The following is a 144,179-nucleotide window of genomic DNA, read 5'->3' as shown; positions in this document are numbered from 1 at the left end:
TTTTCGGTTGTTCTCCAGCAGTTTTTCGGCCGAGGTGGCAGCGGCGGCAGGCTGCGGCTCCACCTCCTCGATTGCGTCCGAGGTGGCAGCGTCACCAGGTCACAGCATGCTGTAACGTTGCCTAAACTATGGCACAGTAGTGTTTTACACACTTCCCCCTTTATTAGCAAACACACACTATTCAGGCCGGTAGAAATTTTAATTGGTTGGAAAAGAGCAATTCCCTGACTACAGTGGCCATTTTAAGTTGATGGGCAGTATGATTGAATTCTAGCAGTTATTGTAGTCCAACCAATTGCAAGAACAGCTGTTTATTTGCGAAGAGCTCCAGGAACCTTGTCAAATAGTCACCTCCTACCATGTCCCTTGATCCTTCAGGTAATACTATGGAAGACAAGCTGGAAGGTCCTATAATTAAAGCCCTAGATAAGGTAATGGGGTGACCGGACGACACAATTATTTAAAAAAAAATGGAGATGCTCTCAAAGAAAGGCAGGCCAGCCGCTGGCACTAGACACCCTGAAGGGGCAGAAAGGGCAGTTAAGGCCCAGAGGAAAAGATCCTAAAGGGGCAAATTAATCCAAAGGGGTAAACCAGATGGCATCACGCTTTGGTGGTGACACAGATGGTACTTTGGTCCCTTCAGGTGGGCAGAAAGAAGGCCCAGAATTACCCATCCCCATCGATAGCAATGAAGGGCTAGAGGACTAAATTAACCACTCATATTCCTCTGATTTTGACACAGATGTCGAGCAGATAGAGGTGAGAGATATGGGTACAACTGAGGAGGCATCAAAGGCCTCTTGGTCAAAAATTGGCATTGTGGACTCATTCAGAGAAAGCATGTTTGACCTATGCTTTATTAGACACCCCCTAGCCCCAGAATGGAGCCCATCCCAGCATATTGTGGAGTACCTATCTTTTTGGCTCCAGAAAGAGATCCCAAAAGAAGTCAAGTCTCACCTGAGATCTGAATGCCCATGCCCCTCCCTCCCAAATAAGGTCACATCAACGTCAGATCTAGATGCACAGGTAATGGCATTTATTACCAAAGGGGGGAAAGACCCTAGAAAAGGTCTGGATAAAGGGCTAAAGTACTCCCAGGACCGTCTGCTAGACATCACAGGGCCACTGACAAAGACCTCGACCCAAAAGCATTCCTGCCAATGGGCACAAAGAGCTATCTGACTTCTAGGGAATGTGAATACTGCACTGTCCAATGAGAGAAGAGCATACTACTCAAACCAGACCCCAAATTAGTGGAACTGGCCACTAAAGAAGAATGACATACCTGTTAGCGCCTACTCTTTGGGGAAGACTTCTTCAGGGATATGAACAAATATGTGGAAGCATTCAGCTCGATCCAAAAGTCCCAGAAAGACATCAAGAAAGTCTTTGAAGAAAGAGATTTTGGCACGGCCGGGAGAACACGAGGTCGGTTCCTTGGCCGTGGCCAAAGCTCTTCAAGACCCTTCCTGGGACGCAGCTCAAGATATACAAACCCAAGTTTCCCTTCAACCTTCCACCCCAACAAACAGAGGTTCAGTGGGAGAGGCTTCAGAGGAGAGCGGAGACAAAGAACCTTCTCAATAGATAGGAGCTATGAAAGACAGAATTCATTGGTACACCAATGCAAAGAAAAATCCCTTCCAAAATGCTCTTTTCACAGTAAGAGTTAACCCTAGTTTCACAAGAGGGAGAGGACCTATTGACCAAAGGGGCAGTTTGAGAGGAACAGAGCCAGGCTTTATCAGCAACATCTTTTTTAGTGGAAAAACAGACAAAGGGATGAGACCAGTTGAACAAATGGGTGGCCAAGATCTTTTGGAGTATTGCTTAAGCAAGGGGATTTCGGTAGTGGCGGAACATATCCCGAGGTTAAAAAAAGGTGTTGCGTATTGGTTCTTCTGAAACTTCAGGGAGATGGGGAGCTTTCAGGGTGGACACCTTTGCAGACAGACTGAACACCCAACTTCCACATTTCTTCACGCCCAGGGGGTGGATGACTTCCTTCAGAACTGGAAGGGTTTAGCACCCTAAGCTTTCCCTCCATTTGTCATGCTACCAAGGCTTCGACTACACGCATGCAGGAACAAGGAGAACACAGCAGTCATAACTCCTCTCTGGAGGTCACAGGTCTGATTCCCAATTCTATTGGAAATGAGCATAGATTTACCAATTCTAATCCCAACTTTCAAGGAGATAATTACAGGCCCAGAAGGAGAGCCACACCCGCCTGAAGACCAGTGCCTTCTAACACTGATGGCCTGGAGGATTTCAGGAGGCAGTGGCAAATCAGTGGCCTTTTGTCAGATGCTTTCAGATCATATTGGAGTAATGGGTACCTAGCAAAAGGAAAGCAAATAGACCGGCCTGGGAGAAATGGGTTCACTGGCGTCTCCGACAGGATTGCAATCCAGTTTCAAGTGATTTTGTGCATGTAATTAATCACTTATCTGAACTATTCACATCAGGACTCTCTTATAGAACGGTTTATGTTTAAAGATAAGCTATTGCTGCAGATCACCACCATGTAGGTGGGATTTCTGGCGGACAAATTATTTGAATAAGAAAATCATGCAAAGTATGCAGGTACTAACACCACCTTCTGCAAAATACGCTGACGAGCTCCTGGACGACGCACCTGCGTGCCTGTGCGGGCACTGAGGCCCTTGACGGTTGCTTGGCGGCCCTCTCTTCCACCCCTAACTATTTTCTCTACTGAGGAGGGAAGTTATCCCGAAACCCGAGCCATGTCTCGGGCGATATTTTAAAACCCGAGACATGTATCGGGTCTAGAGATCATCAGTTCAACAAGTACTTACTTACACCCACTGGGGTGAACCACTCAAGAACTCCATCAGAGATCATCAGTTCAACAAGTACTTACTTGCACCCACTGGGGTGAACCACTCAAGAACTTCATGTACCAGCTTCCCTTGGGGCGACCCGGAGGAGGAGCTAGCGGAGTGCGGTCCATTGCGGTTGTTTGCAAAATACGCTGCCTTATGGGATGTTAGAGACGTCCTACAGGTCTTAGTAGGTTGGGGAGAGAATTCTGGTTAATCTCTAAAATGTCACATAAATTAACTTTCTTCCTCTGTCAAGTATCATTAAGGTGGCCCTCAGACGTAAGAGCCCTAGGCATCACCAACAGGGCCTACCAACTGAAGGGGTTTGCTTCTATTTAAAAAGACGCACAAAGACCATGTCAACTTCTATATTCTACCCTTTTTTTACACAGAATGAAAGGCTTTGTGTGGTGAAGTGCTTCATGGAGGATGAGAGGAGGATTGTGAATTTGAGAGGCAATACGGAGCAAGTGCTAATATCTCATACAACACATAAAGCAATCTCTTCCCCCACCTTAGCATGAAGGGTGCTGGAAGTAATAAAAGAAGCAGGTGTAGATATCTCTATCTTTCAGGCACATTCCCTTGGGATGCTTCAGCCTCCAAAGCTTTTTTCCTAGGAGGAGGTTTGAAGAATATCCTTTGGGCCGCGGACTGGTCCAAAGAAAGACTGTTTAAATCGTGCTACATTAGATCTGCTACAAGTGCAATTGGCAATGTACTAAAAGTACTTGCATAGTGTTAGCCTCGTGTCTTGCCATACATTTTTGATTTTTCACAGCCTGGTAAGCAGAAAATCTTGATTTTATTAAAGACATGGAGGCTAAGATTATCCCTCCCCATCATGACCCTCCCTAGTGGGGTAAAGTAACTGAATATACTGATTTATTTCTCAATCAGAGTAAGAGACTTCTCTCTCACCAATGAACATTTTTATCTGGAAGTTAACAACATCAGGAATTTTCCTATTTGAAACACCAAAGAAGGGAGAATACTGTGGGGCCGATTCACAGAACTAACTTAAGACAAAATCCTAAACTTACTACTTTTGGTATTCACAGAAGTTAGGATTTTGTCTTAAGTTTGACTTAAGACAAACTTAAGACAGACTTAAGACAGACTTAAGACAGACTTAAGACAGACTTAAGACAAACTTAAGACAAACTTAAGACAGACTTAAGACAGACTTAAGACAAACTTAAGACAAACTTAAGACAAAATCCAAACTTAAGTCTGTCTTAAGTCTGTCTTAAGTCTGTCTTAAGTTTGTCTTAAGTTTGTCTTAAGTCTGTCTTAAGTCTGTCTTAAGTCTGTTTTAAATCTGTCTTAAGTCTGTCTTAAGTTTGTCTTAAGTCAAACTTAAGACAAAATCCTAACTTCTGTGAATACCAAAAGTAGTAAGTTTAGGATTTTGTCTTAAGTTAGTTCTGTGAATCGGGCCCTGTGTGCGGGGGGACCTTATAACCTACTAGAATTTTACCAAAGTTCTATATTTTTCAATTGTGCTGCTGTGAGCTAGCAATAAATGATATTTGCATAATCTTAGCCTCCGTGTCTTTTATGCAATCCACATTTTCTGCCCATCAGGCTGTGAAAAATCTAAATTTTACAACCAAATGTTTAAGTTCTACTGCAGTTTTGTATACCATTTGTTTTCCCTACTTACCAGATACATACAATTAAAAGATTTCACAAGTGTAGTACCCTTTAATTTGATATTCTTCTCTTGTTTTTGTATACGTTAGTTTTGCACCCGTTATCGAGTTTTTCTAAAAGCTGCAATGTAACACATGGAAATGTTCCTATTTTAAGAGTCCTACAATGTTTGAGTGTTATCCTTGATTTATTTTCTTCATGTATCTAACTACATTTTGATTGACTACTCAAATTTAACCCTGGGCGTAGTACTACGCTACGCTTGTGTAGTGTGCGCTACTTCGTACTACGCGAATTGCACGTAGCACAGTACAAAAACGCGTAGCGAGCAAAATTACATCCCGGCGAGACTTTGCCCTCATTCGCAATCAGCAACATCAAGTTGCCGATCGCGAGCGTGGAAAATAAACCTCCCGGCGAGATTCTCAATGCGGGGAGGTCAGGTTTCTCATTGCGAGTGGTCACGTATGCTCGCGACCGCTCACGATGAGAAACTACCAGTCCGCGTTGAGAAAACTGCAGCTCGAGTACAAATCTACTCGAGCGGCAGAAAACAACCTCTTGCACTGTGCAAGATGCCGTTTGCAATGATTGCACAGTGCGGACAAGCATCCGGCACTGTGAAATCAGTGCGAACAGCATTTTCCCTACCGCACTACACAGCTCGCGTAGCTACGCGTAGCTTGCGTAGTGCGCAGTGCACCCCGCGTAGCGTAGCGCGACTATGCAAACTACACCCAGGGTTACACAAATTACATTTTCTTTTACCTAGTAACATTTTCTGCTTTACCCATCCAGTTGAAAAAAAGGCTTTTCTTGAGATACTCATTTTCTAAGGTCTTTCTTTTCCTCCACTTCCAGATCCTTTGCTATGTGTTTGTAATTCATTTTATTTCCTCCACTGCTATTTGATGTTATTGTTGAAAAAGAATTTCTCTATTTTTGTCACATGCAGCTTGCAACATGTACGGAGTACTTCTAATTTATAATCAGTTGTGGTCATTTGATCTTTTCTTATTTTGCATTGTTATAGATTTTTTTTTTATAAGACTCTAATGTATTCCAAAATTACTTTTCGTTCTTCTTCTTTTAGTTGAGACAACACTTTTTTAAATGATTTCTTTATCCAATTCTCCAAATACCTGAGCCATTGTAAAGGTTAGCATTGCCTCTGAACCCGTGGAGAAGTTCCTAAAATCCCAATGCTTCCTAACTTTTTAATAATAAGCTGCACTTCAAGTTTGAATTATATTGAAGATGTGTATTTATATTATAATCCTGATCGTTCTACTTATATTTTTCTTTCCATCATTAGCAATGCCATTCTATGCATTTCAGGCATTGCCCTCCTCCAGGATTTCACCAACAATGTCCAGGGTATTTTGCAACTGTAAATCCGAAAAACATATTTGAGATACATTCCCAATTATTAAGAAATATCACTTACAATATGTTTATTTACTTCTCAAATTTCAATCCTCAATGATTTTCAAATTCTTCTAGCATTCAGCCTCTAAACGTTTCCTCTGCCATAGGAGTTTCTCTGCTAGTACAGTTCCTATGAACTCATTCTCATTCATATAGATCACATAAGGTAAAACTAGTCTGTTTTCCATTGCATCAAGAGTATGTGTTGATTGTCAATTCACTTCCCAATGGGCAGTCCTTCTTCTTCATTGCAGTTCTTAAATTAATTTATGTTTATCCCTGCAATTCTTGAATGATGTTAATATGGCAATTATTTACAGAAACAACTTCATTACTATGTGGTCAGTCATACCATCAGGTTTTAAGATTTGTAGAAGTTTCATCCAAAATCATTATCTCTAACACATTGGGCCTGATTCAAAGAACTAACTTAAGACAAAATCCTAAACTTACTACCATTTTGGTATTCACAGAAGGCACTTACTCATTTTGGTATTCACAGAAGGCACTTACACATTTCGGTATTCACAGAAGTTAGGAGTCCTATCTTTAGGACTCCTAAATGCCTTCTGTAAATACCGAAAGTCTTAAAATTAGGATTTTTCTCAGTTTAGTAGTAATATAGTTAGGACCCCTAACTTTAGGACTCCTAAATGCCTTCTGTGAATACCAAAAGTCTTAAAATTAGGATTTTTCTCAGTTTAGTAGTAGTAAAGTTAGGAGTCCTAACTTTAGGACACCTAAACTGAGAAAAATCCTAATTTTAAGACTTTCGCTATTCACAGAAGGCATTTAGGAGTCCTAAAGTTAGGACTCCTAACTTCTGTGAATACCAAAGTGAGTAAGTGTCTTCTGTGAATACCAAAATGAGTAAGTGCCTTCTGTGAATCCAAAAATGGTAGTAAGTTTAGGATTTTGTCTTAAGTTAGTTCTGTGAATCGGGCCCAGTATTTTTTTCTCTCTCTACTTTTCTACTTGGTACATATATCTGTTCAACATCTTGACCTTATTTGACTTACAATGTGTTTTAATTCTACAAAGTGTTTTTCTACTAGTGCATTTCTGTATGGTAATTAAAGGTTTGCAGTGTTCTGAATTTCAAGATCTTCCATCCAAAATCTCTGATTCAAAATGTACCATTGATACAAGCTTATGTTAGGAAGTGTTTCATAAACAATAATACTGAGCAGAGAAAAACCAAAGACGAATAGTATATTTTTAGATTTAATGCACGCAAGGAAATAGTGTCCTTTAGGGCCTGATTATGATGCCGGTTGCACCACCCACACGACCGCTGCAGCCGCGGTCCAATTTCAACCGCGAAAGTCTAGGAAAGCTCCGCCTGCCATATTACGATGCAACCACTGCTACTGCGAGTGTCTTATCGTCGGAGGTGGCGCCTCCCCAGACATGTCGCTGCAACTAGGTACAAATGCCCAGGAAGCGTGCAGTTGTACATACATGCATGACACATGTCAGGACATGCCTTGTACACCATGTACCCCATTACTGGAGTGTGGCGATATGTGCATAGTCTGGTCAGTGGGGGTACATGCCACATGATGACTTACTTAGATTCTGCTGCCCACTGGTCTGTCCACTTCATGGTGCAGCTGCTGTGGTGTAGGGGGACCTGGAGGAAGGGATCTAGGCTGAAGTCTGCATGGGGAAAGGGGAATTGGCTGAGTATTCACCCCTTTTCCTATGTTTCTGATGACTTGTGCTGGTTTTCATTTAAGTAAACAGAGAATACACAATGTAGAGAGTCCTTCTTCACTGTAGACGGTAAGTTTATGTATCACATTAGACGTAACACATTTTTAGGAACTACGGATGAAAAAATAGTTTCATGCGGGCAATCTCAGCAGCAAAGAATAGAGAGTCGTTCGGCTCATACCTCGCGAAGGTAGGAAGTACCGTCATTTATCTAGAACACATTGATTTTACGGTTAAAACCGGCAAAGGATGATGACTAACTTCCATTTAATGTAATTTTCAGGTTTACACAGTATATTGTTTCGGCTTCTTGAAGCTTGGGTTACTGTGGAAGCCCATTGACGTATGTTTCTTACAGCACAGGTTATATGGAGGTATGTGTATTACCCATAGCACTGTTTGTGGAATTGGTATGAGCTGCTTGCTGTTCTTTGAGTCACCATACGTAATTTATTGGCATAGATAATTATGAGATGGAGAGGAGTTAATGACAAAGCTTGAGTTGGACTAAATATTAGAAACCCCTGAATGTTTTCTTGTAAGTTACAGTATTTATTGATTGTGGGTCTGTTGGCTATTTTGTCATATTCATACACCTGTTCACATTCACTTTATGGCAAGAGGTCATATGTTGGAGATTACAGATTTGTTTTTGGATTAAAGAGATTGGGTCTTGCATGGCTCTTAGCAGCACCATGGTTTATTTGTGTTTGTATCTTGGCTTGTTGCAAATTTTAGTACAAGCTAATCATTGATCCTATTGGGGACTAAGGACAACTTTTTTTCTCCACAAAAGCACTTTTCTTAATTTCTTCTTCACAGAGCATGAAGCACTACTGTATGAAATAAATTTAGATTGAATAGGTAGCCTTTTAAACCTTGTTAATTGGGGTGCGCACTACTTATCATTTCTTTTTCTTATTTTTAAATTGAGCACAACAACCTCAATGGTTTTAAACCCTCCTTGGTTCCTTGCATTGTTTCTGGTTGCCCCTCAAGTAGGGACCCTAGGATCCCGTAATGCATTGGGTGTAATAAAGAATTTAGAATGTTTTCAAATTCATTGGAGTTAAAGGCACTTTAACGTGTCTTAAAATTTGTACGAGTGATTCATGGTATTAGTTTGGAATATTAACATTGTTCACTAATAAATGTGAATACAAACAATCATAAAAGAATTGACATTGTTTAAAAAATAGTTTGTTATAAAAAAAAAAGTCGAAATTCGAGTGATAGATTCTTAAGTAGTGCATGCTGTTTCCAAACAACAAGTGTTGCCTGGTGGTGTATATAGATGGAACTGTAATCAGGTAGAGTTTGAAGATCTTTATCTGAAGATCAAGAGAAGGGACAAGAGTGGACTCTCCACCATGGAAGCAACTCGTAACTGCCGTGGAACAGAATCCCAGATTACAAGCAAACATAGAACAAAGAATACAGAAGCATTCTATGAGTGGTAATACAAGACTATGTACATATGTACTATACATCTTCCTCCTTTCTATTGTTAGAAACAAAAGCAAAACAAGAAAAGCAAAGATAAAAAAAAAAAAGCAAAACAAATATTATGATAAGGCAATGTGAATAACAGAAAGGATATAGCAAAATACAATTTTAGCGGATGAAATCTTGCAAATAAGCTGGAGATCTGTGATATCTCGGAGTACGATTTGGGGCAAGACACTCAGGCACAGAAGTAGAACTCATCATAGGGTGATCTTCAGGCATGAGAGAATCACCGCTTCCCCCAACATGATGTTGACTTTTAGGAACTAAAGTGGTGGTCTCAAGGGGTGCTTGAGCCAAAAGGTAGCCACTACTGTTCAGAGAGAAAGGAGGTCTGTCAAAGGTAGAAGTTGAAACACCCCTTTTATACAAAGCCACACGCCTGAAGTTCCAACACTCACCGTTATTGAGAATTACACAATGATCAAGAACTTTCTTGACAGTGAAGGGCCTCTTGAATTTAGACAACCCCTTAGCCACCCTACCACTTTTGACTTTAACAAGGTCACCAACAGTGAAAGGACGAGACGTTTTAGTGGAGGAAGGTAAGTCTAAGCAGTTACTTTGTAAAGTAACGACTTGTTTCATCCAAGAAGGTATGAGTTTCAATCCGGGAGCACGCCCTCTCATAAATTGAAAAGGGGAAAGACGTCCATCAACAAGGGGTGTTGTGCGATAGACCCATAACATCTCATTAACCATTTTGCGTACCACAGAGCCATTTGCAGAGGCCATTTGTATGATACCCTTCACCACCCTGTTTGCCATTTCACATATTCCATTGCCTTGTGGGTTGTATAATGAAGTGCGGTGATGAGAAATACCACAATCCTTAAGAAATGCCTGCATTTCATTGGAAGTGAGTTGTGTGCCATTGTCTGTAATATTGATTGAAGGAATCCCCTCGTCTTTAAAACAGAATCCCAGATTACAAGCAAACATAGAACAAAGAATACAGAAGCATTCTATGAGTGGTAATACAATACTATGTACATATGTACTACACCTGGCTATTGGTATTAGCCGAACGTACCGCCACAGTCGGTTTGTCAGAAACCCACATCGTAATTCGGGCAGCTCTATGGATGCAGCTTTTCTCAGACCACCATCTCGGTGGTCCAAGAAAAGCTGTCAGAGTCGGCGGTCTTTCAGTGATTGGTCGGAGTACATGATGCATGCATCATAATCTGGCAGTCGGACCTACCACGTGTGAAGAGACCTACGACGGTCCGACCGCCTCCCACAGGACCGCAGTAGGCGGTCCAACCAGCATCATAATCAGACCCTTAATGTTATCTGAATATTAGCAAGCTTACAATCATCATGAAAGGGGTAGTTGATGTAGCTTTTATGGACCAGTCCACTGCTTTTGATATGAACGACAGATCCAAGCTCTTGAAGATTTTGTGTTCATTTTGGTTTAAAGAAAGATTTTGTGACCCTTTTGGCTAGCCTGCTAAGGGATTTGTCTGTCTGAGATCCGGCTATTATAGTGAATCTGAAATTAATAGTAAAGTTTCCAGTTCTTTGAAGGCCCTTGAAGGAGTATGTCCCCTTCTTTATTACTCTTTATTTAAGATGTTTGGAAGAGTTATTGACAATGAAGACAGGCCTTCCCAAGGAAAGTGGCAAACCACTCCTTCACCAGCTTTCTGAAAATGCAAGTGCAGAAGTCTTAATACCTTTATATTTCTAAGGGAATATTTTGTTTTGTTATGCTGCACTTCGGTTATCCGAGAATATGTCTATGGAGCAAAGCATGGTCTTTGCCCACATCTTGTTTTCCTTCCTCAGCTATCAGAACCTTTCTTCATTAGCAACTGACTTTAAGTTCAAGGAGTGACCTCATGCTAATTCCTGCACCCAGTCCTCTCACCCTGAGGAGACTTTGAACATCCTTTGGTCTTTTAATAGTGGGCCTACATGTTAAAAAAGGATTTCATCCACTCCCTTTGCTTACATATTGTGCCCTAAAACTACTGCGGTGCATGACCCTTGGCCATGACTCTGAGTAAGTTCTACTCACAGGATAAGGCATGTAGCTACACCAAACAAATAGTCCATATCACTACTTAATTTGAAAAAGAATGATTTTCAGTGCACAAAGTTCTGCTCAGAAGCTGGTGACTGGTGAAATTATATATCAGTGTGGTGAATACCAAGGCTACACAGTCTTAAAACCACCTCAGGACTCTTTAACCCATTGCCTGAGACTCCCTGACTCCTTTTCTCACTCTTGCAGGTTCCGGCTTTCTCTGTTAGAGACTTTTTTTGGTCTTTCTCTTCCTCCATCTTTCTGCTTTTTTTGCTTTGCCTCTCTTGCTCTCAGTAAATGTCTAATGCAGATAAATAAGTGCTGGGCCCCAAAATTGAGTGCTAGCAGCCCCCTCTGGGAACCACTGGCTCAAACTAAGCACGTGTCCTCACGTTTTCAGTGACTTTTATTTGGATTAATGCTATTCTGGCACTGAGGGTCTTTTCTAATTGTCAAAATGGTTTTGAGGTAATTGTGAGAGTCAATGTTGAGCGTCTGTGAAATATTCTAAAGTGGGCTTCAACCACTCCCTTTTACAAGCTTGCTTGCCTCCAGACACTGCTACACTAGGATCCAAATTGCACGTGACTGATGATGCCTGACAACACTGTAACACATCTGGGGTTGCCTTTCGTCCCATTGTTTCTTTGTGTTCCAATTAAAACACAATGTGACCTCCAATGTCGTCCTGGACTTCTCCTATACAAAGAAGTAGAACCAAAGCATAATTTGCATGTGTTTGTCCCATGCTAAAAGTGGTGCAACGTGCAAAAACCAGTGTACTGGAATGTAGCACTGAGTGAATTCCAGTGCCTGAGACAGGCACTTCAGTCATTACCTTTCGTCGTTTTAATGTGGTATGCTGTATTTGGTCATACCCACATGGCTCTGAGAATAAGGTGAGGCGTTCACCAACACTATAAACCTTTCCTAGTTGTCTATATTGCAAAGAGAGTTCACCTTTTTGCATTTTTTGAATCTTTTTTAAAGGTCTTCCAATAATTGCTGTCTAGATAAATGCCCACTCAGAATTTCAGGAAGTTACTGTAAACCATATCAAATACAAGACAGCTCACTAACAATAACTCAGTGTAAGATAATGTTAAGGAATTGTTCCTCAACTCAACCGGTAAATTTAATAATTTATGCATTATTTTATAACCAGGAAATATATACTATGTGGTCATCATGTAAAATATTGATAGAAACCTAACAATCTGAGCTAATCACTTCCTATGCTCAATTTTGTTGTCTCCATAAATGTCACTTCATGACATTGCAGACAATGCCAAGCTGAGAAAAGCTGAATAAACGACGGTCTGTAAAACATGGCTGGATGCATACATGAGTTCACTTTGAAATAAAACTTCAAAAGTCAGCGAGCCGCTCACGAATTTCTGACCCCTTTCCATTTCCCAGATAATTTTGTTTTGTCAGCAGACTCAGTAAATGCATCTATACAATGATTGCATTAAAAAGCAGATAAAACAGACCAGTATGCATCAGATTACAGCTAACCTAATTCGAACAGAGGATTTCACATTTTGATCTCCCGGACTATCACTTCCAGTTAGCATCTGCTACAAAATTGCATTACGGTATTTTTTTTAAATAATTGAATAACTCTCCCATAGGGAAATGTCAGGTCACATTTGCAACAAATCAGGGGTCACTAAACCGCATTGGAAAGCCATCTTTCATGAGCATTGTAAATGAACCTGTCCAGAAAAGTTTCAGTGAAGGACAACAAAGAACTGGTCGGGGTTGCTTGCCTTAGCATTTTGCAGTAGCATGCCGTAACCTGTTATTCGCATCCTGTTAAGTTTGCGTTCGAGTCGGATTTCTGAAAATTTGATTGTGTAGGCATGTTTTTCTACTTTAAATAATTTAAAACAAGCAAAACATGAAGCCATTCAGGTCGAAATGTTAGCGACCAAAAAGCAATCGCAAACTTTCTTTGCGCACACAATTTATTTACGCAAAATTGAGGTCTGCAAAAAGTAATCTGGAGGCTACATTCACTCAGCTATTTGTGAGTGTGTCTAACATGAATGCGCAAATAACATATTTTTGTAGCAAAGCATTTTTTATCATTCAAAGAGTTAATTTTTGCACATAAATTGATTTACTCACGTACATACTTGTGTGTGAGTACAGCTCTTCTTTTGAGTGGTTGTTTCGGAGAGAAATGCTCTGGACGGTTGAGGACAGCCACAGATTTTGCCTGTTTGCGTGTATTTATAAACAATTTCCAACCCCTTATTACTATGAAAATGTTTGTAGATTTATTCTTGTGAAAGGCAAGAGAAACTGTTTCTCAAGAGCGAGAAGGGGAAGAAAACACGCCGCAAAATTGATGGGGTGTAAGAAGGGTTTCACCGCTGTGAAATATATTCTCTCAGTGAAAAAAAGAAGAAAGTAGGGAAAGCTGCTCATTGGCTATGTGTGGAAAATGCCACAGTTTAAAGGGGCTTCGGGGCATTTTCTGGACATAGCCGTTGTGCGGCTGGAACTTCAATGTATTTCGAAACAGCCAGAGAAGCATGCTCTCTCCATTGAAGGCTAGCTGGAGACTTGTTTTGTGAAAAACTTTGCTATTTACCCAGGGGCGTAGCTACCATTGGTGCAGTTAATGCAATTCAGCGGGGCCCAGAAATGGGAGAGGGCCCACACTGCCCTGCAACACCTGATTTAATTTCAGAGGCTGCCTGTTCTGATTTTTATCAGGTACAGTCAGTGGCAGCTCCTCCGCTATGGCGGAGGTGCGTCGCCCCACTGGTTTTAAGCAGTGCGAAGCGGAAACATAAAATGATAATAACTTTGAGTTATTATCTTTTTATGCTTTTGTTGCTGTTGCAGGCTTCCGGGTGGGCGGGGCTGCTCTGTTTCCAGAGCAGGGCAGGGGAGAGAATGGTTTGCACACTCCTAAGTGCACATGACTGTTTGGCAGGCCAAAACAGTCATGCACACTTTCCCTGTTCTCCATGCAGGCTGCATTACAGGCCCCCATTACCTGGCTAAGCATCGAAGCAGGACGCTCAGGCCAATCACATCTCTGCAATGCCAGTGGGGCCTGGCTGTGCTTCCCGTTCCTTGATTTCCACGAGGAGAGCAGTAGCAGCAAAGCACGACCCTCTCGCAACCCCCCTTCCCGTGCCTGCCCCTAACCCGCCACCAGCAAACCATGCCAGCCGCCACTGGATACAGTGCATGCCAGAGGAATGGCTGTGTCTATTTTTTATGGGGAGGGTGACACAGAGGGGTATAGGATAAGGGAACAATAAATAAGGCAGAGGAAAGTGAGGACAGAAAAGGAGTCTGTGAAAGAATGGAGATGAGGGCAGGACAAGGTCATAGAATGAGAGAAGGAAATAAGGTTGAGCGAGAAAGAGAAAAGAGATAAGGAGGAGCAAAGTGTGCAAGAGAAAATGAAGAGAAAGGAGGCAGAAATAAGGAGAGAAGGGAGCAAGGAGATGAGTACGAGTAAGAGACAGAACTATTGCTTGACCTACTCTGTACTGTCCAGTGTAGAGAGGAACAAGGCACGGGCCAGAAGGATGAAGATGAAAGTTCAGAAGACTGTAAACTGTGTGAAGCAGATCTTGAGAAAGTGAACCTCAAAGGAGTGATGTACGTCTTTCAACCCAACTGGCTAGAACTAGCCTAACACCATCTATGCTTCAACAGAGTTGAAAACATTCCAGAACTGTGTAGCGGGCCTGAATTATCAGTGCAATTCCTCTTACCATCCATGACTTTGTAGAAGCCAAGTCTGTCCTTTTCTTGCATGAATGTGCTACATGTTTCCCCTCTTCACATAGGTCTTATGGTAGTACCTCACAAGCTGCAAAACGTCACCCTGACATTAGAAGTCTTTGAACCTTGGTTATATCCTTACCATTCAGAAGATATTGTAAGTCAGTCAGTGTTGGACCCCACCCCATTCCCAGCCCTCCAGACTCAACTGGTAACTTCTGTGTTTCTGCAAAGTTCCTATGTGCCCTGTGAATCTACTGACTCTATCTAAAACGGATTATGGGTGCAAGTCCTAAAAATGTTGTTTCTCATGCAGACATCCCTTGCATATTAGCTCAACCCCATTCCCAAATGACACTCTGCAGTAACGTTAGTGGCTGATAATTCCATGACTGATCTTTCCTATCCTGCATCCTATGCCCTCTACACCAACTACCTGTTCATGTGGCACACAAAATTTGTCTTCTTGAAGTTAGGTGTGACTTTTTTACATTTTGACTGGTACGTTGCAGTAAAGATGACTAAGAGTCGTATTTGGTTCAAAGAAGAAGAAGTTTTACTTAAACAGTGCCTACACATGTGTTCGGCTCCGCAGCTCTAAGGTAACTGCCAGTGCCAGTACAAACCACAGTTAAGAATAAGAATAACGGTATAAACGGTGCTTGGAATGTTGGGGGACCAATGGTTGATGCTATGTCGGTAGCGCGAGCTATCGTGTACAAACTGGCAACGTCATTCACTGTTGCGTGCCATGTCTTGGCACGTGGCAGTGATTCTGTTACAACATACGTGCTGGGATTTACTTTGGTATGTCTGTGTTCTATGTTAGAATGTTGTTATTTGGAGGATGGAGGCATTACAGTGCCAGTTGTTATGGTGCCCTGAGCTGTGGCAGTTGTATAATAAGAAGCTTCCACAAAGCTTTCTTCGTAAACTTACCTGCATTGAGTCTTCATTTAGTGGGCTCTTGAGGAGCATCATTTTTCTGATTGTTTAATGGATTTTCTGCCTCCTGGGTGCAAACCCATTGAGTGGGCCAGCCGTGCATTGATTGCTGCTAAAAGTCTATGACAAAGAGCAGACATTATATATTCTACTTGAAGCATTTTATCATTCTGTCTAGCACCATTTGCCCCATTGCCTGAATATTGTATACAATATGTACTAAAATACTTAGACAAGAGAGCACCTCTAGAGTAACCATTCTTATCGCTAAAAAGCTACTCAAAGTCCCTGACACACCTGTGGTACCGGACTTGCCTAGACGGCGCTGTAATGACCTCGCAGAATATTCTCAGGCATCTCGCCCAAACAGTCAGTGATTCAATAACCAAGTATATGGACTCGGATCAACACAAGACTTATCATCATCTGGAGACCGATACCCCGCTTACCCAGGAATCACTCATACCCATCTTATCCTCAGTCAAGAGTGGGTCGCCACTAGACCCTACACCACCCAATATTCTGAAACTGGTAGCATCCACAGTTGCCCCTTCTATTACCAGCCTGATCAATGCTTCACTCGCATCAGGTATAATACCCCCCAATGGAAAAAGGCAATGGTAAAAGCATTGCTAAAAAAAACTAATTTGGACCTGGCTGAACTGGGCAATTACCGCCCTATCTCGCTCCTCTCCGGAATCAGTAAAATTGCAGAAAAATATTTCAACTATACACTCTCTGCATTCCTCGAGTCCAATAATGTGCTCCACCCCTCTCAAACAGGCTTTCGCCCTCGTCAAGGCACTAAAACCACTTTGCTAGCGGTGGTGGAAGAATCTAGAAAGATCCTCGACTCCGGAGGATCATCTGCCATAATCCTCCCCGACCTGAGTGCAGCCTTCGACACGATGAACCATCGCATCTTGGTTCACCGTCTCAGGAATGTGGGAGTGGCAGGCACTGCCCTACTATGGCTTCAATCCTTCCTAGAAGAAAGATTCTTACAGGTATTCGAAGGCGACACCCACCCAAAACCCATTCCTCTGCAGTGTGGAGTTCCTCAGGGTTAATGCCTGAATCCCACTCTTTTGAATGTATATATGGCCCCATTGGCAGATATTGTATCCCCCTTTGGGATCCATATAGTAACATATGCCGACGACACTCAGCTGGTCGTAGCACTGAACCAGGCTGACCTGTCGCCCACTGACCTTCATTCCTGTCTCGAGGAAGTTGCCAAGTGGATGAGTTTATCTCATCTAAAACTCAGCGGCAATAAAACTGAGCTTATGCTGCTTGGCAACCACTTAAGCTTCAAAATCAAGTACTATGTGGCCAGTTTGCATGGGCCTGGTACCGGTCCCAAAAACCGAGATAGAAAGCTTGGGCATATCGTCAGATCAAGACCTCACCTTCAAAGCCCAAGCTAGGAAGACCGCTGCCTCGTGTTATGGCCTGCTCAGAATGATCCCCAAAGTACTCTCCCTACTACCATGCCAAGCAGAAAAGTTGTTGATCCAGGCCCTAATTCTTTCCAGGATAGATTATGACAACGCCCTATACCTAGTCACCCCGAATTTAGTGGTCTCGAAACTGCAGTTCGTTCAAAATTCTGCAGCAAGATTACTCACGGGTACCACCAATCGTTGCTCAGCAAAGCCCACTCTACGATCCCTTCACTGGCTCCCGGTGCCGGAGAGAATCTATTTCAAGGCCCTCTGTGTTGCCCACAAGTCTCTAGAAGGGAGCGGACCACCTATCATCAAAGCCTTGATTCAACCTTACAGGGCTAACAGAAGACTTCGCTCAGATGAGCTCCGCCTGGCAGAAGTGCCCAGAATTAAGAGGGCCAGAACTGGTGGCTGTCTTTTTTCATATAATGCTGCTAAACTCTGGAACTCCCTCCCGCTGTCCCTCCATAGGGAACCTAACCATCTTATATTCCGAAAACAGCTAAAGAACTGGCTCTTCCAATAAAGGGGCTGCCCACTCTAGTTTCCGCTGCAGCGCTGGGATGCCTCCGGGTAGCCATGCGCTATATAAAAGCCTATTTCATGTAGATGAGGTCATGACAACTTTTCCTTATAGGATAACATCAACTATATGATATCTGTCAGAAATGAAATTCCTGGTTGGCGGACGTAAGCACCCAGGCAGGGCAAGAACCATCACTCTAGTAAGGTTAAGCTAGAAACATACTAAAAGATAACCTGTACTCACCCTCTGGTAGCTAGGCACAGAGTAGTCAGGCTTTTTGAAAGAGGCAATGTGTAAAGAATTTGTGCAACACACACAAACAGTAACACAATGAATACACCACGAAAAGACTCCACACAGGGTGATAAAAATGTGATTATTATATTATGAACAAAACCAAGTCAACATGATAAAAATTCAATGTACAGAAGTTGAGATATTGAATTTTAAAGGAATATATGCAGTAAGCACTTAGAAGCAAGTACTAAAAAGGTACTTTAGGTCACGTTGGAATGGGGTGAAAAAGACAGAGTTCGGGCGACAGTGATGGAGTGCCGGCTGGCTTGAGGACTCAATCAGGCCCCGGTGAACAAAGTACCTTTCCTGGTTGCAAACCGCAGGAGGCGTCGATCTTCTCTAAGCAGAGAAGGCGATAAGACTTGTCAACCAATGCATTGAATGCTGCCATGCAGTCAAGGGGATGCATCAAACTCACCAAGCTGCAGCTGTGGTGATACGTTGCCCGATGCATTGATTTTAGGAGGCAAATCACCTGTTCTGATGTGATGTGCACCCAGGTCTATGAGCCAGGTCTGCTACACACAGACAGGAGATGTGTCAAAATGGCTGGTGCAAGTATCTTCCAGTAAGCCAGGCACATGAGCAGGGGTAGAGATTTTGATAACCCTGAGTCTCAAGCAATAGGAGGCAAGCCAACAAGCCCTTGGAGATCACTTGGATTTAAGGCAGATTACAGCTCTCCTTCAGCAAAGTCAGAAAGCAGCATGCAGCAGAGCAACAAACAGAAAAGCAGGCCTTCTATATCAGCAGTCCTTTAAACAGCACAGCAATTCTTCTGGTGGGGCTTCAATTAGTCTTGTCCAGTAGTCTCTGATTTTAGGGGTTCAGAGACCGAATACTTATACCTAAAAGTGCCTTTGATGTGGGGGTGACTGTAATGCAGCTGTCTGATGTGCACAAGCATCCCATTCAACCCAGTCCTGTCTGCCAGGCTATCTTTGGGGTTAATCAGCCCTTTGTCTGGGGACAGGACACAGCCTATTCAAGTGAAGTGTTAGCCCCTCCCACTCATCCTGCCCAGGCAAGGCCATCAGAAAGCAGATGTATGTAGATGGGTACTCCTTCGCCTGCTGTGCCTGTCTAAAGGGAATGCACAAAGTGTAGCTGTCACCCAGTCCAGACATGTATTGGAAACAGTCTACCAGGCACACAGAGCAGTAATTGCAGAGAAATGTCCACTTCATAAAAGTAGAAGGAACAAATGATGGACGGAATGCTGAACAATGCAAAATGTCACCCCCAGTCACAAAGACTGCTCACCACGCCACCCCAGTTTGGACCCAGCCATATGCAAATCAGTCTTAACCCTGTTCCTCATGGAAACAGTCAAGCCTGAACTGCCAAGCCAGGTCCTTCCTGGACTGGAAACAACCGTTCTGGGACCGGTTTCGGGGCATCACCCCTCATTAGCCAGCTTAGCTTGAATCCAGAGGCACAGTGAGCACGGGACCCTTGTTGGGCATTTGCTTCCCACTGAGGGTGACAAAAACAAATGGAACAAATGATGGGCAGAATGCTGAACAATAAAAACATTCACCCCCAGTCACAAAGAACTGAGTTTAACCTATCGTTCTTTTGCTCACCACGCCACACCAATTTGGACCCACCCATTTCCAAATCAGTCTTGACTCTGTTCCTCATGGGAACAGTCCACCCGAATTGCCAAGCCAGTTCTTCCCTGGACTGGAAACAAGCATTCTGGGACCGGTTTTGGGGCATCACCCCTCATTAGCCAGACTAGCTTGAATCCAGTGGTGCATTGAGCACGGGACCCACTTCTAGGCATACCCTTCCCACTTAGGGTGACAAAAGCAAAAGGAACAAATGATGGGCGGAATGCTGAAAAATGCAAACATTCACCCCCAGTCCCAATGATCTGGGCTCAACCCATCGTTCTTTTGCTCACCACACCACACCAGTTTGGACTCAGCCATAAACAAATCAGTCTTGGCCCTGTTTCTCATGGGAACAGTCCAGCCTGAACTGCCAAGCAAGGTCCTCCCTGGACCAGAAACAAGCATTACACCACACCAGTTAAAAAAAATAGTTAATCTTTATCTAAACCAAACAAGACCAAAATGAAAAGATCCAATATGCAATAATCAAAATGTGCACTTTGCAAGAATAACCCTAAAAATGCAGTTCCTTGAAGTCGGTAGCTCTGTCCGGTGCTACTGCGGTTCTGAAAACAACCAAATCCAACAGTTTTGTTCGGCCGGGTTGGTGCCTACCGGCGTCAGTGTTAGAAGACTTGTAAATAGTACCTCAGGTCCTAGTGCAGGCAGCGGCTCAGTGACGGTCATCCAGCAGCATGGGTGAGACCAGGGCAGCGGTGCAAAGTGGGCCAGTGCTCGTTGCGGTGCTGACAGGTCACGTGCGGGTGGCGGTGCTGGTTGATTGGAGCTGGCATCGGTGGGACCAGAATGCGGTGTGGGACGGTTTGGTGCACCAGACACAGGGCCAATTCAGGTACAAGGAAAACTCCTCCCACTTCTCTAAATGCAACCCATGTCTATTCAGCCCAGCTCTGAGTCATCCAGGAAAGGCAGGACACACCTCAACCCTCCCAGTGGCTGTCTATAGTGATTGCATATCCTCAGCTCCTGTACCTCCAAAACCAGACAGTCAATACACAACCCAGCAGAGGCACACAGGATGGCTAAGCACGAAAGTGTCCACTTTCTAAAAGTGGCATTTTCAAACACACAATTCAAAAACCATCTTTATTCAAAGATCTGTCATTAAATTCTGAGGTCAGGGAACCTAAACGTCATCTTTCAATCTTGTCCCAATGGGAAGTTATACTTGTAGGATGTTACAAAGTATCTCCCATGCTATTCTATGGAATAGATAGCCTTTCAATAGTAATAAATGAAATACAGAATATTTCACTATCAGGACATGTCAGACACAACAGTACATAATCTACCTTTCACATACACTGCACTTTGCCAATGGGGGTACCTTGGGCCTACCTTAGGGGTGACTCACATGTAAGAGAAGAGAAGGTTAGGGCCTAGCAATTGGGTGCACTTGCCAGGTCGAATTGGTAGTTTAAAACTGCACGCTGATACTGCAGTGGCAAGCCTGAGATACATTTACAGGGCTACTCATGTGGGTGGCACAATCAGTGCTGCAGGCCCACTAGTAGCATTTGATTTACAGGCCCTAGGCATGCACAGTGTACTGTACTAGGGACTTACCAGTAAATTAAATAAACCAATCATGGAAACAATAATCCATAACACAATTTATACAGGGAGCACTTGCACTTTGACACTAATCGGCAGTGGCAAAGTGCCCAAAGCATCTAGACCAGCAAAAATGAAATCCAGCACACAGAAAAAATCCAAGGATGTAGAGGAAAAAAGATAGGTGAAACCACACCAACAATGTTCCAGGTCCAACAGAAAGGGTATGCTTATACGTGGGTCCCGTGCTCACTAGGTCACTGGATTCAAGCTAGTCTGGCTGATGCCCATGCTTCAGGGCATCACCCCAAAAAGTGTTCCAGGGTACTTATTTCTGGTCCAGGGAGGACCTGGCTTTGCAGTTTGGGCTGGATTGTTCCCATGAGGAACAGGGTGAAGACTGATTTGTATATGGCTGAGTCCAAACTGGGGTGGAGTGGTGACCAAAAGAATGATGGATTAAACCTACATCTTTGTGACTGTGGGTGAATGTTTGCATTGTTCAGTATTCCATTCATCATTTGTTCCTTTCACTTTCTAAAAGAGGCATTTCAAACACAGTAATGTTAAATCAAACTTCACCATTGAGAAGGATTTATCTTTACCATTCCAAAGATATGAAACATGAAAAAACTTCTGCTCTCCGATCAGGAATTACAGATTAAAAGTGTATTAAGGAATTCCCAATGCTAGCCTATAAGAAGGGTAGGCCTCACAGTCATAAAAAATGAGTTTGGGTGCTTGTCACTACCAGGAAATGTAAAGAGTAAACACACATGCCCTACCTTTTTACTTACATAGTACCCTGCCCTTAGGGTTACATAGGACCTACCGTAGAGGCAACTTATATGTAATAAAAGCAGAGTTTGAGCTTGGCAAGTAGTTTTAAATGCTAAGTAGAAGTGGCAGTAAATTGCACACACAGGCCCTGCAATTGCAGGCCTGAGACAGGTTTGAAAGGCTACTTATGTGGGTGGCACAATCAGTGCTGCAGGCCCACTATTAGCATTTGAATTACAGACCCTGGGTATATGTTATACCTCTTTACTAGGGACTTACTATTAAATCAAATATGCCAATCAGATATCCACCAATGTCACCATGTTTAGGGAAAAGCACATGCACGTAAGCACTGGTTACCAGTGGCAAAGTGCTCTGAGTCCGAGGGACAACAAAAAGAGTTCAGCAAAAAAGAGGAGGTAAAATGCAAAAAGTCTGGGAAAAGACCACCCTAAGGATGATCGGTCTGACAATCCCATTATATTTATAAAATGGAGCCTTTCTAATTAAGGACTTTAATTGTATTTGTAATCTTAGCTCAGACCTAGAACATGTTAGAACATTTAATTTTGGGTGTGTGTCGACAAATGGGTTCTGACGCATTTAACCTTCTGGATTTTTCACTTTTGTCTGCCCATTTTTTGCACTTTTGCTGTTTGTGAATCATCATCATCATCATTAAGTCTTTATTTCGATTAAAATAATCATAAAAGACAGCACAAACCGTGTTGAGTTAAAATGCTTAAGATAAGAACACAGAGCCGTAAATAGCAATCATAAGAAATATCGCTAAAAACATTAATTAGTACTAGAGTTTGTATCATATAAAAAGGCTCAAGAGTACAAAATCCACAATAAAACCATAGAAATACATCGTTAAAATGTGTGAGACAAAATAATTCATTAACAGGGCCACACTAAAATAACTTTACGTAAGAGTATTTATAACTAGACTTGGGTTTCTCTTAGTTTTTTGGAACGGATAAGCCAACCCCATTTTAAAACTTTCGCCATAGCAATAACTATTGGTTCATTAGTGGATGTCTGCAGAATCCTTGGCGCCTCCGTGGAAGATCTAGTACCTAGGTTCATACAGATAGGTTTTAACCATTTAGTCCTAGGTAACTTATAGGCCGGACACACAAGGAGAACATGAGATATGGATTCCGTCTGGGCCAAGCAAACAGGACAGTGATCTGGCCCATGCAGAAGCCATTTACTTGTAAAGGTGTTGAGCGAAAGAGAGCCAACCCTGAACTGGTGGTATAGTTTCCTATCCATTGGTTTTAGGATGACATCCCGGTAGGCTTCAAGCACAAAGTCCTGTTTGTGCGTCAAAATGTAGGTTAAGCAAAAGGTCTCCCTAATTCAATTGAGGCCCTAGAGGAGGGAGAGGACACAGCAAAATAAAGTAGAAACCTCTAAACCAGCCCATACACTTTTTATATTGATCTATTCAGATTCTGCGTTATCCGATCAAAATGTCAAAAATAAAATACATTACGTTTTCACCAAAGCACTGTCAATCCATTTAGTTAAACAACAAACAATTTTTATTATTTCTTTTGTTGTGTTTTATAATTTAGACATAACTTGAGACAACAAGAAAACATTTTTTTAGTTTTACACTTGTGGATTTTGATACAAACAAATTACACATTTAATATAAAAAAGAGAAAAAAGACATCCTAGACATCTGTAATATACAAAAACATTTACTAATCACTCATACTTGCATTCATACAATAAGAAATAAAAGGGGAAATGTAAGAGAAAAAAAGAGATAGAACTCTTGGATTGGTCAGATTTTTCAAATAGACAGAGTGAAAAGATTGTCAGTTTTCAATATCTCTGTATTGGGAGTAATGTCGCGGTCAACGCGCGTTTCAGTGGAAAAACCACCTTCTTCAGGACCAACTGCAAAGTGTTAGAAGATGAAATACACGTGAATGAAGTCTGGGTGTCTTATGGATCATCAGGCAAAAGGCATGAGACCCGCTGTAAAAGACGTCTCTGTCATATAGTGCAACGATAAAAATTTTCTTGGCAAGTTAAAATATGGAGATGCGTTTTCAGTCCGAAGTTAGTTATAATATCTCCAAGTGTAATGCAAAGCGACTGCGGCCATCCTTTTCAGGACAAGAGTTGGTTCTAACAAATGTGGCCAGGCAACGGTCTTGATTACGTGCCTCTCTGTGTATATGTAATTAATACTGTTAATTTAGCTTGGGTAAATACATCCAGTCCCGGCAATTCTCTCTATCCGCCGTGGAGCTTCTTTGCCGAGCAGTCGAAAATGTCCCTCAACAGGGTGGACCTAATAGTAGAGGAAAAATAATTACTCTTAACCATATCCCAATAGGCAGCCTTAAACTCCCTTTTTGTTGGGAATGGATTTTCTTCAGGGTGCTCCCATAGACCACTCATCCCCATCCCACACAGGGTGTTTTTTACATTCTGTAGCCATTTGATCTTACCCAAACAACCAACCCCCCTGAAATCTAGAAGAGATTTAGCATATTGGGAAAGCTCGGGAGTGACCCAGAGCCGTCTCCAGGATGCTACTGGTCCATATCGGGCTAAATCCTCAATACGTAAGCAACCCAAATCCATAAAGAGGGGCAACAGTGGTTAAGATTGCGGAAGACTCGTGATAGCTCTGACAAATTTATTCTGGGCTCGTACCAAGATGGAGATGTTCTCGTAACCCCATAATTCGGCACCATATAAGATTGAAGTGGTGACCTTGGTGGTATATATTTTAAGAACAGGGGCTATGGGCTTGATAAATGAGCGGCTATGTTCTTTCAAAAGAGCTCCTGCCAGCTGTATGTGTTTTAAAGCTAGCAAATCAATGTGAGGTTTCCAGTTAAGCTTCCTGCCTAAGGTGAGTGAATCATAATAACTGAGTCTCTCTCCTCACTGTATCTAGTGGGACTACTGTGCGGCTCAGCCTGGTAGATGCGCATAGGTAGCGTGCCACAGAAGGGACCCTTCAGGAATTGGTGCTGACCTGGTGTGTGCCTTGTGATGCGAGTGGGAATTCATTGTATAAGTCTTTGGTGCTTAAATGAAAAGAGTGTGCTTTACCGTGTTATACATTAGGGACAATATATTCGCTAAAGTTCTGTTTCACCACAGGTATGCATAAAGACTAGCCTGATACACTGGCTATATGGTAGAAATGGATCCCAAGTCCAGATTCAATGCCACATTTGTCATATATGCCCCACTCTACTTCTAACACTCGAAAAATTGTCATATTTCCTTGACTCAGTCTCTGATTCAATTTCAGGCTTTTGTTCCTCCTTAATTACTCTGCTGGTCAGCTAGGGGATCAAAGGCCTAACAATTAACCAATTTGCTAATGAGTGGGTTTGTTCCTGTGAAAGGAAATGGAGGGAACGCAATCTGCATGTGATAATTACATTTTACACAGCATCAGGCCTGGGAAGGCTCAGTCCAAGTTGGACAAAGGTGAGAAGGCCAGAACTCTGGAGTCGATCATAGGACAGGTTCCCCTTCCAAATATTAGAATGAAGGGAACCTTACAGCTGTGAAAGTTAGGGGTATGGTTTCAGGCTTACAGAAAAGACTTTAAAAAAGACCAATTCAAATACCTATTTTGAAATATCCAAACGTTATGTTCAGGAGAGTAGGACAGGAGTGGAGTGATGTTGGGCGATACCAGGATTAGACAGAGATACCAACCTTCTGGAACTTTAGACCACCACTTAAAAACCTCTGTGCATGGGAGAGAAGGGACAGAGAAGATGGATTTCATAGCACCCTGGAGAACACTGGATGACTGTATGGGGCGCTGGATTGATTTGAGTCACACTTAGAACCCTTGTTACAGTTTGTGGACTTTTCTTTGCAGCCTTTGGTCCAAAGGATGGTTATACCTTCTGTCTGATAAGCTTTTTGATGCAGAAAATTACTTTTTAGTATCATTTGACATGGAGTCATTATAAACTTGTATCCCACAGGACCAGACTTTAGCCACTGTTGAGATGCTTTTGCAAGAGAGCAATCTCGATGGCCTAACACTGGTCTCCTTCGTTATGAAGTGTGCACAGCTAGAAATGAAGGAAGACGTTTTCCATTTTGAGAACTGTCTAAACCTTCTAATGTCAGGGACCTTGATGGGCAGTACCTTTGCCTTGAGCCTGGTAAACTTGCATATGCACGCCTTACAGACAGACAGGATTCTAATGCCTGACAATCAGTACTGCTCCCACATATTATTGTTGAAGTGGTACATTGATTACATTCTGGTCATCTATCAATCAATTAATCAATCAGGGGAATTATAAGCTCACTACTCACCCGTGAGGGTCTCAAGGTGCTGGGGGGAGGTCTGTAGTTCCATTTCAGTCAAAGAGCCAGGTCTTCAGAGCCTTCCTGAAAGTGTTCAGGGATGGGGCACATCTGAGGTCAGTGGGGAGCTCGTTCCAGGTCTTTGCTGTGATGTAGGAGACGGATCTTCCCCCTGCTCTGCGGATGCATAGGGTTTCGGCGAGGAGGAGGTTCGTGGAATGGAGGTTTTGTTTGGGTATGTGGAGGGTGATTCTGTTGTTGAGGTATTGCGGTCCGGTGTTGTGTAGGCATTTGTAGGCATAGATGAATATCTTGAAGGTGACTCCTTTCTCAACAGGGAGCCAGTGGAGCCAGCATTGTGATACTGAATCCATCAATTCTTTCTACCACTGGCTGAATTCTTTGAATCTGTTCCTCAAATTCACTGGTGAGTTTAGCAAGGATCACCTCCCCTCCTTTGATTTGTTGATCTATCCTTTCTTGGGAGCTTAGAAACCAAATTTTACAAAAAAAACAATGACACGAACACAAGATGCCTTACTATCCCATGAGAGCTACCATCTTTAGAGAGATAATTTCCCATTTGGGCAATTTGTGTGCCTTCGGCGTAATTGCTCAAATATTCCGAAATACAAGGCACATGCCAATACATTATCCTCCAGCTTGGTAGAAAGGCAATATCCAGCATCATTGGTGCACAAATAATCCAAGAGGGCAAGAAACAATAATCGTGACACTCTCTTAGAGATTCATCCTCCTAAAGAACCTACAGGACATTTGGTATATGTCAAAACGCTTAGCAGCTGTTCAGGCTTGACTAAAAAATCATCCAACAAGAATTGCCACATTTTGAACAAAGGGGTAAAATTCTTTCCACCCTTTCCTTTGCCTTCAAACTTAGTGCGAATCTGAAGGGTAAGTTGGTACATAAGAGACCAACAGCCCCTAACAGTGGTGGACAGAACACCCTTTTGGGTTTGCCCCTGTGAAAGTGCGTTTTTCCTGTGGAACATGTGGGGTATGCGCCCAAACCACTCAACCAACACAGTTTGATATTGGCAGTACAGGACCATTGGAACAGAGGCAATATTCGCACTGTAAGAGTGAAAAATTGAGTTATCTGATCACGTGTCCGTGTGGTTTGAAGTACGTTGGAATAACAACACAAAGAGTGAAAACCAGGATCATGGAACATAAAAGCACAATCAGATGCAATAACCAAGCAACCAAACTGATTGCTCATTTACTTGAGAAGGGAAAGCAGGCAGATGAATTACTCTGGAAAATCCTGGACAAACCAAATATACCAACATTTGTCACAAATATAACGCAATACCTTTTCATCAAGGAACAGAAATGGGTACCTTGAGCCTATTTTCTGTTTCTTTGTTTTCCTGTTGTTTTCTTAGATTTTCTCTATCCTACTGTAACCATATAGGATAGAGAGCACCTTGAGCACCCCGCCAGGGTTGAGTTGAGGTATGATGCCCAATGTGAGAGGGTAAACCTAATCTCCTTTGTTATATAACATATTGATATCTTGCTTTGTGATTATATGCAACATGTCAACTTAAATATGAGATAGGGAATTGAACTTGTCTACGAGCAGGTTTCGGCAGGGATATGCAATTGATCCTATCTTTTGAGCCATTCTGAGTGACCTATCTGGATATTTGTTTCTCCTGACCTAGTTCTTTGCGTTTTCACATTGTGGTGGTTGTAATAAAGAATCTACACTTGTTTTATTAACAGGTGACCGCAGTGGATCCTATATTAGGTGGACTAGGCCTGGGCCAAAATTCTGTTCCGTTCGCGGAAATTGCGATAATTTGGCATTTTTGCGCTCCGCGGAAAGCGCGAAAATGTCAAAATTGCTGCATTCCGCAGCTTAGCGATAATTTGTTTCTTGCTCGCGCTGTAAAATAATACATTCTCGCGTGCGCGCGATCGCCTTACCTGAATCCCCGCGTTCGCCGACAAGTTTTCCCGATCTGGTTGCGTTCTCCACGAGATGTTGGATTGTTGGTAGCCATTTGCGCTGTCTTGCGACAGTTCGCGCCCGCAGTAACTTCATGCGTCGCGCGATCACGTGTTTCTTCTTGCGATCATGCACCGTGAGAAAAGTGAAAACAAGATGGCCGAGCCCGCGAGCAACCGCATGGGTAAGTTGGCGAGCCATGACCACGCAGAAAATACCGCGAACGGGCGGGAAAAAAACTTCTGCATCTTCGCGATATTCCCGCGTGTTTGCGGAGATTTTTAACATTTTCACGATAATTTGCGAAAGTGAATTTCGCAAATTCTGCCCACCCCTAACGTGGACTACCACAAGACCACTGGCTTTGTATGCAACTTATCTTCTTTGTTGTTTGTTTTGAGAGCACCTGATCAAGCAGAAGCAAATATTATAGGTCCTGAGGAAGGCCTCTACATTTCTTTATGAGGGTATTAGGCTGAAACATGCCAACCTAAAAGCTTGCTTGACATAGAAACAGGCTGTATATTGATTCCCTGCATATGTCTTGGTTTTTTAATCCTAGCCCAGGAACGCACCAATAAAGCTTTTTGACCTACCCTGAAGCTAGTTTTAACATTCACCATTGTTTGCTCTGCACCCATCATCACTCATCTAAAAGGTAGTATACTTATTCCTAAAAAACATCCCTGAGCTCCTCCCTCTTAGTAGGAAGGGTTGTAGCCCTCACCGTGACTAGGTTTTACATTGCCAGGAAATTATCCAATGATAAATCATTCCACCTTTGGTGGGTGAAGGATACTGTCCTTTGAAAGGAACATTCCACCATTACTAGGTCATTTTTTCCCATTTCTTCCTGTCAATTCTTTCCTGCTTATTTTTTTCTTTTTCTCCTCCCTGTAGACCCAGGAGTTTTGTTGTGGTAGATACATATGTAGGGGAGTCTATTCCTGATGGTCTCAAACCCTCCCCTGGCATTTTTGTTGTGAATTGGCACCCTGAACGTAGCATGGATGGGACTTTGTTGATTCACCTCTACCATTCCAGTAGCGCTGGCCTCCTTATGCTCTCTGTGGGATAGTAGAGTAATGTACATGCTGGGAGACCCTGGAGGACAGGAGCTATCCTGCAACTTCTGAGGGTTTAGCATGCAGAGGATAACGTCATCAGAGGGCCACCCCCTGAGTTATGCTATCACTAACGCCGGGCGTAGTGGGCATAACGGGGCTACGTGTAGGTCCACGGAGTAGCGAACAAACTCTGTGGAACTTCGCTACGCTATGCCACCCACCTCCACTCCCTTATATTAACAATTAATTCTACATGACTTAAAATTAAATGAAAATACTTATCTGGCATGCGGCGTCCCCGGGCTACCCTCCTCTTCCTCGCCGTCTGGGTAATTCTTTGAGAAAACTGGGCATGCGCATGCGCATTTCTTGCCTTCTATGAATACCAAAAGTAGTAAATTTAGGATTTTATCTCAGATTAGTTCTGTGAATCGGCCCCTTCATATCTATTGCCTGTGGGGTACCTAATTAGATTGGAGATTTCCTCCAATGAAAGAGATTCAGCTGACATGTGCCATGATTATTGAATGTAGCACTGCAAAAAAAAAAATTTTCAGGAAATATCTGGAATGTATGACAAGGTTTACTATCTATAATATTCATATAATAAATTCCTCTTCATCCATGATGTGTGAGACAGGCAGTCTCTGAACCTTACCTGCTGTGCTGATCTCCTCTGCTCGAACTGCAAAGGGAGGTGCTGCGCTCCGCCATGGCTGCTGGCCGGGATTACGTGCCAGAGAGGTGTCCCAGAGTACAGGGAGGTGAAGGCACTGGCAGCCTCTCAGCTCGAATGTTGGTGTTGCGCTGGAGCAAGGGGGAAGCGAGCAGATCCGGCTACCTTAATGACTCGCACAAAAAGTACCCTGGAGACCAGGGAGGGGAAGGCACTGACAGCCCCTCATCTGCAAGGTTGGTATTGTTCCTGGAGAAAGGGGGCAGGCGATCGGGCCCAGTTACCTTAATGACACACACAAAAGCGCACTCCAAACAAACAATACTGGGAAGAGTAGGCAAAGAAAATACCGCACTTCAACGGGGCTTGGTGAGAGTTAAGTTGCCTGCATCTAGGTCTCTGGCTTTGCCCTGTCACACCACATAGTCTGACAGTGATACACACCACTGCAGTGTATTCAGATTTAAATAAAAGCAGGCGGGATGCCACAAGTAGCACTAGGAGGGTCCATATGTTAGGTAAATAAATATAAACATTGCAGATTGGTTCTCTAGCTACACATACAGGGGCAGATCTACAAGCCCCTTGCACCACTTTGGCATCACTTTTCCCATGTTAAAAATGACACAAAAGTGGCGTACGGGACTTGTAAATAAGCCCCACAATGTGAACTGTCCTATTCAACTAACAAGTTTATGTACACATTCAGGGTGCACATTAACTATAACATGGCTGGCTTGATTGAAGGATTAGAGATATAGGGGCATATTATTAAGCCAGGAGATAAAATTATCACCGCTTTAGCGGCAGAAAACTGCCGCTAAAACGGCGATAAAGGGCTTGATAATATGCTCTATGGAATTCCAATTGAAGCCCATGTTAGATGTCCTACCACATTTCACATGGGCTTCAATTGGAATTCCATAGAGCATATTATCAAGCCCATTATCGCCGTTTTAGCGGCAGTTTTCTGCCGCTAAAGCGGCGATAATTTTATCACCTGGCTTGATAATATGCCCCATAGATATTCAATAGATGTCGCTTTGATTGTGAAAGTTTTTGCTCATGTTTGTTTTTAAGGTAAGGTTTTCCTAAAGAAATTGTATCGGACAATGGTGTCCAATATGTTTCTAAGGAAATGAAGAGTTTCCTTAGCAAAAATGCTATCAGACACAAATGTGTTGCTTTATACCACCCACAAGCCAATGGTCTGGTAGAAAAAATGAATCGCACACTAGTTGAGTGTATACAATGGGCCATTCAGAACAAGTTTGATATTTGCAATTCTGTTGAAGAAATGCTGTGGTCACATAGATGTTGTCCAAATGCTGTCACAGGTATTACACCATTTGAATTGTTACGAGGACGTCCACCCGCCTCTAAATTGTGTCCTGCATGGTTAAGAGAGTGTCAACACAAAAGTGATCATTTGTTAAAATATATCAGAGATATACAAGCCTGTTCCTCTTTGTTTGCGAAGTCTTCATCTGTAGAATCTCTTCTTTTCTACTTGGTTCTTCTTTTTTTCTTTTGTTTTTCTTTCTTGCGTGGATCCTTGCTATCCCATCCTCATCGCCAAATTGTAATGAAGTATGTAGGAATGTAGGACATCAGGCAGGGATACTTCAAGAAGTGTGTTTATTAGCCACAGCTGCTGCAGTCCAGAGTACAGTCACCTCTGGAATCTCTGACCTACAAGCTCACACAGTACATTCCACATTCCAATGACATGTCACCATGATGGAATGAATGCAAGATCACAACACCCTTCTAAGCTGCCACTATGGTGCAGTTTAACATTATTTTAGCTGCAGCTGTAATTGCATTTAACAATTGACCCTCATAGTCTTCTTGCATGAAATGTGGAAGTCTTTCTAACAAACGAAGACAATTGGCCCATTGCAGATGTGCTGTTCTCTGGGATGCTTTATGGTTCTCTCTGTCACGTATCATTTGTCATTTTCCTAATGCAGCTTCAAGAAGCTTGCACACCGCAGTCAGTGCATGGATGATGCATCCGTCTTCCACTGACTGCAAATGAACTGCGTGAATCCTAGCCCAGTGACAGTGACACTTCTCCAGGGCCACCTATGGCTACCAATGGGCTCAGAAAGTGTGTTAATGACAACGAATGATGATGGTTAATGGCCGAGTGGGTCTAGGCAGTAACCTCTGGTATATAGTGTTGGCTTAACAGAACATAGATGGTCTGTGAATTAAAAGGAAGGCCTGTTATGTTTATTAATCTCAATTCTAGAATAATAGAATTATTGAAGGAATGAGTCTGCGTGAGAAGGGACGAGCATGAGGTGGTACAAAACTGATCGTTTTGTACAGTACCACAGGGTCACCCTGGAGCCACACTGAAGTGACTGCAAACACCAGTTTGCTTTACCGTTACTGTCAGGAGGAGTCTGAGTGAAAACCACAATGCAGTGGTAAAAAAAAATGGTGTGGCTCTCTTTTGGAATCCCTTAAACATCTGCAAGTTGGCACTGGCAGGTCATTTGCTAAGTACATGATACATTCCCATACCCTCTGACAGTGCCCTACCTTCTCATGCACACACATCACCCTCCCTCAGAGGACCATGCCAAGTGCAAACAGCGTCCAAGCAGAGATGTACCTGGGTGTTGTTAATGCGCCTCCCCTCTCAGCTTGGCGGGGTGATCAGATCCCCAGGGGACATGCCATCTGTCTACAGGTTGTCCCATTTGGTGCCATCAAGTCTGAACATCCAGGTGCTTCCTGAGGCTGAAATACCACACAGGTGTTGCTGCCACAAGCTGGTCCGAGGCAGGTCCTACAGGTTCTAAGTGTCCATTTGGCAGCTGTTTTAAATGTTTTTCTCAGAGTTGTTTACTTTATGGTGCAAAAACGTTCAGTTAAGATGATCCCACACACTGGATGATGTACAACGTAGTGTAACAAGCATTTGCAATGCAATCGGTCTCGCATTTGGGACCTTATATGTATTTAGCTATGCAGCACATTAGCATGGGAGCTGAAACATCTACTGTTCTTTAACATGGAGGAAATGTAAGCACCAAACTGCGTGACACGCAAGGTATGGGAAGACATGGAGAGAAATATTGCATTTCAGAGGGAAATGGTGTAGTCCAAAGATCTGTTGTTAATATAAAATCAGGGCCTTCGGTGGTCATATCACTGAAATACAAGATTTGAAAAAAACATTATTGTCTACAGGTGCTTGTGGAAGACAATTTCTATGGACTGGAATCTAGAGAATGCTAAAGTAACTCTGGTATTTTACTGACATCTGCTGGTCGTTTTCTATTAAGAAAGTTAAATAGAGGCAGTTGCCAGAAAACTCAAAAAAAGAAAGTCCCTCAGCAGAAAGCAATTCTGGTATTTTACTGAACTCTGCTGATTGTTTTCTATCAAAACAGTTAAATAGAGGCAGTTAAACAGAAAAAAAGTCCCCAAGCGGAAGCAGACAAGTCCTAGGGCTGATCTCCAGAGCCCACAAAGTAAATACACAAATAAGTATATACAAGAGGTCTCGAATCCTCGACCTAAAAAAGACCGTGGCAGGAAGACGCAGTTTGACTGTGAAATGAATAGAGAAGAGGTGTGGCGCAGCGGCCAGGGTGACTGACGTTGGACGCTGGGGATCACGGTTCGAACCCTGGCACCAGCAGCAGGTCAGCCCATCACCATGTGACTCTGGGCAATTGCTTGCTTAATATTCCCGAGGGCCCCCAGCGCCGGGATGCCTACGGGTAGCTGTGTGCTTTACAAATACTGGATTTACATATTTACATTTACAAATGCCAGGTGCCGGTAAACTCTGCTACGCAGTGGATTGCAGAGTTTTTTCTGAACTTTGCTCTCTTAGCAAAGCACTGAGTAGCAAAACTCTGCAAATTCGTCCAGCGGAGTTTACTGCACACCCTAGATAATTTCAAATGTGCTGCAGTGTGGGCAGGAGACCAGAAGTTCCCCATGGGATTCTCTACATCCCATGGGGATTTTGTTTAACAACTGCCATCCTAAGTCTCCCGGGTTGTAAAATGAATGACCCCAGGAGACATTCTCATAGCTTTTAAGCACTACTGGAGCTTGAGAGTTTGTCCAAAGGAAAGGTAGTGCAGGGACCCCTGGTGGGGGTCCTAAGGCTGCCTTGCAGCATGACTAAAAGTGGCAAGGATGCTAATGCACCCATTTTATTGAAAATTGAAATGCTTTATTGACATTGACGGATAACATTGAATCATTAAATGCTTACATGAAGGGCTTTGAAATGCTTGATTGGCAACTACAAAATTAGCAGTGAATCATTATATGGCCTAATGAATATCATGGGATAATACCTTCTTTTGTGATTTTAATGGTGTTGCATTCGTTTATCATGACAAATTTCTAACTTTATTAATGTGGTGAAACCTTGACAAACCAGTAGGCCTGCATTTCGATAGCTACACCACATTGTAGTGTGCCTAGTGTATGTTGGAATCATTGTGGTTATAGGATTCATGGCTTGCTACGGGTGTGAGCTGTCAGGAGGGTGTCACCATAGGTAATTCCAACTTCTATCATGTAGATGTTTGTAAATGCATGTCTAGTATTGAAGTACTTTTCTGTGTGTAAGCATTGACTGAACAATGATTGTTTTGGGCATTGTTTCTAGTGTGACTGCAAACTGGGATATTAGCATCACCCCGACATCCCCAGGAAGGCCTTGACCTGCTCTCTATCCAAAGAGAGTCAAATGCTACAACGGGTACTTAGTTCTCAGTATATCGGAGGATCCTGAGTTAGTACTTAAGGACCCACAGCCTTCGCAACTAATAAATCACTTTCTTACAGTGTGCTTTTTTTCCATATAGCTTTATGGGTAAATGTTGTCTTTTTCAAGGATTAAATATGTTTCACAAAGATTTCAGAGGTATTTCTGAAGCAGCAGCATTACTTAATTAAAGAGGAAAACTAATATGCAGCTGTGCTTTATCCACCAACAGGGAAGCTTTGTATGGTTGATGTTTCTCCAGTGTATTCAGAGTAGATCAAGAAAATCATCAGAGTTGCTTCTTATCCCTTGTCTTGTGGCCTCCATTACACATTCCTGCCACTTCGGTGGGCATCACTTCTACCATGGGAAGGTGGTTCTCGCTCCCAATGTTCTGGACCCAGTATTACATGTCAAGAGGTCAGGTGATCAGGGGTTGCGATGTCAAACTAATGGAGCCAGCACCTCTCCCCTGGAATCATTCTACAATGCTCCTCAGCGATCACCTCTGCCTAGACACAGGTGAGGTTCTGCCCACTCCTGCATGCATGACAAAATTACTGGGCGGTGTCACATGCATACCTGCCCAGTGGAACAATCAGCCTTCAGAGCTGCATCTGATCACTTACATGTTCATATTCCTATAGAATGACACATGACCATTTTCCTTTACGCCTCATCTAAGTTCTCTTTTTAAGGATAAGAGTATCCCTCCTGCTTCCTTGTTGCTGCATTGTAGTGTTGTGAATGTGTTCTTGAATCTTTTCTTGCATTACTGGAAATCTTTTTGACAGTTTCCTTTTTATTTACGTCCTACCAACTCCTGGTTCCTCCGTTTTAACGGTTTAAATATTGTAACTACATAGGATAGTGCAAACCCCCAAGATTAGGATGGCGACAGAGGCATACCTTTCATGGATACTAAAGGCTTCTGTTTTGGCAATTATTAGGGCTTACTTAGTTTAGTTCTTCAAACCAGTGAAGACGATACTTGTTATCTTTCATTTCTCACCTTTTCTGCCTCTGTGATTAAGCGCCTATTATAAATGTTGAGGTAATCACAGCTCTGGGGAGGGATTATGGTCATGCCCCTACACTAGTTTATGCTTGCTCTCCTCTTAGTTCAGTCTGGATTTCTCCCAGGCATCACTTCAGGATTTGTACTCTACATCCCAGTTGGAGACATTTATTTGTGCCTGTCCTGTTTGCTCATATCCATATCCTGTTAGCAGTTCTAGCCTGTGTGTAAGGTGTCATGGTATCCTATCTGTGCATGTTATCTCCCTGGAATACCTACAGCACCCCACTAGCCTGATAAAAACTGATTAGGTTAGTGATCAGCAATGCATTACAACTTTTGTTTTAAAAGAAATGGAATTTTAGTTCTTGTACTGGATTGCACTGGATTTTGATCATTTCTTTTCTGTTCCCCTATAGCACTTATCCTCATTTTCACAGTTCCTGAATCCTGTCTAAGATTTTGAATACTGGCAAGGAACTCTGATCACTAATTTAGTAGCAGTCAGACACTTGAATTTATAGGATCTCAATTTGATTCTGAGGGGTTCACGCTATCTTACTATTACCATTTCCCAACAACACCTTTACTTTTATTAGTCAACCATGAATTTACTCTGGCATGGGTATCAATGGTCACACAGAGAGAAGTAATAAGGAGAGGTTAGATAAAGAATAAAAGGTAAGTAAAGGAAATTAGACAGAAGGATCAGAGAATAGAGAACAAATTAAGATTTGTAGAAGTATTGTGTCAGACCCCATAGCGTGAAACAGTCAAATGCGTGAGGTCAGAACTATGATATGTAAGAATAATATACAAGAAGAAAATGGTGACATAGTTATTTCAAAGTCTGATTAAGCACCAGAAACACTTACTACATCCCAGGGAAGGTGTGCTTCTTCTGAGAAAATGAATGCGTCCCATGACCTTCTTTTTCCATTGCTATGCAGACAAAAATTGCATTTAACCTTTGTTTATATGGATACAGAATCTAGTCAGTGGCTGACACTAACCTTCGAACACATCAAAAGCAGCAGATATTATGTTTTTTTTGCTGTAGAAATAGTTTTATGGGTGGCGGAGCTAGCCATGCCCGAAGATGGCTGCTTCCTAGGCGAGCTCCTTCAGCCGCCTGCAAACCCTTAATTTATTCTTTGTCAATAACCTGCACCGTGAACTAAAACCTGAAAATAAACGCACCGAAAGGCATCGACATCTTGGGAAGCCAGATTTTATGGCCAGAAACTGCCTAGAAATAAAAGAAAATCACCTGCGACTTCCCAGTCAGAACGCGGCCTAGGGAGCGCGCACGTACGTAAGCCCGCTGGCTTGAGATCAGAACGGCAAGCGAGAAAGCGATAGTGTGGCTGAGGGGGGACCTCGCCCTGATCGGGAGGACTGCACCGCTTCACAGACGCTGCAGATACTAGTACCACAGGTCTCCTGGATGATCCACCTACACGGAACGAATACTGCGCTGAAAGGCAGATGAGACTGGCCCATCTCCCAACATATCACCCAGCGAAGGTGAGAGCCATCAGTTGCGCGGGCCCGGGCCTAGAGCGTGCAGCCTGAAAATCCAACTGCAGCGTACAGCGGGCAGGAACGACCATAGAACAGAGCGCGATTGGCACGCATTGTTGGATATAATCTGCTGTACCATGCCACCATGCCAGGACAGTTACCACATGGTGGGAGGAGGCCGCGGTGAATAGCCCGTTCTGGAGGAAAGACCGATGCAGCCAGGGTGCGATGATTGAACAGAACGGGACAGCTAGAGAACGTGCTGGGCGGCTGGATAGTGAGCGCGCGGCACAGTAGAGGGTTCCCAGGCGCGATCACCGAAGTTGAAGCCGGGCCGCGGTCGCCCCAGGTGCGGGCTGAGCTGCAGTGATGAACGAGTGCAGGCATCCACCCGGGGCGAACTGTGCTGTGCAGATAGTGGAAAAGATACAAAAGACCGGAGGTTGTGGCCACTAATGTGGAGAGAGTCCTTACTCCGATGTAATGTAGTGTTAAAAACAGCACAATCCCAGTGAAATACTCCACACTTACACAGCACAAACAGCCCAACAGCGCTGCCGCTGCGATGCCTTGTGCACTCCACGCTCTGGGGGACCCTGTGAAATATTATGCGCCAAAATTAGCCACGTACACTGCCAGATAAGACCTGCAGCTCCCTCAAAGCACAGGAAGCTTGCACAGAGAGTGGGTTGAAGAGTGCCAGACAGACCTAAAGCGCTTACTACGATCTAAAGTCGACATACCTCTCCATAAACCTGTTGGGCCCCAACCTATACACCCGAAAATCTAGGTGAACCCCCCGGTGCTTTACAACGCAGCAAAATGGGGAAAACGGACAGAGCCCAATCAAAATGACACTTTGAAAAGTCGAAGAAAGCAGCTGAAAACAGCACAGACGAACAGAACGCTACCCAAACAGCCATGCTGGCGACAAGTGCTGAAAACAATGTAGTTTTCCAATCCATGTTCTCGACCATTCAGGCCACCCTGTCTAATACTGATGGCAAAATTGACTCCTTGACATAGCGAGTAGACTGCATGTCTGAGCATCTAGACAGACAAACAGAACGGATAGACATGGCAGAATGTCGTATATCTGATGCGGAGGATACACAACACCAAATGGAAACCAAACAAGGGCAAACAGACATCACTGTTATTCGTGGATGGTGTTGCATGGGCAGCGCTGGTGTGTATGTTGGGAGAGATAAAAGAAGCAATAAATTCCCTCCCAAATACTAAAGCCCCGGCATGGATGGGTTACCTGGGGAATTTTATAAAGAATACAAAGACTTATTTATACCACACTTCGCTGCAATGTATGAAGAAGCATATGAAGAAGGCATATTGCCGACATCACTACGAGAGGCACTGCTGATTACCCTTCCTAAGCCAGACAAGGATCCCATAAAATGCGAATCATACCGACCACTATTGTTAATAAATATAGACGCCAAAATATTGGCAAAAATCATTGCACTGAGGCTACAACCCTTAATGAGAAATCTAGTACTACCGGATCAAGCCGGTTTTATACCGACAAGGTCCACAACGCAAAACCTATATTTGCCATGTTCCACCAGTTGGATCCCGAGTTACCGGGGGCTGTGGCCTTATTGGACGCAGCGAAAGCTTTTGATTCTGTGGAATGGCCATATATGTTTGCCGTGCTAAGGAGGATGGGGTTCCCTGAGCTGTTCTTGCGCTGGATAATGCTATTATACACAGAGCTGTGTGCAAGACTAAGGGTGAATGCCACCACATCTGAACCTATTAACATATACTGTGGGACGAGGCAAGGGTGCCCACTGTCGCCACTTTTATTTACACTGGCACTGGAACCCCTAGCATGTAAAATACAGCAAAAACATGCAGACACTGCACTACAGTTCCAGCTCCGGCTAGTCAGTATATCGATGTATGCTGATGACATGGTCCTTTATACAAGACGCTCTGAGGCTAACTTAAATAAACTTATCAGATAATACATTAAATTCGAACACTATTCAGGACTCTGTATAAACTGGGAAAAATCGGTGGTGCTACCGCTCACCCCAGCCACAACTAAGCCAACAATAGACTACCCACTGCAATGGCAGGAGGAACCGGTGAAGTATTTGGGTATCTGGATACACCGCGAGCTGGAACTTGTGATCCAATAAAACTATGGCAGAGCCATGACCAAGCTAGAAGAGCAAATAGAAAGGTGGATTAAATTACCACGATCACTCGCTGACAGGATCGCAATACAGAAAATGGTGGTAGTGCCTAGATTCCTATATCTATTCATGAACATACCGATATGGATAACACAGTCACTGTTCACTAAACTGCACACCGCCATGCTCAAACTATCGTGGGCACGGAGACAGGCAAGAGTATGGTGGAAGGAATTGACCAGACCATACATTCAGGGGGGCTTCGGAGCACCAGATTTGCAACTATATTATTACTGCACAGCACGCCCACTATTGGTTGCACCTACACGGCCACATACCGCACATACCAGTTAAACACGAGCATGTACATCCGACCCCTCTGGTCACTTTTACATCGGATCCAAGGCAAAGTATCCCGAGAGCTGACATACACTCAGTTAACTGTACCTCGAGAGTGTGGTATACGTTGGCGTCACACGTGCATAAACTCCCAAAATACACACCAGCGCTGCCCATGCAACACCATCCATGAATAACAGTGATGTAGGAACAGAAGATGTCAACTTTATTGGGGGAGATGGGCCTCTGTAAGATGGGTGATGTTTTCCCACACGGTCAATTTCTATCACAAACGGACACAACCCTCAGTGCACACCGCACACCTTTAAAGATATTTGCATACTTGCGCCTCAGCATGGCAGTGAAGGACCTCTACCCCACATTCCCAGACGAACCAGTGCACTCCAGCTCCTATTAACAGCAATGACACACAAGTGTTTAGTTACAAGGATATACAAGGCGACTCAATGCAAGCAATTTAGCGAACAAGATAAACCTCTAAAGAGATGGAGGAGACACTTGGCAGTACCATTGTTACAAAGGACTGGGAGTACAGCTGCGCACAGATGCAAATGCTCACTCCTAATTGCAACTTGCGCATTATACATTTCAAATTTATACACCAAGTTTATTATACACCGGCACAGTTGCATAAATATGGCTTATGTACAGATGATAGATGTCACAGATGCGGTGCATCTGGTGCAGACTTCTTACACATGGCATGGGCATGTCCTAAGCTTCAACCATATTTGCAAGAAGTGACCAATATACTCACTACCATGCTGGCAGAACAGGTACCTCTGGTGTGTCTACTTGCCATTTATAGGGCCAGACTGGCTCGCAGACGTAAACTGTTGGCAGTGGCATTATTATCAGTCTTCCTCTGAAAATTGCGGGGATTTCCTGGTGGGGGGATCTTAAGTCGAATTCATTGTTAGTAAGTAGGGAAACTCTGAGTTTATGCACAGGGGGCCAACTAACTAGATTTAAGTACTATCAAATTTCTTCATGGTGGGTACGACAAGCATGGAATGAGGAAGTAGAGGATTCTTGGATTGGATCAGGCGATAAAAACTGGGGCTATTGAAAAGGAGATCTCTGAGTGGTACCGTACTTTGGCAGAGGCAGACGATGAATTGGACATAGACATACAAAAACTCTGGGGAGAGGAGTTAGTGAATTTAAACCTAAGCAAAGTTTGGCTTGGTTCATTTGCAATGCTCCGTCAGATAGTAAAACCTGCCTTTCTCAAATGTAATCATCTTTTTACTCTCTATAGGGTATATTGGTCCCCGGCAAAATTATCAAAATTCTCAGGAACACAGTATGTATGCCCAAGATGTATGTACCCTCTGGCGGATGATATGCACATGTTTTTTTACTTGCCCCAAGATTACAGACTATTGGATTGAGGTGTGCAACTTTTTGGCAGAAGTAACAGGCATCCAAGTGAATATAAGCCCTGTACATATATTTTTGGGATTAAGTCAGGACTGTGTTACTCGATTAAATAATGTTATTTCAAGATTTATTTTTTATGTGATTCTATTGGGGAGAAGACAGTTCTGCAGGTCTTGGAAATCAAGAGCTCCTCCTCTTTATTTGGATTGTAAGACGAATATCATATTCATAAGCCAGTCAGATATAGCCTGCGACACAAGTAGTCAGGAGAAAGTTTGGGAAATGTTGGTTGATTGTAGTAAAAAATCTAGGGGGTCCAATGATTAAGCCAAATAATTGCTGTCGGTCCCGGCCCCTTCTTTGCGACGGGCATAACACTGAAGGGTTGGAAGTGGAAGCAGAAGTTTCTTGAATGGAAGTACTCGATCCTTGGCTGGGAACCTGGCAATGGAGTACTGCTAACAAGAGTTTTGGCAGAATGAGGACAAAATAGACGCTCTGAGATTTATGATTCAGTGTGGAAGGTAAATAACACAACCAAACCTGGGCATTCTTAGCATGTTCTACAAATGAATCCTAGGATTATTGTTCATATTCCAGTGTATAGGGCACTAGTGTTTTGTATTTAGTCTACTCATAGATCAAAGTTTTTTCACTAGACCTCAAAGATCTTCCCAGCTATTTCTGTCATTCTCTATTTCAGCATAAATGTTAAATGTATAGATTTGCTGAATGCATAATCAATTGTGGAAGCACTGGTTACAGTGTTGTTGAGGTGGTCAATAGGCTGTGCAATCCTGCCTTTCTTATATCATTGGTAATGGCTTCTTTATTTTCCCTTGTCTCATATTTATCCTTACATTTATGTTTATCAAGTAGCCTGTACCATATGTATTTTAAGGTATGCTTAGTTCATTGCCTAATATGAGCCAGTGGTTGAAGGTGTGGCCCGTCAGCACCCATCTTTAGGAATCAACACTTATTTTTCCTCATCAGACTTTTACTCAGAACAAGACAGATAACACAAGAGGGTGAAAGAAAGAGGAAGAGAAAGATGGAAAAACAGTGACAAAGAATCTGAAAGAGTGAGATAAAAAGGCAGGGAGTGTCTTGCATTGGATGAAAGGGGGACAAGGTAGAATCAAAACTATGCTGCCTTAGTATTTGGCACACGTGACTTTCAATATAACCGTCCCCGGCTTTCTAAGCAAATCTTTGGGCCCTGGCATTTATTCTTCTGTAAACTAAGCACCTGCTGAATCTGTTGTAAATGGTTTATGTATGTTTTGTACTCTGGAATTTTGAGATTTTAGTGTCTAGATCTGTTTCTATAGTTCCTTTTTCAAGGTGCTTTATTTCTTTCAATGGTTTTACTACTTTTTCTGACTGATAATTGTAGGGAAAGAGGAGGCCTGTTAGGAGTCTGTGGTTACATGAGATTTATAACCATAATGTTGAGAGTACCTTGAAGAGTTACATGTCTAGAACTGCTAAGAGATGTTCCAATGAAGAATTCACAGGTATAGTGTTCTCAATGACTTTCTTTAATTCATTTGAGGTCATCAGAATGAAGGCACTCCAGATTACTGTCAAGATGAGTGAGACACACAATTCACTCCAGCACTGCTAGGAGACTTGCAACTCCAAATCTCCATAGGATATACATCTTCAGAAGAGAATGAAAAGCTGCACAGAATGTAGGAACAGCTTTGAAAGAGAGAGGCTTCTTGACTAAGATGGACATGCCACGTGAACACCTGAGTGAAGACAAGAATGATTACATGTCCCAAGGTACTGCCTATTCTCATGAGACTTATAAATGGTAGTGGCCATCTTAAAAACGTAGAGTGCATATTCCTTGTGTTACATAGCTTCCTTTCTAGACATTCATAAGTAGTTGCTTAAATCAGGACATCTTGTTCTAAAGTTTGCAATGTTCGCAATAAGTTCTTCTTGAGAGTGGACAAAAGTTATTATTGGCGGACAGAGAAGTATTACAGCACAGCACTTGAGGGAAAGAAATATACTTGCATTTGAGAATTATTTCATGACTTCTTGTTTAAGGATGGTAAAGTCGTGCACTTGTTAATTTATTCACAAAGAATCATCAATTCAGATTGCAGACTCCATCTTGAGAAAAGGTGGCATCCATTCAGATGAAGGAGTCAATGCTCCACTTGCATTGTTGCTGCAGTAGCAGTTATAGTAACCATGTCTTAAAAAGATGATATATTCTTATTAGACTTCAGATTAGGTAATAGCTTTGAATGAGTATATTTTGGTCGGTTGGTAGAGCAAACTAAATTGTATTAATAAGCAATTTTCCAGAGAATCTGTTATGCTGAAGGCAATCAATACTACAAAAGGCAATTACATAATCTTGAAGGTGGTTCTCTTCAGCAAGCAACATAAAATGCCCAGAGTGCTGTTCACAATTGTCATAGCAACTCTAATTGTGTTTCAGCTCTAGGAAACTTTCAGGTTTCCTAGAGAATGGAAAAAAGATTGTCAGCTACTTTAAATTTAAGGAAGTGGAGGGAAGTGAGAAATTTTCTCCAAACCATTTATGAGGGTCATATTTTTTTGCATCTTGTTTGCATCACTGTAGTACAAACTTGAGGTTTTCTTGGATCTTGGAATACTCCAAATTACCAGACTGTGGGGAATAAAGTGTGTGTCTCAGTGTTAATTTACTGATTTGTGCATGTTTTCTCACTGTATTTCACTTTGATGGTTTAGATCCTTTTAGAAGTCAAGGTCTCTAGGTAAAGCACTCAAGATCTAAGGCATTGCAAGATGATACACAGCGTGCATTCTTTAAATCAGATAAAGGAATCAATTAGAAATGAAATGATTGATCACATACCTTAGTGGCATTTCATTTTGCTCTTCACTTCTGACCTGGCCTGGCCATGAAAATTTCACAGCCAATTCTAAACACAAGTCCATCACAGAGTAACAAATATAAACTTGTAATATTTTCATAATATAGATGGATCAGTTACTTGCTTCCACAAAAAATATTGATGAATTCTTAGGTCAATCTCAACAATCTTTTAATAAAAGATGCAAAGCAATCTACTTTCTATAAAGAACTTGATGGATTGCTATATCATCAATATGCACTTTGGTATCCTGAATAAAGTCAAGTCAAGTTTTTTAGCTGTTTCATTTGCATGAGTGTTTTATAAAACAATTAAATGGATAGATTTTAAATTGGGAAAAAAAGACAACAATGGAAAGAAAAGGAAAAAAAAACAAATATCAAAAGGAATTTGTAAGTGCATCCAAAGCAATTTTATATCAGATCATTGGGATGGATATGAAGAATTAAAATATATCAAGTGACAAAATGATGGAAACTAATTGGCAAAAAAAGGCAGCAAAACTGGGCATTTATTTGCAAATAAGACCCTGTGTAAGGTTCATTACTAGCTGACAAATTGCAGGACTTCGTATGTAAAGGACATTTTGGTAGAGGCTATAATTATTATCTTGCCCTTAACTAATCTTCCACCTCACCCCCAGGCATGGGACTGACCATCCCTCCGGGAGCAGGACTGCCCAGCCATGTATAGAACTACCAACCTGCCTAACAAGGATCTCTGTGATGAAAGAGCGTCTTCATTGCTATATGACATACACTTCCATCACAGCTGAATGCTGAACATATTGATGTGGCCCATTTGACTGATTTTCATAAACAAACCCCGAAGTGACCATATGTTTCTAAATAGCGAAAATAATATAATAAAATAATAATTGTCTTGTTGTGGAAAGATTTTTCTATTTCACATTGCAGACCGAACCAGGTAAAATTGGTAGAACTAGTTTACTTTGGTTCTCCCACCCTACCATACCCTAAATGATGCCTAAGTCTTCTGATGTGACTTCAAAGGAACTGAAGAGTGGAGATGGGTCCAACAATAATTTCTAGTATGATAGCTAAATTTCCACAAGCCGTACTTTAGGATAGAATTTTCCCTTCCCTTCAAATATTAATGATACTGTAGTTTTTTGTAAACCATTCCAGAGTATAGATTCAACAATAGCTCCAAACATTCTCCAACCAGAACATTTCAGAGGCCCTATCATTGTTCATGTTATGCAATTTTTAGGTATATTTAATGATTGTAATGGTCTATCATGCACTGATGTTGGTCCTTAGACTTTGATCTGCTAGTGTTGAAATATTATTTTTCAAGTCCACAAGTTTCTTAAAGTTTCCTTGTAATTCTAGGACTGTCACTCAGTTCTTTCACCTTTTCAGATGTAAGTTAGAAACTTTTTCAGATTTTTTCCAGTGTGATATACCAGTATCTTTCATTGCAATTGGGGGTCTGTGGGTAAAGGGTTGCTGTTTCATTGAAATTGTTAGTGGAAGTTTGTCAAATTGCATGGTAATCTTTGCGCTCATTTACAATGGTAAAATTGGTTGCCTCATGCCATTCACAGACCATTTCCTTTTTATAGCTGGAGCATCTTTATTTTGTAGTTTCTCAAGGAGCCTTAACATCTGTCAGAGCTGGATTCCTCAGGAGCAGCACATTAGCAGAAATCAACCCTTCAACAGCACCATCCTTCTCATAAGAGGTTTATTGTGGCCAAATAAAGGAATGCTGTATCTAAGGAGACTTGAAACATGATAGGAAGAGATAAAAAAAGAGTATTTCTATGCTGATATCACAACATTGTTGCAAGTATGGCCTTTGCCATGTTTTCAATATTGCACACACACACAGATGTCTCTTTGCACTGTTTTTAATAGGAGTTCAATAACATGAGTTCCTCCAATAGTTGACTAAAATGGATTTGAGGTAATAAATGCAAAGTTTTCAGTGCCTTCGTATGTCCAACTGTGGGTTTTAATGTTGAGCCTCTATGCTTGATTATGCTTTATAGACCTCAGGTCTCTCCCCAGCTGTGGACATAGGAACCACAGTAATTCATATGGTCTTTAGTTAAAAATAATTATCTATCTGAAACCAAGGCTATAAGCTTTCAAACATGTTTAGTGTCATCACTATTTTGCCTGGAAGCCATAAGGATCCCTTTTAAATAATGATGGAGATTGCATTGAAACACACAATATCAGTGTTATAAACCCAAGAATGAAGTGTTATCAAGCCTGGGAAGCCACAAGCATGTTAGTTTCTACAGGGATATTCCAGGGATAGGCAAGTGCTAAAGGGAATAGTTCTGATTTACAGTGGGTGAAACAAAATGACTACCTCAATCAGGTTTTGCAACGCATGTAGTGAGTCATGGTTTCTGTTGGGAATCATACATTTGTTCCACATTTGTTCAGTGGTCCAAATTGCAGCGGCATCCTATTCTAGCAGATAAAAGAACATATATTATGAGAAGGACTGAAGTAGTAGGCACATGCAAAACACTGCTGGCAGTGTATGCCCCTGATTGCAGCGCTCATATCACAGTTTTCCCAGCTGACATGGCAGCAGTCTATGGTTAATCTGAGCCAGTCTTTGTCAAGTCTCAGCATCATAAATCTTTTAAAGAGCCCTCAGAGTCAATTGAGTTACTGGAACATATAATTACACAGACATTAGCAGCCTGTCTGTTAGACATACTTCATGGACAAACTGCTGTTGCAGCACCACTTACTATACGAATTGGCACGTGGAACATGGCAAAGAGGCATGCAAGACCTCAGTTAGGCTTTACTCATGTGCGACAAGTGTGAAATCGTACATTGGCTCCCAGTTCGTTACCAACAGCTTATTGATCAATGCACTAACTAGTTACAGCAAGCAAGTCCAACAGAGATCCAGAAAGGCTGGATTCATGCTATATTTCAAGGTTATCCACACAAGACGTATCTTCATACACATCATATAAATGGAAACATTTAGATGGTCTGCAGCCAGAACAGCAATTGTTGATGATGAAACAGAAGAGGTTACACGCTGGACTACAGCAGATGCCCTATTTCCACCATCTCCCTGGTGAGAGCCCATTAGCCCGGAAGCCGCAATGCTGAAACAACACTGGTGATCTTAACCAGTATAAGTAATTGAGGAGTCTATTGATGAGGACGTTTGCGTTGCTCTTGCACCATGCAACGTGCTGCAAGAGCGACGCAAACCTTAAGACACATTTTGATAGCACTCATAGTCACTTTGCATGGCTCTGAGTGGCTTCAAAAACCTGGAGTAACGCAATGCAACACAAATCACTGCAGTGTGTTACTCTGCCTTGGGAGGGCGTTCCATGGGCATTTGCGTATGTGTTCCCACGCAACTACCTTGGAGTTTGATGTATCCCCAGATTTACAAGAACATGTAAATCTGCATTCTGCGGCGCTCATAGAGAGAAGAATATGCCTCCAGGATTGTTTTTACGCAGGAAGATGATACTTCCTGCACAAAAACAATCCTGCATTGGCGCTAGGCAGCCCATTGTGCGCCAGCGCATGGGAAAGGACAGGAGTGCACCTAATTGCTTTAAATATGGTGCATTCCTGCCCTTTCCCTGTCACGCAGTGCAGTGCAGCAAGGTGACTTGGTGCGCTGCACAGCGTCACAAAGCTCATAAGTGAGTCCCTTAGTGTACCGCAAATGAATGACCATCTACCCCAGCTTCTGAAGGGTGTGCCTCTGTTGAACATAACTGCAAAAATCACACGTCTACAACCTGTGAGGAAAAAAACTGCTTGGGTTTGATACCACACAAAAAGACCCTAATTGCGAATCTGGGGCAAAGTTTTAGTCAGAATTCCGAACGCTGCAAAATCTCCGCATGTCTTAATTGCTTTGCGCAATATATATCACATTTCTACAATTCCCCTGATGAAATTTAAAGGGATACACTGGTAATTACTGATACATCAGGAATGTAATGCAGTAGTGTCTGCGTTCTGCATTATATGCCCCATTTCTCAGTGAAAATTAAAAAACGTGGCCTTTACTGAAACCGATTAATGCCTCACCCCAGTTTGTTTACCAGATCCAGTAAGTACCTCAACCCCTTCGAGACAGTCATCATAATCAGGGCCACATAGTAAAGTTTGTGGGGGGTTTTTTGTTGCTTTTTTTAACAGCAGAGGCTGCTTAGCACAATTAAGTATTATCCTTCTGTTGATTCAGAAAAACAGGGTGTGTCGGAGGCGCAACAGGGCAAACACCACTAGGTTTTTGCACAAAGGCTGATACATTAAAGTACCATGACCTGCATTTACACCAAATTCTTGTGCTTAGTGAAACCAAGCACAAGCAAGATGGAAAAAGATCTATCTTCTGATATACCTAGGCTTAGCATGAGTGCTATTTGCTAGCGCACACACATCTTACGGGCTGATTCATATGCAGTTTTCTTTGCATCAGAATTTGTACTGGAGCATGTACCTGGAGCACAAATACTGTGCTTGACACTGCTACTGCGCCTTTGCACCATAGTGTAAGGCTGAACATCACGCACAAAAAACTTTTTACGAGCTCGAAGATGTTATCAATGGGGAACTATTAGTAAATCTGGTACTGCACACTTTTTTTATTATTCATATAACACAAGAACACATAAATAATTCTGAGTTGATGTCACCCTAGAGCAGCACGTTAAATGAACATTTTCAACACGCTTCTGTTTTGGCTCAGTAGTGGAGTGTGACTTTAGGTCTATGAGGTAGTAGCCCAGATATGTCAAATGGAGAAAGAACCATAAACATTCATTTCCTATTCCTAAATATATAGCAACTAGCGCTTCAATTTGATTGAGTAAACCCATTTCATATTTTAATACATGTTAATTAAACGGTATTTCTAATTTCCAGTTTGGCATGACAATTTCTGCTGTATTATTACTATGCAATCTATATTCAAAATAATTTGTAATTAATATTTCAGAACGTGCAGTAGATTGTTTACACTAAAACTGCAGAGTAGTTCACTTTGCTAATGCATGAAAATTGCTGAGGCCTGAGAATCTCTGCAGAACATAGGATAGGGGATAGCTATTATTGTTTTTTTTCAAATAGCTGTTAAAATCTGTAATTCAACGCTGGTAGTCATTAAAATGAAGTGCACTTCTTCTTTTAGCTATACCGTGCTATTTAAGGTGGGTAATTGCTATGCAAATGCAGCTCTGCTCTTAATAACAGCGCAGGTTAAGTGAGGGAAGAAATAGTTTTCACGGTAATACTTAAATAACCTGCGAACCTTCCGGAGGTAAACCACGCATTTTTTTTTGTCAGGATATATCCGTAGTTTGCGATGTGAGAACATGCACCATAAAATGTTGTATAATCAGTGAAGCGTTTAGAATTTACATTTTCTAATTGAATATGCAATTTAATTTTTGGAAGTAATAAATGTTAAGAGACCTCATATGAGCTGCGCCTCCATTGTACTGATATTATGTGGAAGAACTTCTCATATAGTGACTCTTCTGTGTGCTTCACTGTGTAGGGCTTTCAAACTGGGGCAATGATACATAAATTCATTTCTGGAAAACATGATTCACACGAGAGCTCGAATTGAGTGCTCCTTAGCGTTTTTACATAAAATGTCGGTCTTGGATTTCCACTAGAACTGGTTCTTACATGAGACATTCGTAGACACACACATTGATAAATGTGTAGTACATGTGACAAAGACTGTTATTAGTGGTTAAGCCTGATAAAGGCAAGCTCCCTCATACAGGTATACTGAGGTTAATTTATACAGAGACTCACGTTTGAGGACCAGGACTTAGGGGCTTATTTAAAAGAGGCCTGCGCCACAGGAGCACCGCTTTTTTTGATGCAACGGTGGCACAGGCCTCCCAATCATATCTATGAGACGACACAAAGCCGCCTTGCATGGCTTCATAGATATGGAGTAAGGCAAGGCAGCGGAAAGCGCTGCATTGCCTTACTCTGGGGGAGGCATCGTATGGGGTTGCGGTTGGTGTCCCCACAGAACACCCATGGTAGATTTTCAGATTTACAAAATGAAGTAAACCTGGGGCAGCACCAAAACCTTACTCCTCCCCAGAGTAGGTGTAACAGGAGGAAATGTTTTCATTTCTCCTCGTTTTTCCTCTTTGCATTCTGCAGCACACCTAGAATGAGTAAAATGCCTCCACAGATTTTTTTTTCAGAGGAAGGTTTTCTTTCCTGCACAAAAACAACCCTGCCAACAACGCAGACACCCTTGCACCATGCAAGGGTGCTTGTGTTGGAGCTAGGCACCAAATTATGCGCCAGTGCTGGCTGAAAGGACAGGAATGCAGCGTATCTCATAAATACAGTGCATTCCATCCCTTTCAAATTGGCGTAGGGAAGCACAGCAAAAAGATTTGGGGTGCTGCCCTACACCAATTTTCAGTAAATGAGGCCCTTCGTTTTTATTATCCTGAAGCCTTGACTCACATCATGAAACTAATAGGCAAAAGAGACAAACATAAGTACAAAGAGAAAGATGTAAAACTGTGACAAAGGAAGAAAGCAGGGATGAAAACAAAACTGCAAGAGTGAGTTAAAAAGTAAGTGAAGGATGCTGGAAGAAGGAGGCATAAGGTGGAATTCAGAAGAGGTAAGTTTGCTTTTAGGCAACCACGCCATTCAGCAGTACGGGTGTCAGGCTCTTCAGAAAATCTTTGACGCCCTGCACTTAATATTTTAAGCACTGGGCACAGACCTACGAGATGAATATCCAGAATGTGTAGAATATTTCATGTCATTTACGGGCAGGTGCGCATCCAGGCTGATGGGACACCATGTGGGACCTTACTCTTCTCACAGGGTTTCCGCATTGCTTGTGTGACCTATGCACACAGTGAGGCTGCTCATGTTAAAACACCCCCGATAATGCAGTGCTAATCCGTAAATTTTATAAAAAAAGACAGCTTAATGAACATGCATAAAATATGTAGCGGGGATAAACCCCAATGATATTTTCTTATCTCTATTCCAGTGATTGACCAAAAATGCATAGAGCTCTTTTTCAAACATGGAAAAGACTCTAAGAAAAGCTTTGGAAGAACCCAGTCCTTGTCCCAGTGCAAACTGCTAGATGTATGGGCCTAGTATCAACAATGTTTTAAAAGGCAGAAGAGGCAAAAGAGGATTGGGTCTCTATTGAACCTCTAGAACTGACTTCCTGGTTTCAGAGAGTGATATACCCTATTGCAATTCCAAGACAGCAGTAAAGACACAGGATAGATACAAAGCTTGTGGTGCTGGAATCTTCGGAGTCTGGGCTAGTGGCTCAAGGGCTCCTGTTTTGCGAAAATGTTATAAAATCATTTTCTAAGCACGTTAACACTTTCTCTTCTATCAATAAAACCCAGACCTCTATGCTGAAAGATTTTGAGCAGCGTGTTTTCTAACATGAGCGGTAGAAATGCTGCTCGCTCTACAAGTCACTCCTCATTTAATGACAGGGCCAACAATTTCAACCAAAGTGGCCAGTTTGGATTCTAGCCTCCAGACCCACTTTCATGCTTCAAAAGGAGAGGATGCCGACGGGGATCATTCAAAGGTCATTCAAGTGCCAAAATGAATACTGGTGAGTGTATAACCTATAGCCACATGCATTTACAGGGAGAATAAAATACTTTCTTCAAAAACAGCTATTTCCTCAGATTGCAGGATAATTCGAAAAGTAGATAGTTTCTTCCAGATCACGTACACTTAGACCCAGATTTACTATGATTATGCTTTGGGATTGCCTCACGTTTGTGGAGCAACCTCAAGGCAAAATCATTTCTGGCATTTACTAAGCCACTGTTGTGTGTTCACTATGGAGCTCATTGTCGTTTTCCCTATGTTTGCCTAATTGTGCACATTGTGGGCCACATTTGCTTTGCACATGTTACAAAATATAATGCATGTATTTGTGCAACATTGTTATTTTCCAAATATATACAAAAAAGAAAGGTATCAAGGAACCAATACTAAACAATTATATGGATTGAGCACATTTAATTAACCTCTCCTGAATAATTCATATTACACTGAATATATCTTACTCAATTTGTAACACACATGGGCAAGCGCCTATTCAAAGAGCAAATACATAACATATATCACATTACAAATTCCATAACATAGACAACATCACATATGTATATCAAAACCAATAACCCAAAGAAAGATTTGTTCGTTATAGTGTCCCCCTAGAAAAATTGTAGGAGATCCACTTAGAGGTAGTCAAAACGTGAAACACTGTGAGGCTAAAGATTAACCTAGCTAATAGTGTGTCACATGAAAAATTCCAGAATCACTAGAAATCCTGTGACTCCTCCTTCGAAGTGTCTGTCGACGTGAACACGTTTCAGCCTTATCTACGTTAGCCTCTTCAGGACAGGGGTTCTACATAAATCTCTGTACACATAAGAACAAGCGAGCTCCCACACGTTGGACGTGTATATTACAATCGGGAGGCCCAACCATCCCGGCAGCGTCTAGGGTACGCCCTCTGTACCGGTATCTGAAATAAATCCAGGCTTTCTCACAACTGGTAATCACCCAGATAATACGAGTAATCGCCTTTCTGAATAAATCCACACTCCTTCACTCGGTAACTTCACTCGGCTGTTTCACTTGCAACGCCCGACTCAATCCCAAAGCGCGCGAACACTGTTTTCATATTTTCTTCTGTCGTTTTGAAAACAGACAGAGCAAAGACTTACTTGCAGAGCAAAGAACCTGAGCAAAGAACCTGAGAGGAGAGTGCTGCACTAGCTGTGATGTAGAACAACTACCTTTGTATGCCAGGTATAGGGTTCACCAATAATCCCAGACATCTATAATATATAATTGTTTTCCATAGTGAGGGTAGTCTTAGGTAACTGTCCGCTAATGTGACAAAGCTTTTCATTGTGTATGGTCTCTTAATCATACTAATCACATTGTTGACCTGCATATGCTTTCTGATTCGTGAAAAGTTGCTCCATAATAGAGCACAATAGTTTCAATAAATATTTCAATCTTCCTTCGTGTCTCTTTTTTATTTCTTGTGGATATGTATGAGTGAGAGAATGAAAGGTGATGACCCGCTAACGCTATCCCTGAGAGGGTCTAGAGTATTGTGTTCTGGGGTGCCAAATCACTTGGCTCTCTGGAAAGTTTAGGAGCGCAAGTGAGGCACTATTATCTGGTCGGATTTGGGCACATGGCTACTGATGTGGTATGGTAACTCAGTCCCTACATACTGATGTTCTATGGTTTCAGGCATAGTTCTGTTTGTGAGCAGAATCCCTGCAACACCACGCTAAGCCACTTTGCAGGGTTTAGTAAATAGTCACTGCACAGAGCTGCCTGGCATTACTTTGTGTCAGGTAGGCGATATATGTATGGAGAATGGGTGTCCCCATGCCTCCACTCATGTATTTTGATGCTATACCAGATTAGCAAAGACTTGTAAACCTAGATTGTCACCGAAATGGTGCATCTACCCGACAGAGGCATAACATGGAAAAATATATTTATTTCTCCTTCAAACTTCTTCCTTCTATGTGTGCTGCATTCTGTAGCACATGTAAAAGAGGAATAAGCTTTTAGGGATTGCTTGGGTGAAGGAAGGTGCCCCTTCCTGCACATAAACAATCCTGCCCATAAAGCAGGCACCCTTTCACTGTGATTTAAATGTGACTGAGTTAACGCTAGGCAGTACACAGTGCACCAGTGCAAGGAGATTGCAGAAATGCTCTGTATCTTTGCAAGCATTTTCCTCTCCCATTCACGTGGTGTAGCATACCAAGTTACTTTGCTGCACTGTGTTGCATGAGCTAATAGAAAATGTGCCCTACCGTTTCCAAACTCCTTCAATCTTTCTCACCCAGACTGTTCTTTAGTCCATCAGGAAATAAGGGATCTCAAAAGGTTTGGTTGAGCAGGTCCCATTGTATTCTTCTGATTTTGCACCACAAAATGTTATGTCCTATGATCAAACTAATACATCACAGTTCCTTTGTTACTTTTTGTCATTCCAAGATGGTGACCATTCACTATTTACTGGCTTGTCTTCACCATTGAGATTGGATGGTACTGTTGGACCTGAAGGATGCATATTTGTTGTTTCCCATATGCGAGCAACTACGTAAATTCCTTCAGCTCACTCGGTAGAATCAAACCTATTGCTTTTCTTCTCTCCCACTTGGCTTGTTGGTGTTTCATTAAGTTGCCCAAACCAATGTCTCCTCTCTAATTTCAAAAGTCCCAGATTATATGATAAGATTTGCATGTTCAAAACAGCAGCTGACTTTCTCTACTAAGCCTAGATGTTAGCGTTCCACCACAGAGACACAATGGGCCCAAATCACAAAAGTAATCTGAGATAAAATCCTAACTTTACGACTTTCGGTATTCACAAAGCGCATTTAGGAGTAGTAAAGTTAGGATTTTGTCTCAGTTAAACTTAAGTTTTGGTCTTAAGTTTAACTTAAGACCAAAACTTAGGTTTAACTGAGACAAAGTTTTGGTCTTAAGTTTAAGTTTTGGTCTTAAGTTTAACTTAAGACCAAAACTTAAGTTTACCTGAGATAAAATCCTACCTTTACTACTCCTAAATGCCCTTTGTGAATACCAAAAGCCGTAAAGTTAGGATTTTGTCTCAGATTACTTTTGTGAATCGGGCCCACTGTTGTTTGAGCTTGTATGAAATGCTCCTTCTGAATCCCCAAACAACTATAATGGGTATGGCTCTAATCAGTAAGGCTGAGCCCCTTATCAGGAAAAACAACAACAATTGCCAATACTGATGATAAATTCACATCATACTTCAGCCAGGTGGAAAAACTCGAAGTCAATCTTCGAACCTTATTTTAGTTCATTTTTGACTTTTTTGTCTAAAGACCACAATATTTGTTGTACAAAACACCACAAATGTCTATATAGAATAAAATTCAAAAGAAGAATTATAGCACAATCAAACAATGACCTGCCAAAAATGTTGGCTTATCTACCATTCATACTTGTATTTCATCTATCATACCACATACCCATTTCACCAACAACTTGCACAAACCACACAGATTCATTCAACGTCCTTAATGAAGCAAAAAATTATAAATTAATGAAGCTTAACCCAAACAAAGAGAAAAATTGCAAATCCAATTTAGTTGTGCATATCAAATGAACAAATCCAATAGAACGGTTCCAGTCAGGGCCAGCAGTGAGCAAGCGAGTACACACATGGTGGTACAGAGACAACCGAGAAGCAAAAGATTTTCGAACATGGTATTTCACCGCTTTCGGGCAAACATGGAGCAAGACGCGCTCCCTTTAAGAATCGGCTCCCCACTGTTTGCTTACTCCGCGAACCCCCAGCAAAAGATCGCACTGAAGCCGTTTGTGGATTGACGCTTTGTAAGCCATTTATATACGACGCTGTATACCGTTGTTTTGGTCCTGATAAGAACCCCAGAGATACGAGGGTTCGAAACACGAGACCAGCTGTTATTTGTCAAACAATTGTTTATATACATGGTTTTTGATAAAATGTGCTAGCAAAATTGTGTATTATTGTGCATATTTATTTATTGGATTTGTTCATTTGATATGCACAACTAAATTGGATTTGCAAATTTTCTCTTTGTTTGGGTTAAGCTTCATTAATTTATAATTTTTTGCTTCATTAAGAACGTTGAATGAATCTGTGTGGTTTGTGCAAGTTGTTGGTGAATGGGGTATGTGGTATGATAGATGAGATACGAGTATGAATGGTAGATAAGCCAACATTTTTGGCAGGTCATTGTTTGATTGTGGTATAATTCTTCTTTTGAATTTTATTCTATATAGACGTTTGTGGTGTTTTGTACAAAACATTTTGTGGTCTTTAGACAAAAAAGTCAAAAATGAACTAAAATAAGGTTCGAAGAATAAACACTATTGATTAATAACGGTGCAGATTGACTTCGAGTTTTTCCACCTGGCTGAAGTATGATGTGAATTTATCATCAGTATTGGCAATTGTTGTTCTTTCTGAATCCCAGCAGAGGAGCTTAACAATAAACATGTGCAGCATATTTGTAAAATAACTGTGTGGCACAAAAACAAACATATTTTTTTGTAACATGTGCAAAGCAAAAGAGAGGCCTACGATGTAGAGTTAGGCTAACATAGTGGAGAAAACACAGTGAGCCCTATAGGGAATACATGACAACAGAAGGGAAGGTGTTGGACACAGGAGGGGTAGAAATTACTATTCCCACTCAGGTCTGTGCAAAAGTAGGGAAAGCGGTTAACTGTGGAAGGGTAAAATTTACCATTCCCACTCCTGCTGATGCAACAGTAGGGAAATCGTTGGATTTAGGATAGGTAAAATGTACTATTCTCACTCCAGTTATTGCAACAGTAGGGAAAGCATTGGTCTCAGGAGGGGCAAAATGTACTATTCTCACTCCAATATGTGCAACAATAGGGAACGTTTTGGATTGCGCAGGGGTAACATTTACTATTCCCACTCCAGTCTGTGCAACAGTAGGGAAAGCATTGGATTGGGGAGGGGTAACATTTACTATTCCCATTCCAGTCAGTGCAACAGTAGGGAAAGCAGTGCTGGATTGAAGAGGGGTAAAAGTTACTATTCCCACTCCAGTCCGAGCAGCAGTAGGGAAAGTATTTCACTTCAAACACATACCAGACTTTAAAACATGTATTAATTCAACAAAAATAAAAACTATTAATATAAAAAAGTAATATATATACATTTTAAAAACAATTAAACAATGTACATAATTATACAGTTTTAAACATTTAATATCAAATAACAAATGCTGATAATTCATTATTTAATCAAAATCCCACATAATAATCCCACATACCTAGCAGCTGAAATTTAAAACATAATTAAAATACAATATTATAACACAATTGACATATTAAGTAATAAATAAATGAATTAATAATAAAAGAACAATTAATTGTTAATGTATTATTACTTAAATAGCTTCCCACCCTATCCCCCTAAAAACACACCACATGCCTTCCATATAGCAAAAAAAATTTATTAAATAATTTACATATTTATACATAAATTGTGCATTTTATTTAAAATTATTTATTAAGTAAAATGTAATATTTCTTTACTGTACTTAACGTACCACCCTATACCCCTACAAGCCCAAAAACCCACAGAAAAAATATATCTTTAAAAATATAATTACACAACAATTTACATAATTTATCATTAATTAAATAATTAGTCTTTAACTATTTATGAATACATTAATACTTAACTTCCCACCCTATACCCCTACAAACACAACACACACCTAAAACATAATTCAAAAAAATTATTCTTTCAAAATTTACATACTTAATTTTCAATGACTTTATTAATAATTAATCAAATATTACTTAACTGCTCAATCTATAGCCCTACAAACCCAACAACCCGCACCTAAAACCTAACTTAAACAAATAATATTTAAAAAAATTACATACATAATTATCAATTAGATAATTAATAAGTAACTAATAATTAATAAATTATTACTTAATGAACTACCCACCCTATAACCCTACAAACCCAACAACCTGAACCTAAAACATAGCTTAAAAAAATAATTAGACAATGTACATAATTTATTATCGTTTACATAATTAATATTTAATTAATAATTAATAAAGTATTACTTAACTACCCACCGTATACTCCTACACACCCAACAACCTTCACCTAAAACATAACTTATAAAAATAATATTTAAACAATTTATATAATTAATTATCAATTAAATAATTAAATGTGATAACAAATATTTATTTATTAATTAGACTTAATTTACTACCCACTCTGTACCCCTATTGCCCTCACAACCCCCTACAACACGATAAATGACGATAACATTTTTTATTAACCTTATAAATAACTTACAATTGCAAACTATATTAAAAAAATTAACAACAATTATACAAACAATGGAGTTCGGAGGGAGGGAACATGGCGGCTGCACGTTAGTCGCTAGCTCCCGGAGCTCCTGTACCAGCCACCAAATGATTTGACCCTCGGGGGAGAGAACTGACCTTGATTGGCCGGAGGTGGTTCGGAGGAGGACCGGAGGACCCGTTTCTCGTTTGCTGGCGTCCTGGTTGAGGATTTTGCTGGTGTCGGCGGTGTGGTTTCCCCTCCTGGCTGCCCTTGACGTGAGGGAGACGCGAGACGCCAGGAATGTGCTGAGAGGAGGCGGGGATACGTTTTCCTATGCCTCCCCGCTTGCTGGAAGCCGCTCTGGAGCTTAGGAGAGGGCGCAAAGTGGCCGCACGAGGCCTCCTTAGAGGAAGCGGAAAAACAAGCATTTGTGGCTTTTTCCAGCGTATGAGGGATTCTAGCAAAGGTCTTGTGCAGGAGGAGGACGGTCACAGCAGCGGTAAGGTTGGAGAGGGAGGGGAGGTGGTAGCCGGTGATTTGGAGCATGGTATTGAAGGTGAGCCAGAGGTCAGGGGGTCAGGTCCTTCATTAGTGCAATATTCTGGTAGCTTCCAGACCCCCCTAAAGGCACAAGAGGTCTCCTTTCCCGCTGTAAGCCCACAAACAGTAACCAGGAGAGTACATAGGACATCTAAAAAAGGGGTCACAGCGAGTAATAGGAAAGCCAAAGCAAATATAAAAATAAGTACTAAAACCACCTCTGGCAAAGCAGACAATGCAGACATCGGGAAGAACATCGCTGATTCACCGCAAATTTTAACCGCGGTTGGGCTTCCCCCTGGTGGAATAGAGGCCTCTCCAACTGAAGGAGCGAAGTCTCTAAGTGGTGACTCTGCCTTCCAAGTCTATCAGGTGAAGGGTAAGTCTATTAAACCCAAGAGGCCAAAGAACCGGGCAGCTAGTAGTGTGGTCAAAGTGACCCCGCCGCTACGCTCTTACTTTAGGATTCAACCAGAAGTGTTGGTCATTGGTGCACGGCCTGAACCCCTGGAGCAGCGCTCGGCAAATTTAATTCCTCCTATAGCATCAGCACCTTCCTTGGACACAGTCCCTATGAGCATGATGGAGGCAGTATTGGTGGCAACATTGGAACCAGTAACAGTCTTGGTCGCCCAAAGTGATCTAGGGGAGCCTTCAGGGGGCAGAAGTGTTCCGAGTCATGACCCTTTGGTCGGTGCTCTAAGCCAACCAAAACTGCAGGTACCGACAATGTTTAACAGTAGTACGGGGGAAGAACGAGAAAGGGATACCTTACCGGTGTTGTCATCTTTATCCTCACCCATAGGTTTGGAGGGCCTCTTTGCTACGCTATAGGAGGATATAAAGAGAGGATTTGCAGTATCCACAGCGAACCAAGGGGAAATCAGGGATTTCTGCGAATCTCTGGAAAAAATAGTAGACCTCATAAGTTCCAGGACTGTAACCCTTGAGAATACAGTGGGAGAATTGAAAGAAGATCTGGGTCAGGCAAAGTCGGACATTCAACTTCTAAAGTCTGAACATTGGGACCTCAGAGATAGAGTGGAGAAGTTAGAGAACAATGAACGCAGAAACAACTTACGTTTATTGAATGTACCTGAAGGTAGCGAAGGATCCGATATCCGGTCCTACATTGTTTCTCTACTTAAGACCTCTTTACAGCTTGAAGACTCAGAGGAAGAACTTAGTCGGGATATACAGAGGGTACATAGGGATCCCTTTCGTAGGAACCCTAGTAGGCCCAGACCTAGAAAAATTATCGTCAATTTCCTTACATTCGCCTTAAAGGATAAGATTCTTAATTCTGCACTGAAACTGAAATCAGTACGGGTAAAGGAATTCTCGTTTGAGATACGGTCGGATCTCTCAAGGTGTACTTTGGAGAGACAATGGGAACTGGGCAAGAGGCTTGAAGAGTTTAAAAAGCTAGGGGCAGTAACCCAACTGAAATTCCCAGCCTTTTTAAAGGTGATGCACAACAACAAAATGCACAACATAAGATTGGTGCAGGAAGCAGACGAGCTGCTCAATAGCATCAGTAAAGGGAGCCTATAGTAGGTTCATAAGTTGGTCAATATAGGTGGTATGTCGTTGGGGAAGTTGTATTTTTCTCTCTTTCCCGTACAGGGAAATCAAATAACTTGAGATTTTAGGCAAGAGAGGTTAAGTTGTGAAGATGTGTGAGGAGGAGATCATAACTACTTAAGTCCTATGCTTCTTTTAATTGATCACGTCTGATTTGAAGTATAGTATAGTTTAGTTAGGGTTTCCCTGCATTCTATCATTTTTATTCCTCTTTTCTTGCTCTCACTTTGGGTTTCTTTTCTTTACTAGGGTGGTGGTTGGGCGGATCCCTCCGGGTTGCAATTGCCTGGACTCCATCTGTCCAGATAATTGGGGTATGGGTTCCCAGAGGTGGGGGGTGGGACTGGGGAGGGCACTGGGTAGAGGTTGGGTTTGGGTGTAGCAGGAAAAAAAAATCCTCATTCTCCGTTTTTTTATGTTGATTATGTTGGCTGTACTCATATTATTTTTGGGACGAGAGATTTGGAGCTAGGCTGGATTGTATGCTGGTACGGGTCGCCTCGAATTCAAATTTCTGTTTTTATACTGAGCTTCTTAGATGACCTAACATGAGTCTCATACAGATTTTGTCTTGGAACATTAATGGTCTGCGAACCAGACCGAGAAGGGATAGGATAATACAGTGTCCCCAAGATTCACCAGCTCAGGTTTTGATCCTTCAGGAAACACATCTCTTGAAAGAAGAGATATTTTCTCTTCTTAAACATAAAAGATGGGTGGGCTCATATGTATGCACGAACCAGACAGCTAACATCAGAGGAGTCCTTATAATTTTTAAGAAATCAGCCAAAGCGCATATTATACAACAATTGGTGGACCCAGGTGGCAGATGGGTGATTGTCAAATTCAAAATAAAGGAGACTGTATACTTTGGTCCGTTACTGTGGACCGAATCTTGATGATCCCTCTTGTCTTAAGTCCATTTTTTCTTATCTATTAGATTTTCCTGAGCCAATAATTCTAGCAGGAGATTTTAATATAGTTTTGTACCCTGTGCTGGACAAAACTCCAAATAGTAGAGCCGTGGCCCCTTTAAAATCCTTGGACTTCCTCCTGGAGGCAATGGAACAATTTGCGTTCCTAGATATATGGAGGGAAAGATCGGGCTTCCAGCCAGGTGTATCATTTAGAAATTATAAATATCGGCACAAATCTAGAATAGATTATGTGCTGATAAGTAACTCATTGAGAGATAGAGTTAACGATATTTCATACCTGGCCAATCATCTCTCAGATCATTCAGGGGTCTTGCTACGTTTGGATGTTCCAGCAGTAGGGCCCGCTCGTACTAGGTCGCTTGACCTCTCTTTACTACTGATGGAGGAAAAAAAGGCTTTTTTATTACAAGAAACTGAATGGTTTCTTGAAATAAATCTCGGGTCAACATCAATAACTAATGTTTGGGACTCTTTTAAGGCCTTCTTGCGTGGCCAATCACCAGCAAGGCGAGCTTTAGAAATAAAGGATATAAGGAGGAGATATATTCCATTGAGGGAAAGTTGAAAGATGTAGAGGCTGAATTATCTTTTCTAGCCTCCCCTGAAATCCAGCAAGAACGGAAAGCCAAACGGGATAGTTTAAAAGGGCAGTTGGAGAATATTCTCCACTCCAGGCTTATCCATAGATGGGAGGCTAGTAAAATCGCCCATTTTGAATATGGGAGGGTGCAGGCAAGCTTCTTGCTTGGAAAGCAAAGTCTGATCGGATAAGAAATCATATTAATGAGATCATTAGCAAAATGAAACCTTCTGCTCAGATGGGGAAACAAGTCAGGCCTTTCAGACCTACTTTCAGGAGATTTATTGTGAGGACAAAAGGCTAGATATTGCGAGTGTTCAGAATTCGCTGGGGGATATTCCTCTTCCCTCCTTTGGGCCGGACCAACAACAATATTTGGACCAAGCTTTTACCCAAGCTGAGGTAAGAGAAGCTATTCAACGGCGCAAGACCGGGAAAGCGGCAGGCCCCAACGGCCTCCCAGCGGAGATCTATAAGATACTGGGAGAGAAGATCATCCCCTCTCTAACGCAGTTGTTTAATTATGCGTTGGAGACTAGTTTAGGGCTCCCAGCTTCATGGAACGACGCTTTAATAATTCTGATATTGAAACCCGGGAAACCTTCATCAAGCTGTGGGTCATATGGACCCACCTTGCTTTTAAATGTAGATTATAACATTTTTACCTCCATTTTGGCAGCGATATTGGTCTTATGTTGGGAGATGCTCTTCACTTAGATCAGAAGGGCTTTGTTAGGAACCGGCAGCTTTAAGATCTCACGTATGATCTCATTGGCGCCATTGACCTCGCCTCTGCATATTCCCTCCCATTGGCAGCCATGACATTGGACGCTACCAAGGCCTTCGACAGAGTAAATTGGATCTACCTGTCGGAGGCCTTGAGGAAGTTTAACTTGGGGGAAAGATTCTGTCATATGGTCCAGTTGATTTATCAGAGCCCCACGGCTATGCTATTGGTTAATGGGAACATCACCGATTCGTTCAGAATTACAAGAGGGACTAGACAGGGCTGCCCACTCTCCCCGCTTCTATTCTATCTTTACATCGAGCCATTTGCTCAACGCCCTAGGCAGATGCCAACATTCAGCCATTCAAGTATGGGGAGTGGGAGAGGAAGGTAGCCCTGTATGCTGACGACATCCTGGTCTTTTCAGCTGATTTACAGCCAGCCCTCCCAGTAGTCATTAGCTTAGCCCAGGAGTTTGGCTCCATTTCTGGATATGAGATTAATGCCCCAAAAATGGAAATTATGACCTGGAATCTGACAGAGACACAGCAGTGTCACCAGCCTAGCTCCAAAATGAGATATTTGGGAGTTCAAGTGGTTCAGGATATCACAAAAATTGCTGAGATCAACTTAGATATAGTGGTAAAGGAATGTAAAAGGCTAATGAAAGCTTGAGCCATACTTCCTTTGTCAATCTTGGGAAGAATTAATCTGATCAAGATGACGATACACCCAAAGATTACATTTCTTTTTAATTGTATCCCCCTTTATTTTGAAAAATCCACGATTGATAAGCTTCAGAGTGAAATTAATTCATTTGTCTGGGCATCTAAATCATCTAGGATAGCATGGCAAAAGCTGAGGCGGAGAAGAGAAAAGTAGAGCCTGGCTCTACCGGACCTTCAGTTGTATGCCTGGTCTTTCCAACTCTCACACTCACGTATGTTACTGAGAATGCCTGTGAATACTGATGCTGGAGGGATGTTCTTGGCCATGCTTAGAGGTGCTAAATTGTCAGAGGAGGGCTTTTTGTTTAAATTCGGGGATCCGAAGTTTTAAAAAAAAGTCAAGCTGAAGGTTCTCCAGGGGGTAGCCAAAACTTGGGCCAAAGTGAGAGGGGCAGTGGGGCTCGATTATTTTTCCAGCTTGGCTCCTCTTTGGGATTCCCCTGGTACCCCGGAGTGCCTAAAGGATAGACTGGCAAAACCTTTGAGGGACGTGGGGTTGGCGGTTTGGGGAGACCTCCTCCTTGGAGGCACTTTTATTTCCTGGGAACATCTCCAGGACAGGGTTGGGGGAGGATACTCCCAGTTTAAACATTATCAACTGGCAAGTTGGGTTCAGTCTCACCCACGAAAAAATGCTGTGGGTAGTGGTAGCTTTTTAGAATACCAGCTTGTGACCAAGCCCCCAGGGAGAAAAGAAGTTTCCTTTTGGTATCAAACCCTGTTGGAAGAAATAGATGGTGAATTCAAGCTAGCCAAAGAACTGTGGGGGGGCCCTTTACCTACACAGGATTGTGCCAAATTATGGCAGAAATCATGTAAGATTTTACATGAAGTTGTGAAACCAGCATGGTTAAAAAGAAACCACCTGTTTACAATCCATAGGGCCTACTTCACTCCTTACAAATTGACAAAGATTTCCAATGGGCCACCGGTTAGTTGTAAAAAATGTGGCCAGGTTTCTGCCTCAGATATACATATGTTTATGGAATGTCCTTCTCTTGCCACCTTCTGGGGGGAGGTCGGTGATTTCCTGACAAGTGTTTTGGGCTGTACTATCAACATAGACCTACCCCTAATAATATTTGTCCTTGTAGAAAAAGTTACTGGCCTCGCTGGAATGCTGCTATTCTACTCTGTTCTACTAGCTAGGAGACACATTTGTATAAAATGGATAGAATCAAGCCCTCCCACCTTTGCGGATTAGCAGTCTTCAGCCTTGGCAGTCTCTAAATTGGATCTGGCCAGACAAGGAAGTGACAAGAAGAGGGCATTTTGGAAGCCTTTGCAACTTAGATGGGGTGCCCAGATGATGAAATAAAATTGTGGAGAGAAGGAAGAGAGAAGAAGGGAGAAGGAAAAAAAGGGAAGAAAGGGAGAGAGAAAGAAAAATTATTTGATATATATACATTTTTCCCTGAGTCCCATGTTTACGCCATTAAACTCTTTGGACCAAGTCGTGTATTGCCAGTTATCATGGTGGTTTATTGGCAAAAGTTATCTTGCTCTTAGAGCTTGGCAGAAGAGGTACCTCAGTGGTTTTCTTCATTGATCCTCAAAGTGTCCATGGTACCAGTAGGCGGGGCGCTACTTCTAACAGCCTACATTCCTCAGTTCCTGAGAGAGAGTACAGACACCTAGAGTGTGATTTGAAGTGAGATTGATGGCGAATAAGGACAAAAAAACAAAACAAACAATTATACAAACAATATATAACATATAGAATTACAATATTATTTATAACACATAAAGATCATTAAAAAAAACGATATTATTTACAATGATATTATTATGAACGATATTAACAACAATGACATTCTTGATAACTTTATTAGGTACCTTAAAAAACATTAGTTTTGTCAGTGATATTCCTGCATCACAATATTTTTGTGATACAATATTGAAAACTTGATATTAGTGTCACTCCATATTTATGACTCAATATTTTGTCCGAATACCGGAGGATGAGCTGACAGTCTCTGGTGCAATGAGATGAGAAATTTTTAAGAGGGAGGCCATGGAAGAATAGGATTTCAGTATTTTCAGAGTTAAGCGTGAGAGAATGAATACCATCCAGTGCCAGATAGCTAAGAGACTCTTGGGGCCTTTTTACAAGTTTGGCAGATGGGTTACTCCATCACAAACGTGACGGACATTCCATCCGCCGAATTACGAGTTCCATTATAGCCAATGGAATATAATGGAACTCATTATACGGGAGACAGGATATCCATCACAATTCACCAAACTTGTTATTAGGTCCTTGGAGATTCGTGTAAGTAAGTGACTGATGAAGGAATTCAAAATGACTAGATTTAGGGGAAACAGATAATATGAGAGCTGGAAGATGACACTATGCTTGTTAATAAGAGGTATAAAGCGAGAATAGTAGAAGGGCAGAAATGAAGCTTTGAGGGTCTGGAAAAGGAGAGAGTTGTATACGGAGTTAACAGAGTGCCAGGAGACTGAGGAGTGGTTGGAGAGTTACATGGTAAACAAATCAAGCCAATCAGGCTATACCATGCCAAGGCAAGTACTCTGATGAGGATCAAACGTAGCAGAAAGATCAGGAGGATGATATTGTATGTCATTCTGTGCTGAGTAGCTGAGGTGTTAAATTTAAAGAGTTGAGAAAGGGCACTGTCTGCAAAGTAGGAGGTGCAGAACTCTGCTTGAATTGTCTGAATTGATGCAGTAAGTCAGTAGAGTATAGGCAGTGGATGAGTGTCCTGAAAACAGTATGTTCGAGGCTTTAGTGAACGAAAGGTTTCAGAAAAAGGGTGGTAATTAGAAGGAGATAGTACCATGTTTCTGAGTTACATGGTTCAGTTCAAATAAAGGGGTATGATCCTATGAGAATTCAGAGTAGCTGAATAAGTGTGAGTGTAAAATTTGACTGATAAGTGGCTGATCTGTAGCTGATAGATGCAATCACTGCCATTTACAGTGACTGCAACCTTCTACCAGACCATACAGACCTTGCCAATCGCCTTATGATCTGATACAAAGAAGCAATGCTAAAAACATGGACCATCATCACCCCAGAAGAAAATGCCACTGCCATGTAGTCCATAAGTCTGGGGCCTCATTAGACCCCACCACATCTACTGCAGAGAATTGCAACCCATCAGTGCCATGCTTACACCCATTCTGAATGCCTCCACCTCTTATGTGACCTTCCCGAATGCTTGGAAACACACAACTGTCCTCCTTTTGCTGGAGACACCCACTGCAGATATGTAATGCTTGTCAATTACAGAGGATATCTCTGCTACCATTCCTGGCCATGGTTTTGAAAAAAATCATCAACAGACACCTCACAGAATACCTCAACCACTGCCAATTCCTCAACACCATTTAGTCAGGTTTCTGACCCAATCACAGCATGGAAACTGCCCTTATTTACACCACAGATGGAACCGCATGAGCCTAGATGTGGAGACATAGCAGCCCTCATACAAATGGACCTCTTTGCAGCAGTTGACCCTGTCTCCCACCATATCTTCATCCAATGCCTGCACAACATCAGAATCCAAGGACACACACATCAATGGATCTGCTCCTTTCTGATTGGAAGGACAAAGTCAGTCAGTCTGGTATTGTTCACATTAGATTCTTGTGACCTCATCTGCGGAGTTTCACAAGGATCCTCCCTGAGCCCGAGCCTCTTCAACATATGCATGATCCCTCTAGCCAGCATGATCCATTCTCACATGAGAGCCTCCCCTACACATCTTGAATTCCACAAGAAGCTGAAAACCTACCGGGCTCTAGGTGTGGCAAGCCTCATACCTGCTTAGCATCAGAATACCTTCACAGATGATAGGGTGCTCTTCAAATCTGCATAACATAGGTGATAGGGTAAGAAGTGTGAATATTTTGGGGCAGAAAGAATCAAGGAGGCGAAGGAGTAATTAACTGACTCTACAATGTGTAGAAATACACAGGTTGAGGAGAAAGATATAAAGGAGACAGCTATGTCTCTTTGAGTGGGATAAGGAAAGTGGTCCCCATAGTCAGAAGATAGTTAAGGTGGACCTCAAGAATTTGAACAAGTGAATACCCTTCTTGCTCTATATGAAAGATGGAGACTCTTCTGTCTCCACTTTTGTTGGCCATTGCACTGTGTGAATTAATGAAACATACATTTGATTATGGTGATTGGAGATTTTTTGACAAAGACGCTACATGTGCTTCACTTATTATATTTGGATGTTCTGACCTGTTGACAAAGTCATGCCCTACACAGTCGCTATACACTGCTAAATATGTCTTCACTCATAATATCACTCATTACATGTTCTATGGCACCATTGATAATATCACTGTTGGATCTGAAATCAAATCATTGATTAAAACACTTTGCATGGTGAGGGCCAAAGCAACTATAACTCACACCCCTGCCATGCACAGTGTTGTCATCAATTATGTCATTTCACAAGTTGCAGGCTGAGAGTGTTAGTTTAAGTAAGGCAAACTCACTGTCCCAGGTCTGAACGTATCCTCATGATCGAACAGATGCTCTTAGGGCTCCACCAGCCCCAAGTCTGGATATGAGTACACGCAGACTTTAGGATGGTCAAGCGGGGGAAGGAAAGGATGTGGTAAGCGGGGAGGGAGACCTGTGAACACAAAAGAAATATTGTAAGTCACGTTCATCCAGAGGAGATGACTATCACCACTCCCTCAAAGACTATGTGTGCCCAACCTTCCACTAACCTGTAAAGAAAGAAAATGCTTTCTTGCGGAAATGGGTGGTAAGCAGGTGACCTCAATTCCTTACAACGTATACTGCAACGAACAAGACAGAAGATTTTATAAACTTTCTATATGCTATCTCACCTCAAGCTCCCTGTAGTGTGTGAGAAAGCTAACCCTGGGTTTCAACACCTACCCTTGATATCAGTGTAAGATGGCCAGAAACACTAAAAGAAAGGACCACCTGCATCTGACCACCCCTGTGGATAAGTAAACACAAGATGTAGCATGTAGTGAACCAATGTTCATTGTAAAGAGGTTCAGTCGAATAATAGGCAAGCAATGAAGTCATAAACAATCATGGCGTATTTCAGAGCATAATAGTTATAAAGGATTTCTTGTACGAAGGAACAAAGCAAAAGTTATGAGAGTTTGAAATTACTCTCTGTGTGGATAGAAAGCCTGATAACAAAATGAGGCTACAAGAACCCTCCCTGCATGAGTCTCTGCCACAGACTCGCCAACAGGGAAGGAATGACGATAGCCCCCAACAGGCTAATGCATCTTTGATCTGAGCAAAGATTTAAGCAAAAGAACACCAATACTTTTCCCTCACATGAGTCTAAAATAGAAAAAGGACTCGCCAACGCAGGGAAAATATGCAAAAAAGCCCTGGATCAACCAGCCACTCCGAGAGCGTTTGTATAGAGCACTCCTCGGACTCAAAGTACAAAAAGGAAATACGCAGTGCCGAACTGCACCCTCAACTGACCTGGATACCCACGGTCAGCCACGGATCAAGAGCACGAACAACAAGAAACCAGGAATAATCGGCAGTGTCTCCTGCCGGTTCCTCTCTTGTCCCTGGTTCCGGACATCTCGCACAATGGTGTGTCTGACGTCAAACGTACGCTGCTGCAGGTGAGAGGTGTCATTTTCCCTTACGTCGGCTCCCACCTAATGCCTGCCAGTGGCGATGTCCAGTGATCCCTGACACTCACTGACTTTGTCAAAGTAAGGGGTGGGCGGATTTTGCGAAATTCACTTTCCCAAATTATCGCGAAAATGTTAAAAATCTCCGCAAACACGCGGAAATATTGCAAAGATGCGGAAGTTTTTTTCCCGCCTGTTCGCGGTATTTTCTGCGTGGTCGCGGCTCGCCAACTTACCAATGCGGTTGCTCGCGGGCGCGGCCATCTTGTTTTCACTTGTCTCGCGGTGCATGATCGCGAGAAGAAAGACGTGATCGCACGACGAATGACGTTACTGCGGGAGCGAACTGTTTCGAGACCGCGCAAATGGCTTCCAACAATCCAACATCTCGTGGAGAACGCGACCGGATCGGGAAAACTTGTCGGCGAACGCAGGGATTCAGGTAAGGCGATTGCGCGCACGCGAGAATGTATTATTTTACAGCGCGAGCAAGCAAACAATTTCCTGTAAAATGCGGATTGCGGAAATTTTTACATTTTCGCACTCTACGCGGAACGCGTAAATGTCAAATTATCGCAATTTCCGCGAGCGTAACGGAATTTTAGCCCAGGCCTAGTCAAAGGGTCACAACATGAAAAAAAAATGTGTGTCTATTGGCTTTATTGAGGGGTGAGAATATCAGCATATATAACACAAACCTGTCATCTTTGTCAAAATATCACCAATTCTGTAGTCAAATGTATATTTAATTAATTCACACAATATGGTGTTTAATAAAAGTGATTGTCAGAAAAGGTTTTTAATAATATATATTTTTTAAATCAACTTGTCTTTGTGTCGGCAACATTCTCAGTATCTTGATTCGGTTAATAAAAAACATACATAAAAAAACTAATTAAATCATCCCAGTTCAAGTGCCCTTGTTATAAAGTAAGAGTGCATATGTTCAAAATTGGTTAATTCATTTTCCAGTATAAAAATATTACTAGGAAAACACAGTTGATTCCATGACATCATGTTCATTTAAAAGAATATGCGTATTGAAGCCAGACATTTATCCACTATGTCCATAAACGTTATGAACCTCACCATAGAGATTGGAGTCTTACCTTGCAGGCAAAAAGTAATCGCATGTGGACATGATCTGACTCCAAATTGATTGAAAATGTTGTGGAGCCAGAAACAACGATCTAAAGCAGGAAGGTGTAAGTGCATAGCAGCATAAGATGTGTGCTAGCAATTCTTCTTGGTTGTTGCAGAGGCGGTGCAGTCTTGTCCAAGGTTTCGGTAGCCACTTTTGCCAATGATCGAATTTCAATGCATTGCCAAAGCTTAGTTGCAGCATCGAGGTCCTGCAGTAGCATTTATAATCCTCTGTCAAATATGCCTGTTGCACCAGGCATGTGTAGGAGTTAATAGACATCCAAGCTTGACTTTTATGTTGGAATGACTCCTTATCAATAATTAATAAGATGAGTCGGAATTGTTTTTTGTTAAAGGGTACACCCATAGCGATTCTGCTTTGAGTTTTGAAAGTGCATCTTTTAGTGCAGTTGTCCAGGCATTCTTGTATAGATCTGTATGGATTTCTCCTCAGATTAGGGCCTTGAGGGTCTAGTTGTTTGCTACAGAACAAAGAATTATTTCATAAGCCCTGAATGGTGGGCCAGGTCTTGTTCAATTAGCCCAAACTCAAGCCTTATTTGGAACTGCAAGCCATCTCCTGGTAAATCAAAAAGGATAAGAAAGACTTTGCATTGTGCAACATTTATAAATGATGTCAGTTTATTCAGGAATGCTTCGGCACCATAGGGCTAAGGATGGAATTAGTTTGGCCGTTACCACATTGAGCAATGGACTTATTGTTTGATTTGTTATGTTGGCCAGATGGTGAGCAAGACAAGCTTGCACTTTGGGCATTCAAGTGCTGAAGGTGGGTGGTGTGCTCCTGGTGCCAGGCTCTCAGATATTTATGCGATGAGTCTCTTTATGATGACACCGGTCAAGTACCATGAGCCCTTTTTGATGAGGTGTTTCCTAAAAATAAGAATATTTGTCTTTCCAAGTTGACATCATTTCGTTTTCCATGCAACATGTATCCAGGAAGCCAAGTAGTTTCTGAAGGCCAGCACCAGATTGGAAGCTCAGTAGGGCCACATTGTCTGCATATTGTAAGGATGAGATTTTTTTTTTTAGCTAGTTTTGGGTAATATGAGTATTTCAGTCTTTTTTAAAATATTTTTTCACCCTCAAACTGTAACCATAAAAACAAACACAAGAGGGACCTGCATGTTAGGTGAAGAGTATAGAGCTACAGTTAGGAGTGTTTGAAAAACATATGGTAAACTCTCCTGGGTTATGGAATAATGAACCAAGATACTTACTGTTTGTATTTTTTTTATGTTGCTGGGGGGCTTCTGCACTCCCTGCAGCCCTCCACAACATTAACAAAAAATTTTGGTGGTCCCCCTTCTAAGGGCATCACCAGGATAAAAGAAATTATTGAAAAGCCATTACAGGGCATTATGGGGCGCTCCTTCTCTGAAGCAGTGATTAGTAAATGAAAGGCTTCTGCCACTCATTTATTGTTCACTTTTTTTTAAAGTATATTTTTGGGTGTCCACCCCCACCCGGGCACCAACATCTATCTTCTTAAATTTGGAGACCACAGGGGAAGCCCCTACCAAGTCCCCACTCATCTCTGTGGCAGGAGTCAGCCTTTTTTAATGTGAAATGGGTACCCAATACCCACGTGGGACACCCACAATGCCACTTTCATTGTTTCTGAGAGATATACTAAGCTATGGCATAAGTTAAATTACTATTCTTTCTGTACTACGTATGAGTGATAATATTTCTAACATTTGTCATCTGATCTATAATCCCATTTTTAAAGTGGGTGTACTATTTATCAGTGAACTAGCCTCTAAACTGAACCATGTACTCTTCTGATGTATGTGTACGGTAGTGCTTTGCAACAGTCTAAGCTGTTCATTGAGACTTTACTCCACAGTGATGACTGAGTATAGTTCTGTTTTACAACATATTGACCAGTTTCTCTAGGCTTCTCGGTGTAGTAGACATTTACAACAGACTCACCTCTCTGCTCACACCTTTCTCCAGGATGAAGAATAATTTTACTATTTGTTTGTGACATAGTGGCCTGTTCACTAAAACCTCTCTATTGAGGGCGTGACTTGATGCCCGCAGAAGATGGCGGTGCCCGAGTTAAGTACCTCAGAGCGGCATGGGCAGACCGCATCATACCGCTGTTTTCCTCATCCAGCTCCTGAATGCTGAGGTTGTCTTGTCACGGTAAATAACTTTGGCGGTCATTTTTACGGCCCTGTGACCTGTCTCTCAGTGATGGGAACATTTGCCTCATCACTGCATTGACCGCAGCCGCTATTTTAGGTGAGACAACACCGGAGCCTCACAATAGTAAACACAGCTCCTTTCTTCTGCACTCCTCACCATGGGCCATTTTTCTCTAATACTGCTTGTTCTATGAGATTGACCTCTTTGGCTATTCCATCAGCTTTGCAGTTTAGCTGGCATTGACGGTTCTACTTACCTCAGGACAGGGCTGAACATGACCGCCATCCTGCATACTCTGATTCTCCACGATATTGCAGACATGTGAAGGGAATAGTGGTGGTTGTACCTATATTTTAGCTTTCTCCACTGTGCAGCATGCTTTATCATCGTGTTTTACCTTCACGTTGGCTGCTTCTGTGCGTTAATGAGTTTTTTTCTCATATTCCTAATTATTTCTTCTTTTAGAGAGGGACTCATATTTTCGGACACTTGGCTGACCCTATTTGAGGGTGGTTTTTTATATTCCTTGTGCAGCTGAGGTCTAAACTCTCAATTCCTACTCACGCCTATGGGAAGATTGAAGAAACTGGGTCCTCCTGCACCGCGTTCTACATAGTCCTTCATTAAAGATTTTTACAGAATTTTCCAAAATGGAGGAATCTTTGGCATCTTCGTCTAAGGGCTCTTCTTCACCAAGTCCTATTCCTCTTGCTGCAGGGAAAGTGGTTACAAAATGTCTGAAGAAAGATCTACCTTCTCTGCCAAAGTCAACCTCTCCCATTTCTTTGGACTTGGTGCTGGAGGAGATTTGTGTTCTTCCTTCCTTCATGGAAGAACGAAATACCAAGCTGCAATTTCTGACAGACATCTATTATCAGATGGACGTACTGCTTACAGCAGTCGAACAGAATTTATCCTCGTTCGGGCCTACTAATACTAAAGTTAACGTAGTCCAATCTCAGCTCTCCTCACTTCAAAGGCAAGTCGAAGACCTTGAAACTCGGAACAGAAGAAATAACCTTCACATTTATGGCCTGCTAGAGGGTTCCGAGGTTTATGAGCCCCTCTCCTTTTTCAAATTCTTCCTTCCTAAGCTGCTGCTTTTGCCAGAGGCAACACCACTTAATATTCAGCGTGCTCACAGATTGGGACGACAGGCAACCGATACGTCTACTTCATGGAGGCCAAGGGGAGTCATCCTCTATTTTCTTGAATACACAGACTTGCTTAAAGTCCTCGCCACAGTTAAGTCTATTCAGCATGTCTCATGGTCTCATGTGTCTCATGTTCTTCACTCAGGATTACTCCAAGGCCACAGCGAACAGGTGCAAGGAGTTTCTCAACATGAGACCTGACTTATGCTCTTTAGGGCCCAATATGGTGTTTTCCATCCATTCTTTTTTAAGGTCACCTATAAGACTAAAACTACAACATTTGAAGACCCAGCCAAGTTGCAGAACTTCATCAATTCCTGTAAATCATAATCTATTGATATTTTCAGTCTCTTTGACTTCTCAGACCACATATATGTTAACAAACTTTCGTAGTAGTCGTTTTTATTTTTCTCGTGTTGTCAAACTTTAATATGTGGTTGATTAACTTATACTGTTTGTTACACCTTTTTCTAATTGCCTATTGTAATCTTTTTATGATAATTGCCTTTTCTCCTTTGCTGCAGGAAGGTTGTTGTCTGCACCTGCCTTGTATCTTCGTCCTTTGTGAAGCGGTTTCCTGTCGCCCTCTGTTCCGTTGTGTTTGGGCATGTCATCTCTCCATGTGGTTTCACCCCCCACCTCTTCATGGTACTTTTAGGCATGTTTTGTCTTTTCTTATATTCATATCTTTTTCTTCTCATCTTTTTTCTTCCTTTGTCACCTTTCCTTTCTACTTTTCAGTTCTACTTCCATTCCTTTCTATATTTAATGTTTTATATTTGTATTTACATTTACGTGTCTAATCTTTTATGCACTGTCTTATTATTTTCCTGTATAGTGGGGTTGATATATGGTTTATTTCTTACTTATTGATGGTATGCCTGGATCATGTTTTTTTTTCTTATCTGTGCTTTTGTCATGTCTATGAAGATTGTCTCTTGGAATGTCAAAAGTTTGAATTCTCCCATAAAAAGACAACAGGTTTTATTACTGATATACCTCTTGTACAGGAGTCTCACCTTAATACAAATGAATCCTTAAAATTTTAAAGAGGAGGGGTAGGGAATGTATTTTTCTCTCCAGGAGATGGTAAGCGAAATGGGGTTTTGACTCTTTGTCATAATTCGCTTTGTGATAAACTGCTCTCACAGATTTCTGATAATGAAGGTAGATGGCTATATACTAAATTGCTGATTTGGAATGCTCCGATTTCTTTGCTTAATGTTTACGCTCCCACTGCTGGAGTTCCTTCTTTTTGGATGTCCCTTGCTCAACAAATTGCCAATTGCATTGATGATAATTTTATCCTTGCAGGGGATTGTAATCAAGTTGTCGATCCATTCATTGATCATAGCTCGTTGGTCTCCTTTACTGCACGCAAAGCTCATAACATTTTTGTCCAAAATATTTTACAATATAAGCTCATTGACGCTTGGAGACTTCACAATCCCACTACGAGAGAATATACTTATTATTCTCCAGCCTATCAATTCTAATTATGAATAGATTATTTCTTTATATCCCTTAATGTCTCCCAGTCCTTAAGAGCTGCAGACATTGGTTCTCTTCTAATATCCGATCATGCCCCCATTCTATTCATTTGGATATTTTGCAAAAACCTAATACACCTAGAAGATGGCGTTTTAATAATGCACTTCTCTTGGATCTGACGTTCGCCTCCTCTTTTGTCTCCTTTTTTTATGACTATTTTTCTTTTAATCAAACGGATATCCTATCTTTCAATATAGTTTAGGATGCATTTAAAGCAGCTGCTAGAGATTTTATTCTTGGTTTTGTTTCCAAAAAATGCTATGCCTCACGCAAACAAACCAATGAAATCCTAGCTAGGATAAAGAACTGGGATCATTCCTACTTCTCAACTAAATCAAAGGCTTGTTTATCTGAGCTTATCAATGTCAAGTTTCAATTTAATAAGTAATCAACTGATAATGCCTCACTTTATTTACTGAAGTCTAGCGCAAGGTTCTATGGTGGCCAGAACAAGGCTGGTAAAATATTGGGAAATTATCTGAAAGTTAAACATAATAAGCTTACTATCGAGTTTATTAAGGATGAGTAATAAACATTGAAGTTTAAAGATTCCAAAATCTTAAATGAATTTCTCCTCTTCTACAAGTCATTATACACACCAGAGAACTACCCTTCAGAACTTCACGTTTCTCAGTTTCTTGCTAACACGCAGCACTCTCTCTATACCCAATTAAATTTCACTTCCTTAGAATTCGATCTATCACAAAAAGAACTTCTCGCTGCTTTACAGACACTTAAAAAAGATAAAGCTCCCGGCCTGGATGGCTTCACCATTGAGTTTTATATACACTTTGCACAGCTCCTTCTCCCTAAGTTATGTGACCTTTTAGATTTTTTTCTACACTCAGGCGTATCCTCTGGTTCTTTTTTGGACACCCTAATCTGTCTTCTTCTTAAAGAAGGGAAAGATTTAAAACATTTCAAAAATTACAGACCCATCTCGCTAGTCAATATTGACTACAAGATTTTTCTATGGCTTTAGCCATACGTCTGGAATCCTACCTCCCCCAATTACTGGCCGCTAAACAGTCTGGATTTGTTAAAAACTGTCTAATTTCAGACAATACTCGTTTGTTTTTTGACATTTTGTCTAAATCCTCCCACTTACCTCATTCACTGTTAGCAGTGGCCTTAAACGCTGAGAAGGCATTTGACCGAATAGAATCGCCTTATCTTCTTCAAACACTTAAGTGGCAGGTTTGAGTTTAAAAAACAACAAATAAATTGGCAGCAGATGCTGATGATGCACTATTACTAATTACACGACCTCAATCTTTTCTCCCTGCATTCTTACAAGAAGTTGAATCCTTTGCTTCTGTTTCCGGTTTCAAATTGAACAAAGACAAATGTGAAATACTATCTCTAACCAAGTACACGTTCAAAGACGATTTTGCTGCTTCAAACTTTATATAGAGCCCTCATCGCATAAAATCTTTAGGTTTGCTTTTTACTTCTTCTGTCTCAACAACACTTTCCATGTGCATGGATGAATGTATAAAGAGAATTTCCACAACTACTAAATGACATCACCTATACCTTTCCTGGTGGGGCAGTTTAGACACCATTAAGATGATGCTAACCTCCATAATACTCTACACAATTTCTAATATTCCTGCACCCATCCCCTTAAAAAATTGGTATAAACTCTATATTATCTATATTTCTTTGTAACAAAAAGAGGTCCCGTATGTCATTACAAAAATGAACACAGCCAAAATCGAACTGTGGTGTCAACTTTCCCGATTTTTCTACATAGCACAAATCTTTTATACTCCGTCAAACCTCGAGGTGGCTCCCTGAGTCTTTTACAGACAATCCCTAATGGGTTGAACTTGAACGTTCTTACTTATCACCTTTTTTATTTCAAGAATATTTATCCCTTTCCCACAAAATACAATCCTTATCCACTCCTATCCTTGAACATACATGCTAAATTTTAGAATCCGGGTCACCGCCATTACCTGGAGATTCGGACTCTTTTCTTAAATCCACAATATGGCATAATAAACTGATATTGATTTGTGGTAAACCCTTCTATTGGAAATCTTGGAGACATAAAGGTTTAATTTGGGTATACCAACTCTATGTACAAGATGGGTCATGCTTTTCTCACATGCTAGTCGACTTTTTGATCTCCCCACATTGTATCAATCGAAATATAATCTTCTGGCACAGGCAACCCAACTGTGCATGCTCAGTTCCTAACCCCCAATCCTTCTGCCTCCTCTTCTGTTAATGGAACACACACCCTTCTTCGCACTTGTCCCAGAGCCTCTATTATTTATACTCATTTACGCACTTCTCAGGCTGTCAGAGATAAATCCAAAGTAGAATTGTCTTGGGAGCGAGACCTAGAGGTCAACTGACCAATCCTTTTGTGGAACAAAATATGGACTCACATTAGGAAGTCATCGAAAGCAGCAAACACTAAACAAACACTCTTTTTTTATTTACAATAGACTTTTATTATGCCCGGTAATTTTAAATAAGAGACATTCCAATCTGCCCGACACCTGTTCGATATTTTCCTCCACACCTGCTGACTTACATCACTTACTTTTTGCATGTCCTCATGTGCATAAAGTTTGGAAAAATGTTTGGTCTCAAATATATTCAATCTTCGGTTCCAAAATCCCCTTCTCCAGTACTCACTTATTTTTGGGAAGCTTGTTTCAATCCATAACAAGTATCAGTATAAACCACATTTAGACATACTTTTACACAAGAAAAAAAAAGTGATCAACAGTTACTAATATACCACTGCGAGAGAAAAATGTAAAAGGAGAGGGCACAGAAAAAAGGTTAATGTTTGGGAAAAAACAAGATCCACTCCTAGATATAGTACAAAATCATGTTGTCACTTTATGTGCTCAATCATGGTACCCCATATCTGTATGTCCAGTTTCCATCTTTTTGTTATCTTAAGGGAATAGGGACTAAATTCCAAATTGTAAATAGCATAAAATGTAGCCCTTCACATCTCAAAGGAGGGAGCCTCCTTCTGTAACCATACTGATGCAATACATAGCCTAGCGACAGCTGTGTCCATAAAACTTAAATAGCGAAATGTATGCCCTGCTTGTCCCTGCGTCAAGGTGTCCCCAACACCTAATAACATTACTTCTGTTGATATTTGAATGTCTACACCCGTAATGTCAGACAGAAACCCTTCAATATGTCTCAGCCTTTGTGCAAGATAGGTGCACGCAGAAAAAATATGTACAATATCCTCGTTCTCCGCCCCACACCAAAAACATTTCAAATTGTTCAAGCCACCTCATTTCACCATCCTTGCAGGTGTATGATACAAGCTGAATTTCGACTTATGATGCTGAGCTTTCAATTTGGCTGATACCACGAGTTTCTCAGCCATATCTATAGCGTGTTCCATATATACCCCTTCCCGCCCTAACCGCGTACTCCATTTATGATTTTGGGCAGGAAAATCGTCTAGCTGTGTATCCAACAAGCTATTATACAATACACCTATCTTAGCTGGGTGTTTTACAGCCTCGACCAGAGGATTCAATTTTATCATGCTCTGTTTCTGGTTTTTATATAGAAAGTCTCAAACTTACAAATATTTTAAAAAATCTGTTTTTTACAACGTATATCCATCCGACAGGCCTGAAAAAGAGGAGGGTCCTTCCTCATCAAACAGGTCCCCTATTTGCCTTATACCCTTGTTTGTCCATCTATCCATTTTCACATCCCAAAAAACAGAGGGTAACAGTGCCATAGCTTTCGTAGGGGTAGCATTCGTAGGGGTCTCATATAGAGTATTAATTTAAACTGCACTCTTTTTGTATTCAATCGGGACTTATTTTTAGGGGTCTCATTTAGAATATTAATTTAAACTGCACTCCTGTTGTATGTATTATCTTGATGAAATACAATGCGTTACACCCAATGTGAACCTAACATGACCAAATGATCCATCCAGGCTTAGAAACAGAGACGGTATTTGTTTTAATATGGCACTGCAATTCACCACAAGATGTTGACTATTGCATGTTCCAAGATGGCGCGTGCAATGCTTTGATTCCTTTCAATGAGTCCTCTTTCAATGGTTATGTCCATATAGGATGTTGTAAAATTGTATATAAAAAAAACACGATAATGCTGCAGTAACATTGAATGTTGATGAAGGCGCTTGCCGAAATGCATCGATGTACCGGTAACCCGTACAATAAAGCCGGGTTATTTTCCTCCCCCGTGTGTGCTGTCTGTTCTTTGGAAGTATTCGAGCTAAATATATATATATATCTGGCGCATGGGGAGAGAGGAGGCAATATGACATTGCCTGATAAGGGGAGACTGGAACAGGATTGGAATCCTTCAGGCTACTGCGGAAGGTGTGAACTCAGCTGCCACAACGATTGGGACATCATTTGGTGTTTGAGAGGCCCCATCAATGTATGGGCTCCCACAGAGGACTTCAACACCCAGAATGCAGTTGCCGGGGAGGAGTAATATGATGTGTCCAGCAGTCCTTATGGCGGGGGAGGGGCAAGAAGTCACCTGACGGGAAGTGGTCACAGCAGACATCTATTTTAACTGACCCCCCCAAGGAAAAGAATAGCCAGAGAAACGGGCACTGATGAAGCTCATTTTAAAGCAGAAATGCGTCTGCCGAGTGTTTCTTTGGACTCTGAGAGAAATCAATAAAGCCCTTTTCAATCTACCCCAGAGCTGTGTTCGTACCTGAAGAGAGCCTGGTTGTACATATATATATATATATATATATATATATATATATATATATATATATATATATATATATATATATATTACCTACTGGCGGTCGCCAGTAGGTAGTTATAGTTAGGACCCCTTTTCCATAGGAAATCCGCAACATTCTATTTTGAATAACTTTGGCGCCGGTCGATGAATCCTCGCGAATTTCTCAAAATAGGTGGGGCGCTACGCTCCGCTCCTACCCTTAAAGTCTCGGGGGGATTCGTCAAGCGGGGGCTGAGATAAAAGGGGGGTCCCAAAGCGCGTTTTTCCCATGCATTTTTCCATAGGACCTTTAGACAGAGCTACAGCCCGAACGGCTGAACAGAATTACTAGAAATTTGGCAGAGAGGTAGTCCCTATGTCAAGGAAGTGCCTTTTGTAGGTTTGGTGTAAATCTGTTCAGTAGATTCTGAGAAAATAGCCTTTAAATCAATATATATATCTGAGCCCGCTTACGGTACGCTTACCGTACGCTTACCGTACGCGTACGGTGGCGTGCGCGAGCGCGATTCTGATTGGCTCTTAGATCTTAGTAAACATTCGAATCGGCCGAAACCAGGAAGCGGCGTCCGCCATTTTGTCTCTCGCACTGAGTGTTATTTATCAAACATGATGCCCAAAAACATGTTACGGGGCTGTTTTGACAACTCCCTCCCACATAGTCATGTTGAGGGAGTCCCCAAACATCCCCCAAGAGCAAAAACGGTTTTATTTTTTTTTCGGCAATTTCGCCGAGTACGCTTACCGTACGCTTACCGTAAGCGTACGGTAAAAAATAGAAATAAAAAAAACACTATCCACACTTACCCCACCCCCTGTGCTTTTGGTGGCCGTAGGCCACCAAATGTACAGGGCTTATTACATATGTAAAAAAACTATATTTTGGCAACATGAAATTATAAAATCGAAATAAAAAAAACACTATCCACATTGACCCCACCCCCTGTGCTTTTGGTGGCCGAAGGCCACCAAATGTACAGGGCTTATTAAAGTTGATAAAAACCGTGCACGGAACGCACTGCGTTAAGTGGGCGCGCACGCCTCGAATGGCGTAAAGTAACTTAGCATTTAAAAAACCGTACAAATTCACTGAAAAAACCATAGGTTTCACACACGTTATAGTTAGGAATTAGCATTTAAAAAACCTTGCAAATTCACTGAAAAAACCATAGGTTTCACACATGTTATAGTTAGCGGAAATTTTACTGATAAAAAACCAATGAAATTGCCCCATTATAGTTAGTGCTGGCAACTATAACTCACGCGACCGCAATCTTCTGCTGATGACATATGTGTCTTTATAAAAAAAAATATTTGTAATATATGTATAGCTAAAAATGTATGGAAGAAGACATGGGCAAATAAGTGTCTAAATACAGTATTAGCATCAGCAGAGGATTGCGGTTGCGTGAGTTATAGTTGCCAGCACTAACTATAACGGGGCAATTTCATTGGTTTTTTATCAGTAAAATTTCCGCTAACTATAACATGTGTGAAACCTATGTTTTTTTCAGTGAATATATATATATATATATATATATATATATATATATATATATATATAAATAGGGTTCGTACTTAACTATAAACTTTACAATGCCTTTACCACGAAAATTAAAGTATTTGAAGGGTAAATATAAACCCTTTAAATATACATAAAAAGGGTTTATACTCACCTGTAAAATACTTAAATTTTTGTGGTAAAGACATGCGTGGTAGAGACATATGCGTGGTAAACATTTATCATGGTAAAGACATGATGGTAAAGACACATGTGTTGTAATGACGGCATTGTGAAGGCATGCATGGTAATGGCATGCGTGTTCCGTAATACATCCTCCTGTGACTCCAGGTAAATAGCACCACAGGAAAGTAGTAAAAATAAGATATAACATTTCACTGACAAATGTGCTGACACATTCTTGACAGTGTGAGTGACTTGGTCCTGTGTGGTCGTTCAAAGAGTAAAACTGGTGACCTGTGGAATACTAACCTCACCAGCAGCTTAGATCAACCTGAAGTGGGTGAGACATGACATTCCAAGAAACAAATGTACAGAGCATATATTGAGACTTTCTCTTGCACACATACACATACACACATATTCAGCTACATACAACATCCATAGTGGCACACACGCAGGCACCAATGAAGGATGAATGCAACTGTTCCTTGAGTGAGGGAAGAAGTGGAAGAACAGTAGTATTTGTGGGTGCTTATATCAATGGCTGGATAGTGGGAGTTGGGAAGGAAGAGAGGAAGGAAGGAAGGAAGGAAGGAAGGAAGGAAGGAAGGAAGGAAGGAAGGAAGGAAGGAAGGAAGGAAGAAAGGAAGAAAGAAAGAAGTAGGTGGATGGATACTGCATTGCTGTAGATGCACAGCAGCTGTATGCATAGGTTGATACATGGGTCTCAGCAAAAGAGTTGATGAATGTCTGGGTGAGTGGGGGACACCAGTGCTGGATATAGATTGACGATGTTAAAATGAGTATGGGAGAATGAATAGATGACTGCATAAATGTGGGTTGATGCATGGAAATATGGACAGCTGGTTCAGACTAGGGTTTGGAGCTTAGAATGTTCTTGTGGTTGGGTGGTGTCTCCACTCTCCTATTGCCAATTCTCTCACTTTTGCACTCTCCTCTCCTCTCTTAAACACCCATAGTCTATCTGTCTGTCCCTCTATATTTATTCAAACTATGTTGCTACGAAGACAGTTACAAAGCAATTTTATTTTTGTAGGTCATAGTTCAAAATTGTGCATATAAAACTATAATCTGAGTCTCAAAAGTCAGAAAGGTGCACTATGCATGCACTACTTAGAATTAGAAAATTTCAGCAAAGCCTATTTCTTTTCCCAGTTGTAAGTAACATTTAGAGAAGGAGGGGGCAAGAATTCCAAGAAAACATCAAGAAGGTGGTTAGAGACATGCACATAATTCTGCTACTTTAGTTGAGCTCAGATCAAAATGAATAAAAAGTAAGCATAGGTAACATTTTGATTACATCGGCAAAATTTGCAAAATTTTAAATGTGAACATTATGTGAAATTTGTGCTATTTCAATGAAAATATGCGTTAGGCAATTTTTCATATTATTTAAACCGAGCTTACATCTTGTGTTAAATAAACTCACAAGATAGTAGTGTAAAACTAGTTTCCACAAAAAATGTCTCACAGAGAGACATTTTCTACTTGAATCAGTCTCCTGATTGTATCTTGCATGAATGTTTTAGGGGTAGTAAATACTTTTTTACTTATTCACAAAGCTCATCAGTAATATTCCTGGAAAGTCCTGCCCTCATTTTCTAAGTGTCCTACTGAATGAGTTGCGTGATTTTGTTTTAACTCTCCCCACAAATGGCTAAATCTGTCATGGAAGCCAGCACTGCATATAATAATACATAGATTGGGCTTTGCTCATAATTGAGTGGCTTTCTTGTCTATCTCAGGTCCCTGCTCTTTACTGGTTGGCTTTCCTCCCCTTTGTTTTGCATGCCCTGCCCCTAGTATGTCTTCTTTTTGCTGGCTTTTTACTGGCTAAGTTGCGTCCTTACACTGCTGATGTTATGAAACCATTTTTTCAGTTTTGTTTTGCTTTTAGTTCTCATTTAGCACTCCTTGGGGCATTCTTTCTAAGTACCTCCATTCTCCTTTCTCTCTATTCCTTCAATTCTCTTACCAAGTTTGTCGGTTGGAAAGGTGTTGGATAAGAATTATAGGAATGTATAAATGCTACAAACTTACAAGTGTGTGTGTGTTCACAAGCTAACAAGACAACGCCCTTCATTATCCTCTATTCACTGCACATCCCTTCTGCTACACAGTTCTAGACACCAGTGAGTAGCATCATGCAACAGTAAATGGATTTCTGGCTAGGTGACCTTTTACAAATATGTGTCAGTCACTTCAGCCATTTAAACATTTACACTTGGGTAATAAGCAGAAGTGGCTCTATGAAGGCCGCCCCGTGTCTCCAATAAATAGGGGTGACTATAATCTTTGTTTAAAATGTCTGTACCTGTGATTTTCCCACCTAGCATGAGTTACTATCAGTGGCAATTAGTAATTTGCTTTAATGTTGGTACCAATATGGTCAAATTGGGGCGTACATACGTTGTCTGTAAGATTAGAGTTCTCTGTCTCATGGGAAATGAATAGTGAAAGTTCTGGCCCTCACACACTATATCCAATACATAGAAAATGCCACCTACCAGAACAAGCAAATCAGTATGCAATTGTTTTCTCGAACCTCATTTTCAGTTTCTTTATTATGCCAAGCCAGCTCCCTAGCACCCTTCCAGTGTTCATATTGAACACTCTCATTTGCTTGCAGGGTGGGGGAAGGGGCGGAGTGGATCAGTTTAAAAAACAAATCACTTACCTCCGACCTCTCCTGCGTCCTCTTCCTGGCTACTTGAGAGAAACAGAAAGTAGAAAGCACCAGGACTCCTACACTACCTAAAGCCAATCGCAACACTGCAAGGTGCTGGAGGGGTGGGCATGTTCTCCATGCTGGCTGTAATGCAGCCTGCATGGAGAACAGGGAAAGTGCGCATGACTGTTTTGGGCAGTACGGGAGGGCCGACCAAATAGTCATTGTGCACTTAGGAGGGTTCTACAATTCCACCCCTGCTCTGCAGCCCCGCCTGCTCACTCACACAAGATGCCACAGCAGGAGGACAAAATAAAATGATAATAACATCAGGTATTATCATTTAATTTTTTCCTTTCTTTTGCTTCTTCAAATAGTGGGGCGATGCTCCTCCGCTTTAGTGGAGTAGTCGCCACTGTTTGCTTTATTCTTTCCACACTTACCATCCAGGCAGATTTGTTTTTCTTTTCACTCCCAACATCTCCTTTCAACCATTTTAAATATCACCCAGCTGGACTACATTTTCTCTGATGGGTATTCCTTCACACTGACAGTTTTATCAGCAACATCCCATAAACTAATTAACTATAGGTTGTATTTCTCATATATACTATTTCGGTGAGTCCTTAATTGCTCTACTTCTCACACATCAAACCTGAGTAAACCAATGCCAGGAAACTCTTCTATTCAATCCAAGAAATATATTCTAATCATATCAACACAAAAAAAACTGTTACTCGAGTTATTCAAAAATCTACAATTCTTCCGACTAAAGGTTTAGGATACAAAACATTTGTACAACAGCCTAAAAAAGGGATTTCACACAATCTGAGATCTTAAGTTATATCAAATAATGATTCAGTCTAAAGTCAACCGATCCTCCAACGAGTTACACATGTTATTACTTCCCTTTTCATATATGCGCTTAAAAACATGATCTCTAAACCCATATTTCACTTACGATGATGCCCCACATTCTTAATGACAACATTTTAATCAGAATATTTGATATCAGTTTTTACGTTCTGAAAATATATCCTTCTATGGGAGATCTCAGTATGCAAATCGAATACACAACTATTTCTCTCTTCTCTGTAAGCAGCCTCTATTAATGAACAAATACCCTGATGATGACAATAAAAGAAACAAAATCCAAGTTTGAAGCTTCTACTCATCTATGGTCACATCCTTTATCAATTTCGTATAGGCACCTTTTTCCTCAACTCTAAATGCATCTTTGTCTATCAATAGAACAGTCATAGATCAATAAATCATGCAATGGACACCGCTATATCTGTAGGACCCAAATGCTACAGTAACTCCTTTCCTGCATGTAGCTCCACAAATAACCTCCCTCATAAGTGACACCTCTGCAGGCCTATTAGGAGGTGTAAAAGCGGCAAAAGGAATTACCTTTTTACCTGTTGAAATAAATGACATTGTATGAAATGCTGCTCCAGCTAGCACTACCCTCCAGTGGATACATGAATTGCCTGCCTATGCCCTGATAGGCTACCAGGCTTTCAAGAATTCACTCACTGATGCTATTGTTGGCACTATTTGTAGTGGCTGTGTCATGTTTTCTTGACAATGTTGCACAGCATTTGAGGGAAATTGTAGTATTATGCAATAAGAGTATTTAGGCTTCACTCTGCAATACTCTAATGATACCCCAAATAGTTGCTTTGGATTCACACTAATAAGCTCATTTCTGGTAGTGTAGCGCAGAACAGTGAGGCTTTACTGTAGTAGCTAGCGTTAATTATTCCAGAGTACCAACATGGACAATAAATTACTGACAGGGCTCGAAAGAAATTCAACACCAATTTATACAAATAAAGTAAGTATGCATATAAATTTACACACCAAAACTGAGACAATTCAATGAGCCTAATCAGAGTTATGAATTTGTAAAGGAAAAATAAATCAGTGCCTTTCACTCTTGCAAAACGATAATATTGCGGTCAGTGGGAATTCACACTTTTGACAATCGGTAACTTGCAGGTCAAGTTCAAGTTAGAGATGAGGAAGGTCCCAGTACCAGGCTCGGACAGTCAGTTGATTTTTACCTGGCTCGTAAGGCCCAGGTGCAGAGTTCTCCTGGGTGTCCCTGGTACTGAAGTGGAAGCCGAGGGTTTGCTGGCTTTATTGTTTAGCTTGCTGATGACGAAGGGGGCACAACATCTTGACAACGGAGCGACAGAGGAGTCGGATTGAAGATACTGCTGTGTTTCCCTCAGGGCACAGCATTGAAAAAAGGTAGTGGCAGCCGGACTGGCCACCAGCAAGACTTATCAGCAGAAAGTTCAGCCTTGAGTTATTTCAACATCCTGGAGTCCGGGGGAAAATGGTAGCAGCCTGAAACTTGGCAGTGGTCAGAACTTCGCTTCTCACAATACACTAAGCCATTTACTTTTGGGCGATTCCCTTAAAGGGACCAATGGCCAGTGATTCTTTGGTTCCTGGAGCAGTTTTTTTCTGCAGGCTGCAGGGGACTAGTACCTCTAGTCCAAGGGAGTTTTGGAGTTGCCTTTGGCTTGAAGAGGGATTCCTTTTTGCTTTGGAACTGGTCTCTGGTCCAGGATGAGTCGTAGTTGTGCATTAGCAGGGTGGTTGCCACAGGTGCAGTCTTTGGTGCCTTTTCTTTGCGCAGGTCCTGAAGTCACAGACTCAGGTCTTTTGTGTCCTTTTTTTTGCAAATCGATCAGATCTGAGCATCTGGGGCCAGGGGAGCCCCTTAAATCCTAGATTTAGGGGTGTTAAGGGTGTGGTGCTAGTAGCTAATGGGCTACTAGCCCCAGCAGGGGTGCAACTAGAGCTGAACTTCAGGGGGGGGGGCTAACACACCAAGCGGTAGGGCGGGGCTAAAATGCCAATCAACTGGGAGGGGCTACGCACATTTCCTATCTGATAAGGAGTGAGAAGGCATCCATTCATCCACTGCTGAGTCATTCTTGCATTCACCCACTTACCCCTCTGCAATAAAACACACACAATCTCAGTAAGCAAAGGTGGAATAAATTAAAAGAATGTGAGTAAGGTGAGTGGCCCTGTAGGACTTCCTAGGGAGCTCCCAAACACGAAAATACTTGTCTACTACAGTTATCTGAGATTCTTTGTAACAAAAAAACTGTATACAGGCTTTAATGCAGTTAAAAAGAATCTGCCCATAAACGTATATTGTCTTTAACATTTGATTCTCACAATAAGTCAGTCGTTTTGCATCTGTTGTGATTTTTCATATTAAACAGACTGAACTTATAGCAATGGGCATTAATTGTCAGGCATTTCTTGCAGGCCTATTACCTTTATCATTGGCTCATCACCAAAATTAACTTAAGACCCACTATTACAACAATAAATGAGTCTTCTCAAAAGGCAGCCATGAGGCAAAGAGTCAGCAAAATCACAAATCCCTAAAAAATGAATGTTGCCAAAACACCTCTGAGCAAGGACTATCACAGTGCAAATATTCTAGCCCAATGGATAATTCATGATGAACCAAACCCTTCAAAACCCTTGAAAGCTAAGGTAATCTGTGACATTCCTTGTAACAAAATACCACTCTACAGCCTCAACGCAGTGCAATATGAATCCATCCTAAAGGCCTATTTGTTTTAACAAAAGCATTTCACATTAGGCCTACAGTCTTCGTTCTAACTTAATAAACAGATCAGATCAGATCATTTCTCAATGAAACAGGCAAGCATATAGCCTTTATCACTTGCTTCCCACCATAACCAACTCGGGCCCATTACATTAAGCATATGTTTTCCCAGAAAGCAATCATCAGGCACGAAGTTGTAAAAGTAAAAATATGTACAAGGTTAGAAAAGGTAAAAAAGTAAATAACTTATCCAAAAATGGCCTAGCAGGAATTGTAACTGTTCTACTGCCAGGATTTGACAGAGGAGGGTAACCAACACCAAAATATTTGTATATGACAGTAATCTGTGAAATTCCATATGACAATATTCCAGAAATACCTAGCTATAGTCTTTAACACAGTGTAAAGCCAATCCACCCTTAAAGACCAGATGGCTTTAATAAATGTGTTAGGTTTCATAATAAACAGATTAGTCCTATGGCATCTGACATTAATTGTCCCAATGAACCAGGCAAACCTATAGCGTTCATCAGTGGCTTGTCACCATAACCAAGTGAGGTCTCTTGTATTGTGCATAAACGGGTAACGATCAAGAATACAGTCATACTTTGACGATACTTGATCGGGAGGACGAATCACTTTAATTGGGGAGAGCCAGGGTAGGGGGGAAGCGAGATGGTAACTATACAATTATTATTAGTTAACGATCATGGCGTATCTGATCTGATTTTTTGATACACTGTCAGTCTATTTTACAATATGTATCTTGTAAATGCAGATGGCGTGTTGTTGTTTCAATAAAAAGATTTTTTTTAAAGAATACAGTCATAAAATTACAATTATATACAGAAACACATCTGGCTAGACAATATAGAACCCCACTCCCATTAAAAACCTTCAACACCATCTGTTTGTCAAAGGGTATAACCAATTCTGAATGCGTTGCTTACTAGGATAATTTTTGAGATTCCATTGAACAAAACAGCTGTTTTTAGCCTTTAATTCACCCAAATAGCAACCCACTCTTGAATATCTATTTGCCTTAACACACCCTTTTTACAATAAATTGGGAAGGCCTACCTCCGTTGTTGTAGTTTTTCAAATAACCAAATCAGATATATGGTATCTGACAAAAATGTTCCCAATGAACCAATCAGGCGTATATACTTTTTCACTGGCTTGCCACTATAACTTTCTCAGGCCTACTGAATTCTGCATAAATGTTCTCATAAAGCAACCCTCATGCAGTCAGAAAATTACAAATATTCACAAAACAATATTCCACCCCCTCCTATGAGGTTTAATAAGGATTACTAAAGTGCAAATCCACTTGCAGGGTTTGTCAAAGGAGACAACCAGCACCTGAACACTTGCCTGCAACAGCAATCTGTAAGAATGTATGTACAGCAGTACATGTCTATAGGGACTTTAACACAGTGGAATAACATCCCATTCTTCATCCACCAATCCTTGGAGGTCTATTGCCTTTAACATATGATTTTCACAATAAATAAGTCATTCCTACTGCGTTTTGTCAGAAATGTTCATAATGTAAAGATTAGAGCTATGGCCTACAATATACATTTTCCAATGACTCAAGCTATCTATAATTGAAACTTCTACTCAGGGTGTTGTTGTCCACCTATTTTCTTACCAAGGTACTGCTCCTCTCTTGTGGTGGTGCTATTTTGCCTCCAAGGTGTGCTGGTACCCTCCTGATTCCTAAGTGTACAGACTGGCTCTGAACTCCCCAGTATGCTACCCACACTTTCTCTTAAAGTGTACCCCTCTCTGTGTGCTGTTTGCAATCTATCTCTCTCTCATTGTTGGTCACTGTGTCTGGATGTTTTGGGGCGCTCTCTCGTTTTCAGAAAGTGCTTTCCTGTCACACTCATGGTGCAACTCTCTTTTAGGGTGTTGCCCCTATATTAAGTGATTGCCCAATCTCTAGCTGCTACCTTTGCCTCCTCATTAGGATGGCATTCTCTCCTTTCCAGGTACTGTCCTGTTATTCTGAGCGTGCTGCTATCTCTCTGGATACTCCCTCCCACCAGGCAGCCTTCTCTTCTCTGGATTCCTCAATGTCCCTCACAAAAACACACAAACTTTCAGGGAGCTGCTCTTACTCTGAGCTCATACGTCTAGTACTGCTTTCTAAGGGTGGTGCTGCCCTCTAACTCTGGTGTTATTTCTCCATCACTGCCCATTCCCTGTGAACCCATAGTGCTGGTGTCTTTTATGATACTGCCCTCTCTTAGGATACCACCTTGTTTCTTCTGTCTCTTAAGCTGTTCCCCCGTCAGTCTGCTCCCCCCTCAATATATTGTTCTGTATTTCTTCTCAATGTGCTGCTCTCTCTTGGGATTCAGTCCCATCCCTGAATATCCCAACTCTTGGTGCGCCTTTCTTGAAGTGTGCATCTCCATAATACTGGTAGTCCCCTCGATGCTCTACTGTCCCATGGAAGTGTTGATGCAGACTTCCAGTGGCGCCCTTCTCAGGGTACTACTAAGGCTTCCTGCTTAGGGTACTGCTCCCTGTGTTCCACTGCTCTCCCCTGTGCTATACTTCATGGTACTATCCTCTCTCTCTGAAACCCCTCAGGATACTGCACTGACTTCTCCTTTTGGGTACTGCCTTCTCTCATGGTTCTGCCCCTTTCCTGAGAAACAGCTCTCCGGAAGCAACTCTCTCTCATGGTGCTTCTCCATCCTAGAGACAGTCCTCAGTGCACAGTTGTTTGGTTGTTACTCTCTTTAGTGCTATTTGTCAGCGTTGCAGGTCAGATTTCCAGCCCCTCCCTTCAGGTCATCCACTTCAGTTGCTCAGCTGGTTAGTGGTCTCCTGGTGGTCACCTGAAATAGGTGCTCATTGTCTTCACTAATCTTGCTGGTTCCACTGACCGTTTAAATGGTGCCCATCACTGTGGATGTGCATTGAAGGCCATGAATGCTGGGTTTGAGCAACAGCAGGAATCCTGGGAATATAAACCGATTCCGAGAATCCTCCACCCTGGCCGTCCCCTGTTGTTATCCTATTGGACACCCCATCTTCCCACTTGTTGCACGACAATCAAATTGAGGTCAAATTTGTGCCCTAATGGAGACGTTGCAGCCTGTCTCTAGCCCGGGCTAAAGAAGGCAACAGGGGTGGGGAGGTGTGGGGGCTGAAGAAGGCAATGGGGGGGGGGCTGAAACCCTTTTAACCCAATGGGCATTGCACACCTGAGCCCCAGCAGCCAATCCACCCCTGACGTGTGACCACTTGCTGTGGAGGATTGAACCTTTGCTACTCAAAAGCCTATATTCTGCCATTTTTTTAAATGACAGAACCTTTCTTTACTATATAGACCAGGTAGCCCACCTTAGGGGTGTAGCTAGCCTTGTGGGGTGTACGCCTAATTTTCCCACCTGCCCGGGTTGCAAATGTGCCATTCACATGTTCACTTCACCTTCTCACTGTTAACAATAATTTCAGCAGCATGCAAGCATTTTTGCCCTATTTGTGCCTTTAGCACAACTGCTTCTTGTGCGGCCCCAGATGCGTACATGGCTATTTTATTTCTCATCCCAGATCACTAAAAACAAACAAAAATTGTAATCGAAAAAAACAGATAAAACAAACGTTACCTCGCTGGTTTCTTATTGGTGTTATTAAATTGATCAAATATTTCGTACAGCAACAGTGTGGCAGAAGACAGCACGAAAAGAGCAGAGAGAAAGATAAAAAAAAATATGCATGGGAAGAAAATGTAAAAGTATGAGTGGTCTGCTTCAAACCTATTTTCAAATCAGCTACTGTAATACAGTTTGAAAAGTGTAATTGTTTTAGAGTAGGAAAGGCTGCAGGATCATATTTCATTACACTCGCTGCAGAGCTCACATGCACACACCATTTAGCCATCCAGCATGGGACTAATATGACCCTGGGAGGCTGGAATGAAATCAGGTGGCCTCATTTCTCTTCAGTTCTGTGCTGCGTTCTCTGAAGTTATGGCTTTTACAAAGGCTTAATTCAATTTATTCTGAAAAATGTCATGCGGGCAGCAAAAGGACACATATATTATGCCAAATAACCCCTTATGCCACTCAGTCCCTTACCTTGGCTTTATATTGAGTAGTGACAGATTATATAATATGTTCAAAGCCTCCGCTTTCTGCAGTTCGCAGTGCAGGAGAGGTCGATGTAAAAACAAAAACACGAATGAACATGAAAACGGACACTGTGGGTCGCAGGGAAATGTACGAATAAGCTTCAGTATTGTTATAACTTCGTCAATATTGTGTGAGGTTCCATTTTTGTCTATACTGCAAAAACTGCGAAATTGCATATCTTTGCATCTGTCTTCATTATTATTTATTTATTGTCCATTTATTCACTTGCCTACTGTGTTAGTAAAATGCACACTATGACCGCAATCACCGCCGGCGCAGCAGTAGAAGCCGAATGGAGACCTAGGCCTAGTACAAGCAGGGAGGTTGTGGCTGCTAAACAATTTGTTGGAGCAGCAATGAGGGGTTAGGCTTCTGGGTATGATCTAAAAGTAGGCGTTTGATCGCTTTCCTTAGGGAGAGCAGGTAGCGGCTGGTCTTGATCATGAGAGGGGAAATGTACCACGAGAGTTGATCATGAAGATTGATTCACCAAAATGCCAGTGATAGGGGATGTGACTTCACAAAATGTTAAGACTCAATGACATCACAGGAAGTGACATATTTTGACGTTTGACCCTGAATTCCAAGAAATGATGCTAAAAGGCATTTATGATAATAAAATCAAAAACATTGACAACACTGGAGCCCAGTGTATACTTCAAGGAAGAAATACATCTAAATTACATGGAGATACTCAAAAAAAGGAATTTAAAAAAAATTGTAGTGGTCAGGCCCACTAGTAATAATTTAATAAGGTTTGACTTCATTCCTTGTAAGGAACTATCTCACTTGCGGAGCAAAGAAGTGATTGTTCTGGTCAAAAACAAATTATTTCACATAGTCACCATAAGGGACTGTGGCAACAATTTTTCAACAGTGTATTGTTTAATTTGTTTACTTTTAGTTTGTGTTTTAAAGAATGTGTATTTCACTTAAAGGGTAATCTTAGAGTGGGATTTGCAGAAAGTAAGCAGTGTTCATTGGAGGAACACTGTTTCTCATCTGTGCTTGGTACTGCTTTTGCCACCTCTGAGGCCAGGGGTCACAACAGCAATCCTAGAGGTCGAAAGAGACAAGCCATGGGGGTTGCAACTGTGACCTCTGGCAACCCTTCAGGTAAATCCACTATAAAATGGCCGATGCAGTCTGCTGCTAAACTCGCAGTTGCCACTCCCCATTTCTAGGTGGGGAAACCACAGAGGTTTGGATTGCAGAGCTTCAGCTGACTGCACTGTCAGAAATCATTGAGCTGACAGGTCGTCTGCCAATGGCAATTTGGTCGCCTTGCTAGTCATCTTCCCATTTGGGACCACCATGAGAAGAATGGTGGTCTGGGGTAGGGACATTTGGATAATGGCCCCCATGCACAGGGAGAAAGCACCTTTTACATTGGGTCATTGCTATTTTATTCTGTAAGAAAAAGCTACCACTTCAGATGATTGTTCTTATAAAACAAAGGGGCATATCATCAAGCGGCAGCGATATTTATCGCTGGCCGCAATTAGCGTGTAAAATTTTAACGTCGACTATCGCTGAAATCTATCACCCGGTTAGCGCACTATTACCAACGCGCATCACCGAGGCGATAGAAATCCAGGCAAAAGCGCCGGAAAGAGTCAAAATCGCCGGAATTCTAGCGATAAAAACCGTGTTAGGGAAAACCTTGTAGATAGGGAGACGTGGACTCAGCATAACAATCCACCTTCCATTATAGATATGGCTTAGTAAGAAAAATAGCAGGCGTTACAAACCGGCGAAATACCCGGTTAGCACTGATTTTAATATCGCTATGCATGTTAGCGATACACTTGTAAATAGAGAGAAGCTAGGTTAGCGATAATATTCCATGTTGTTTCACGGGACATGCCTCCCTTGCATCTCATTAGCGATGCAAGGCGTTGCGATGTTGAAGCCAGTGCTAATCCCATTAAAGACGCGTTAGCGTGCTCTTGTAAATAAAGCAATATTTTTATCGTCGCATTTCGTCCGAAAACAGACACAAACGCGGCGATAAAAATATCGCTAACCCTTGATAATATACGTCAAAAAAGTCAAAAACTTGGTTCAAAATGAAAATACTTGTGATGTTTTTATTACTAGTTGACACTGCAAATATAAATTGCGAAAAGAGAGCAAACAAGCCGACACGTGTTTCGCCCTAGTGGTCCATTGGCCTTGGGCTTTTTCAAGGCGGTTTTCAGTAGAGAGCAAGGTCTGCCTGCTAGAGGGTAAATGAGTCTTTTTATATTTGCAATGTCAACTAGTAATAAAAACATCACAAGTGTTTTCATTTCGAACCACGTTTTTGACGTGGATTCTTCACTGATGTGGACCAATTAAGAAGGCACTACCCTCCACCATTTCTCAACCTTACCCTTTCAATGGCTCTTGGGTGTAGCCATTCATGAGGATTGTGCCACATGTAAATTTGGGCTCTGACAATTGTAGCGCGGCTTAAGTCCAGAACTTTCCACCCACACAGCGTTTTCAAATCCTTGATAATATACCCCAAAGTTCTTTGCCAAGTGGACTCGTCAAACGTGGTGTCACAGTAGTGGCTCTCCTGAAGGCGTCCGTAGTCCCTCAGGCAGGTGGGCATCTCGAAATCTTGGGGTGTGATTAGTTACCAGGGGAGCAGAGGATTGTCCTGGCAGGTCTGTGTCCGACATTACATCAGACCCATAGTCTGTGGGCATTAGTATTGAAACATTTCACCTTAAATGGTGTAACTTGAGTTGTTGTTGAATGACATATGGCAAAATTCACCTTGTTTTTTTTTATTTTATAAAGGGATGTAGGCATCTTACTCAAAAAATATTTTCAAATTAGGTAGTCAAGTTAGAGGCGTAGCCTTGCATGGATTGGGAGGCAGGTGGACTAAGGCAGTGACAATTTTGACTCTTTTTCTTACAACACCTGTTTAGACCGGCAGCCAAACTTTGTACATTTTAAGTATATTCACTTGCACTCAGGGAGGCTGGAGAATAGGGTACTTGTCGCCTCAGTTTGGAGTGTCTGTAGAATAATCAGAGCCCACCAAATGAACACTGCAAACTAGAAGAAAATCTTTAAACCAAGCATTGCATCTATATTTTCTTTAGTCTCTGAGCACATTGTAGTATGACAGATGTGCACAAACATGCATCTAAAGCTTCAAATCCTCAAATATGGATGCCTTAAAATAACACCAAGTCCTTTTTGTGATAGCACAAAACTCCAGATTGGCATTTTATTTCTCTCATAATCCAGTGATGTGGGGTGATTCGGTGGCTATAATGAAATAACTCACTTTGCCAAACTGTCATTGTTGACCCATGCAAACCTTCCCACTCTTCATGCTGGCAGTGTACACCTCCCTCTGTCCATGCATCATGTCAGCTTAACTTCACCTTCTTTACCTCATTATTGTGCTAGTCATTTCTTTTTATCCTATTCCCTAGCCAAAGGCACCATCAGATCCTTTTTAATGTTCTTAATCTTTAATAAACTGTAATGAGAATAAAAGCTTCTAACCGTTCATTAGTTAGTTTACATATAGACTGCCATATCATCTGCCAAATGTAATATACTACGTTCTTTGTGGATTGACATTGAAAAGAGGAAACTTGTTGAAATAAAGTTCCATGCTTATATATATATATATATATATATATATATATATATATATATATATATATATCAGAGTGTTTTTGAGATTGCAAGGTCATTGAGCAATGCTGGATTTCTCGCTGCACTAAAGTAATCTGATACATAACCTTAGCTTCCTTTTACAAGTAGTAAAATTGCATGTCTTAGAGGGGCCAACCAGAGGGTCAGGCAACTGACTCTTGGGGCCACACTACACATGCCGTGCATTTTCCTTCATTGTGCCGGGCGCACCTTTAAAAAGGGACAATGAAGGAAGAAGCACCACATTTTGGGGAATGCACTGCCCCCATGGCAGCCGTGAACTCGTGCTGCCCTGGGGGCAACGCATTCACGTGAAATACGGAGCAGCTGCTTTAAAGCTGTTCCGTGTTTCACTATGCAGGCGGCAACCCCCCTGCACTTTTAAAGGGGAGTAGACGTCCCTTTGCAGGTGGGTTCAGTCAGCGACTGCACCCGCCAGCAATGGGATGTCTGTGAGGACCATAGGACCCTCTTTACCCCCTCCAGAGGGCTGCTCTCAGGAGGCGCACTAACAGTGTGCCACTATTTAGGTGGCGCACTGCCAGTGCGCCTCCTGAGGGCTTCTTTGCCTCTGCACTTGCATTGGTAATACGGTGTGGGCGCAGAGGCAAAAGGATTCCCTCATTTACATAGGGCACGCCCCCATACAGATGAGGGAACACTCCCTTGAAGATAGCGCTGGTGCTTTATTTGCGCCAGCGCTATTGATATTACAGAAGGGGCCGTACAAGCATCTGGGGCCCCTTCTGTAATACCAAAGTGCACCAAGGGCACGCAAAGTGGGTGCCCTGGGTGTTCGTTTCTCAGTCCTATTCACATATGGGAGCAGCTCCAACCCTTCAGGTCTCCACAAAGGTCATAGACAGCAGGTTCAGTCCTTTTTTTCCTTCACAGATCCAGTTATTTCCTCATGAGCTAGGGGAGAGGCCCTGATTTAGTAGGATTCACCAACCAATGGGTGAATCCTGGATATTCGAACGTTACCACTTTTGCAGCACATCCTGTTTGCATTACTAAAAAATCCATCAGTGTACTATTCTGGGTAAATGCAGCATGGCACAACTCCTCTGCCCTGGGAGATGGCTGATGATCCTGCCAGTGAAATCTGTTTAGGGAAATAAGCAGTCTCCTCCTCATCCACATCAAACTGGTTCTTGGGCCGGCTTTTCCTCCCATTCGGGTGGCGCCAAGCTGGCTACAATGTACCTGGGATCAAAGAGTTCTCTTCCCCAGGTCCCCATTTGTGTTAAACTATGAATAGGCAGGTTTCACCCTAATCCCTTTTAAATGTTAATTAGGTTTCTGAACCCTTCCCAACTACCCTTGATGAGCTGTGTTGAGGCAAATAACTAAAACGCTGTTCTACCATCAAAAAGGAATAAGCCACTGTTTCTGGCCAGGCGAAATTTTTCACATCTTAGTAACGGGGAAGTACTGGCAGGGGGAAGTGCTGGTAGGATAATACTAATTAGCAACCTTTCTAAAACCAGAAAGGCAAATCTTTTTATAAATATTAAAAACAGTGGTTGAATAATTTCTGTAGCTTATACCAAACCAGAGTTAGCAAAATATCATTTTAATTACACTTTAGGTCATAGGATAAACTACAGCTACAAGGGGGGGTAGTCACTATAGGAACATGTCAACACTTAGGGCCTGATTTATATTTTGGTGGACAGGATGCTCCTTCACAAACAAGATGTTTGTGAAAGATTTTCTCATCTGTTAAAATATAAATCAGTCCCTGAATTCTAACAAATACCACTTTGAGGTACTGGGCACCCCACTCTGTGGTCTACAAGATCTACTCAGGGGGGACTTATCTAATAGTTATTTAATATTAGTTCTTTCCTGCCAAAAAGAGTTGACAGATACCATTGCCAGTTTAATTGCTGTAGCAGTCAGACTATTCATGTAGTCCTGAAGCCATGTTCCTTTGTCAGTTTAATGGATGGTGCAACATGTCCACAAGTAACATTGAACTTTTCTTATCATTGGTGTATTGTTCTGCATCATATACCATGGCCTTACTGGGAAAATTAACTATGCCATTTAGGAGTTTGCCAAGTCCGTCATGTTTTCAGGAGGTCACATGATATGTACTTGAGACTGCAGAGCAGTGCACCAGTGTGCAAAGTTCAAAAACTAGACTCATCAGCTTAAAAAAAGGAGCATGATCATTCAAAAAGTGGTACATTCTTATGGGAACTCTCATGAGGACTCAGTAAGGAAACAGGGTTATCTATATTTTTATAGATTGTATAACCCCACACTAAATTAAACACTTTTAAACATATGTTACAACAACTTAAAAGGGGCTAGTAGATGGCGCAACTAAGGTTAAATGCATTGTAACTCCTGAGACAGTGTTGTAGGCTTATTTGTGTATGATTTATTAACATCTTTATTTGCCAATAATATTTGAAAGGGTGAATGAAATGGACAGATAGGTTAAATAATATTTTTTTAAGTCTCAGTAAAAGTTAACAAATTAAGATTAAATGAATGAGTGATTATTGTGAAAAAAGTTAATGGGTCAAAACATGAATAGTATTAAAAAAATTGAGAAATGTATGCTTTGTTCAGCTTTTTACTGTATTTTCCCAACTTCTTTGATACCCTGAGTAAGGGGGCGTTATGTCTCCCAAAACACATTGTGTTCCTATGAAGTGGTAGTGATGTGGATGTTTGATCTGAAAGTACTTGGAAATTCCCTTTCATTTTAGCAGAATGACAAGAAAAGAATGATGCATTAATCTTTCAAGTTCTGGCCTACAAAGACAGTCCTTTATTCTCAGATATGTGTGCTGAGTGGTTAAGTGTCCAGGGAAACACTTGTGTGAAGCACTGATATTTATGGGTTCCTATCACTGCTACTCTCACCTGCAGAAAATGGTTTTATCTGTTTAAAAACAGATATCAAAAGTATTCTGAATTCGAAGTTCATTTTTTAGCTCTAATTAATATTTGCACAGAACAATAAAATGTCATATTGTAATTGCTCATCATTAAACAGACTATATACTGAATTATTTATGTATGTATGGTATTATCCATAGAATTTCCATGGTGGAGTAAACTTGTACTTCAACTCTTTTCATACCAGAGACCTTTCTTAATATTGATTTAGGCTAAAATAATGTGCCATGCCCTTATAATAACAATATTGGTCATACACTCAGAAATATTCTGAATTTGCTAACTTTTATTGCAAATAAATCTGGGAGACCACATAAAGGACATTTCCATTCATGGTGAGGCTTTTTACCATGCTTTTTATACCCAGCAGATTTATTTCAAGTATACTCAGGCAGAAGCAGGGATTTGCAATACAACTGTTGGTTTACCATAGGACCCAGCTTCAGATGGAACCTCTATGCTTTTGTATTGATTTCCACAAAAATCTGTTTGTGGAAATCAAAAAGTATTGTTTTTGGCAATTAAAAAACAGATTGATTAAATAAATAAATATCTTGTTGAGCCTTTCAAATCTATGGGCCTATATAGGATGGCGAGAAGACCGGCACAGCCATGCTGTCGATGACGGTCGCCCGCCATTCTAAGGGGTGATCCACCCACTGCATTACGATGGCAGTCCGATCAGTGCTGGTCAGAAAGACTGACCACCACGGTTCCAACAGTCAGAATGATTCCGACTGCCCGTGAGACTGTCCGCAATCCACAGAATAGCGGCAGTGCCTGCCAGGCACCGCCATAGGAATAATGATATCCCTGTTCACCCTGTCTTTCAGCGGCGGTCAACCCGTTGTGACCAGGCAGGCGGAGACAGACTTGGGAGCCCATAGCCGGCACCTCTTCCTCCCTGGGCCTCGGACATGATGCCTGCCACATAGTGCAGGGATACGTAACATATCATTTCTTTGTACTGCAGCGGGTGCTGCAGACCACAGCACCGGCTGAAATATAATGAATAGGCATTGTGACTGCCATGGTGGTGGTCCCATCATATTTCGGTGTGTGGGACTGACGACTTGTAGGCGGGCGATCCCCATTCCGAATGGATCGCAGACGGACGAAAGTCATCCGCCATCCTAATGAGCCCCTATGTTCTTAGTGTTAGTCAGAAGGGGTATTCCTCCAGAATATCTTGATATATATATATATATTATATATATGTATTACCTACTGTCGTTCGCCAGTAGGTAGTTATAGTTAGGACCTTATTTCTATTCAAAAAGTGTGTTTTCTTTTGCCAATATCTTTGGCGCAGTTTGACAAATCTTTGCAAAATTTTCCAAACTAATGAGCAGCTCAGATCAGCTCCTGTCTTGAAAGTTTGGGGGTGATTCGTCAAGCGGGGACCTTGAAAAAAGGGGGGGTCCCAAAATGCAATTTCCCCATGTTAATTTCCATAGGAAATTTTGGAACAGGCTACAGCCGGAACTGCTGAACGGAATTACACCAAATTTGGCAAAGAGGTAGCTCTTGGTTCAGAAAGCAACCTTTTTTTAAAATGGTGTAAATCCGTTCAGTAGTTCTTGAGACATTCAAAATATAAAAATATCGATATCTGAGCACCGAGGGTGAGCCGCGAATCCTCCCGAGCATGAGCTTCATTCTGATTGGCTCACAACACTCCAAACCAGAGTGTTTTAGGAGCCATTTTGTGACTTCACTGAGTCATATCAAAAAGGTAGAAAAGGGTTGAAAATGTAGGAAAGGGGTCAGGATAGAAACACCCTGACCCCCTAGGGCTGGTCAGGGGGTCCCAAAGGGACCCTCAGGGCCAAAAAAGCATAATGTTTTCGTTTTTCAGTGGACGTCGTGCTGGGTGCGCAAATACCGCCGAGAACATTTAAAAAAATGAAGAGCTTTCTCCCGCGCTTCATTTTCCTTAGGCTCCAGGGTGGGCCAGGTCCTGGGTGCAATGTGGAATTATATACAAGGGGCCCACGGGGGCCATCACAGCCCCGGGGATTGCCATCTCCCCGGGGCTTTATGCATAATGTGTGGAGGGAGCACGCAGCCCTCCGCAGCCCCGGGGACCACCACCTCCCTGGAGCTTTATTTATATAAGGGTGGGGGGTCTTGCGGCCCTTCCCAAGCCCTGGGGACCGCCACCTCCCTGGGGCTATTTTCACGAAGGGAGGGGGGCCCGCAGCCTCCCTCTTGGAGCCCACGATGGCCCTGGGGACCTCCACCCCCCAGGGCCGGCTCCTGCAATGTCCTGGGGTGCCCACCCCTGGGACACTGCTGTTTGCGATGGCAGGGCGGGAGCACGGCTCCCGGCCAGCCATAGCAAACACTGCTTTGCTTCTTGGAAGCGAGAGCAGGAAACCTACTCTCGCTTCCAAGAAGCAAAGCAGCATTGCTTTTGGACAAGTGGAGCGGCATGTTAGCAGCTCCCCTTGCCCAAAAGAAATGCCAGCTCCCAGAGAGGCGGGGGCCAGCAGGGACCGCAGGGTCATTGGGCTCCCCCCACGGTCCCCAATGTTGAAACCAGGCCCTGGGGAATGGGGTCCCTGGGCCCATTATTGGCCTGAGGAGGGAGGCCACGCGGTCCCCCTCCTTATTTTAATTTTTTTAAATGGTGGCAGGTCCTGGGGGATGGGGTCACTGGGGCCATTATTGGCCTGAGTAGGGGGCCACACAGTCCCCCTCCTAATTATTTTTTAAAACTTAATGCTGGCAGGACCTGGGGGATGGGGTCCCAGGGGCTAATACCGAATAATGGAAGTGGGGCATTTTTTCTTTCTTTGGAGTTTGGAGTTCCGACCCCAAGGCGGCTCTCAGCGCGGCCTCCCCATGTAATGTCACGTTGGATTCGCGAGTTCTCCCTAAATAAATAATTAAGTAGTATATCATTTAGAAGGTAGTGCTGTATTTGTGAAGTTGTTTTAAAGAGTTATTGCGATTGAAGTTAATGACAAGATTAGAATTGATAGAGTTGTCAAAAATATGTAAAATTTTAAATTAATAGTTAAACTTGAAAAGTATATTGTGTTGTAGTACATTGAATTCATGTTTTTGCATACTTGCATCGGGTGAGCGAATCCACAAAAAATTGTAAAAAATATGTATGTGTAAAAAAAAATGAATTCAATATTATGTTATAGGGTGGCTCTAAAAAGAGCCCTTGTTTTCATTATGAGTTTGTTGTTGCTACATGTAAGTGCGGATACACAGCTTTAGGTTGTTGAGAAAGACTCTGTTTCCTTGATCTGTGAAGTGTACTCCATCACTTCTGTAGATGTCATCCATATCAAAAAATAGATTGCTGTTTTAGATGGAGCCTATCCTATGGTCTCTGAGGTAAGCAGAAACTGCTTTATTGGCATTTTTTTCTAGCTTTCTCAATCTGTGGACAGAATTTATTTGACCACTTCCATTTCTGTCTTTGGCATATATTAGAGTATACAAAGACAGTTTGAGGTAAAAGCAACATCAGTTGTACAAAGGTGTCCTTCATTAGCATTTCCAGACCTACCCCAGTCAATGTGCCTAGGTCAATGCCACCACAGTGCACAATCATGAGATCAGGGTGTTGGAGATGCAAAAAGGTTTTAACCAAAGGCATCAATTGGTGCCACTGTAATCCTCTCTGTGCAATCCATTTACTATCCACATTTTGAAAAGCTAGGTCTTTGTCAATACCTCTGCGTTCAGCATACCTTTTTCACCCGAAAACATAGCTGTGTCCAACAATCCATACTGTAAGCATCTTGAAGGAATGTCTGGAAGTAATGAAAAGATCTCTGTAGCTGAGGTAGTCAGTTGGTAGAATGAGAGGTATCTAAAATGGTGGTCAAGATGCTGTTTTTTAAAAAGTAGAAATTTGATAAGCTGTTTAAGAACATTGTACACTAAAAAATAGGATACATTTGACTTTCTTTAAAAAGCATGTTCGTTATTGGTCTGTAAAATGTTCTAAAAGGTACAGTAGATAGGATAAGCTCATATTTTGCAAAAGTCAACCACACCTGCTGTTTTCATTTGTAACCTTGTGTGCTGAACTTGAAAATATGGTGACTTTTGTGACCTGTTTGTTCAGTTGAATGTTCCATGAACTGTTACTATGGAAACTGGCATTAAGCAGAATGGGGGAAGGGTTGAAACTTAAATGTGAAATTGTAATTTATATATAAGTGATACATTATTAAAGTATAATTTCCAAGTCAGTACTATCTTTAGAAGTGGTGTGATTGTTAAAAAATAGTGGTATTTTTATTTGTAATATATTTTTGAACTCCAGGATGGATTCGCGGCTCCATCGCGTTGGTGCACGGCGGAGTCGCAACTTCAAAAAATTCCAGAACCTGTTTGGGCACTTTTAGAAGTCGGTTTGTAAGGGTTAATATGTCTAACTAATAAAAATGTGTTTTATATTTTGAAATAATGTAGGAAGCAATGTGATTTGTTACTTACATGTATTTGTGTGGAGAAAGAGAGGGAAAGTTTGCCATCACTGGTTTTACCTTGCAGCGAGTGGTGCGTTATATTGATTGTGTGCATAAGAAAATCTTTTACGAGTTTGTGATATTTTATATTCTACAAATCGGTTTGGAAGGTGAGTTATAAATTTGTGAGGTGTATTATGTATTAGCTTTATTTTTAATCTTTAAAAATTATTGATGAACTGTGATGTTTGAAATATATTATTAAATGTAGAGATGTGTATTCTAGTATGTTTTATTGTAGTTAACCCGTTCGATGGGTTCGTCAGCCAACGGCTGTCGCGAGCTCTACCTCCGTAGCGCTGCGCACTTCCGTTGGCCGATGCGGCCCCACCCGTGCACGGAAACGCCCGCACCGCGGCGGATTTTACGCCGCGGTTAAAGGGTTAAATGTTGTTTGAAATAGATTTGGATAGTAATATGTGTATATTGGAAGATGGATTAGTGATTATGGTAGTTTGTTTTAGTGTGTGGATGTGTACATTTGTGGTATACCACATAATTTTGGGTGTTGCTTTAAAATTGGAGGTGGAGTCTGTCAAGTTTTAAGGTGTGCATGGACGTCTGTCTTAAGTGTGTCCCTACTTGTATGTGTATTTTCATATGTCTTATACATTTGAAGGTGCATGATTGTAATATGTGGAAGTGTATTATTTATTTATTTATAGGCATTAATATATAGTAGGAGTTACTTGCATGTAACTTTAAGGAACGTAGGTTTGGAATGTTTAGAGTGTCATTGTTGGATTGTTAGTGTTTGACACGGTAGAACTGACTGGGGAACCGGGGAGGAAGGTCGTGGGTCTTAACCTGAATAAACTTCAAATTTACTTCAAGAAGATATTCTCTTTATTTTACATCGTATGCTTATCCACTACATTTAATGGCGACGAGGATGGTATACGAACCCACGCGTGCAAAGCACATTGGATTAGCATTACTGCTGAGCACACGAGTTAACTTAGCGCATTATTTTTTGGGGAAAAGAAAACAGAAAAACATATCTGCTGACGGATTTATACTCGCTGCGAAGTGCTCTTTGCTTTCTTGCGCTGTTGCCTTAATGAACTGCCGTGTTTTAAATGCCTTTGGATCCACTTACTTTTATTTGCACAGTGTGGCATCGTTCATTTGACTGCTTCTAACGGCTGCGCTGTCGAAACTGAGTTGGTGGTGGCATTTTCTAAAACGGCCGCAAAATTCAAGGGAGAGGAATTCTCAGCCCGCGCGTGAGAGCGTTGTGAACAACACATGAGTTCTCTTTCTATGATGTACTGCACGGCATAACGTCATCACGCTACTTGACGCTGCGAGCCTCCATTTTAAAAGTGTTGAGATCGGTTGCCTAGCAACCAGGTGAAGCGTGTTTAAACACGAAGCACACACATTAAGGCAGCGTTTTTTCTTCTTTTTCAACGCGGATCCAACTGGGAGCAATGGCATTCACCTAAAGTGAGGTTGTGGATTAAATATTAAGAATTTCATTTTATTTTTTCTTTGATAAAGTGTTAGAGAATGGCTTCTAACAGTAACTCAAATGTGATGCAACCACCTCCTTTTCTTGAACTACCAGGAACTACCTCCTTTTCTTGAACTACCAGGAAACCATGGCATAAATGGTTAAGAATTTTTGAAAACTATCTTGAAGCCATAGATGGTATTAAATATTCAGCAGCTCGAAAAAAAGCCATTTTGTTTAATCTTTTGGGCAACTCTGCGCAGGAAGTCTTCGATAATTTACCTGTGGTTCCTGCACCTTCGCGAGATGACTCGTGGGATGTTTACAAAGAAGCACTGGCACGTATTGGAAAACAGTATGTGGATGAACCTTTATTAATGGTGGAAAGACACACATTTTTTAAACGTAAACAATCTGCAGATGAATCTATTGAGGACTATTTGGCTGTATTACGTGTTTTAGCATCTAAATGTGTTTTTGATAATTATTTAGACACTGCCCTACGTGATCAATTAGTTTTTAATTGCTTTAACAAAAAGATTCAAGAACGCATTTTAACATGTAAGAATCCATCTTTAGATGAGGTCATGGATATAGCTAGAAGTATAGAACGTTCAGTGGTTTCGTAATTTTTTTTATCTGAATCCAGTATTAATCCGTCTTCAGACATTTCTAAGGTTTCTGCTGTGGAAGTCACACCAGTCAATAATGAGACTAACATACATTTGGTTTCACATAAGGGTAGTGTAAAAAAGAATATTGACAGAAGAGTGAGTGGAGCGTGTTACAGATGTGGTTCGAGATTCCATTTAGGGAATTTTCAAAATTGCCCAGCTCAAGGCAAGATATGTAACAATTGAAAAAAAATTGGACACTTTTATAATATGTGCCATGCTAATAAAACAAGAGTCAGGGTCAGTCAGCTTGAAGTTGAAAATGATATATTGGCAGAAGCCATTAGCAATGTATCTGTATCATCACTGGAAATTAGTGCATTGGGTGATTATGAAAAACGATGTAAGGGCCCCATATGTGATGTTAAAATTGGAGTAAGTGATTTAGACGTTATGGCAGATTCAGGATCTCCAATTACAATTTTAGCGGAGAACACATTTTACAAGTTTTGGTCAGGGAAAATGTTGAAATCAACAACTATCAATCCCAAAGCATTCGGTGAGTATGACATCATCATGAGAGGATACTTTGAGGACAGTGTCTTGTTTAAAGGGAGAAACATTTTTACAAAAATGTATGTAGCTGTTAACGGACGTGACATTTTGGGTTGGCAGGACCAGTCTAAGCTGGGTATTATTTTACGACCTGGTCATGAGGAACCAGTCACACTAGGTGACATGCCCATTTTAGCAATTCAGAAAACGAACATCTGTGATAATTTCACTAAGATGTTACAAGTCAAATTTCCTCAAGTATTTTCTAATAAGATTGGAGTTATCAAGAATTTTGAACATGATATAGTACTCAAGAGCATTGCTATTCCTGTGATTCAAAAAGTAAGACCCGTTCTTTTGTCAGCCAGAAATGATCTTAAGAAATTACTTGATGATATGTGTTCTCAGGGTATCATCAAACAAGTGGAGTCATCTGAATGGGTTTCTGCGGCAGTCGTCGCACCAAAAAGTAATGGGGATATACGCCTGTGTGCTGACCTTAGAGTTCTTAATTGGAATATACTGGTTGATTGTCATCCCCTCCTACGTATTCATGAAATGCTAGCCAGATTAGGGGGTAGTAAATATTTTTCAACAATTGATTTACGCTCGGCGTACCATCAGATTCCGTTATCTGAAAACTCACAACATTTGACCACTTTTGTGACACCTTTTGGTGTATATATGTATAAGCGCATGCCATTTGGTTTGGCATCTGCTGCCAGCAATTTTCAACGTCTGATGGATCAAATTTTTGGGGGTCTAGTGGGGGTACAAACCTTTCAAGATGATATTTTAGTTCACACTGAAAGTCTAGATGAACACATTGCACTTTTAGAAGATGTCATTAGCAAATTGGGTTCTTGGGGTATGACAGTTAATTTTGAGAAATGTAAATTTTTATCACAACAGGTCAACTATTTAGGACATAACATTTCAGGAGATGGCATTAGACCCAAAGAATCCTTACTAAAAGGTATAAATAAAGCAGCAATTCTAAGGGACAAAGATTCTCTTAGGGCATTTTTAGGCCTTAGTGAGTACTATGCGCGTTTTGTGCAAGGTTATGCAGTAGTTGTGCAGCCTTTAAGGAATCTTTTAAGGAAAAATTAGAAGTTCATATGGTCCAAGGAGTGTCAGGAAGCATTTGAATCTGTAAAAACTTTAATCACTTCTGCAATTAAGCCATTTACGTATGGTGCAAATGTATAATTACGGTAGATGCCAGCGGGAAAGGTTTAGGGGCAGTTCTTAGCCAAATTGTTGCAGGTCAAGAGTGTACCATTGCATTTGCTTCACGTACTTTGAATGTGGCAGAGAAAAAAAACTATAGTACAATTGAACGTGAAGCACTAGCTTGTTCTTGGGCCTCTGAAAAATTTAAGATGTATATCTGGGGTACTAAATTTGAATGACATACTGATCATCAGCCGTTAATATACATGTTGGGAGATAGTTGTTCTAATAAAGCCTCATCGAGATTGATTAGATTGCTGGCTAGGTTACAGGAATTTAACTTTGACATAAAATACATTCCTGGTGGAAAAAATGTTAGAGCGGATTGTTTATCACAATGTGATGATGTTGAGGATGACAATGAAAAAAAATGGGAAGGATTGGAGTACGTGTTCACTATTGGTGATCTAAATGAACAGTTTAGGATTTCTGAGAAAGAATGGTTAGAGAACTGTGATAAAGACGAATGCATGACACAAGTGAAGAAATTTTTAATTAGTGGCTGGCCCAGTGATAGGTCTATGTCTATGGATTTAAGGTGCTTTCATCAGGTCGCTTCAGAATTGTCGGTAGTTAATGATATCTTGGTTCAACAAGATTTGTTTGTTCCTCCCAATATTCTACGGTCAAAAATCATTGCTTTAGCACATGATGGACATTTGGGCATTTCTGCAACGGCAAAGAAAATTAAACAGATCTATTGGTGGCCTGGTATTGATGGACAAGTTAGAAGATATGTAGATTCGTGCACGGAATGCTAGTGCTCCGACAAGCATTGGAAGACCTCTACAGTTCCATTATGTCCTGTTAGTTGGCCTAACAATACTTGGGAAAAGATTGGGTTAGATTTTTGTGGTCCCATTAACGTTGTGGGTTTTGATAAAAGATTTTTGATTGTGGCAATTGATTATTATTCGAAGTGGTTGTACTTTTCTTTTGTAAATTGTGCTGATTCTGCTTCTGTTATAACATTTTTGAACCATCTATTTTATATAGAAGGGAGAGTTAAGGAGATTGTTATGGATAATGGCTCCCATGTTCTCCCTGAGCAGTTCACCAATTTTCTTGATAAAAATTACGTAAAACACATAAGGGTACCTTTATATAGTCCGTCTTCTAACGGTTTAGTTGAAAGGGCAAATAGGTTAATTAAAGAAGGGGTTCAAACAGCAGTTGCAAACAACCTTGATGTGAAAGATTATTTACAGTTCAAGGTCTGGAAATATAATATTACACCACAAAGTACAATTGGTGTAGCTCCTTTTGTTTTGCTGAGAGGGAGAAAACCAATTAGTTCTATTAGCCCAACTTGGTTATTAGACAATGTTGAACGTTATCACAAGATAGATTTGCAAAGTCTCAGAGAACATGCTATAAAAAAAACTATGATTCCAGAATGCACGTTAAGGAAGGAACTTTGAATGTTGGTGATTGGGTCCTTATCAAAAAACCGAATAGAGTCAGTAAGGGCCAGTCAAAATTCTCTGAACCAGTAAAAGTCGTAAGAATTAACAGGACAGCAGTTCTATTACAAAATAGAGGTTGGTGGAATTGTAATGCTCTAGTTAAGGTAACTTCTAAGCAGGCTAGTATAATTTCAGAAAGAGTAAAAGCACATTTTGGCAATGCAAAGCAGGATTGATTTGACTTAGATGCCCATACACATGCAGACCGCAGTGGGGATTTGCGAACTGTATCTTCTGGAAACAAAGAAAGTATGCATACTGTTTTGAGTGATGATAATTTAAATAGAGGAGATTGTGTGGTGGATGTTGACAATACAGCTGCTTCTTCTCCACCTTCTGGTTTCCTCTCAGCAGGTAGTGGAGATGCTTTAGTTAGAAGTAGCTCCAGGATAAGATCTGCTCCAATCCATTCTAGAGACTTTGTATATTATTGATGTGTTTGTAGATATATGTATGTATATCTTCTAATTGACCTTCTCTTGTCCATTCAGGAGACAATGTATTTTATGGACCGTGTTGTATATATGTATATATTTCTTCTTTTGTTATTTCTTTAATTTCTCATTTGATTTATGGAAAGGGGGATGTGTAATATGTGGAAGTGTATTATTTATTTATTTATTTATAGGCATTAATATATAGTAGGAGTTACTTGCATGTAACTTTAAGGAACGTAGGTTTGGAATGTTTAGAGTGTCATTTTTGGAATGTTAGTGTTTGACACGGTAGAACTGACTGGGGAACCGGAGAGGAAGGTCGCGGGTCTTAACCTGAATAAACTTCAAATTTACTTCAAGAAGATATTCTCTTTATTTTACATTGTATGCTTATCCACTACAATGATGTATAACAAAGAGGTGTTGTTGCTTTTTATGTGGTAGGCTCAAGACTGTGAGTAGTAGTTGAATGGTGAAGATGCAGCATAATAATGTGGTTTAAAAGATGTTGACATAAGGTATTATTGATTAGGCTTCTGTTTTTTAAGGTTCTAGAGAGGTACAGTTGAAATCTGCCACATAATTTTTGGTGTTTGCTTGAAATTGGAAGATTGTTCTGTGAATTTTTAAGGTTTGAATAGTGTTATGGTATAGACATATTCATGTAGGCTTTTAGGAATATGGTGAGACTTTTACTAAAGAGATGTGAAGGGTTCCTGCTTTGTATTTGGGTATCTGTAACATTATAAGTAGTTGTAGAATGGTAAAGCAGCAGCCCAAAAGTGAGGATTGAGAAGTTTGTAGAGATGTTATTTATTAGAGTAATTTATATGATGTGTGGAAAGTTATATTTCATATATACTGCATACTTTTCAGTATCTGTTTGAAAATTGAAGTGTACTTGCACATATATTATGAAATGTGTTATGCGTCTGAAGATTATAGATTTATAAAACACTGGTATACATTTATCTGTGTATTACTTTTATATATGATGCTGCTAGCAAAAGGTACAGACATATGCATACATGCTTTTAGAAATATGGGGAGACTTTTATCAAAGATAAGTGAAGAGTTGCTTTGCTGTTAGCTATGCTCAATTTCTGATTAGTACTAGAATAGTGAAGCAGTAGTAGCAGAAAAGTGATGTTTAAGATATGTTGGGATAGGAATTATTGATTATGGTACTTTATAAGAGTCTGTGTAAAAGTTCACTTGAAATTTGCCGCATAAATCTAAGTGTGTTTGAAATGTTAAGTGTAGTCTGTCAAGTTTTAAGGCCTTTATGGTCTTGTGAGTGTGGTTATGTTTCTACTTGCACATGTCTTCTAATATGTATAATGCTTTTGACAATAGTTATCGATAGAAGGATGCATGCTTTTAGGAATATGGTTAGAGTTATGGTAGAGACATGTGCTAGGTTGCTGCTTTATGTTTGACTAGGCCCAATATTTGTAGAATGGTGAAGCTGTAGAATAAAAGTGAGTTTTAAGACATGTTGGCAGAAGGGATTACTGATTAGGATACTTTCTATGAGTCTGGGGAAAGGTACACTTGAAATACACTGGAGAAATGTAGGTGTGTCTTTGAAATGTGAAGTTCAGTCTATGTTTTTATTTCTGTTATATATGATGATGATTTCAAAGGGTAGACTTATATGCATGTATAGTTTCAGGAATATGGTGAGATGTATAACAGACTCATGTGTAGCTTTTCATGCTTTATTTTGAGTACACCCAACACCCTGAGTAGTTACAGAATTTTGAAGCTGCAGTACAAAAGTGTACACCATGTCATAGACCTGACTTTTGTGCTGTAGTTTCAGTATTCTGCTACTGCTCAGGATGTTGCACTCCTCCAATCACTCAGGTACTACTGCAGTACTACTCCAATCACCCAGGCAGTACACATGCACTTATAAAATCACCCAGGCACTTCCTATGTACTCCTGTAATCTCCCAGATATTACTTCAGCAATAATGGAATCACCAGGCATTACCTATGTACTCTTCTAATCCCACAGAACCTACTGCAATCATGCAATCACCAATGTGTTAGCTATACACTGTTTTAATCACGCATCCACTATCCTTGCACTCCTCCAATCACCCTGTCAGGATCGATGCACTCCTCCAATCACTTAGCCAGTGCCTATGCACTTATAAAATCACCCAGGCACTACCTTTACACTTTTGCAATCACTGAGGCACTACCACAGTATTGCTCTAATCACTCAGGCGGTACCGATGCACTTATAAAATCACCCAGGCACTTTCTATGTACACCTATAGTCCCCCAGATATTATCCCTTAACTCATGCAATCACCCAGACATTACCTTTGCACTCCTCTAATCCCTCAGACATTACCTCTGCACTCATGCAATCACCAATGCATTAGCTATACACTGGTTCACATGGGTGTAGGAAGCGTGGCGGACTGTGGAGTGGAGGGACACTGGGGACAAGGGTGGAGGGAAAGAGGGGAAAACATAATTTCCCCTCTCCCTTCTGTGATCCTCAGGGCCAATAGCGCGCGAAAGCACTACTGTTGATGGCCCTGCACTTTACCTGTGATATGCCTCCAGTCACAGAGGCCCCCGCCCTCTCCCCTTTGGTATGCTGCAGTAAGGCTCGGCCGTTCTGAGACAGGCAGAGAAGGAAAAAAACCCTGTCTCTTTTCCTTACTGCACAGAGACGTGCCAATTTCTCCTGCTCTGCCTCTGGCAGCTGCCCTCCTCCCCTTTCTTTCTCTTTATTCCTCCCTCTCTTTCTGTCTCGCTCCTCCTCACTTATTTTTTTCAAGCGATAGCTCTTACCATCTCTTGCCTCTCCTTTCCTTTATTTGTTACCCTGTTCAATGGTTCCAAAAAAGAACAAAACACTTTGGAAGGAAATGTCATTTTCTGACCTTTTTCTATTCCAAAGTGCAATCTCAGGACGAAGAGAAAAAAGTATAAAAATACGAAAAATAATTAAATACCTAAATAAAGAAATACAGACTGATCACAGACAGGCCAGATTGGTGGTATTTACACCCACACACATTAGCGCCACTTAACAGAGTTTGCCAGTGAAGCGCTATTTTCTTTTTGCCTTCCTTCTTTGAACAACATTGTTTTCCCATGGTGGGGAAGGGCACCATTCCTAGAGAGGTTGCAATGCCTGGTTGATGGGTGAGTGGGAAACATTTACTGTGATCCTTTTCAAGAGTTTTAATTATTTTAGATTATAAAATGTGTACCGCTGCCCTGTGTTCAGGGATGTGTTTTTTTTTAAAGCAAAATGCTTACGTTTTGTAAGAATATAAGTAATGGACATTCAAATGGGTCTTGTAGTCATGTCCTGAACTTTTCAAGCACAATCGCTCACTGATGTCTGAATAATGAGTGTAAAAGCGTTAAGGTAACCATGTTGTTCCTGCTTACATTTCACATGCTTTACTTATCCTTGCGTTCCCTATGAGTGTTTGCTTTTTCCAGGATGTTATTACTTTTTTTCAGGCAGCATATTACTCTTGTCTAGTGCATAATTTGAATTGAGTCACAGCACAATTGGGTTGTAGCTGAAGTCAGTGCTAGTTTCTCTCAGTGGGGAAGTATGGTGTTCATTGGGGAAGAGGATGTGGTACTCTGGCCAGCGCTGCCGAATTTGGAACTGGAGAACCAGGTTCAGCCTTAATGACCAGTCCACCAGCCCACTCTCTTGACAGAGCACATTCCCATGATACACCTAAGAAGGCCCCGATAAACCGTAGAAACCCTGATGTCTTAGCAACAGCAGGTTGACCCTGCGGTGGCAAGTATGGCTTAATCTTTAAGGCCTGTCCACCACAATCCATACTGAAGTTCACCTCCAGTCTTGTGGGCAGGCATACCAAGAAGCACACCCTAGAGTGACAATGACTCTGTCATTGAGGTCACAAGACCCTTGGGGCCAGTCCACCTCACCCTTTGGTACCTCCATTGGTCTTTTTCAGCAGTAGTAGTGCAACTTATTAAGGATTGTCAATATAGGATTTGCATGCACACCAAAAAAGTTTTGCAAACTTCATGGTCTCTGCTTCATGTTAAGCACTTTTAACATGTGCTGCCTGCTTTTGGGCCACTTGAGTTATGCAACAATGGAGGACAAAATGATGGCGCAATGCTGACGAAATTATGCAGTAAAAAAAGACAACAGAGTAATGCGGTACATTTTATGATACTTTATTTTGACACTTTTATACATACTAACAGCCTCTGCAAAGCTTTTGCCTCATTAGTACCTGTGTAACATACAAATGCAGCAGTGAGAAAGGTGACTAGTCAACCTTTGCAAAGGGCCCTCTGCTTTGCAGCAACATAAGTCACATTTCTATGGTAATTTTTGATCTATTTGACCTACAAACAGTATTTTGGGGTGAAATCGTTAGATTATGCAGCGTATGATGTATTATATGGCAAATATGGTACAGCCATAATTAAGTGCAAAACATTTGCAAACTAGGATATTTTGCCATTCATGTTTGAACTGCTGTTGTGGAAAAAGGGAGGAGAAGTGCTGATGACAGAAACTCCATGGCTCGGAGACAAATGGCTTGGATTTCCACTTTTAAGCGTATTTGGCACATTCTGTGATTGAAAACATATCCCACTTTGTGAATATATTTTAATGTCAATAACTCATATTAAACCTTAAATAAACATGTGTATCTTTTGGTTGAATTAACTGGTCAGTGAAATGCCAATGAAATACTAAAAATAGAGCAGTTTTGCTCTTTCTGGCCACACCTCTGACTCTGTACAAAGACCCAAATCTCAGGTTATTCTCGCCCTCTAATTCTCCACCCACAGTTCTACTTTTTTTTCCCTACTTCGACCACTGCTTCCTGCTTATTGTGTTTTGAATGTCAAGGCCTCACGACGAGCTGAAGTATTATTAGAGTCTGACTGTAGGGTAAAGCGCGTCGATCACAGATCACAGTTGGCTCAGGTGGGAGCTGGGGCTTGAAATTAGGAATCACAGACTGCATAGGGCACTTTCTCATGTGCCCTCCTACTTCACTAAGAAGCCTGGTAAAGGTACCAGATGACACCGTATCAGGAAAAATTCTATTTTTCTGTCCCCTACTTTCCTTAAACACAATAATGCATTCTGGGATAGATAGTCTTGCATTACATAAGCTTAACCTAGTGGACTAATACACCTGAGAGCAATGTCAGGAAAAGCGAAAGTCCATGCTTGACCACTGTGTCTCTGATGATATTATGGAGTCCTCTGGTATTATTAAAGGTAAGCCACACCTATTCAGGCAGTACCACTCTGAATCCGGATAGAAATATGAGGCCACTTTTTGCAGGCACGCCAAGTGTAAACCGAGTTGCCTCATTGTCAAGTCTGTACCATTAATGACCTGACAATGTTTCCAATTTAAAACAAAATGTTCCCACTTCAGCCTGTTCTTGTGTTTGTAAATCACAAAAAGTGCAAGAAATTTGGTCACAGTATTGCACCAACAATCGAAATGTGAGTCACTCTTATGACCCCATTGCACCTTTAGAAATCATAGCCCTGCTACGGCATCTTCTTTGTAAAATATGTGCCAAGTGCTTAAGCACCCCATGCCCTCTGTGCTGTCTATTTTTGTTTGTCTGTGGGTCTTCTTAAATAAGGGACAATCAAGTGGGCTTTCAAGGAAAAAACTATGCTTTTGAAGACTACAAATTAGATTTTCAGCAGAGTAACTGTACATTTTAAAGATTCAAGTGGACAAAAATCACAGATGAGGTCATCAGCCAGTCATGTCTCTTTAGCCAGCAGCCCTTTGCATTCTGGTACTTGTAGTTTTACATTTTCTACTATAGGCGTGGACTTTGAAATCCAGGCATACAAAGTGAAGTGAGCCAAAAATCAAGAGTGGTCTGAAGGGCCTACTTATAACAGGTGGCTCTAGGCATGAATCTGGGTCCAGGGTGACAGAGGGATAATGGCTCTAAAAGAATGCAATCTATGGAATTCACTTGTCAGCAACGTGGGGCCAGTATGAATACTCCTGGATTGGATATCAGGGTGCAAACTTAGCAGACAGGTGTAAATTCTGTAAACAGCACTGGTGAGGCCTCCTCTGCAGTATTAGGCCCAGTCATGTAGGTCACATCTGACAAACAATGCAAAATTATCAACGGGCCAGTCAGTGACATATTCAGACACCCTCATTCAGGGGGACAAAGATGTGCAAGAACCAATAAAACAACGAGGAAACAGGCCTACCCCATCCACACACTCAGGAATGCTTGCCAATTTCACTGTGAACAGCTTCTGCTGTTTCTCATTTATGGCTCCCCCCACGTACCCTTCCACGGTATGCACAAATATAGAGCCTCTACAGTCAGGACTTGTTGCTTGAACCCCATGCCATCAAATTTGCTTCCAACACCACTTTACCAAAATAGGAAATATTTTTATATTTAAAATGAAAAAAATCCATTGTAGGGAACCAGAGATTTGACTTTTTAAAGATTTAGCACTATATAGCACATAGAAACCTATAGCGCCTATTGGGACATCTGACTAGATCGGCTTAAGTCAAAGGGCCTCAATTATGAAAAGTGATGCATCGCTGCGTGAAAACAGCAATGCGTCACTTTTCATCGCGACATGCTGGATGCATTATATTTATAGTATGACGCATCATTTCGCAAGGAGTTACAGATACGTCAGTATTTCTGACTTATCTCTAGGGGCAAAAATGACGCATTGCTGGAGTGTGTAACAAAATTGACACAACTCCATCAATGGGTCATCTCACATGGGCAAGTCCCATTTCAAGTGTGCCTGCGTCAGTCTTATGCCTGCTGTGAGGCAAGCATAATATTTTTGCGTCTTAGAAGTGACGCAGTGAAATCTCATAGATTTCATTGCGTCACTTCTACGAGGTTTACATGTGTCAGAACGCCCACCCTGCATACATTATACCTGGCGCAGGTATAATGTGGAGCATGGGATTACAAAGTGACGCATCTACCTAGATGCTTCACTTTGTAAATATGACGCAACATGGTCCTTTTTATGCTGCTGGTGCGTCACAAAAAGTGATGCACCTGCAGCACAAAAGTAATGCAAGGGCTTATAAATAAGCCCCAAAGTTTCAGGCTGACCGCGATGGAGCCCTGCATGGCTACCCCTTGCGGTAGGTCGTGGTCAAAGTTTTTACATTCTGACTTAGAAACTTTCTGGAGCTTTTCTTCCCAGGGTCCCTCGAAGCTCTCAGCCAGTCCAGATTTGGTGAGGGTTTGCCCGCTTGCCTTGCGACGAGCTCCAGGTCAAACTTATGGAAGTCTGATTTCCAGAGCTTTCCAGGGGGATGAGCCAGGTAACCAGGCCGGCTCGCAGTTGAAGGTGGGCTGCTTGGCTCTCATAGTTGGACCCGGTCACCTTTTCTACGTTCAGAATGAAAAACTTTTACTGAGCTTTTTCTTGTGGGGTCACTCGATGCTCTTCACCAGGCTGGATTCAATGAAGGTGCGCTGGCTTGAGTTTCACACCTACGCCAGGTCAAACTCTGGAAGTCAGACCTCTAGAGCTTTTTAGTGTGAGGAACCGGGACGGCAGGCCAGCTCGCTGTTGAGAGTCGCCAACTTGGCTGGTCAGGTCAAGTCAGTCCACTAATGGAGCTTTTTTCCAAAGTTGCTCCAAACTTCTGCAAATCTCTGGAACGTTTTCCTGAAGTTCCACAAAGGTTCCCAAAGTGTCCAAAACTTACTCTTAGGGTCTGGAATCTCCAAGATGGTCCTTGAAAGTTTGAGACTTCAGTTCCCACAATCCACTTGGACAAAACCCTTACAAATTCACTGTCAGTTCTATAGGCTGGGGATTCTTGGTGGTGATGGTCCAGGTGAGCTCTGCTAACCTCTAGCTTGCAAGGAGTCCACTCTTTAGTCCTTTTAAAGCAAGGTAGTCCACAAGGCTGTAGTTCCAGATTGTGCAACAGGCATAATCTTCAGAGTGCAGGGCCTGGTTGGTGCAAATCAAACTCCTCAGCAGGGACCCTTCTTCTATCAAGTTTCAAGCAGTATCATCTGAGAGGCTCTGTCCCTCTCGGACACTTATTCTAAGTACTCTGGGTCAAGCAGGAGGTCACTCCTGTCCAATGATGTGCAGGGCAACACCCCAATGTATGACCAGATCCTCTAAAGTGTGGCATTATCAGAGAGCACCATTTCTCCAAAATTCATCATGGTTGATTTTCCAGTAGTGGGAGCAGAACCAAGGAAACCAGCCTACACGATGGCTTCATCTGCATAGGTACACTCACCTTACATCTGGGATTTCCTCCTTAATCCCCCTATCTGGACGTGGAGCAGGGGGAGGAGGAGTAAATGAAACTGGTTTCTCCAGCTTGTCTCCTCCTTCCCTTGAAGAGCATTTTTTTCTACTCCTCCCAGAAAGGCTTCCTAACCCCAGGGGCTATTTAATACCTCTTAAAACAGCCAGGCTAATCCACTTATCTTTGACCAATCAAGGCAGAGCACTAGAGGGCTACATTTTGGCTTACAGACAAGAACGTCTCATAACTTCTTCTCTGTACATTTTAGAATGCATTATACAATACCAAATTGTTGCATTTTTTATTACCATTCTACTGAGTCCTTCAATCCTAGTTTTATGGCTTTCCTTTCTCCAGTTATTAATTAATAACCTCTTGCAATGTTAACTTATGGGCTAAAATCTGCATTGGAAAAATTAACTGGGCAATTTCTCCTATACCAGGGCCTATGGAACATGTTTTATAAGGGCCCTGCTTATCCCTACAGGGCACCCATCCCTGAAACACCTAGAAAAGACTTTAGGGGTTCTGATTATATCAAACTTATTGTAGATCCCCACTTTACAGTGCTCCTAGCACAAAAGTCGAATTTGGGAAGCACTTTACTACAATGTGTGAAGTGCAATGTTCAATTACACTAAACCCAGGGCATATAAATCTCATTTTATAAGGGTCCTCTTTATAGATACCTGACCCCCTCACACACACACTCCTGGGACACCTTGGGAAAACTCTAGGGATACCTAATATGCCCCAACATTACAACTTTCTACACCTCTCTTGCCTCTTTCTGCTCCTCTCTTGCCTCTTTGTGCATTTTTCTTACCTGTTTCTGCAGTTCCCTTGCCTCTTTCTGTACCTCTCTTGCCTTTTTCTGCACCTCAATTGCCTCTTTCTGCACCTCACGCTCTCCCTTCCGCACCTCTCTTGCTTCTTTCTGTACTTCTCAAGCCTCTTTCTGTACCTCTCTTGCCTCTTTCTGTAGCTCAAGTGTCTCTTTCCTAACATCTATTGCCTCTTTCTACACTTATCTTGCCTCTTTCTATGCCTCATTTGCCTCTTTTTGCACCTCACTTGCCACTTTCTGCTCTTCTCTTGCATCTTTCTGAACCTCACTCTCTTCTTTCTGCAACTCTCTTGCCTCTTCTGTACCTCACTTGCTTCTTTCTGCATCTCTCTTGCTTCTTCCTGCACTTCTCTTGCCTCTTTCTGCACCCTTCTTGTCTCTTTCAGCACTTCTGTTGCTTCTTTCTGCACTTCTCTTCCTTATTTCTGCACCTGTCTTGCCTCTTTCTGTACCTCTCTTGCCTCTTTGTGCACCTCTTGTACCTCTTTCTGCACCCCTCTTGCCTCTTTCTGCACATCTGGTGGTTCTGTCTTCACTGATTTTGCTTCTTTCTGCACCTCTTTTGCACATTTCTGCATCCCTCTTGTCTCTTTCTGCACACCTGTTCCCTCTTTCTGCACCTCTGTTGGTTCTGTCTTCACTGATTTGCTTCTTTCTGCATCTCTCTTGCCTCTTTCTGCAGTTCTCTCGCCTCCTTCTGCACCTCACGTGTCTCTTTCTGGGCTTCTGTTGCCTCTTTCTGCACTTCTCTTGCTTCTTTCTGCACCTCTCTTGCTTCTTTCTGCACCCTTCTTCCCTTTTTTGCAACCCGCTTGCCTCTTTCTCCTGTTCGTTTGCCAATTTCTGCACCTCTCTTGCCTCTTTCTGCACCTCACTTGCCTCTTTCTGCACTGCTCTTGCTTCTTTCCACACCTCTGTTGCTTCTGTCTGTGGGAAGCATTGAGGAAGTATGAGGTGCCTGCTGATCTCTTGTTGGTAATTCAAGAACTGCATAGCCATAACTGGGCACGTATAATCAAAGATACTTCTGGCGGGCTTACAAGGGAAATTCCTATAAACAATGGGTTGAGGCAAGGCTGTGTATTGGCCCCGTTACTCTTTGCCATATTTTTAGCAGACTTGCCCCTTCTCCTGGATACAGCCAGAGGTGCAAGCTCGAAAATAAATGGTAAGCATCTGCCCTGCCTGCTGTATGCTGATGACCTTGTAATAATGGACCAAACAGAGGTAGGGTTGCAGAGAAAGTTGAATGTATTTAATGAATACACTACAGCAAAGCGTCTTACAGTAAATATGGATAAAACAAAAATCTTGTGTTTTGGGAAGAAGAGTACGAAGTTTAGGTGGTACTTGGGCCAAACCAAGTTAGATACTGTAAATGAATATAAATACCTCGGAATATGGTTTACAAGGTCTTTGAAATGGGATACCCATCTGGAAGCACAGAAACTAAAAGCGCATCTAGCGGTATGTGGGTTGAAAAGATTTGACTATAGCTATGGCGATATGTCACATAAACCTCTATTGACCGCCTTTAAAGCTATGGTTCCGCCACAATTCCAACATGGGGCAGAGGTTCTATGCATCGATGGGAAAAGCTCATGGGACAAAGAGGAGGGTAAATGTCTAAAATCCCTGCTGTCCCTTCCAGGGTTGGCGATGATTCAGGCAATTAGATTGGAATTGGACCAACCCTCATGGAATGTCCAGGTCCAGTCAAGCTTGCTTAGATTCTGGAACCGCCTGGGTCTGGGGGAAGTCACCAAGGTATCACAATGGTGTATGAAGGAAATTCAATCCAGTGAGTTAAAGTGGGCGAAGGCAACAAGAAGGAAACTCCTGACCATTTGTGATTTCCTGATGGTGGACATTGACCCTATGACACTCCAAATTAATGTGATAAAGAATGTGCTTAAAGTGCAGGGTAAGGTATGCTCGAGGGCAATAGATCTAAAGTATTTGAGAGAAAAAGATTCTGTAAAGTTTATGAGCGCAGGATGGGAGAAAGACTCCAGTTTTCCATATATGGATTTGCTACCTAACCATTGGTTAAGGAATGAAGTCTTTAAGTTAAGAATAGGAACTAACCCGCTATTTATAAATAGCGGAATAAAAGCTGCCCTTTCACATCCGGATGGTAAATGTGTGTGTAAAATAGGAATGAAGTGTGATATTTTGCACCTTTTATTGGATTGTTATCTGTTTTTAAATCTACGTAAAGTGTTTCTTCGCCGATATTTTTAAAATATGATGTCAATGAGCGCTCGCAAGCACGTGATCTCTTAGTGGAAATGGAAAATCTTGACATTGCGATAGCCATTGGGAAATTTATGCAGGGGGTTTATACATTTCTAAACTGAGTGGAGAATCGCATGAAAAGGACAAAGTTTTTTTAATTCTAATGAATTTTGGTTTTAATTGTATAAATGTAGTTTTATGACAATAGAACTTTTATAGCAATTGGAAAGAATTTGTGTTATGTCGATTTTAGATGATAAAATATGTATTGTGGTTTATACATCAATTGGTCTAAATAAACTTATTTTTTTTGATTGATTGATTTGATTGATTGACCTCTGTTGCTTCTTTCACCAATTCTTTTGCCTCTCTCTCCACTTTTCTTGCTTGTTTCTATACCTCTCTTGCTTCTTTCTGCACCTCTGTTACCTCTTTCTACACCTCACTTGTTTTTTCTGCACCACTCTTGCTTCTTTTTGCACCCCTTTTTTCTCTTTCTGTGCCTCTCTTGCATCTCTCTGCACCCCTGTTCCCTCTTTCTGTACCTTTCCTGCCTGTTTCTGCACCTTTCTTGCCTCTTTCAGCACCCCGGTTCTTCTTTCTGCACTTCTCTTCCTACTTTCTGCACCCCTCCCGCCTCTTTCTGTGCTTGTCTTGCCTCTTTGTACACCTCTCCTACTTTTTCTGCACCCCTCTTGCTTCTTTTTGCACCTCTGATGGTTATTTCTGCACTGCTCTTGCTTCTTTCTGCACCTTACTTGCCTCTTTCTGCACTTCTCTTTCTTCTTTCTACACCCCTCCTGCCTCTTTCCATACCTTTCTTGTCTCTTTGTGTACCTCTCCTACTTCTTTTTGCACCTATGTTGGTTCTTTCTGCACTGCTCTAGCTTCTTTCTGCAACTCACTTGCCTCTTTCTGCACTTCTCTTGCTTCTTTCTACACCTCTGTTGCTTCTTTCAGCAATTCTCTTGCCTCTTTCTGCACTTCTCTTGCTTGTTTCTGCACTTCTCTTGCATCTTTCTGCATCTCTGTTGCCTCTTTCTACAGCTCACTTGCTTCTTTCTGCACCCCTCGTGCCTCTTTCTGCACCCCTCTTCCCTCTTTCTGTACCTTTCCTACCTATTTCTGTACCTTTTTTGCCTCTTTCTGCACCTCTGTTTCCTCTTTCTGTACCTTCCTTTCTGCATCCCTCTTGCCTCTTTTTTAACCCATTTTCTCTCTTTCAGCACCTTTCCTGCCTGTTTCTGCACCTCTGTTGCCTCTTACTGTAGCTCTGTTGCTTCTTTCTGAAATTCTCTTGCTCATTCTGCACCCTACACACCTCTTTCAGCACCTCTGTTGCTTCTTTCTGCACTTCTCTTCCTTATTTCTGCACCCCTCCTGCCCCTTTCTGTACTTGCCTTGCCTCTTTGTGCACCTCTCCTACTTATTTCTGTACCTCTCTTGCTTTCTTTTGCACCTCTGTTGGGTCTTTCTGCACTGCTCTTGCTTCTTTATGCACCGCTTTTGCAAATTTCTGCATCCCTCATGCATCTTTCTGTCCCCTTCTTCCCTCTTTCTGCACCTCTCTTGCCTCTGCCTGAATACCTGTTCCCTCTTTCTGTACCCCTTTTGCCTGTTTTTGCAACGCTCTTGCCTCTCTCTGCAGTTCTCTTGCCTCCTTCTGCATCTCACTTGCCTCTTTCTGCACTTATATTGTCTATTTCTGCACCTCTCTTGCTTCTCTCTATACCCTTGTCTCTTTCTGTATCCCTGTAGTCTCTTTCTGCACTCGTCTTCCCTCTTTCTGCATGTCTCTTGCTTCTTTCTGCACCTCTCTTGCTTCTTTCTGTACCCTTCTTCCCTTTTTTATATCCCTCTTGCCTCTTTCTGCTGTTCTCTTTCCATTTTCTGCACTTCTCTTGCCTCTTTCTGCACCTCACTTGCCTCTTTCTGCACTTCTGTTGCTTCTTTCCACACTTCTGTTGCTTCTTACAGTAATTCTTTTGCCTCTTTCTGCACTTCTATTGCTTGTTTCTGCACCTCTCTTGCATCTTTCTGCAGCTCTGTTGCCTCTTTCTGCACCTCACTTGTTTCTTTCTGTACCCCACTTGCTTCTTTTTGCACCCCTTTTTCTCTTTCTGCACTTCTCTTGCTTCTTTCTGCATCACTGATCCCTCTTTCTGCACCTTTCCTGTCTGTTTCTGCACCTCTGTTGCCTCTTTCTGTACCTCTGTTGCTTCTTTCCACACTTCTCTTGCCCTTTTTCCACCCTTTGTGCCTCTGTCATCACTCCTGCTGCTCCTTTCTGCACTTCTCTTCCTTCTTTCTGCACCCCTCCCGCCTCTTTCTGTACTTGTTTTACCTCTTTGTGCACCTCTCCTTTTTTTTTGTACCCCTCTTGCCTCTTTTTGCACCTGTTAGAACTGATGGTCTCTAGTTGGCAGAGGTAGGTACCTTTGACTAAATAGGTACCCTTGCTTCTAAGTCAGTGAAAGGGAATTACACTACTGGATAAACGCTGCTCACCCCCTTGGTGCCTTGGCACGAGCAGACAGGCTTATCTCAGAGGTAGTGTGTTAAGCATTTGTGAACACATGCCGTAATACAGTGAAAACACTACAGACGAACCCCACACAGGTTTTATAAAAATAAGTATTCTTTATATAGACTTAGCACAAGACCACAAACAACAAAAATACACAATACTGTACTCAAAATAGACTTAAAGATGGTATAAGTCACTTAGTTCAAGTTGATGACAAATGCGACAATGTTCTCACAAAAGTACCTGGATGCATAATGCAAAACAAACAAAAGGTTCGCAGGGATGGAGATGCGTCGGTTCCTTACTTCGGGGAGATGATGCATCGCGCCTCAGTGCTTGCGCAGAGTAGGGGTTGCATCTTGGTCCTTACCAGAGAGGAGGTGATGCGTTGAATCTCGTACTGCATTCCGGTTACGATGCGAAAAGATGGCGCCTCGATGTGATGCGACAATCCGGTGCGATGCGATAAGATGGCGCCCTTGATGCGACGACGTGAAGACGATGCATGGAAGCCCGGCAGCCATGCCGGGAACTCTGTAACTTTGGAACCACGACAGGCCCTGTGACACCCTTCTCCGGTGATGCGTCAGCGACCTCTGTGACGGCGACACGCTTCTCCGGTGATGCGTCAGGTAACAGCTTTGACGAAGGCACGCTTCTCTGGTGATGCGGCGGTGACCTCTGCGGCGGCGACACGCTTCTCCAGCGATGCGACGGCATCAGCTTCGACTGCGACACGCTTCTTCTCATTGAGTCGCGCTTCCAGCGACAAGCAGGCTTCTGCAGACAGGATTCCGAGCAAGGAAATTCAGATGAGAGTTGGTGGTGAAGTCTTTGTCCCTGAGACTTCAGCACGAGGCAAGCACAAGCTTAATCTTGCTTGTTTATGTACCTCTCTTGCATCTTCCTGCACCTCTGTTGCCTCTTTCTATACCTAACTTGCTTCTTTCTGCATCCCTCACCTCTTTTTTCACCCCTTATTTCTCTTTCTGCACATTTCCTGCCTGTTTCTGCACCTCTGTTGCCTCTTTCTGTACCTCATGTTGCTTCTTTCTGTACTTCTCGTGTTCTTCTTGCACCCTTCGTGCTACTTTCAGCACCTCTGTTGCTTCTTTCTGCACTTCTCTTCCTTCTTTCTGCACCCCTCCTGCCTCTTTCTGTACTTGTCTTGCCTCTTTGTGCACCTCTCCTACTTATTTCTGCACCTCACTCTTGCTTTCTTTTGCACCTCTGTTGGTTCTTTCTGCACTGCTCTTGCTTCTTTATGCACCGCTTTTGCAAATTTCTGCATCCCTCATGCATCTTTCTGTCCCCTTCTTCCCTCTTTCTGCACCTCTCTTGCCTCTGCCTGAATACCTGTTCCCTCTTTCTGCGCCCCTTTTGCCTGTTTTTGCAACGCTCTTGCCTCTCTCTGCAGTTCTCTTGCCTCCTTCTGCATCTCACTTGCCTCTTTCTGCACTTCTATTGTCTATTTCTGTACCTCTCTTGCTTCTCTCTGCACCCTTGTCTCTTTCTGTATCCCTGTAGTCTCTTTCTGCACTCGTCTTCCCTCTTTCTGCATGTCTCTTGCTTCTTTCTGCACCTCTCTTACTTCTTTCTGCACCCTTATTCCCTTTTTTATATCCCTCTTGCCTCTTTCTGCTGTTCTCTTTCCATTTTCTGCACTTCTCTTGCCTCTTTCTGCACCTCACTTGCCTCTTTCTGCACTTCTGTTGCTTCTTTCCACACTTCTGTTGCTTCTTACAGTAATTCTTTTGCCTATTTCTGCACTTCTATTGCTTGTTTCTGCACCTCTCTTGCATCTTTCTGCAGCTCTGTTGCCTCTTTCTGCACCTCACTTGTTTCTTTCTGTACCCCTCTTGCTTCTTTTTGCACCCCTTTTTCTCTTTCTGCACTTCTCTTGCATCTTTCTGCATCACTGTTCCCTCTTTCTGCACCTTTCCTAACTGTTTCTGCACCTCTGTTGCCTCTTTCTGTACCTCCGTTGCTTCTTTCCACACTTCTCTTGCCCTTTTTCCACCCTTTTTGCCTCAGTCAGCACTCCTGTTGCTTCTTTCTGCACTTCTCTTCCTTCTTTCTGCACCCTTCCCGCCTCTTTCTGTACTTGTTTTACCTCTTTGTGCACCTCTCCTTCTTTTTTGTACCCCTCTTGCCTCTTTTTGCGCCTGTTAGAACTGATGGTCTCTAGTTGGCAGAGGTAGGTACCTTTGACTAAATTGGGACCCTTGCTTCTAAGTCAGTGAAAGGGAATTACACTACTGGATAACCGCTGCTCACCCCCTTGGTACCTTGGCACGAGCAGACAGGCTTATCTCAGAGGTAGTATGTTAAGCATTTGTGAACACATGCAGTAATACAGTGAAAACACTACAGACGAACCCCACACAGGTTTTATAAAAATAAGTATTCTTTATATAGACTTAACACACGACCACAAACAACAAAAATACACAATACTGTACTCAAAATAGACTTAAAGATGGTATAAGTCACTTAGTTCAAGTTGATGACAAATGCGACAATGTTCTCACAAAAGTACATGGATGCGTAATGCAAAACAAACAAAAGGTTCGCAGGGATGGAGATGCGTTGGTTCCTTACTTCGGGGAGGTGATGCATCGCGCCTCAGTGCTTGCGCAGAGTAGGGGATGCATCTTGGTCCTTACCGGAGAGGAGGTGATGCGTTGAATCTCGTACTGCGTTCCGGTTACGATGCGAAAAGATGGTGCCTCGATGCGATGCGACAATCCAGTGCGATGTGATAAGATGGCGCCCTTGATGCGACGATGTGAAGACGATGCATGCAAGCCCGGCAGCCATGCCGGGAACTCTGTAACTTTGGAACCACGACAGGCCCTGCGACACCCTTCTCCGGTGATGCGTCAGCGACCTCTGTGACGGCGACACGCTTCTCCGGTGATGCGTCAGGTAACAGCGTTGACGAAGGCACGCTTCTCTGGTGATGCAGCGGTGACCTCTGCGGCGGCGACACACTTCTCCAGCGATGCGACGGCATCAGCTTCGACTGCGACACGCTTCTTCTCATTGAGTTGCGCTTCCAGCGACACGCAGGCTTCTGCAGACAGGATTCCCAGCAAGGAAATTCAGATGAGAGTTGGTGGTGAAGTCTTTGTCCCTGAGACTTCAGCACGAGGCAAGCACAAGCTTAATCCCTTACAGTAATATTCTGCAAGATAATGAAAGTTCTTTGAAAGTTCCTTCTCCTCTCCTTGGCACTGAAGACACCACTGTAGGCCTACCCAGCAACACAGCACACTGGCAGGGGGCAGTCCAACTCCTACAGCTTCCGTGGTTCTTCTCCTTTGCTGAGGTTTGTCTTGTTGTTCCAGAAGTGATCAAAAGTCTTGGGGTCTAGGTCCCCATATTTATACTACTAAATCCTTTGTGCTCTGAAGGCAGAGGGGCCTGAACCTAGTCCAAACCAGTTATGTGCAGTCCTGGAGTACTTTGTTTACAGGACTCCTTCTTTCCTTTGGCAGGGTGGGCCAGGGACATCAGATGCACCACAGGAGGTGGAGCCAGCATTGTGGAAGGCAGGCACAGCCCTATTCAGACCCAGGTGCTACTCCTCCCACCACTCTACATGCAGATGGGTCTATTCAGCCCTGTGCTAGCTCACCCTGTCTCCTGGAATCCCCTAGCCCCTGTCACTCACAAAACCAGAGACACACTACACAAGCTAGCAGAGGCAGGCTGGATGGTTGGGTAAGAAAATATCTACGTTCTAAAAGTGGTATTTTCAAACACAGAATGTTAAAACCAACTTTACTAAAATATGTATTTTTTATCATTCTGAGTTCAGGCATACTAAACTCGAATTTTTACCATGTTCCCTGGGTCAGTTAGGATTATAAGATGTTGTAATCAAACTGCCCATTCTGGCCTATGGGGACTGGTAGCCTTGCAATAGTGAAAAACGAAAATGGCTGTAATTCACTGTTAGGACATGCCACACACACTAGGGCATGGCCCAACTTTTACTTGCAAGCACCCTGCCCTTGGGCCTACCTTAGGGGTGTTTGATATGAAGAAAAGGAAGGTTTGGGGACTGGCAAGTGGGTGCACTTACCAAGTCGACATGGTAGTTCTAGACTGCACACAGGCTCTGCAATGGCAGGCCTGAGACACACTTTACAGGCTGCTTCTGTGGGTGGCACAACCAGTGCTGCAAGCACACCAGCAACATTTGATTTACAAGCCCTGGGCACACATGGTGCACTGAACTAGTGTCTGACAAGTAAATCAAATAACCCAATCATGGAGTCACTAATCAATACATCAATTTAACATAGGGAGCACTTGCACTGTGGCTCTGAATACCAGTGACACAGTGCCAAAGCATCTTAACCAGCAAAACATATCAAAAACAGAGGAGGCAAACAGTAAAAAATGGAAGGGAGACTCACACCAATGGTACCAGGTCTAACAGCACCTCTGTTGGTTCTTTCTGCACTTCTCTTGCATCTTTCTGCACTTTACTTGCCTCTTTCTGCACTTCTCTTCCTTCTTTCTGTACCACTCCTGTCTCTTTCTGTACCTTTCTTGCCTCTGTGCACCTCTCCTACCTCTTTCTGCACCCCTCTTTCCTCTTTTTGCACCTCTGTTGGTTCTTTCTGCACAGCTCTTGCTTCTTTTTGCACCTCACTTGCCTCTTTCTGCACTTCTCTTGCTTCTTTCTATACCTCCATTGCTTCTTTCAGTTATTCTCTTGCTTCTCAGCACTTCACTTGCTTGTTTCTGCATTTCTCTTGTGTCTTTCTGCACCTCTGTTGCCTCTTTCTGCAGCTTACTTGCTTCTTTCTGCACCCCTGTTGCTTCTTTTTGCACCCCTCTTCCCTCTTTCTGCAACTCTCTAGCCTCTTTCTGTACCTCTGTTGCTTCTTTCTGTACTTCTCTTGCTCTTTCTGCACCCTTCACGCCTCTTTCAGCACCTCTGTTGCTTCTTTCTGCACTTCTCTTCTTTCTGCACCCCCTGCCTCTTCCGGTACTTGTCTTGCCTCTTTTTGTACCTCTCCTACTTATTTCTACACCTCTCATGCCTCTATTTGCACCTCTGTTGGTTCTTTCTGCACTGCTCTTGCCTCTTTATGCACCTCTTTTGCAAATTTCTGCATCCCTCTTGCCTATTTCTGTGCCCCTCTTCCCTCCTACTGCACCTCTTGTGCCTCTGTCTGCACATCTGTTCCCTCTTTCAGCACCCCTTTTGCCTGTTTCTGCAACTCTCTTGCCTTTGTCTGCAATTGTCTTGCCTCCTTCTGCACCTCACTTGCCTCTTACTGCACCTCTGTTGCCTCTTTCTGCACCTCACTTGCTTTTTTCTGCACTCCTCTTGCCTCTTTTTGTATCCCTTTTTTCTTTCTGCACCTCTCTTATGTCTATCTGCACCCCTGCTCCCTCTTTCTGCACCTTTCCTGCCTGTTTCTCCACCTTCTTGCCTCTTTCTGTACCTCTGTTGCTTCTTTCCACACCTCTGGTGCTTCTTTCTGCACTTCTCTTGCTTGTTTATGTACCTCTCTTGCATCTTCCTGCACCTCTGTTGCCTCTTTCTATACCTAACTTGCTTCTTTCTGCATCCCTCACCTCTTTTTGCACCCCTTATTTCTCTTTCTGCACATTTCCTGCCTGTTTCTGCACCTCTGTTGCCTCTTTCTGTACCTCATGTTGCTTCTTTCTGTACTTCTCGTGTTCTTTTTGCACCCTTCGTGCTACTTTCAGCACCTCTGTTGCTTCTTTCTGAACTTCTCTTCCTTCTTTCTGCACCCCTCCTGCCTCTTTCTGTACTTTTCTTGCCTCTTTGTGCACCTCTCCTACTTATTTCTGCACCTCTCTCTTGCTTTCTTTTGCACCTCTGTTGGTTCTTTCTGCACTGCGCTTGCTTCTTTATGCACCACTTTTGCAAATTTCTGCATCCCTCATGCATCTTTCTGTCCCCTTCTTCCCTCTTTCTGCACCTCTCTTGCCTCTGCCTGAATACCTGTTCCCTCTTTCTGCGCCCCTTTTGCCTGTTTTTGCAACACTCTTGCCTCTCTCTGCAGTTCTCTTGCCTCCTTCTGCATCTCACTTGCCTCTTTCTGCACTTCTATTGTCTATTTCTGTACCTCTCTTGCTTCTCTCTGCACCCTTGTCTCTTTCTGTATCCCTGTAGTCTCTTTCTGCACTCGTCTTCCCTCTTTCTGCATGTCTCTTGCTTTTTTCTGCACCTCTCTTGCTTCTTTCTGCACCCTTCTTCCCTTTTTTATATCCCTCTTGCCTCTTTCTGCTGTTCGTTTTCCATTTTCTGCACTTCTCTTGCCTCTTTCTGCACCTCACTTGCCTCTTTCTGCACTTCTGTTGCTTCTTTCCACACTTCTGTTGCTTCTTACAGTAATTCTTTTGCCTATTTCTGCACTTCTATTGCTTGTTTCTGCACCTCTCTTGCATCTTTCTGCAGCTCTGTTGCCTCTTTCTGCACCTCACTTGTTTCTTTCTGTACCCCTCTTGCTTCTTTTTGCACCCCTTTTTCTTTTTCTGCACTTCTCTTGCATCTTTCTGCATCACTGTTCCCTCTTTCTGCACCTTTCCTACCTGTTTCTGCACCTCTGTTGCCTCTTTCTGTACCTCCGTTGCTTCTTTCCACACTTCTCTTGCCCTTTTTCCACCCTTTTTGCCTCAGTCAGCACTCCTGTTGCTTCTTTCTGCACTTCTCTTCCTTCTTTCTGCACCCTTCCCGCCTCTTTCTGTACTTGTTTTACCTCTTTGTGCACCTCTCCTTCTTTTTTGTACCCCTCTTGCCTCTTTTTGCGCCTGTTAGAACTGATGGTCTCTAGTTGGCAGAGGTAGGTACCTTTGACTAAATTGGGACCCTTGCTTCTAAGTCAGTGAAAGGGAATTACACTACTGGATAACCGCTGCTCACCCCCTTGGTACCTTGGCACGAGCAGACAGGCTTATCTCAGAGGTAGTATGTTAAGCATTTGTGAACACATGCAGTAATACAGTGAAAACACTACAGACGAACCCCACACAGGTTTTATAAAAATAAGTATTCTTTATATAGACTTAACACACGACCACAAACAACAAAAATACACAATACTGTACTCAAAATAGACTTAAAGATGGTATAAGTCACTTAGTTCAAGTTGATGACAAATGCGACAATGTTCTCACAAAAGTACATGGATGCGTGATGCAAAACAAAGAAAAGGTTCGCAGGGATGGAGATGCGTTGGTTCCTTACTTCGGGGAGGTGATGCATCGCGCCTCAGTGCTTGCGCAGAGTAGGGGATGCATCTTGGTCCTTACCGGAGAGGAGGTGATGCGTTGAATCTCGTACTGCGTTCCGGTTACAATGTGAAAAGATGGCGCCTCGATGCGATGCGACAATCCAGTGCGATGCGATAAGATGGCGCCCTTGATGCGACGATGTGAAGACGATGCATGGAAGCCCGGCAGCCATGCCGGGAACTCTGTAACTTTGGAACCACGACAGGCCCTGCGACACCCTTCTCCGGTGATGCGTCAGCGACCTCTGTGACGGCGACACGCTTCTCCGGAGATGCGTCAGGTAACAGCGTTGACGAAGGCACGCTTCTCTGGTGATGCGGCGGTGACCTCTGCGGCAGCGACACGCTTCTCCAACGATGCGACGGCATCAGCTTCGACTGCGACACGCTTCTTCTTATTGAGTTGCGCTTCCAGCGACACGCAGGCTTCTGCAGACAGGATTCCCAGCAAGGAAATTCAGATGAGAGTTGGTGGTGAAGTCTTTGTCCCTGAGACTTCAGCACGAGGCAAGCACAAGCTTAATCCCTTAGAGTAATATTCTGCAAGATGATGAAAGTTCTTTGAAAGTTCCTTCTCCTCTCCTTGGCACTGAAGACACCACTGTAGGCCAACCCAGCAACACAGCACACTGGCAGGGGGCAGTCCAACTCCTACAGCTTCCGTGGTTCTTCTCCTTTGCAGAGGTTTGTCTTGTTGTTCCAGAAGTGATCAAAAGTCTTGGGGTCTAGGTCCCCATATTTATACTACTAAATCCTTTGTGCTCTGAAGGCAGAGGGGCCTGAACCTAGTCCAAACCAGTTATGTGCAGTCCTGGAGTACTTTGTTTACAGGACTCCTTCTTTCCTTTGGCAGGGTGGGCCAGGGACATCAGATGCACCACAGGAGGTGGAGCCAGCATTGTGGAAGGCAGGCACAGCCCTATTCAGACCCAGGTGCTACTCCTCCCACCACTCTACATGCAGATGGGTCTATTCAGCCCTGTGCTAGCTCACCCTGTCTCCTGGAATCCCCCAGCCCTGTCACTCACAAAACCAGAGACACACTACACAAGCTAGCAGAGGCAGGCTGGATGGTTGGGTAAGAAAATATCTACGTTCTAAAAGTGGTATTTTCAAACACAGAATGTTAAAACCAACTTTACTAAAATATGTATTTTTTATCATTCTGAGTTCAGGCATACTAAACTCGAATTTTTACCATGTTCCCTGGGTCAGTTAGGATTATAAGATGTTGTAATCAAACTGCCCATTCTGGCCTATGGGGACTGGTAGCCTTGCAATAGTGAAAAATGAAAATGGCTGTAATTCACTGTTAGGACATGCCACACACACTAGGGCATGGCCCACCTTTTACTTGCAAGCACCCTGCCCTTGGGCCTACCTTAGGGGTGTTTGATATGAAGAAAAGGAAGGTTTGGGGACTGGCAAGTGGGTGCACTTACCAAGTCGACATGGTAGTTCTAGACTGCACACAGGCTCTGCAATGGCAGGCCTGAGACACACTTTACAGGCTGCTTCTGTGGGTGGCACAACCAGTGCTGCAAGCACACCAGCAACATTTGATTTACAAGCCCTGGGCACACATGGTGCACTGAACTAGTGTCTGACAAGTAAATCAAATAACCCAATCATGGAGTCACTAATCAATACATCAATTTAACATAGGGAGCACTTGCACTGTGGCTCTGAATACCAGTGACACAGTGCCAAAGCATCTTAACCAGCAAAACATATCAAAAACAGAGGAGGCAAACAGTAAAAAATGGAAGGGAGACTCACACCAATGGTACCAGGTCTAACAGCACCTCTGTTGGTTCTTTCTGCACTTCTCTTGCATCTTTCTGCACTTTACTTGCCTCTTTCTGCACTTCTCTTCCTTCTTTCTGTACCACTCCTGTCTCTTTCTGTACCTTTCTTGCCTCTGTGCACCTCTCCTACCTCTTTCTGCACCCCTCTTTCCTCTTTTTGCACCTCTGTTGGTTCTTTCTGCACAGCTCTTGCTTCTTTTTGCACCTCACTTGCCTCTTTCTGCACTTCTCTTGCTTCTTTCTATACCTCCATTGCTTCTTTCAGTTATTCTCTTGCTTCTCAGCACTTCACTTGCTTGTTTCTGCATTTCTCTTGTGTCTTTCTGCACCTCTGTTGCCTCTTTCTGCAGCTTACTTGCTTCTTTCTGCACCCCTGTTGCTTCTTTTTGCACCCCTCTTCCCTCTTTCTGCAACTCTCTAGCCTCTTTCTGTACCTCTGTTGCTTCTTTCTGTACTTCTCTTGCTCTTTCTGCACCCTTCACGCCTCTTTCAGCACCTCTGTTGCTTCTTTCTGCACTTCTCTTCTTTCTGCACCCCCTGCCTCTTCCGGTACTTGTCTTGCCTCTTTGTGTACCTCTCCTACTTATTTCTACACCTCTCATGCCTCTATTTGCACCTCTGTTGGTTCTTTCTGCACTGCTCTTGCCTCTTTCTGCACCTCTCTTGCATCTTTCTGCAGCTCTGTTGCCTCTTTCTGCACCTCACTTGTTTCTTTCTGTACCCCACTTGCTTCTTTTTGCACCCCTTTTTCTCTTTCTGCACTTCTCTTGCTTCTTTCTGCATCACTGATCCCTCTTTCTGCACCTTTCCTGTCTGTTTCTGCACCTCTGTTGCCTCTTTCTGTACCTCTGTTGCTTCTTTCCACACTTCTCTTGCCCTTTTTCCACCCTTTGTGCCTCTGTCATCACTCCTGCTGCTCCTTTCTGCACTTCTCTTCCTTCTTTCTGCACCCCTCCCGCCTCTTTCTGTACTTGTTTTACCTCTTTGTGCACCTCTCCTTTTTTTTTGTACCCCTCTTGCCTCTTTTTGCACCTGTTAGAACTGATGGTCTCTAGTTGGCAGAGGTAGGTACCTTTGACTAAATAGGTACCCTTGCTTCTAAGTCAGTGAAAGGGAATTACACTACTGGATAAACGCTGCTCACCCCCTTGGTGCCTTGGCACGAGCAGACAGGCTTATCTCAGAGGTAGTGTGTTAAGCATTTGTGAACACATGCCGTAATACAGTGAAAACACTACAGACGAACCCCACACAGGTTTTATAAAAATAAGTATTCTTTATATAGACTTAGCACAAGACCACAAACAACAAAAATACACAATACTGTACTCAAAATAGACTTAAAGATGGTATAAGTCACTTAGTTCAAGTTGATGACAAATGCGACAATGTTCTCACAAAAGTACCTGGATGCATAATGCAAAACAAACAAAAGGTTCGCAGGGATGGAGATGCGTCGGTTCCTTACTTCGGGGAGATGATGCATCGCGCCTCAGTGCTTGCGCAGAGTAGGGGTTGCATCTTGGTCCTTACCAGAGAGGAGGTGATGCGTTGAATCTCGTACTGCATTCCGGTTACGATGCGAAAAGATGGCGCCTCGATGTGATGCGACAATCCGGTGCGATGCGATAAGATGGCGCCCTTGATGCGACGACGTGAAGACGATGCATGGAAGCCCGGCAGCCATGCCGGGAACTCTGTAACTTTGGAACCACGACAGGCCCTGTGACACCCTTCTCCGGTGATGCGTCAGCGACCTCTGTGACGGCGACACGCTTCTCCGGTGATGCGTCAGGTAACAGCTTTGACGAAGGCACGCTTCTCTGGTGATGCGGCGGTGACCTCTGCGGCGGCGACACGCTTCTCCAGCGATGCGACGGCATCAGCTTCGACTGCGACACGCTTCTTCTCATTGAGTCGCGCTTCCAGCGACAAGCAGGCTTCTGCAGACAGGATTCCGAGCAAGGAAATTCAGATGAGAGTTGGTGGTGAAGTCTTTGTCCCTGAGACTTCAGCACGAGGCAAGCACAAGCTTAATCTTGCTTGTTTATGTACCTCTCTTGCATCTTCCTGCACCTCTGTTGCCTCTTTCTATACCTAACTTGCTTCTTTCTGCATCCCTCACCTCTTTTTTCACCCCTTATTTCTCTTTCTGCACATTTCCTGCCTGTTTCTGCACCTCTGTTGCCTCTTTCTGTACCTCATGTTGCTTCTTTCTGTACTTCTCGTGTTCTTCTTGCACCCTTCGTGCTACTTTCAGCACCTCTGTTGCTTCTTTCTGCACTTCTCTTCCTTCTTTCTGCACCCCTCCTGCCTCTTTCTGTACTTGTCTTGCCTCTTTGTGCACCTCTCCTACTTATTTCTGCACCTCACTCTTGCTTTCTTTTGCACCTCTGTTGGTTCTTTCTGCACTGCTCTTGCTTCTTTATGCACCGCTTTTGCAAATTTCTGCATCCCTCATGCATCTTTCTGTCCCCTTCTTCCCTCTTTCTGCACCTCTCTTGCCTCTGCCTGAATACCTGTTCCCTCTTTCTGCGCCCCTTTTGCCTGTTTTTGCAACGCTCTTGCCTCTCTCTGCAGTTCTCTTGCCTCCTTCTGCATCTCACTTGCCTCTTTCTGCACTTCTATTGTCTATTTCTGTACCTCTCTTGCTTCTCTCTGCACCCTTGTCTCTTTCTGTATCCCTGTAGTCTCTTTCTGCACTCGTCTTCCCTCTTTCTGCATGTCTCTTGCTTCTTTCTGCACCTCTCTTACTTCTTTCTGCACCCTTATTCCCTTTTTTATATCCCTCTTGCCTCTTTCTGCTGTTCTCTTTCCATTTTCTGCACTTCTCTTGCCTCTTTCTGCACCTCACTTGCCTCTTTCTGCACTTCTGTTGCTTCTTTCCACACTTCTGTTGCTTCTTACAGTAATTCTTTTGCCTATTTCTGCACTTCTATTGCTTGTTTCTGCACCTCTCTTGCATCTTTCTGCAGCTCTGTTGCCTCTTTCTGCACCTCACTTGTTTCTTTCTGTACCCCTCTTGCTTCTTTTTGCACCCCTTTTTCTCTTTCTGCACTTCTCTTGCATCTTTCTGCATCACTGTTCCCTCTTTCTGCACCTTTCCTAACTGTTTCTGCACCTCTGTTGCCTCTTTCTGTACCTCCGTTGCTTCTTTCCACACTTCTCTTGCCCTTTTTCCACCCTTTTTGCCTCAGTCAGCACTCCTGTTGCTTCTTTCTGCACTTCTCTTCCTTCTTTCTGCACCCTTCCCGCCTCTTTCTGTACTTGTTTTACCTCTTTGTGCACCTCTCCTTCTTTTTTGTACCCCTCTTGCCTCTTTTTGCGCCTGTTAGAACTGATGGTCTCTAGTTGGCAGAGGTAGGTACCTTTGACTAAATTGGGACCCTTGCTTCTAAGTCAGTGAAAGGGAATTACACTACTGGATAACCGCTGCTCACCCCCTTGGTACCTTGGCACGAGCAGACAGGCTTATCTCAGAGGTAGTATGTTAAGCATTTGTGAACACATGCAGTAATACAGTGAAAACACTACAGACGAACCCCACACAGGTTTTATAAAAATAAGTATTCTTTATATAGACTTAACACACGACCACAAACAACAAAAATACACAATACTGTACTCAAAATAGACTTAAAGATGGTATAAGTCACTTAGTTCAAGTTGATGACAAATGCGACAATGTTCTCACAAAAGTACATGGATGCGTAATGCAAAACAAACAAAAGGTTCGCAGGGATGGAGATGCGTTGGTTCCTTACTTCGGGGAGGTGATGCATCGCGCCTCAGTGCTTGCGCAGAGTAGGGGATGCATCTTGGTCCTTACCGGAGAGGAGGTGATGCGTTGAATCTCGTACTGCGTTCCGGTTACGATGCGAAAAGATGGTGCCTCGATGCGATGCGACAATCCAGTGCGATGTGATAAGATGGCGCCCTTGATGCGACGATGTGAAGACGATGCATGCAAGCCCGGCAGCCATGCCGGGAACTCTGTAACTTTGGAACCACGACAGGCCCTGCGACACCCTTCTCCGGTGATGCGTCAGCGACCTCTGTGACGGCGACACGCTTCTCCGGTGATGCGTCAGGTAACAGCGTTGACGAAGGCACGCTTCTCTGGTGATGCAGCGGTGACCTCTGCGGCGGCGACACACTTCTCCAGCGATGCGACGGCATCAGCTTCGACTGCGACACGCTTCTTCTCATTGAGTTGCGCTTCCAGCGACACGCAGGCTTCTGCAGACAGGATTCCCAGCAAGGAAATTCAGATGAGAGTTGGTGGTGAAGTCTTTGTCCCTGAGACTTCAGCACGAGGCAAGCACAAGCTTAATCCCTTACAGTAATATTCTGCAAGATAATGAAAGTTCTTTGAAAGTTCCTTCTCCTCTCCTTGGCACTGAAGACACCACTGTAGGCCTACCCAGCAACACAGCACACTGGCAGGGGGCAGTCCAACTCCTACAGCTTCCGTGGTTCTTCTCCTTTGCTGAGGTTTGTCTTGTTGTTCCAGAAGTGATCAAAAGTCTTGGGGTCTAGGTCCCCATATTTATACTACTAAATCCTTTGTGCTCTGAAGGCAGAGGGGCCTGAACCTAGTCCAAACCAGTTATGTGCAGTCCTGGAGTACTTTGTTTACAGGACTCCTTCTTTCCTTTGGCAGGGTGGGCCAGGGACATCAGATGCACCACAGGAGGTGGAGCCAGCATTGTGGAAGGCAGGCACAGCCCTATTCAGACCCAGGTGCTACTCCTCCCACCACTCTACATGCAGATGGGTCTATTCAGCCCTGTGCTAGCTCACCCTGTCTCCTGGAATCCCCTAGCCCCTGTCACTCACAAAACCAGAGACACACTACACAAGCTAGCAGAGGCAGGCTGGATGGTTGGGTAAGAAAATATCTACGTTCTAAAAGTGGTATTTTCAAACACAGAATGTTAAAACCAACTTTACTAAAATATGTATTTTTTATCATTCTGAGTTCAGGCATACTAAACTCGAATTTTTACCATGTTCCCTGGGTCAGTTAGGATTATAAGATGTTGTAATCAAACTGCCCATTCTGGCCTATGGGGACTGGTAGCCTTGCAATAGTGAAAAACGAAAATGGCTGTAATTCACTGTTAGGACATGCCACACACACTAGGGCATGGCCCAACTTTTACTTGCAAGCACCCTGCCCTTGGGCCTACCTTAGGGGTGTTTGATATGAAGAAAAGGAAGGTTTGGGGACTGGCAAGTGGGTGCACTTACCAAGTCGACATGGTAGTTCTAGACTGCACACAGGCTCTGCAATGGCAGGCCTGAGACACACTTTACAGGCTGCTTCTGTGGGTGGCACAACCAGTGCTGCAAGCACACCAGCAACATTTGATTTACAAGCCCTGGGCACACATGGTGCACTGAACTAGTGTCTGACAAGTAAATCAAATAACCCAATCATGGAGTCACTAATCAATACATCAATTTAACATAGGGAGCACTTGCACTGTGGCTCTGAATACCAGTGACACAGTGCCAAAGCATCTTAACCAGCAAAACATATCAAAAACAGAGGAGGCAAACAGTAAAAAATGGAAGGGAGACTCACACCAATGGTACCAGGTCTAACAGCACCTCTGTTGGTTCTTTCTGCACTTCTCTTGCATCTTTCTGCACTTTACTTGCCTCTTTCTGCACTTCTCTTCCTTCTTTCTGTACCACTCCTGTCTCTTTCTGTACCTTTCTTGCCTCTGTGCACCTCTCCTACCTCTTTCTGCACCCCTCTTTCCTCTTTTTGCACCTCTGTTGGTTCTTTCTGCACAGCTCTTGCTTCTTTTTGCACCTCACTTGCCTCTTTCTGCACTTCTCTTGCTTCTTTCTATACCTCCATTGCTTCTTTCAGTTATTCTCTTGCTTCTCAGCACTTCACTTGCTTGTTTCTGCATTTCTCTTGTGTCTTTCTGCACCTCTGTTGCCTCTTTCTGCAGCTTACTTGCTTCTTTCTGCACCCCTGTTGCTTCTTTTTGCACCCCTCTTCCCTCTTTCTGCAACTCTCTAGCCTCTTTCTGTACCTCTGTTGCTTCTTTCTGTACTTCTCTTGCTCTTTCTGCACCCTTCACGCCTCTTTCAGCACCTCTGTTGCTTCTTTCTGCACTTCTCTTCTTTCTGCACCCCCTGCCTCTTCCGGTACTTGTCTTGCCTCTTTTTGTACCTCTCCTACTTATTTCTACACCTCTCATGCCTCTATTTGCACCTCTGTTGGTTCTTTCTGCACTGCTCTTGCCTCTTTATGCACCTCTTTTGCAAATTTCTGCATCCCTCTTGCCTATTTCTGTGCCCCTCTTCCCTCCTACTGCACCTCTTGTGCCTCTGTCTGCACATCTGTTCCCTCTTTCAGCACCCCTTTTGCCTGTTTCTGCAACTCTCTTGCCTTTGTCTGCAATTGTCTTGCCTCCTTCTGCACCTCACTTGCCTCTTACTGCACCTCTGTTGCCTCTTTCTGCACCTCACTTGCTTTTTTCTGCACTCCTCTTGCCTCTTTTTGTATCCCTTTTTTCTTTCTGCACCTCTCTTATGTCTATCTGCACCCCTGCTCCCTCTTTCTGCACCTTTCCTGCCTGTTTCTCCACCTTCTTGCCTCTTTCTGTACCTCTGTTGCTTCTTTCCACACCTCTGGTGCTTCTTTCTGCACTTCTCTTGCTTGTTTATGTACCTCTCTTGCATCTTCCTGCACCTCTGTTGCCTCTTTCTATACCTAACTTGCTTCTTTCTGCATCCCTCACCTCTTTTTGCACCCCTTATTTCTCTTTCTGCACATTTCCTGCCTGTTTCTGCACCTCTGTTGCCTCTTTCTGTACCTCATGTTGCTTCTTTCTGTACTTCTCGTGTTCTTTTTGCACCCTTCGTGCTACTTTCAGCACCTCTGTTGCTTCTTTCTGAACTTCTCTTCCTTCTTTCTGCACCCCTCCTGCCTCTTTCTGTACTTTTCTTGCCTCTTTGTGCACCTCTCCTACTTATTTCTGCACCTCTCTCTTGCTTTCTTTTGCACCTCTGTTGGTTCTTTCTGCACTGCGCTTGCTTCTTTATGCACCACTTTTGCAAATTTCTGCATCCCTCATGCATCTTTCTGTCCCCTTCTTCCCTCTTTCTGCACCTCTCTTGCCTCTGCCTGAATACCTGTTCCCTCTTTCTGCGCCCCTTTTGCCTGTTTTTGCAACACTCTTGCCTCTCTCTGCAGTTCTCTTGCCTCCTTCTGCATCTCACTTGCCTCTTTCTGCACTTCTATTGTCTATTTCTGTACCTCTCTTGCTTCTCTCTGCACCCTTGTCTCTTTCTGTATCCCTGTAGTCTCTTTCTGCACTCGTCTTCCCTCTTTCTGCATGTCTCTTGCTTTTTTCTGCACCTCTCTTGCTTCTTTCTGCACCCTTCTTCCCTTTTTTATATCCCTCTTGCCTCTTTCTGCTGTTCGTTTTCCATTTTCTGCACTTCTCTTGCCTCTTTCTGCACCTCACTTGCCTCTTTCTGCACTTCTGTTGCTTCTTTCCACACTTCTGTTGCTTCTTACAGTAATTCTTTTGCCTATTTCTGCACTTCTATTGCTTGTTTCTGCACCTCTCTTGCATCTTTCTGCAGCTCTGTTGCCTCTTTCTGCACCTCACTTGTTTCTTTCTGTACCCCTCTTGCTTCTTTTTGCACCCCTTTTTCTTTTTCTGCACTTCTCTTGCATCTTTCTGCATCACTGTTCCCTCTTTCTGCACCTTTCCTACCTGTTTCTGCACCTCTGTTGCCTCTTTCTGTACCTCCGTTGCTTCTTTCCACACTTCTCTTGCCCTTTTTCCACCCTTTTTGCCTCAGTCAGCACTCCTGTTGCTTCTTTCTGCACTTCTCTTCCTTCTTTCTGCACCCTTCCCGCCTCTTTCTGTACTTGTTTTACCTCTTTGTGCACCTCTCCTTCTTTTTTGTACCCCTCTTGCCTCTTTTTGCGCCTGTTAGAACTGATGGTCTCTAGTTGGCAGAGGTAGGTACCTTTGACTAAATTGGGACCCTTGCTTCTAAGTCAGTGAAAGGGAATTACACTACTGGATAACCGCTGCTCACCCCCTTGGTACCTTGGCACGAGCAGACAGGCTTATCTCAGAGGTAGTATGTTAAGCATTTGTGAACACATGCAGTAATACAGTGAAAACACTACAGACGAACCCCACACAGGTTTTATAAAAATAAGTATTCTTTATATAGACTTAACACACGACCACAAACAACAAAAATACACAATACTGTACTCAAAATAGACTTAAAGATGGTATAAGTCACTTAGTTCAAGTTGATGACAAATGCGACAATGTTCTCACAAAAGTACATGGATGCGTGATGCAAAAGAAAGAAAAGGTTCGCAGGGATGGAGATGCGTTGGTTCCTTACTTCGGGGAGGTGATGCATCGCGCCTCAGTGCTTGCGCAGAGTAGGGGATGCATCTTGGTCCTTACCGGAGAGGAGGTGATGCGTTGAATCTCGTACTGCGTTCCGGTTACAATGTGAAAAGATGGCGCCTCGATGCGATGCGACAATCCAGTGCGATGCGATAAGATGGCGCCCTTGATGCGACGATGTGAAGACGATGCATGGAAGCCCGGCAGCCATGCCGGGAACTCTGTAACTTTGGAACCACGACAGGCCCTGCGACACCCTTCTCCGGTGATGCGTCAGCGACCTCTGTGACGGCGACACGCTTCTCCGGAGATGCGTCAGGTAACAGCGTTGACGAAGGCACGCTTCTCTGGTGATGCGGCGGTGACCTCTGCGGCAGCGACACGCTTCTCCAACGATGCGACGGCATCAGCTTCGACTGCGACACGCTTCTTCTTATTGAGTTGCGCTTCCAGCGACACGCAGGCTTCTGCAGACAGGATTCCCAGCAAGGAAATTCAGATGAGAGTTGGTGGTGAAGTCTTTGTCCCTGAGACTTCAGCACGAGGCAAGCACAAGCTTAATCCCTTAGAGTAATATTCTGCAAGATGATGAAAGTTCTTTGAAAGTTCCTTCTCCTCTCCTTGGCACTGAAGACACCACTGTAGGCCAACCCAGCAACACAGCACACTGGCAGGGGGCAGTCCAACTCCTACAGCTTCCGTGGTTCTTCTCCTTTGCAGAGGTTTGTCTTGTTGTTCCAGAAGTGATCAAAAGTCTTGGGGTCTAGGTCCCCATATTTATACTACTAAATCCTTTGTGCTCTGAAGGCAGAGGGGCCTGAACCTAGTCCAAACCAGTTATGTGCAGTCCTGGAGTACTTTGTTTACAGGACTCCTTCTTTCCTTTGGCAGGGTGGGCCAGGGACATCAGATGCACCACAGGAGGTGGAGCCAGCATTGTGGAAGGCAGGCACAGCCCTATTCAGACCCAGGTGCTACTCCTCCCACCACTCTACATGCAGATGGGTCTATTCAGCCCTGTGCTAGCTCACCCTGTCTCCTGGAATCCCCCAGCCCTGTCACTCACAAAACCAGAGACACACTACACAAGCTAGCAGAGGCAGGCTGGATGGTTGGGTAAGAAAATATCTACGTTCTAAAAGTGGTATTTTCAAACACAGAATGTTAAAACCAACTTTACTAAAATATGTATTTTTTATCATTCTGAGTTCAGGCATACTAAACTCGAATTTTTACCATGTTCCCTGGGTCAGTTAGGATTATAAGATGTTGTAATCAAACTGCCCATTCTGGCCTATGGGGACTGGTAGCCTTGCAATAGTGAAAAATGAAAATGGCTGTAATTCACTGTTAGGACATGCCACACACACTAGGGCATGGCCCACCTTTTACTTGCAAGCACCCTGCCCTTGGGCCTACCTTAGGGGTGTTTGATATGAAGAAAAGGAAGGTTTGGGGACTGGCAAGTGGGTGCACTTACCAAGTCGACATGGTAGTTCTAGACTGCACACAGGCTCTGCAATGGCAGGCCTGAGACACACTTTACAGGCTGCTTCTGTGGGTGGCACAACCAGTGCTGCAAGCACACCAGCAACATTTGATTTACAAGCCCTGGGCACACATGGTGCACTGAACTAGTGTCTGACAAGTAAATCAAATAACCCAATCATGGAGTCACTAATCAATACATCAATTTAACATAGGGAGCACTTGCACTGTGGCTCTGAATACCAGTGACACAGTGCCAAAGCATCTTAACCAGCAAAACATATCAAAAACAGAGGAGGCAAACAGTAAAAAATGGAAGGGAGACTCACACCAATGGTACCAGGTCTAACAGCACCTCTGTTGGTTCTTTCTGCACTTCTCTTGCATCTTTCTGCACTTTACTTGCCTCTTTCTGCACTTCTCTTCCTTCTTTCTGTACCACTCCTGTCTCTTTCTGTACCTTTCTTGCCTCTGTGCACCTCTCCTACCTCTTTCTGCACCCCTCTTTCCTCTTTTTGCACCTCTGTTGGTTCTTTCTGCACAGCTCTTGCTTCTTTTTGCACCTCACTTGCCTCTTTCTGCACTTCTCTTGCTTCTTTCTATACCTCCATTGCTTCTTTCAGTTATTCTCTTGCTTCTCAGCACTTCACTTGCTTGTTTCTGCATTTCTCTTGTGTCTTTCTGCACCTCTGTTGCCTCTTTCTGCAGCTTACTTGCTTCTTTCTGCACCCCTGTTGCTTCTTTTTGCACCCCTCTTCCCTCTTTCTGCAACTCTCTAGCCTCTTTCTGTACCTCTGTTGCTTCTTTCTGTACTTCTCTTGCTCTTTCTGCACCCTTCACGCCTCTTTCAGCACCTCTGTTGCTTCTTTCTGCACTTCTCTTCTTTCTGCACCCCCTGCCTCTTCCGGTACTTGTCTTGCCTCTTTTTGTACCTCTCCTACTTATTTCTACACCTCTCATGCCTCTATTTGCACCTCTGTTGGTTCTTTCTGCACTGCTCTTGCCTCTTTATGCACCTCTTTTGCAAATTTCTGCATCCCTCTTGCCTATTTCTGTGCCCCTCTTCCCTCCTACTGCACCTCTTGTGCCTCTGTCTGCACATCTGTTCCCTCTTTCAGCACCCCTTTTGCCTGTTTCTGCAACTCTCTTGCCTTTGTCTGCAATTGTCTTGCCTCCTTCTGCACCTCACTTGCCTCTTACTGCACCTCTGTTGCCTCTTTCTGCACCTCACTTGCTTTTTTCTGCACTCCTCTTGCCTCTTTTTGTATCCCTTTTTTCTTTCTGCACCTCTCTTATGTCTATCTGCACCCCTGCTCCCTCTTTCTGCACCTTTCCTGCCTGTTTCTCCACCTTCTTGCCTCTTTCTGTACCTCTGTTGCTTCTTTCCACACCTCTGGTGCTTCTTTCTGCACTTCTCTTGCTTGTTTATGTACCTCTCTTGCATCTTCCTGCACCTCTGTTGCCTCTTTCTATACCTAACTTGCTTCTTTCTGCATCCCTCACCTCTTTTTGCACCCCTTATTTCTCTTTCTGCACATTTCCTGCCTGTTTCTGCACCTCTGTTGCCTCTTTCTGTACCTCATGTTGCTTCTTTCTGTACTTCTCGTGTTCTTTTTGCACCCTTCGTGCTACTTTCAGCACCTCTGTTGCTTCTTTCTGAACTTCTCTTCCTTCTTTCTGCACCCCTCCTGCCTCTTTCTGTACTTTTCTTGCCTCTTTGTGCACCTCTCCTACTTATTTCTGCACCTCTCTCTTGCTTTCTTTTGCACCTCTGTTGGTTCTTTCTGCACTGCGCTTGCTTCTTTATGCACCACTTTTGCAAATTTCTGCATCCCTCATGCATCTTTCTGTCCCCTTCTTCCCTCTTTCTGCACCTCTCTTGCCTCTGCCTGAATACCTGTTCCCTCTTTCTGCGCCCCTTTTGCCTGTTTTTGCAACACTCTTGCCTCTCTCTGCAGTTCTCTTGCCTCCTTCTGCATCTCACTTGCCTCTTTCTGCACTTCTATTGTCTATTTCTGTACCTCTCTTGCTTCTCTCTGCACCCTTGTCTCTTTCTGTATCCCTGTAGTCTCTTTCTGCACTCGTCTTCCCTCTTTCTGCATGTCTCTTGCTTTTTTCTGCACCTCTCTTGCTTCTTTCTGCACCCTTCTTCCCTTTTTTATATCCCTCTTGCCTCTTTCTGCTGTTCGTTTTCCATTTTCTGCACTTCTCTTGCCTCTTTCTGCACCTCACTTGCCTCTTTCTGCACTTCTGTTGCTTCTTTCCACACTTCTGTTGCTTCTTACAGTAATTCTTTTGCCTATTTCTGCACTTCTATTGCTTGTTTCTGCACCTCTCTTGCATCTTTCTGCAGCTCTGTTGTCTCTTTCTGCACCTCACTTGTTTCTTTCTGTACCCCTCTTGCTTCTTTTTGCACCCCTTTTTCTTTTTCTGCACTTCTCTTGCATCTTTCTGCATCACTGTTCCCTCTTTCTGCACCTTTCCTACCTGTTTCTGCACCTCTGTTGCCTCTTTCTGTACCTCCGTTGCTTCTTTCCACACTTCTCTTGCCCTTTTTCCACCCTTTTTGCCTCAGTCAGCACTCCTGTTGCTTCTTTCTGCACT

This window comes from Triturus cristatus, chromosome 2_2, assembly GCF_964204655.1.
Source record: "Triturus cristatus chromosome 2_2, aTriCri1.1, whole genome shotgun sequence".
NCBI lineage: Eukaryota > Metazoa > Chordata > Amphibia > Caudata > Salamandridae > Triturus > Triturus cristatus.
The sequence above is the reverse complement of the archived record's forward strand: the minus strand, read 5'-3'. Positions refer to the sequence as shown.